The following is a 144,179-nucleotide window of genomic DNA, read 5'->3' as shown; positions in this document are numbered from 1 at the left end:
CTCTCTTCAATCTTCCTTGGAGACTTCATCAACATACCAAACCAATTGATTGGTTGGGGGCCTCTACTTTGATCGAAGAATCAAGCAATCTAGGAGGAGGTAAAATGTGGTGTATGGTCTTTTTTCTTTAATCTCCAAATGTTTCTCTCTTCTCAACCCCTCTCAAGCTTGAGAAGCATTTAATTGAATGGCTTTTGAATACAATTGATAAAACACATAAATTTTCATTTATGCTTAAATTATAATGTTTTTTTTAAGCATGTCTCTCTCTCCCCCAAAGAATGGTCATTCCTATGACCTATTCTATATTCAAATGAAGCTTCTCATGAAGCAATCCTCTAATCTAAAAGTAATTTCTATGCTTGTCAAATTGAGGCCAATTAAGTGGCTTTTTAATGCTTTTATGCTATTTAATTTATGAAAAAATTAAGAATCAAGCCCATAATTGGATATTGATCCAATTAATGGTTATTCTAATCATAGGGATATTACTAAACTTTATGCTTTCAAATTATTTGAGAATTATCAGTAATAGCAGCAGAGCTATGGTGGTAAAATTTTTGAGAAATTAACACATAAATCATTTTTATTCATAATATAAAAAGAGGACTTCCTACCATATTCTAGGATTAATCATCCTAGATTAATTGAATTATTCTCATTATAATCATGGAAAATTAATTTTTATATTTATGCATAAATAGTTAATTAGGAAAAAGAAGAATTTCTAGTAATCCATTTTTAAGTTAAAAGAGTAATCCCCATGACAATGGAAATCCATGTATTCCAATGAAGTAAGAGAAAAATTGTGATGCTAAAATAATGTATATTTTATTTTAAAATTAAAGAAAGATTTTAGTTAAATTTATCTTTTTGCATAGATAAATTTAAATGATGAAAGAGGAATTCCCCCATATTGGAATTCAAATATTTAAATGAGGAAAGTGTAATTCCTAGTGTAAAGGAGTTAATGGAGATTTTTATTTAAATTTTAAGAGAAATTTTAGTTAAATTTATCTTTTTGTATAGATAAATTTAAATGATGAAAGAGGAATTCCCACCATATTGGAATTCAAATATTTAAATGAGAAAAATAGAATTTTTAGCTTAATGGAATTAATGGATATTTTTATGTAATTTTTAAGAAGAATTTTAGATAGATTTGATTTATGGGTAAAAGAGGAATTCCCATGATAATTGGATTACACTCATTGAAATGAGAAAAAGAAGGATTTCAAGTTTATTCAAAAAAATAGGTATTGATATTTTAGTTAAAAGAAGAATTTTTATGATATTTAAGAAAAGATGTGTTGGATAGGTGTCATCTCCAGATGGTGTCGTGCTAGTGGCACACTCTTTAGCCTCTAGGCATTTTTGGGATTTATAGCATTCATTTCCATTTTTTCCTATTTACACACATTTTTGGGTGGAGGAAAGGGTGGAGGAACTTGTAATGTATTATCCTTCTAAGCTAGTAGTCCATGTATGCTTTGCAGCTTATATGTCCATTGCAAGGTTCTGATTATAGTGGCTGCAGCATATTTGATACTGGAGATGAAATCAGTACTCTTTACAATGCTACTGCACAAAATGATGTGGGTGAAGGAGCAAGACGACACGGACCAAAACTCCTTAATAATTGCTTTACCACTGGAACTGTCGAGGGTACCTAATAAATTTGCATTATGCTGAAATAATGCATTACTCTTAAGGGCTTGTAAATATTGTAAGTGAAACTTGTTGATATATGGGTAATGTTTCTCATCCAAACCCTTTGGCTCCCACCCATCATCAAGTGTTTGAGCAGGATGGCTGGGTTATGTGTTTATAGGACCTTATATTCTTGTGTTTTTATATCCACTAACCACAGGGAAACTGACTACATGGGAGCTTTGTTTTCAATAGGAGCAAAGGTTGGGCTTGTTTGGTGGTATTTTGGTTGGCATCGCTTTGTGTGAGGGAGGGATCAACATTCCTTGTGATGTGGCAATGGCAATAGCTATAACAAGAGTTGGTGCTAGAGCAAGTGTTGCTTATGCATGTACTAGTGGGGGCGAGCAAATTTTGATTGTTTTCCAGGTAATATGAAATTGTATATGTGCATCATTCACATTGTGTAAGAGCATCATTCACATTGTATATTTGCATCATTCACATTGTGTGAGGGAATTTTCATTAGTTACTTGATTTAAATTAATTATATTACTTAATTAATATAAGGTCTCAACTTAAGGATAAAGGGCTAATACCTCTCTTTAAGTATTATAAGTTGGTCCATTTTCATAATTAACCTTGTTATACTTAATTGAGCTTGGCAAAGCTTACTTGCTTATAAGGTTTAGACTTCATAATAAAGTTCATATTCCTCTATTAGAACCTCTTTCATTTCTTAATTTTAAGATCTATACTTGGGGATAGAGGTCTAAGATTTCTTCTAGTCTTGGTTAACATAAGTTCTAGATTCCAAAATAAAGTTCCAAGACCCCTAGTAGACCCTTACTCGTTTCTTAATTTTAAGATCTATAAGACTTGGGGATAGAGGTCTAAGATTTCTTCTAGTCCTTAGGATAATATTTGAAGGCTAACTCAAACAAGGATTCAGTCTCTCTAATGTGTCCCATTGTTAAATGTGAAGGGTATTGATTTGTTATGCCCCACTAAATACCTTCCTAGATAATAACCTTATGCTACTATGAAGCAATGCTGAAAATCTTTAGGTGTGTTTATGTAGGTAATGCAATTGTAACCACCTCGTTGTGCCTCCATGCTAATGTCCCAACTATCACTGGGAGAAAAAGTGCGTGTACTTTCTTAGAATGGATAACAATTAGATAACCTCTCCTTATATTTTAAAGGAATTTTGTAATGTTGGATCTCAAGTTAATTTAACCATATTGTAGTGTTTCACTTCCAATTCCATTTACTACCTTTGATGCAAGTTCTATATCAAGTGATTGGTTATATGTTAATACTACAAGCTTTTACAAATAATCTTATTAAAAACATTATAAATTCATGGTGGGTACCAATGAATAAACTTTAATTTTGCTTTTACTAAATGAGGAGTATTAAACATGTATATATACAAAGTTTAAATGCATTTTATTTTGTAGGTCATGATCAATCAATCAAAATCAAATTAGCTAGGTGTGATAGTTTGAAAGTCTACTTTCATATATGTACTACTATTTTAAAGTTACCAACCTTTGATTTATTAAAATTTAAGGTTGAAAATCACCAACTGATCATGAGTATTGCAATGCTCCCCCTTCCTTGATGATGAATGGATTTTCTTTTATACAAAAAAAAGAATGTGAATTTCTCTTGTTTGATTGCCGAGAGGATTTGTCAAGATATTTGTTATTTGCTTATTAATAGGACAATACTTAAATTCTAATTCATTGATCTCCTAATTTTAGAAATGAAATGATGTTGCATTTTTATTTGCTTTGTTGGAGCATGAAATACCAAATCTTTAGCTAGTGTGATTGAAATTTGATTGTTTACCCATAAGGGTGTCAAATTGTCATGCTCTTGTCTGATGTCCCTTAAAATTGTTCTAAGCCAAATGGCTTTACATAGATTACATTATTTGCACCTCTTGTATTCTACCTTAGTGGATGAAAAATCCAGTGTACTTTTCTTCTCCAAGAGTCGATCCTTGTTACAACCCTTATAAGTATATGCTAGAAAAGCATGGTGTGGGACACGTCGGTAGTGTGTGTGGGAGACCCAACGGCATCAGTATGATTAGACATCATCACTTATGAGATTAAGTGTGAATGGGTAATGTTTATGGGTCATCATGATGGTTATAGGCCAAAGATCTAGTCAACACAAGGGGTGGCACCAACAAGGACACAGGGGGCATGTGAGTATGGTATGTGGTCAATAGGGTACACACTATATACTCCGGGGGTACTAGTATATATATTGGTTGGGTGGTTAAACAGAGTATGCCATGCTAGGGTTATTTTAAAAGCTTATTCTCCATCTCACCATCACTATTTTGTATGAGGGTTGAAGAACTAGGGCTTAGGTTGCATAAGGCCATTACATTTGGTATCAAAGATTGCATTGCTCCTTAAGAAAGGTAGGCTTTCCTTAAGCCTAAATCGCTACTTCTTGCAAATTCTCCTTATCTTTAAAAACAATCATTTAATGAAACCATTGAGTCACTAATCCTAATCCTCAAAATCTCCAGTTAAATCCTTATTCCAAGGGTACTCAATCAACTGCCCTTTTTCAGTAGCTCTAATTGGATTTTAGCTTTTACTTACCCGAAACCATGCGAAGGGAAAAATGTAAAGATCTATCATGTCTACCAAAGTGTTTCCTTATCCTCCTACATCACAAAGTATATCAGGATGCACTACTAAGTATGGAGGTGTCACAATTCTTTTAAACAATGTTTGCATCATCTTAAAGATGTATGTCCTTATAAAGAGAAAACAGTAAGTCTAGGTTTGTTATGGATTCGGCACATTTTGTTGAAAAAAAACCTAACCAATGAACACCATAGGGACATGGAGGCAAACAAGAAAAGATGGTAGAGTCAGTAGGAGCAACAACAAGTTTTCCCACCTTTGAATACAAAAGATACTATAATCACTAACATCATGATTACTACATGCAATCTGGCCCACATCAACCCACATCAAAGGTGTTAACAAAATTATGAGAAATGTAGAGAAATTATTGAATGAGCTAAATGACAGCATAGAAAGTGACCCTTGAACATGCCAAGGCAGAGGGACTTTCCAATGACAGTTTATCTTCTTTGCAAAAGGATTTGGAGTGTGGAGCAAAGCTAGATTCAGAGGAATCCAAACACCTCCAAATTGGAATTAAAGTGACCTCCTGTGATCTTCTCAAAAGTCTAAATTCTATTTTGGTACAATGGACCTTACAAGAAATGTTTAGGAATCAAAGGTGTGTACAACTTTTCTTTAATAATTTATTGTCTATCATCTAGTACTGGCCAATTAGTGGCGACAATCTTGTGCCACCTTGTTAAGTAAACAAGAATCATCATAGATTCATCTTAGTATAGTTGGCATGACCTTGTTACAGCCAAGCCATACATAATACAAGCAATTTGGTTATCTTTATATCTGTGTCACTTCTTTTTGGATTAGGAAGCTCCATTCTTGGGAGTCTAACTATGTTTTCTTCTCATTTATGGGGATTAATACCTAATATGATTTGTTCTTGAGGGCTTCCTGTGTAGTTATTAATGCGCATTGTAAATAATGAGTTCTTAAGTAATATTAGCTCTCTTACATTTACTAGAATTGCATTCTATTTGTGCTAGCATATTGTTTATAAGGGAAGAAACATTGTGTTCTTTTCCTGTAAAAATTAAGTAGCCATTTCTTCTCTCCTATAGCTTCTCTAGCGATGGTACTGATTCTCCCCAAGGTTCTCAAGGGATTCTAGAATGAGAGTTTATTTGCTCTCCCATTTGATTTTACTCGCACTTTCTCGCAATCCCGTTCGTCTCCCCACTCGTCAGCTCATCTCTCACAACTAATTGGCCCAATCCCTCCCCTCCTCTAGAGAACAAAGATTCAAGCAAGAGATAATGCTCTTTTACTCAAGTATAAACTATGCAATCTACCATAACAATGTAGAGCTTAATCTACTATTAATCCCACATAATCTAATCTTACTCAAATCTAGCATAATAGAGTTCAAATGGAAGCTAAAACCATGAAGAATACATTATAGCTCACAAATCTTAGAGAGCACGTCACATTAGAGTATAGCATTGAGCATTCACAAGAGGAAAGCAAGAGATAGATCTCACAACGTAAGATAATGCATGTGTGGTCCATTGAAACATAGAGATTGTGACTTATAAGTTATGGGTTGTTGTGTCCTTAGTCCAAAACTTACTTATACCTTAGTCTAGCTCTCTGCTCCTTTATTTATTATAAACTAATAATCCTAGGCACACCATTGGGCATACCTTAGTATTATCACGGACTTCATAGACTTTAAATTATTTGCTTAATGGACCAAGCCGAAATGGCTTTCCATCATGCATTGGAATTCCATTGATTTGGTGTTGGAAACTCATCCTTAATTGTTGTAGATACCTAATCCACCTTAACTTTGGTGAATTTGTAGTTGAAACATTATCAAGAACCCATTCCCTTGGTTTGCTAGCTCTCATATGATTAAATCACCAACATACAACCTTGAAATCAGCCAAAACTTTGACCATGCATTGTCCTCATCGTTTCAAGCACATGTGAGCTTTCTTTGCCTAATAAGCTTTAAGTTTAAATCATTTTTAGAGTTAATATTATATTCACTCACACAAGGTTTTTTCTCCATGTTTAGTTTTTCTTTTATAGTTGCCATTCTTAGCTTTTTCTCCACGCTTAGTTTTTCTTACACTTGGCTCTGTTCTTTAACTTTTTCTCCTTACTTAGCTTTTCCTTTACACTTAGCTCTATTCTTTAGCTTTTTATTACACTTGTCTCTATTCTTTAACTTTTTCTCCTCACTTAGCTTTTCCTTTACACAGCTTTCCTCCACCCTATGCTTCTCTCACATTTGATTCTATTCTGTCTTTTTGTGTTTGTGGAATTTGGGTACATTGAAAGCCCTCTATCCTCTTCATCCCTCTTAGCTTTTTCTTGGTTACAAGTTCTTTTTACATCTTCCCCTTATCTTTTCCTTGGATTGCAAGCTCTCTCTTGTTCCTCCCTCTTATCTTTTCTTTATTGCAAGATTCTTTTCTTTTCCAAATCAGTGCTATGTTTCCCATAATCCACTCATGATCTCCACTCTATTTTCTTGTAGGATGAAATAAAGATGATGTTGGGCGAAAAATAGAAGACCTTAACAAAAGGAGGACAAGGATAATTATGCCATGCATAAAGAAGGTATTCAAGGAGATATATGAGGAGCTTAAGTAGAGATAAAGGTCAAAGCTGGATATCATAGCCAATAATGCTCATATAGTAACAAATGGTTCCATAAACTCTACTCCTTGGATTGGGAGAAATTAAATCATTCTATGATAAAATGGATAAGGTTTGTGTCCTTGCAAGTTATGTAGGGTAATATAGTTTACAACGTGCCAATATGAGCTTTATGTAATAACTGTGCCAATATGGGCTTCTTATAATAATTGTGCCAATATGAGCTTTGTAAATGTATAATGTAAGAAAGCATTCATGCTTGCCAAGGGTGTGTTTTCTTATGGGGACAGATGGGAAATGGAGAAATTCTAAGCATTCACCTTCTTGATACTCGAGTTTGACCCTACATTGACGCTTGCCAAAGTAGCTTGTGGTTGTTGCTTAGGAAATTCAATCTTTGCTTAAAAAGTAAGACTAGAGTTGCACTATTGGCCTAACAAGTCTACACACTTGATTTGAATATGTACTATTAAAAATACTAAAGAGAGGCACTATTGGCCTGGTGGGTCAAGAATTGAATACAAACGATTGAAAAGACTAGAGAGAGGCACTGTTGGCCCGATGGGTCTACACTTGAATACATACTATTAAAAATCTAGGGAACTATTTCAAACACATGTCTGCTAGACTCTCATAATTCTAGAAGGTAGCCTCCCATTCTTATTTTATCACTCACTGCTTGGGAGGTACCACCCACCATAGGTGGGTGGGACCTCCCCATGCTTATTTTATCACTCATTGTTGCTCTACGGAGGTTCCACCCACAAGTGAGTGGGTGTAGGAGTAGGAAAAAAAACTACACTCATGTCTCAACTAATGGTTGGTAAAGTATTAAGGTGGGTATTAAATGTCTCACCTAGTGGTTTTGGTAAAGTATCAAAGTGGGTATTTAATCCAACTCATTGAAAAGAAAATTTATAAAGGGAACTGATACTCTAAGAATTACAATTATACACAAACTCAATAGCTCAACACAAGATTAGTAGCTAACAAACACAGTGACTAGACAAACCACCTAGCCAAATTTGCATTTCCCTCAAGAAGGCAAAGTTGTGGTTTTACTTCATGGTTAGTTTGAGTGATGATTCCAATAATTTTTCCAAAGTACAGTTAAAGTTTTGGATACGTGTATTCTTGATTACACTAGTTCAGCTACACTAAAAGCCAAGAGATAAGTATGAGGACATATATTTAAAACATGTGAAAGGAAAGCTCATAGATTTTAAGAGAGATCCAAAAATAAGATGCAGTGTCTGAACCCATGGACAAAGGCACAACAAAAACGAAGATTTCACTAGAGGTTGAAACTCAACAATAGGGAATTTTGAGGATGTTGGAGAGCTTCAAGGATCAAAAGTGGCTTCCATAGTTTACCCAAGTATGAAGCGTAGACCAATGGAGGCGTAGCATGAGGGAGTACCGATGTTAGTGTGGCAGTACAGTTGCAGTGAGCTGCACAGGATTTCACCTTTCACCTTAGAGGATGTAATAGAGCTAGAGCCACAATCTCATCAAAGGAGGAGTAGCTAGAAGAGTGCAAAAAATATGCTCCAAAATTAGTAGAAGGGGATCTCACGTGTAGCATCACGCCACGTAGGCACAGTCAGCCAACTTAAAGGCAAGATTAGAGGTATTATCAGAGGGCCAAGAGCTCTGTATACATCCTAAGAACAAGGGCCTAGGTGTGAACACAAGTAGCATCCAATTGACCAGGAATACTTCTAAATTGGCAACTAAAAGGTCAAATAATAGTATCTAGTGTGCTAATTTTGTAGTCCTAGATCTTATACAAACGATGCAAGAATCCAAAGTGCCAAATTTTCAGCCCAAAGGTAGAAGTAACATGAAGCATCATGTATGCATTAATGGCATGGACATGTACCTTATAGGTAGACTCCTTAGAAACAAGATTAGGGACAAGATATGATGGCCAACTTGAATCCAACCTTCAATAAAATCCCTATATAAAGGGAGGTCAAGGGTTTCACCTTTCACCTTAGAGGATGTAATAGAGCTAGAGCCACAATCTCATCAAAGGAGGAGTAGCTAGAAGAGTGCAAAAAATATGCTCCAAAATTAGTAGAAGGGGATCTCACGTGTAGCATCACGCCACGTAGGCACAGTCAGCCAACTTAAAGGCAAGATTAGAGGTATTATCAGAGGGCCAAGAGCTCTGTATACATCCTAAGAACAAGGGCCTAGGTGTGAACACAAGTAGCATCCAATTGACCAGGGATACTTCTAAACTGGCAACCAAAAGGTCAAATAATAGTATCTAGTGTGCTAATTTTGTAGTCCTAGATCTTATACAAATGATGCAAGAATCCAAAGTGCCAAATTTTCAGCCCAAAGGTAGAAGTAACATGAAGCATCATGTATGCATTAATGGCATGGACATGTACCTTATAGGTAGACTCCTTAGAAACAAGATTAGGGGCAAGATATGATGGCCAACTTGAATCCAACCTTCAATAAAATCCCTATATAAAGGGAGGTCAAGGGTCATCTCTATAAGAATCCATTAGTGAGTCAAGGTAGCAAAGGCACATGGTGGATCGCTAAAGAGAAGGCAAGCTATTAAAGAGCAATAAGACAAGCCACCCTCATGTGCATTAGAACAAGCATAACTAGAGGACAACTAGGAACCTTTTATATGCATAGTAGATAAGTGTGCATGAACTAGAGTCAAGACCCAAGATCATCATTATTTATATTCATGTTTATATATTAAGCACGCTTTCACAAAGTTAATATAAGTTATCATGTCACAAGGTGAGTCAAGGATCATTCAAAGGGCATTCACCTAGTGGCATTACTTGAGAATAGCCAAAACAATAGGCTTTTCCAATTGCTGCATTAATGTCTAGTTGGAAGGTGTTAGATATGAGTTTATATCTAGATTAACATTGTACATAGTGGCCATTTTCCTTGCTTTTGTTGTGTATTTACATTATAAAAATGATTAGCATTAATCTTAGCATGCTTTTGCAGTGCATGTTGTGTATTTTCATCATAAAAATCATTAGCATTAATCCTAGCATGCTTCTGCTATAGTGCATGTTATAACTCAAGTCAGGGAAGTCTCCCAAGGAGTAGGAAGACAAGTCATCATCCAATTGAGCGAGAAAAAGCATAAAGAACTTGTAATCCTAACACGAAGACTAGCATGCTTTTGTAGTGCATATTATAACTCAAGTCAAGGAAGTCTCCCAAGACAAGCCACCATCTAATTAAGCAAGAAAAGGCACAAAGAAGCTCTAATCCTAATGCTAAGAGTTGGGGTTTCCTATATGGATGGCATGTACCCTCCAATAAAAGGAGGCACAACATTCTAGGCATTCACTAAGGTGGCACCTGAAATCACTTAGGATATAGACAAGACCATTGAAATTCACGCGACAAGTATGGAAAGACTATTGTTATCTTCATTGCAAAGATAGCAAGTTTAGAAATTCTTAAGAAATATGAGAACCCACATAATTAGCACACAAGGTAAAAAGTGGATAATTCTTTTGAAGGAAGGCGTGCCATCCAAGAATTTTGCACCATCAAATAAAATGGTCAACTACCACCCAAACGTTCCCAAAATCTATAGCACATCATAATCACTATCATCGTCTCTTCTCTTTAGCAAACGTTGGGATTTGTAAACGCCATGTTAAGACCACCTGTGACATGAGAGCAAAGCATCACATTTCTCTAACAATTTAAAATACTTAAAGCCACCATCACTTGAGTCTCAAAGGATCTCATGACACATCTCAAATAAGGAGCAATATTGAAAAGGTCAAAGCTACATGATTAAGAAAGTGGGAAAATATCTAGAAGGAGTGAGCCCTTGTTAGGGAATTCAATAAAGGAGAGATTTTTTATCCTCAATACCGAGGAGATGCATGATGGTCAAGTCCAATGAGCTCATTCACTCCTAGGAAATTTATTTGATTTTCAACTTGTAAATAACTAGATTGAAAACTTGCATCATCCATGGTTTGTTTTCAATCCTGTAATTCCTCTCTCTCTCTCTCTCTCTCTCTCTCTCTCTCTCTCTCTCTCTCTATGGACATGCCCTCTAGTCAACTTTAGTTTCTCTTTTTTCTCTTATAATACTCTCCACAAATGTGTCATTTTCCTCCTCTTACAATACTATCCTCAAATGCGATAGTATCCTAAAATTGAGAAAAAGTGCCAAAACTAAAGAGGCATTCTTCCATTATCACATTAACCACTACAACCACAACATTATCACATTAACCACTACAACCACAACATTATCACATTAACACTAAAACCACAATTTTCCATGAAACGCATGCTTTTCATCTATAATTTGCATTCTACGAGAAACATGTAAGGAAATCTAAATCATAAAGGCTTGCTTTCAATGACCTGAGTGCTTGTGTTGAGAATTGAACTAAGCTCTATGGTTAGAAAGCATCCAAACTCAACTTATGTCTCAAGTACCTAGGAAAATTCATGCTTTTCATCTATTGCATTCTAAGAGAAACATGCAAAGAAATCTAAATCATAAAGGCTTCCTTTCAATGACCTAAGTGCTAGTGTTGAGACTTGAACTAAGCTTTATGTAAGAAAGCATTCAAACTCAACTTATATCTCAAGTACCTAGGAATCTCAACAAGTTATGATCCATCCATGCCCACCAAAATCTTGCACGTTTAGCCCAAGTCACAGTTCAAGAACACCTAAGAGGTAAGACCACAAATTGTTCCATGCTAGTTGTGCTATTGGTCACTGTGCATACTTGCATGGGTTGTATCAAGTAGCTTTTGTAGCACAGAACTTTCATAGATCTTCTCTCTCGGCCTAATAGATGCCTAGGAAGTAAACCAACTCTTATAGGATGGAAGGTTAAACTAGATAGATCTTGGCCTAATAGATGCTTAGAACAAGTAAACCAATCCTTATAGGATGGGTGCTTCATGAATCTTCTAGGTAGTCATGGAAGGTTAAACTAGATAGATCTTGGCAAGTGTAAAGTACTTGTGCCTATTTGCTAGCGTTTGTAAAATTAATAGAGAGAAGAGTGCAACAAAACTCTAGCCCTAAAACTATAATTTGTATTATGTACAACGAAAATGTTTACTATTGAATTTCAAGTATAAAATAGTACTACATATGTTTATTAACGACTCCATAGTTTATTATTTCACCTACTCGCCCTACCATTCTAAGGTGCTTTGCCATCTTACCTACTCAAACGAACACTTACCTTTTGTAAGATGGTGTTGGAACGTATAAAGCAGCCTTACTAGAACGTATAAAGAAGCCTTACCTTGTGCATGTCAAATAGGAAAAGTTTAATGACTTCGTGTATATACTTGCTTAAGACTGGTAATAGAGACTATACCATTTTTAAGTTTGGCCAACCTAGTGTGAGAACTAGTCACTTGTATATAAGTCATTTTTGACAATAAGCAAGACACAAAATTTCCCTTGCAATAGTTTACTTGTTTGTGAGCTTCCCTTCTTCTCTCTTCTTGCTTACTTGCATGCTATTCTTACATGCTAGATGGATGCTGGTTTAATTGTAGGTTTTCCTCTTCCGTTAGCTTCTTTCTCCGCCTTTTGTGAGAAAAAACCATCTCTTATTACCTCCATCTAGGTGGCATAGAGAGCTCTCCCTTCACCCCATTGGTAAAGTAGCATTTTGAAGAGCTCTCCCTTCACCCCATTGGCAAATGAGCATTCCGAAATGACAAAGGAGTGAGGAAGTGACAGATGAGCTAATGCACCCACATAGGGAAGTTGTTTGTTTGCGGTTCTGAGGCAAGACCCAACACCATCTTCAAATCCAGTGCCAAATTCCAACGTTATCCCATACAAAGACAGACGTTACAAGTGTGTATTCGATCACGCTTTCAAGGATTGTCCCAACAAAGTGATAATCACCCAATAGCCAGAGCAATAGCCACTTTGGCGATCCTTAACTTGTTAAGTGTACAAGGCGGACTTTTTTATACAATCCCTCTTAGTATCATCATAAGGCTCCAAACTAAGTCAAGGACAAGGAAGTGAAGAAGCAAAGAGCTCAAGCTTCAACCTTGAATCCAACAACGAAAGAGCTTGGGCTGCAAGTTCCAAAGGTTGTGGTAGCCCTTGAAAGGACAAAAGAACCTAAATCATCGGCCCAAGAGAAGAAAACCTTGAAGAGCGTGTGAAACAGAATGCATAATCAATTATCAAGCACAAAGTACTTGTGCCAATGTGTTATGCTTTCCAGAATAAAGAGAAAGAAGAGGACAATTGAATACACAAGCACACACAAGTAGCTATTGTTTGGATTACGTTTATAATTGAATTTCAAGTACAAATAGATATATTGGTCAATGATTCTCTACGCAACATTGCTAGATCACCCTTGATCAACTTCAAGTCAGAAGAAACACTCCACATAAGCTCAATTGCTTTTGTAGGTAATGAGATGGATGGTGAGAATCCACACACGTACATACATAATGCCGTTGATGCCCAATCGGCGTGTACAAGAGTTGTCAGCTTGTAGAACACCACATGAACATAATTATCAGGTGTTCCAAAAAACATGTTTACTAAATGCATTTGAATCGATCATGAAACATTTCATAAAAATATCAGAAGTTTCAAAAACGTTTCATACAGGGGATACATGTCTAAAAAATTGTGAGATATGTTACTTACATGGGTGGATAAACCTGGTAACTATGGTCGATGTAAGTTTTATAACACATACATTGTACATACAAATCTGCTAGGTTTCTAAAAATGTTTCAAACAACACGGGTTACATGTCTAACAAATGCCACATGTCAACAGTCATCCTGGTTCTTAACTCATGAGCCATTCCACAAACTCATTTAAAAAGAAAGGCAAAGTTCAAACTGTGCAGGTACATTCGTTTTGTTCTCTAGTCCGCATGGGTCACTATCAGAAAAAGACTCTCTTATTAAAAAACAATGATACACTCGAGCAACATTTGAAACAGGTTTGCCTGAGAGCCCTTCAGGCAGTAATACCCTGCCTATCACCTCCTTGATTAACCTTTTGCACTCCCTCTTTAGGATTGCAACAGTGGCTGAGCTTCCATCTGCCTGAGGGATCATTCTCCGGTACAAATTACTCTAATACACTCAATTAGCTTTAAAAACCTTCAACTGCCTCTCTTCACCTACCACATTGTCCAATAGATCAGAAAACCAAAATTATCTGCTTGAACACCTAAGCTGGAAAAGCATCCCAGCTGCAGAGTCACAACTGAGTAACACAAACATATACCAATGGAAAGGTCAGATTTTTTATGCTATGACATCCCCACTCACTGTTCACATCATCAACACCCAGGAGTCGCTGCAGGTTCATGCATGAAGATATGTCCACTCAAGTGCGCACAATTCTACACAGATAAACCAGGAAGGGCAGACGGCCATGATGAAGGCAGCATGTGCGTGGGCACACGCGCGCGCATTCCTGGTGGATTCTACTCTCCCAGAAGGATTACATAGATTAGTTACTCATCCCATTCCAGTGCATAATGATTCCGTATGGTTCACAAACCCATTTTGCTAATTGGTCACAAAAATAGTCATTCATTCGAAAAAGGCTCGGAACCCAGCGAAAAAGCCGGGATAATAAGGAAAATTCAAGGAAAAGAAGAAAGAATACCCACCAGAAGGGATGCTAGTTGTTGCTATTTTTCACCCTTTCAGGGCGGCACCAAAAATCTGTTAGAAGTCATCTCCTGTCTAGTTTTATACACCAGGGCCTTTGTTGTGGGTGTGCCCGCCCTTATGAGGTGTTTTATCATTTTTCCTCACTCCCTGTATTTTTTCCCATTTTCCAGTGGTGTGGAGGGATGCCAGATGTTGGCAGGAGCACTGAGTGGCTGGCCGACTGGCCCATCAGCAGACATGTGACTGGCTGACTGCCCAACAGCAGTCGTGGACCTCTGTACTGCTGGCCGACTGGATGTATGCAATCGTGGGCCTCATTTATTGCTGGCCGACTGATGATGCAGTCGTGGAGTGCCTTTTTCAGCAGGCCGACTGCTCATATGGGGGCATATAAATAGGCCCCCAGCCCCCATACCATTTGTGTATCATACCCGGGATTTTCTTGTGTATATAGAGCAAAGTTACACGCCTATATCTCTCTCTCTCTTGTGCTGTATTTTTCTGCATGCGTTTTTGCTCGTGTTCCCAGATCTGGTCATCATCTCCGCTGCGTATTCTGAGATGGTATCAGAGCCTAGGCTCTAGATAGGTCTTGGGATTTGTGTGAGCAAGAGGGGGACTGTTGTGTGGCTGATTGGTGGACTGTTTTGGACTGTTCGGGAAGAGGAGAAGCAAGAGGACGGCGGGCTGATTTGCTGGACAGCCACTTGCAGGTATTAGTTCTTTGTTGCCACCCACCCACCCTTTTCAGAGTACATCCCCGCAATGGCAGATCCGTTTGAGATGGCCGAGAGGCATGTGAAGATCCCGACACTCCCCACGTTCCCGGTGGACCGTCAGTTGGACGGGAGCAACTAGGGAATATGGAAGGTTATGATGGAATCTATTCTGGAGTCTTACGACCTCGCAGATTTCGTCGTTGTTGGTGTTCCACGGCCGGAAGTAGAGGAAGGGGAGTTACCGTCGATCCGAAAGGACCGGGAGGCTCAGACACAGATGTGGGATCGTGTCAACGCCAGGGTCCGTTCGTTTATCTTTCTCAACTGCACACCGCAAGTAATCAATCATGTAAAGCATATGACGCTGGCCAGAGGTATATGGCAACATTTGGCCTCTCTTTACAACAGGGTATCGCCCATGAAGAGGATTTCCTTGGAAGTACAGATGCGGGTTATGAGCCCTACAAAGTCGTCGACGATGCGGGAGCATATTAGCAAGCTGCAGGCTCTTCAGCAGGAGGTTCTTCAGGCTGGGAAGGAGATATCGTCAGAGGACATGGCAATCACGTTGCTGTCACATTTGCCCTCTTCGTACTCAGCATTTTACTCGTCTTTGATTACCAGTGGCAGGCTCAGCACCATCACGTGGGAGGAGCTTGTGCCCATGGTCCTGGACCAGGAGGAACGATTCACGAACCCTCCTCAGGGTGGAGGTTCGGAGGCCTTAATTGGCCAACGGTCGAAAGGCCGTAACACGGGCAAAGGGAAGGCTTCGTCGGAGAAGTCTTCTGAGAAGAAGTCCGTTACTGACCGCGAGAAATAAAGACAGAGAGGACCTGTAATGATTGTGGCGAGAAAGGCCACTATTGGAGGCAGTGTCCCAAGCGGAAGACCGAGAAGTGTGAAGATTCCTCAGCAGCAATCATGAAGACTCCGGCTTTTGTGCACCTGGAGGTGGTGGACACCGATGTTTCATTTTCTTCAGGTAGGGAGGAGATTGGAGGACTCTCCGCAACAACGGATACTCGGGAGTGGATTCTAGATAGTGATTCTTCCAGGCACATGACTCCTCCCCGTTCCGGTTTACAGGATCTCTGCAGGCTTTCTGGTCACATTCTTACTGGGGATGCATCCACTATCCCAGTTCACAGTGAGGGCAGGATGGAGATAGTTCCCGATTGCAGAGGGGGGAAGCATTCCTCCCAAGTGTTGTATGTTCCGGCACTTGGTTTTCATCTGTTGTCAGTGCATCAGGTTTGCAAGACTGGCGTACGGGTGGAGTTTGATGAGCATTTTGTTGCTCTCCGAGACAAAGCAACAAGCCAGGTGGTTTGGGAAGGCGGAGTGGAGAATGGAGTTTACAAGCTTTCAGCACTCTCTCCCAGGTCCTCAGGTTTGTGATGAGTGGCAGTCTGGTAATGGCCACTTAAGGGTGAATACGCTGCAAGTGCAAGCTTTCCGGGACCAGATGGTGGATAGCTTACCAGTAGATGGCAGCAGTTGGCAAGAACTCTCCAGTACTGATGTTGGTAGTTCTTGTGTTCGTCCGTCAGAGGAAACTGAACAGGTCACTTATGCTCTGATGTCTCGTAGTATTCGGGACAAAGAACCTCCAGTAGATGAGGATGTTCTTTCCACGGGGACCTTTCGGAAAGCCAGGAAGGTGGCAGTTGATTACTTGCAGACAGCGGTGGTTTCTCCAAGCTTTGTGGTTCCGGATTCAGAGGGGGTGGTTGACAGGTTTCAGAAGGCCTTGCGTGGTCTTCGACAGGTTTCCAGGACTTGTTTTTTCACCGTAACAGGTGTTGATCCTTGTGGGCTGTGTGATGCCTCTTTGACTCAGCACAGCAGCAGAATGGTTCATTGATCTGGTTGATGGACACCAGATTGGACGGGAGCTTCCTGATGAGGCAGTTGAGCTCATGGTTGCAGATGACTCTTTGAGAGGCAGGATTGTGTTTCCTGTGGTTTCTGCGGCATGCGAAGGATCATGGACTCTCGTACACAGGAGGGGGATTGTTGGATGGAGTCCAACTCCACGGCTGGAGTGACTCGGTTTGGGGAGGAGATCCGGACACGAGGAGATCTACTTCAGGCCCAGGAGCAGTTTTACGGAGCAGTAAGAGGCAGTCATCTTTTGCCTTGTCGCGGACAGAGGCAGAGTACCGGGCTGCTTGTGATGCTGCTTGTGAGGTGGTGAGGATGCAGAGGTTGCATTGCAGGTTTGGGCTTCCACTGGAGGAACCCATGGTCATCCAGAGGCACTTTGTTCGTGACCAGATCGTTGCTGATGACATCTTGCTAGAGTTCTATTCGACGGAGGACAGTACAATGGACCTCTTCACGAAGTCGCTATCTCAGGATTTGCTCAGGCGGCACCCCAGCTCCCTGTGGTTGGTTTCACAGCCAGGAGCTGAGAGGGGGTGTTAGAAGTCATCTCCTGTCTAGTTTTATACACTAGGGCCTTTGTTGTGTGTGTGCCCGCCCTTATGAGGTGTTTTATCATTTTTCCTCACTCCCCGTATTTTTTCCCTATTTTTTCCCATTTTCCAGTGGTGTGGAGGGATGCTAGATGTTGGCAGGAGCACTGAGTGGCTGGCCGACTGGCCCGTCAGCAGACATGTGACTGGCCGACTGCCCAACAGCAGTCGTGGACCTCTGTACTGCTGGCCGACTGGATGTATGCAGTCGTGGGCCTCATTTATTGCTGGCCGACTGATGATGCAGTCGTGGAGTCCTTTTTCTGCAGGCCGACTGCTCATATGGGGGCATATAAATAGGCCCCCAGCCCCCATACCATTTGTGTGTCATACCCGGGATTTTCTTGTGTATATAGAGCAGAGTTACACGCCTATATCTCTCTCTCTCTCGTGCTGTATTTTTCTGCATGCGTTTTTGCTCTTGTGTTCACAGATCTGGTCATCATCTCCGCTGCGTATTCTGACAAAATCACCCCCCTTGTTCTTTTGCAACAAGAAGAACAGTAACCCATAAGTCACCTTTCTCACTTTTACAGCCAAAGATGCTTGGCTTCGCTACTGCAATAGCATGTGGCAAAAACGTATTACAAAGAACTGGCGTCAGGATCAATCTTCAACATATAACAAACCACAAATCCCAAACTCAAAAGTGACCTGAATTTCTTAGGAAATAATAAGGCACATCCTGCTAACATCAACAAAAAGCAAAACTTTCTGGACATAAATAGAACTCTCACGACATAAACTGGGGAAATAATTGAAAGCCCTGCTGTGAAGTCCATCTTAAGCTTGATTGCAAGCAGGAAAGCATTACTCAGACGTAGGCACCTCTCTTTGCCCGTATGCTGGCTGACTGCATGATAACATTGGCAATCCTGAATCGCTTGTATTGTTATATTGAAACAATAAAAATGCTCCATGGCAGCTCAATCAGCAACTTTTTTCCTCGCCACCTTCAAAATCCAAAAAGCACTCTCACAAACAGTGTCAATTTTTTTATTATATGCATTTGATCTTTTTTATCATAAAACACATAGGGTGGAGATCATCATCATTTAATTGCAGTTGATGCCCTGCCCTGCATATCTACGTCAAAGCCTTAGTAATTGGCACTCTAAATTGCAGCTGTGTGACTTTTAGTCTACAGTGTGGCAAATGGGTGCTGGGACCCTGCCGGTCTAGATAAACTACAGTACTCAAGTTTGGTACCCTTACGTGTCAGTAGCGAGCGCACCCTCTCTCAGCTGTGGTCTAGTTTAAGTGCCCTTGTTTGCAAACACCAAGCTGCTGTACAATTGCTGCTCTAAACTGTGGTAAAGTGTCATGTCCCCATGTTTGTGTCTCGTTGTCTACATTGAGTGTTGACTTCAGCATTGTTGGAAGAGTGACATTCCCTCTGTTGTACTATAATGCACTGAATTCTTATATCAAAACCAAACCAAGGGTCAAAATTGGTAATATGAGATTATACTGTCACAAATCAGAAATCGACTCTCCCAAAGCAAGTCTGCCTTTCCCAGCATTTCCTTCACATTTGAACACAAGAAAAGCTTCAGATCCACCTGCAAAGTTTTTCTCCAAGAACTGCTTGACATCATCATCTTCTTCAGCGACAGGCACAGGTGCAGGAAGATAGCTATCCAGATCATACCAAACACCACCAATCTTTCTCAAAGAAGCCCAATGCCTGCCTTTCCAAAACCCAGATAATCTTTCAGTCGGGTGATTCAAGATGATTCCAACAAGCTTCTTGTCAGGGTTGCTGAGATCCAGCACAGCAGCACCCTTGCGCCGGTCATACCAAACGGCCTCTGCTTTTCTGCTCTGCACAGCAACCATGAGCACGTTGGCATCATAGTTTCCTGTGACAACGTTGTAGTGGGAATTGAACAGGCGAGAAATGGGACTCGTAGCACCATACTGCACTGCACCAGACAAGTTGCTGGCTATGGCATTGAGCTCACAGCGGCTGAAGGTAGTCTCACCCTGATGGATAAGTTGAAGTTAGGGCAAATACACAGGTAGGAGAATACAAACACAAAGTTACGGCTGGGGAAAGCAAGGCAAGTTAGGGTTAGGAAAAACAAAGTTGAGGATGCATACACGGTTAGGCTTAGGGCAAACACAGTTATGACAAATACATACACAAGATAGGGTAAGAGAAAACACAGTAAAGAACGGCAAACAAAGTGAGGACAGGGCAAAGGCAAACACAAATGATAATATGACACGTACTTAGGGCAAACAGGTGCATACACAGTTTGGGCTAGGGAAAACACAGTTAGAAAAAAGACTTACATACTTAGGATTAGGGCAAACAGGTACATAAACAGTTAAGGTTAAAAAACCCAAAAACAGTTAGGATTAGGGAAAACAAATGCATACACACTAAACGTTAGGGCAATTATGAATGATGATGGTGATGAGCGATGGCGCTGTTAACATATACCTGGAAGAGATTGTTGAGGGCGTGCAGAAGGCAAAGTTGAAGACGCTGCCTCTGATGAAAAATGTTGGGCGACGACGAGCTTCTCTGCTGCTGCTGTTCCTGCTGCTCCTCCATAGCTTTCTTCTTGCTTCTACTCCTCCATATCTTTGAAAGCCATTTGAGATTCATTAACTCAAGCTTGTTTACGCAACCGCAGATCTCTCAGTGAGAATTCCAGATGGGCGGGCGTCCATGAAAATGGGCAGGACCTTTTTTCACCATGTATAAGGGATTCGCTCCTTTTTTTGCCTAAAAACAACGGCAACCTCTAGAACACCCTCTGGCTATCTCTAGGTTTAAACAACACCGCGAGCTTGCCTTCTCGTGAGTTTTGTGAGTAGGATTTCCCTAAGAGGCAGACGTGATATAGAAACGAATACGTTCTTGCTATCTGAATCGCGGCGAACTCTTCTGCCCCACCAAGGTTTGAACTGGGTCTAAAAAGCACCTACAATGAACGACGCTTTGAACATGTGGCAATGTGCACAAAGGGTGGGGCCTACATGATGTTTGCCTCACACGGCTGTGGACCATACACCTTTTTTCACCATGTATAAGGGATTCGCTCCTTTTTTTTGCCTAAAAACAACGGCAACCTCTAGAACACCCTCTGGCTATCTCTAGGTTTAAACAACACCGCGAGCTTGCCTTCTCGTGAGTTTTGTGAGTAGGATTTCCCTAAGAGGCAGACGTGATATAGAAACGAATACGTTCTTGCTATCTGAATCGCGGCGAACTCTTCTGCCACCAAGGTTTGAACTGGGTCTAAAAAGCACCTACAATGAACGACGCTTTGAACATGTGGCAATGTGCACAAAGAGTGGGGCCTACATGATGTTTGCCTCACACAGCTGGGCATAATCAAGTTCTAGGTTGATAAGCTGAACCTATCTTTTCTCAAATTCTATTACCTAAGCCTTGCAGATCTAGGACAATCATCCCAATTTAATTATGTATTACTCAAGGCACACCAAAAAGAACTTCAATGGGAAGCAAAAATATTGAGTTGTGCCTTGGCTCTCATGAAGGGAAAAAAAATTGACCGTTGAAGAGAGGATGTTGTGCTGCGCCTGAGTGCCTCTCTCTCTCTCCTCTGCGACTGCTACCCTGCCCAGAGGCTTGAAGCCCTCTGTATACTTTACTTTAACACCCCCCCCTCCTCAGGTGCATGGGCACCGAGTGGAGGGGAACCCCTACTCTACTCAGAGAACAAGGAACCTGCTCTGGGAATAAGTCATCTCAGACTGCTAAGAACACACAAGCAGCCTTTCAGCAGTTCTTGCTAAAGGAAAGCAAGTGGATCAGATAACACAGCAAATTCAAGAATTGTGGAAGATGAGAGAGGCCGTCATCTCCAAGGATGTGTTGTTCATCAAAGCACTCTATGCCTTTTGAAAGTCACACTCACGAAAAGAGGGAAAAGCTGGTATCATAGCTTGAGAAACTTCTCAATAAAGTCAAAGGCAAGCTCAGGGCCTACGGAATTGTATGTCATGTGCATGGACAGTGGTCTCATTAGAGTTCTCAACATGTTGTAACCTGTCTCTTTCTAACCTCTTAATATAAGCAGCCAGTTTTTGAAAAAAAAACTTCAATGGCATTAACATGCTATTTTAATGCAAGATCCAAACATTGCTTTGCTTTCGTCACCTCACCAACCCCTTCTTGACTTCCTTCTTCGTTGCCCTGGTCCTCCTCTAGCTCTAGCTTCTGCCCTCCCTCCTACTCCAATAACAGCACAAGATAGAGAAGGGAGGAGACAATCTCACGACATAAATGGAGGTGAGAGAGAGAGAGAGAGAGAGAGAGAGAGCAATTGCTTGCATAGAAACTAAAAGAGAAGAGAGGAATGCAGACATGCCCTTTATCTACATTGAGAGAGAGAGAGAGAGAGAGAGGAGGGACATGAGGGCCACGAGGAGGTAGAAATCTAGATTAGCGGATTTGTTATTACTAAAAAAAACAAGTAATTTCTAGTTTAGAACGTCAATTCAAATGCTAAGCTTATACCTTATGAATCTTAAGGTCTTATTTCAAAGATTTTGTTAATTATTTGATTTTTCACACATTGCAAAAGGGAGGTGGGGAGGGGGAAGGGGGTATTAGGTGAAGTACACAATTTCTTCTTGCCCCACACCCTAGTACAATCTTGACAAGGTACTCTCATCACATGCTCTTTGATTGTTTCTTCTTTTGGACATCTGGTTCTCGTCCTTTGGCCTTTTCTAAGGCCACCTTAGCCTTTTTGGGGCTAGGTTGAAGCTTGAGCTTTTTGCTTGTTGTTTTGCAGCCTTGGATGCTTCCTTAGTTGCTACACTTGTCTTGGCCTGGAGCCTTGTAATGGCATTAAGGGGACTGTATGAGTAAGTCCTCCTTATATGAACCCACTCTACTCTTAGAGATGCACCACCATCAACACTCATATCTTATCTAAGAGCATACAACAACCCAAAAATGATAGATTCATAGGAATATATGTTTCTTGCACAAACCCTAGAAAAAGCATATCAAAAAGCTTACAAAAATGTAACTCCATGATGATACAAATCATGCCTCTCATTGGTTTAGGGTTACTTTGATACCAACTATCAGGGGTTTATTACAACCAAACTCTCTCCAAGATCCCCTAAACACAAGACATAAGCAGACATAAGCATTGTTAGTCTAAATTAGATTCCTTAGGCTCAAGCTCACCAACTAACTGTAGATCCACGATACATTGGATCACCCCTAAGCTTAGTGGGGTTACACTCATGGCCCAAGTATTGACCATCATAGTATAATAACACAATAATATACCATAATAATCCACTCATCTCATCATTTGTCTCATGAGGATAGGTGGAAGAACCACCTTACCATAGACAACTTCAAAAGGAGATTTTGTTGTGGAAGAATACACCATATTATTATATGTGAATTCCACCAATGGCAAATACTTCTCCCACAAAGTGATTTGATCTACCACATAACATTTGAGCAAATCAAACATACCTAAGTTTGTGGTTTCACTTTGCCCATTTGTTGAAGGATGATAAGTAGAGGGCATATTCCCCATATAGTTAAATATATCTTTGCCAAACAAAACAAGCTCATATTCTTGGGATCTCAATCCCTAACAATAGACTTTGGCATACCATGATGCTAAAACACTTGTGCGGCCTCACAAAATAGTACAACTATAACCACCCAATTGGGTGGAGATCCTAAATTGTGTGAAGCGATGAGAGCTCTCCTTAATGGAGAACTCAATGTCGGATTACCACCATTTGTTGTTGACATGCATAAGGCACGTCCCTAATATACAATGGAGACACCTACCCAAATCAATAGTCCCAATGGAAGAAGAAAATACCAAATCTATGATTTAAATTCCTCTTAACATACTGGGATAATACTTTGAAGGTGATGAGTCTAACGCACTACTAGTAGTCACCGCTGCCAAGGGCATCATAGTAATGGGAGTCCTAGATGGTGGTACGGAAAGAAGATGGCCAAGTCACATCTAGAAGTCTCAAACATCATTGTCAAGATGGGTGGCGGAACTATCACCAAACCTATTGGGATGCTACAAGATTTAAAGATTAAGGTTCTCAAACATCGAGTTAAACATACCTTCATTGTTTATGGACTCTTCCAAACAACCCGAATCATATGAAATGATTTTAGGACACCCATTTATGACAGAGGCAAAGATGGTACATGACTAGTTTAAGAACCATGTCTACCTCCAATTTGATGACTCCATCATCAGGGTTGATCTTATGACTAGCTATGTACATCCTATGGGTAATCGAGAACTTTTGAAAATCGTTCAGACACCACCACTTATTCAGCCACATTGCAATCGTGCTATACTTGTAGAGAAGAGACTGATGCAAGGAAGGATCTAGCCCACAAGGATGATGTATCAAACAAGCTATAGAGCCTAAAGATGATCTAGACTGGATACATATGATGGCCACAATTGACAGGCAAGGAACCAGAGGATCTACATGGGTTACAAGTGATTGTGAGGAGCTCCCTAAGATTGTGAGGAGCTCCCTAAGATTGTGCCTCTACGAATGATTCGTGATCTATCTTCTGCGAATGCTTGAGTCCACATGGGATGACTCAAGCACAAGAACCAATAGTGGTGATGAGGAGTTTGAAACAAAGACTAAAAGCAACACCAACTCCTCAATTACCACAAGCAAAACAAAGCTGATAACATCAAAAGAAACTACAATGAGTAACTTCGAAGCTGATATAGATTCCCAATCTGAAGAAAGGGATGGAGTTCTTTAAAGCACCAAGGAGCATCTCCGAAGATGGCAGTGACACAAACACTATGTAGCCAATCATCATAGAAGGCTACAAGAGAGGACAACTACCGCCCAATGGTTGTAATATTTTCGTGCATTTCGATGCACATCGCAAGTTTATTGGCAATTGGGGAGAGGAATTACAAAAAGTTATGTATTGTAAACCTCCTTCCACTAAGTTGATAGCCAAAATTGATATCACAGATGAACCAAAACTTAATCCTTCCGTGAGGCGGAAGAAGAATACAGAGTTGGCCTAGAGAGTGAGAGAAGCGGAAGCTGCAACTAAAGCAACTCAAGAAAATCAAGAGCCAACGCCTAACTTGCGTCCTACCCCCGAGCATTATAAATCTTTTACAATTGGGGACCGCAAGTTAGTGTCTGATAATGCCACACACAAACCCACAAGTGAGGGCCCCCCCTTCTCTACAATGCCCCCCCCCTCTAGGACCCTCCCTCACCCCCTCACTCTCGCCCTGTTCTTCTTTAGCCCTTCTACTAGCTTGGATACAGGTAACATTGAATAATAATGGCTTCCACTGATGTAGCCATTTGTTTGCTTTTGCAAAAGACCACACACCTCTACTAGTAGGCTAGCCTTGAGTGCCAAGGCAACCATATGGGTGGGCTTCTTCAGGTTAGAAGAGAGCCAAGACAATTGGATCTCTCTTTGAGAACTCATACAGGAAGCAGCTGATAACTATAATGCCGGTCAAGTGGGCCTTGTCCCCAAGCTATTTAGATTCTTGGATGTGGACTCTACTAGCTTCTTAGAGTCGATGAGTACATCACCCTCCACTACTTGCTTGATGCCGGCCTCCATGTGTATGACTCTTGCAATGCCCCCATCATGATGTTGGGCTACACTTGTAAAACTTGTTGGGAACACAACGTCCCCCCACAACGCTAGTGGTGACACCTTCGACCTCTGCTATAACTGTGATGCATCTAGAACCTTCGCATACCACCATGATGCCCTCATTGACAAACAACACCATGTACAACTTACTCTTGTCCAAGACCAATGAGACCCAAGTATATGACCAAGCCAAAGGTATGCTATACCAAGGATCGTAAAATGAATTTATATTGCATGGACAAGGTGGGATGATGTGAAAAGACGAGGGAAAAGATAAACCACGCCAAGGCCCGTATAAACGGAAATGCAGATTGTCAACTACCACTACTTTCTTCCAGGTTAGCCGTCTTCATTTCAATTCGAAACGGCAAGTAAGTCAATCTTAACTCAAAATGTTTTTAGTTCACTGCTTTAGATCTTAGTAAATTGATTTTGTTTTTGAAAAAGTGAGGACTTAAGTTAATTGATGAAATGATATAAAATGAGGTTATTGCCCTTGTTAATCGTGTTGGGTTGTGACTAAATTATCCCTAATTGGCTTGGCCATCACAGGCTAGAACTTGATTCCATCCAAATGGTTAATTTGTACCAAGGCCTATGTGATTTCCCAAGGCCTAGGATTTGGCTCAGGAATGCCATTATTCTCTTAAGTAATAGGACAAGATCTCAATTGTTAGCCATTTATTAAAATTAGGATTGTTACTGTATATTATAGAGAAGAAACTATTCTTCTTATAGAAAGGAGACTGTCTTATATGGGATTATTTATTTTGGTTTTATAAAGATGTCGACCAACATGGTCTCAAAGTGTGAATCATGTGATGATGATGAATTCGTGAACTAGGAAACTTCCCCTAGGGTAACCATTCCGATGAGATCGGTTTGGGGTAACCATTCCGGTGTGATCTATTTGGTGATTGGTCTGGAGCAACTGGGTACTCCCCACTCGGGGAGGGGGCAACCGACTCTTGAAATACGTAGAGATTAAGGCAACCGCCTTCATTGGTCAACCCACCACGGGCTAGAGCGATGGTTCTTTCTAGTAGTTAACAAGCCTAGCTGGAAAGGTCTTCCATAGAGCAAGAAGAGGGTGAAGGGGACACTTCTCGTTCTACTATGCGAGTGATTATTTTCCCCGATGGTTGTAAGCTTTAGATTGTTTTATAACTCGGTGAGCCAAGGGATTGGAGATGGATGAAACTCAAGATGCCAAGGGTTTGAAATTACAGTTGTTCTTATGATGAATTTCTTTTTGTGTGTAGGCTGACTTAATTGGAAAATAATGTATTCATTAAAGGATAAAGGAACTTGTGCACAGGGATAAATAAATGAATCATGTTGTAACTTGCATCAGTGAAACAATGTGCCTAGCAATTTAGGTAAACCTCATAGATGAACGGTTCTAGTCACTGGGAAGCGGGTGGTTGGGTGGTCCTAATGAGTCGGGTGTTTCCTTACAAAAGGAGACTAGAAACCAAAAAGAGATCCTTGACATATTTGGTAGGACCCCCAACCCTTTGGAGATTACTTATAAATCAAACCGTCCAGGAGAGGCGCCGATGAGATAGCTCTCACAATGGGTTGGGATTAATCTTATCGAGTGAGGTGCCTCCTTAGCCCTGGTGGGCGGTATCTCATAGGTGGTATCAGAGCTTTGGTTTGTGGCAGTAAAGGACTCTTAAATTTATACTTTTGACTTAACAAGTATGGCCTTGTACTAGAGGTGACAACATTGGTATAGTTTAAAGGGACCTTCCACCATTCGGTAGTCAAGCCAATTGTCAAACGAAAAGCCTAGGCAAAATACTTCTTGGACCATTACCAACCATCAGTGAGACTAGAATGGAATCTTTTATTGTCCTTCTCTACTCGTTAAATGGAAGTATAATTAGGAACCTAGATGCTGAAGTTCTAAGTTTTAGAAAAAATTAGGGTTTTGAAATACTTCATATCTTTTGAGTCCTCATAGTGGATGAGATATTAGAGGTAAATGGAAAACCAACCCAAAACTACTTTTCACATGATGTTGTTAGGGGGTCTATAAAACGATAATCTTCACATGGATTGCAAATGATGCCAACCTCAATTGAGAGACTAGAAAAGTCTCAAGCAGTAATAAACTCAGGGAGAATTGGCAAGTCTCAGTTAATAAAAACATGCAAATTGTAAAAGGGCCTTAGGAAAAATCAAAGGGTGTTCGTATAGTTAAACTCATTGAAGTCAATGATGATAGTAAAAAGAGTGACCGAGACTTAGAGAATCTCTTTGTGGAATAGCTTACTCAGATGCCATTCACATTAAGAAATCGACTACAAGATAGGGCTTATTTAAGGAACACAATTAGTGGCTAACGGGCATATAAAATATCAGTGGCTAAGAGTATGAGTACATAGAACTCAAAGAAAAATCTGACAAATGTTGAAGTAATGATTCATCAAGCTGAGTGTATCACCTTAGGAAGTTCTTATTCTGTTTCAAAAAATGAATGATGGAACCGTCCAGTTATGCATTGCATATAGGGGTCTAAATTAACTCAATGTGAAAAAACAAGTATCCTATTTCTAGGATTGATGAACTTCTAGACTAACTTCACGGAGACAAAGTTTTCACAAAGACCGATTTGAAGTCTGGTAACTATCAAATTAGAGTTAGGGTGGAGGACATCCCAAAGACAGTAATCAACTTCAAATATGGGTATTATCAATACACTGTGATACCAATTGAGTAATACCCCAACAACTTTCAATAGGCTCACACAAGATATATTTAGGAAGAAGCTAGACAAGCATGTCTTGGTGTTCTTTGTTGATGATATTCTAATCTACTCTAAGGATGGGAAAGAGCATGAAGACCAAGTTAGAGAAGTTCTAGAAATCCTAAGGGAGCTCCCAAGAAAAAAGTAATTATATCTTCTTTATAGACAAAATTTAATATCTCAGATTCATTATCTCCAAAGATGGAATCTCATTAGACCTAGAAAAGGTACAAGATATAGTGAAATGGCCTCATCCATCCAACATCAAGGAAATTTGAGGATTTCTCGATATCACAAGGTGGTACCGTATCTTTGCTTAGGATTATGCAAGGATAGAAACACCTTTAACCAAGCTACGTAAAAAAAATATAAAGGTAGTTTAGGCCAACGAGCATCAACAAAGCTTCGACAAAATCAAGTGGCTCTCACAACTACATCCATCCTTCAACCACCGAATTTTGATATAGATTTTGAAGTAGACATTAATGCTAGTGGATCGGCTATATCGGCGAAGTCCTCTCACAAGAAGGGAAACGAGCTCGAAACCAGTAGCTTACACTTCAAGGGAACTCAAGGATTATGAGAGAAACTATGCTACTCATCACGACCTAGAACTTTGGTTGTAATGCATGCCCTTAAGCTATAGCGATACAACCTACCACGTAGAAAGTTCATGCTTACTATAGACCATAAGAGCTTAAAGTGGATTTTTATCCAACCAGATCTCAACATGAGGTAAAGGCACTGCATAAAGGTCTTATCAAAATTTGATTTTGAAATCAAATACAGACAAGGCAAAGATAATGTAGTTGCAGATGCATTGAGTAAGAAGTCCTTTGTGGTTGCAATCTCTATGCAAGGTAACCCTTTACTTATGGAAGTGAAGGAAAAAATAGCCTTAGACGAGTATTTGGGCATATTTTACAACTCAATACCCAAACAACTCACTTTGAGAAAGAAAGGATGATTTTTTATTTATCTTTTAATGTACTCTTAGTGTCTACATTCCAAACATCAAAGAGCTAAGAGATTGAATCATACTAGAAGCTCATGATGCACCATCAGCAGAGCAGCAGCCAGACATCTGGACATGTGATGATGTTGAATGTTCTACAAAGGAGTTTCTTTTTAACGGGATTGAAGAAGGATGTACTGAGGTATGTCACATAATGCCTAATTTGTTAGAGAGAAATAGGGCTAAAGGAGTAAAGATACCAAGCAGGCTCATGTTGAGCAAATTGATATGCCATTCCATAGCACTTTGGAAATTTAACTAACTAGAATCCTTAGCTCTAGAGACATGACTCTCAAAAATAGATCCATTAGGGAACACCTAGTTCAGTAGAATGACTTCCCACTAAAAGATGCTACCTGTGAAGATGAGTCTAAGTGGTATCAAGATTTTTCCCTACCTATTGTCTGTTGGAATTAGGGTTGCAGGAATGCACACACAACTTCAAGAAGATGAGGAAGCTTGAGCATAACACAGTAGTGTATTATGAGTGCCAAAAATGAAAGATAACAAGCCCTAGAAGATAATGGGCGTATATACAATGCACGGGGGAAAAAACCTCCTAGTGAGGGAAAAAGTGCCCCGGCGGTCCTAAGTGTGTTCACACACATCACTACTATAATATGGTAACAAATCCCCCCTGGAGTGATGCGGTGAACAAGAGCTAGCACTCATGTATAGGGAAGTGTCTAGCTATGTGGACGAATCCACAAAAGGGAGTAAGCCCAAAGCTTTGCGAAAAGCTTCGAACTTCTCACGAGGCAGAGCCTTTGTGAAAAGGTCTGCAAGGTTATCCTGTGTTGGCACATAAGCCAAACTGATCTCTCCTGCAGAGAGTCTCTCCCTGACATAATGGTAGTGCACCTCAATGTGCTTCGTACGAGCATGGAACACTGGGTTCCGCGCAACTGCCAATGCGCTCTGACTGTCAGTGAAGATGGTGGTGGCAGATGGTTGCCCAACACCCAAATCAGCCATAAGGCGTCTGAGCCACACACACTCAACCGTAGCTGTGAAAGCTGCCCTGTACTCAGCTTCACAACTAGAAGTGGCCACAGTAGGCTGCTTCTTGCTCAACCATGATATGCATGAGCTTCCAAGCATGAAGCAAAAACCACTCGTGGACACGCGTGTGTCATAACAACCAGCCCAGTCAGAATCTGAAAAAACATGTAAATCTGGCGGCAATGATCCCCCCTTGGGATAAAACAACCCAAGATGCCGAGTACCACTCAAATAGCGAAAGATACGCTTCACTGCCTGCCAATGCTTAATGCCTGGGCTATGCATAAATCTGCTCACCTGTGAGACTGCAAACTGAATGTCTGGCCTCGTAATGCATACATAAATGAGGCAACCAACAGCTGTCTGATAGAGTGTGACATCAAAGTGATCTCCAGCATCATGAAGACTTAACTTCAAACCTGTCTCCATTGGAGTAGCAATAGGCTTGCAGTCTTCAAGGCCAAATCTCCGCAACAATGTTTCAATATACTTTGTCTGACACAAAGCAATACCTCCATCACACTGCTTAAATTGTATCCCCAAATAATGATGCAAATGCCCCAAATCTGACATCTCAAAAGAGGCATTCAAATCAGCCTTAAAATCAGCAATATGACTCTCATTTGGTCCTGTGAGCAGCATGTCATCGACATAGAGAGCAATGATTAGATGTACACCATCCACACGTTTAACATACAAAGTGCTTTCTGTTGGACTATTCTGAAACCCATGTGCAGTCAAATATGCATGTATTTTTTCATACCAAGCTCGTGGAGCTTGCTTTAAACCATATAAAGCCTTTTTTAACCTGCACACTTTGTTTTCCTGCCCTCTTTGAACAAAACCACGAGGCTGCGATACATACACCTCCTCATGCAAATCTCCATTTAAGAACGCAGTCTTTATGTCCAGCTGATGTACATTCCAACCATTATGAGCTGCTAATGCACAGATGCTACGAACAGTGGTCATACGACATGTGGGAGCAAAAGTCTCATCAAAATCAATGCCCTTCTCTTGAGCATAACCTTTTGCAACAAGCCTAGCCTTATGGCGATCCACTGTGCCATCAGGCTTACGCTTCAATTTGTATACCCACTTAGTGCCAATGGCCTTCTTGCCAGGGGGCAAGTCACATAAAGACCATGTACTATTCTTCATAATAGCATCGTATTCTGCTTGCATAGCAGCCATCCAATTTTCTGAACTTTGTGCCTCATCAAATGAAACAGGCTCACTTTCATCGCACATACTAGAAACAGCCAATGCATAACAATCTGACGCATAAGAGGCACCATGAGAGCCAGAACGAGTGCGACTAGACAAAGGGGCATCCAACTTGCTGTCACGCAAAGTCTGCACCAGCCATCTAGGCATGTTCCTAGAGCCCTCAATCTCTTGTCTCTCATTCTCAAGTGCATCATGCACATCTGCATCAGATATAGGCTGATCTGTGCCATCATTTAAAACCTGCATAGGCTGAAAAACTGCCTCATGAGGTATTGCACTTGACTGTGCACCACTGAAAAGAGGCAACAATGTATCATAGACATCACGTGAGCTGATATCTGTCTCCTTAGTACATGAAACCAAGGGCTGAACTGCATCTTCCACAAATACAACATCACGGCTAACCAAAATGCGCTTTGTCTGTGGATGATACAAACGATAGCCTTTGCTCTCAGCACTATATCCAACAAAAATACATTTGACAGCTTTGTCATCCAATTTTCTGCGATGTTGCACAGGCACTAATGCATATGCCAGGCAACCAAAAACACGTAAATGGCCAACAGATGGCTTGCGGCTATGCCAAGCCTCATATGGAGTGACAACCTGTAATGCTTTGGTGGGACACCTGTTTAGTACATAAGTGGCACACATGACAGCCTCAAGCCAAAAACCATGTGGTAGACTTTGACTCTTAACCATACATCTTGCCATTTCCATGAGAGACCTGTTTTTTCTCTCAGCCACACCATTTTGCTGTGGTGTATACGGCACTGTACATTGGTGTTTTATCCCACGCTCAGCCAGAAATGCATTAAATTCTGAAGACATATACTCCCCCCCTCGATCTGAACGGAGGGTGCCCATCTTACTTTCTGACACATTTTCAGCCATAACCAAAAACTGTTTGAAGCACAAAAACACTTCGGACTTTGCCTTCAAAGGATATACCCATGCATGCCTGGTAAAATCATCAATGAAAGTCACGAAGTAAAGGTAGTTTCCAAATGATGGAGTTTGCATGGGACCACAAACATCACTGTGAACAAGCTGCAATCTGCGTTCAGCTCTCACTGATCCATCTTTGGGAAAGGAAGCACGCTGCATTTTACCCAATATGCAGCCCTCACAAACATGCTTGACAGGTGCCTCAAGCTTAGGCAAAGAAGACACCATTTCAGATTTCTGCAGGCGCAGCAAACTTGCAAAATTCAGATGACCAAAACGTGCATGCCACAGTTTTGCATTTGAAATAGCCTGCGTATCCATAATAGCACATGCTGAATCCTCTACACATTTGCCATCCATATTGAGCTTATACAGCCCTCGACATAGTGAACCAGATGCTACAATGATGTCACCACAAGAGAGATCATGAACAGTACATCTGTCATCCACAAATTTTACAACCAAACCTGTTTTGGCAAATGCGGAGACTGACAGCAGATTCTTTTTGATCCCTGGCACATACAATGCATCAAAAAGTGTAAAGGTGTTGCAATTTGCAACATTCAGCACAATCTGTCCAACTCCTTTAACGGGATAAGAGGAGTTATTGGCACAAGTGACAGTATTCCCTGTGGGAGCAGACTCAAGGAAAGTGAATAAACTGCGCTGCGAGGTGATATGCTTAGTGGCACCACTGTCAAAGTACCATACATCTGAATCTACTGCAGACATACATGTGTCATGCAAAGATGGGTCATAACTGCACTGCGCATTGAATGCCCATTCTGTATCTTGAACAACATTAGCAGATTCATTGTTAGAAGGAGAGGCATCTGCAACAGCCATACCAGCCTCTTTCTTCTTAGCCTCTTTCGCAGCCAGCTTAGGACACGCTTTGATGACATGATCATTTCCCTTACAGTACTTGCAAAATGTCTTCTGTTTGTCACCCTTCTTCTCATCTTTGTCTTCCTTCTTTGGTTGCGCAGCATTTGCAGATTTCTGCTTACTAGAAGAAAAGCCAGCTTTACCTTTTCCGCTTCTCTGACTAGCAACGAAAGCTTGATCTGCGACACGCATAATATTCCTGTTTTGCCTTGACTGGTCTTCTTGCAGCAAAACAGAAACTAACTCCTCAAATGATAAGGCATTGGGATTGCCTTTCATCATCAAGCGAAGAGTGGAAGCAAAACCCTGATAAGAATCTGGTAGACCATTCAAAACAGTCTGCACAAGTGAACTGTCTGACAGGATTTCATCTGCAGAAATGAGCTGCTCTTTGAAATCCTTGATCTTTGTCAAAAAGCTATCCATAGAATCACCTTCGTTCATATGCTCACTCTCCAACTGTTTTCGGAGGTAAGCAACACGAGCCTCATTTCTTGCCTGATACAATGTGGCAAGTACATCCCAAGCATCCTTAGAAGTCCTGCAGGAGCGAATATGTGGGATAATGGTACGTTTGACAGACAGCGCAATCAAGGCATGAGCCTGCGCATCTCTACCATCCCAACGAATCTGCTCTGCTGAAAGTGGTGGTTCTCGAACAGCTGCTACAGCACTTGTGCCTGCACCATCATCAACAGTACCTGTTTCTGATGTGTTTGCAGCATTCCCAGCCACAATAGGACGTGCATCAATACCCTGCACAATGTTCCATAACCCCTTTGCTACCAATACATGTCGCATCATATATGCCCACAATGGATAGTTGGTGCCATCCAACTTATCCTCAGCAGCCAACATGCGGAATACATCATTGTTGTCAGCCATGGCCAATGACTGTACTACTAGATGTAAATGCTGTCTGTAAGAGGTAAACCTGTATAAAATCGACCTGTGCTATGTAGCACAGCCCAAAACAGACGAATGGGCACCTGTCCTGCAGATTTTAATCTTGACAGAAAATCTGCACAGTAGGACGATTTTGCCTGCGCAGTACTTGGAATGCAAAAACGGAGGGCGAAATGACTTCAGATCAAAATTCTGAAACGAACAAGCCCTACGGGCTTCCCCACGGCATATACTAACCTGCAGACGCTCGTGAAACCTCGTCGCAATCGGAGGAGATGAAGCGGCAGGTGCCGGTGATGCTGCCCGGGAGGAGGAAGCCTGCTCTGATACCAATTGTTGGAATTAGGGTTGCAGGAATGCACACACAACTTCAAGAAGATGAGGAAGCTTGAGCATAACACAGTAGTGTATTATGAGTGCCAAAAATGAAAGATAACAAGCCCTAGAAGATAATGGGCGTATATACAATGCACGGGGGAAAAAACCTCCTAGTGAGGGAAAAAGTGCCCCGGCGGTCCTAAGTGTGTTCACACACATCACTACTATAATATGGTAACATTGTCGAGATGAGGACATCTCAATTTCTTTAAGGGGGAAAGGATGTAAAATCCCAATTTCCTCATGTGTGATAACCTTCCCTTAATGTATGTGTGTGTGTGTGTGTACATTTATTTTTTTTAAAATAAAGAAGGGCCGACGACCACCCTCCCCTCCTCATCGTTTTCTCCCTTGCAGGCTTGCTGTGCAGATTTGCCTTATCTACTCTTCCACCGGCCATAGCCCATGCTATTACATAGTTGTTTGCCTTGTCTTTTCCTCCACTAGCCTGCCCCAATGACCCACCGGCCATGTTCTCATCGTCTTCTTCCTCCCTGCTGCACAAGATGATGTTGACTTGTTCTCTCCCTCTAATGCATACATGTGTAGAAAAAACCTTCATGTTGCTCTCCTATTTAAACCCCCCTCTCCTCTCAACAGAGCAGGGACAGACTCCCCTCTCTCCTCTCGTCACTTAGCGGACAACCCCCCCCTCTCCTCTCGTCTCAATGACAAAACCCCCTCTCCTCGTAGATAGCCACTCACCCCCCCTTCTCTATGATGCGCCCCCCCTATACGATTCTCCCTCACCCCCTTGATCTCGCCCCCCCCCCTCTCCGTTTGCCTCCTCGCTAGGCAACCCCACGTAGCCTCCCTCTCCATCTTACTTGTAGGGAGTCCACACGGTCTATGCTAGTTGTGCCATGCGTGGCTGCTCCCTGCTGTAGCTAATGTCTACACCATTGCTATGCTCTCAGGCCCTCTCCCATCTCTCTCATGCTCACCCTTTCTGTCTATGGCTTCTCTCATTTCCTCACCTAGCCACCCCCTCACCACCCCTCACGTGCTCTCTTCTTTTATTAGCCCTCGTAACCTCTCCCTCCCCCTCTAGCAAACCCCTCACCACCCCTCACGTGCTCTCTTCTTTTATTAGCCCTCGTAACCTCTCCCTCCCCCTCTAGCAAACCCCTTGCCAGCCTTACCCTATGTGACTCCCTCTCCCTCACACACCCTCTCGTCACCCCCTCTTCTCTCGATAGGTCACACACACACACACATGCCACCTTAGGTGTTGTTTGTGTACTCTTTACTTGTTTTTATTCGGCCTTTCTTGAGAGAGAGAGAGAGAGAGAGGCCACCTTAGTTTCTATATATGAGGGCATTTTTATTCTTCAACCCTTCTACTAGCTTGGCAATAGATAACATTGAATAATAATGGCTTCCACTGATGTAGCCATTTGTTTGGTTTTGTAAAAGAACACCCAACTCTGCTATAGTACGCTGGCCCTGAGTGCCAAGGCAACCATACGGGTGGGCTTCTTTGGGTTGGAAGAGAGCCAAGACAGTTGGATATCTCTTCGAGAGTTCATGCAAGCAACTGATAACTATGATGCCAATCAAGTTGATGCAGGCCTCCATGTGTGTGACTCTTACAATGCCCCCATCATGATGTTGGGCTACACTTGTAAAACGTGCTGGGAGAAGCGCACGTCTGCCCACAATGCTGGTGGTGATGACACCTTCGACCTCTGCTATAACTGATGTGCATCTAGAACCTTTTCACACCACCATGATGCCCTCATTGACAATAACACCATGTACAACTTGCTCTTGTCCAAGACTAACGAGACCCAAGTATACGACCAAGCCAAAGTTATGTTCGCCGTCTTCATTTCAATTCAAAATGGCAATCTTAACTCTAAAACTTTTTTAGTTCACTACTTGAGATCATAGTAAACTAATTTTGTTTTTGAAAAGAGAGGACTTGAGTTGATTGATGAAATGCTATAAAATGAGGTTTTCCCTCGTTAATCATCTTAGCTTGTGATTAAATTATCCGTGATTAGCTTGGCTATCTCACAGGCTATAACTTGATTCCATCCAGTACGATATGTACTGAGGCTTATGTGATTTCCCAAGGCCTATGATTTGGCTCGAGAATGCCATTGTTCTCTTGAGTACTAGGGCAAGATCTTAATTGTTAACCATTTATTAAAATTAGGATTGTTACTATATATTATAGAGAAGTGACTGTTTTTCTTATAGAAAGGAGACTGTCTTATATGGGATTATTTATTTTGGTTTTATAAAGATGTCAACCAACATGGTCTCAAAGTGTGAATCATGATGCTCATGAATTTGTGAACTAGGGAACTTCCCCTAGGATAACCATTCTAACGAGATTGGTTTGGGGAAACCATTCTAATGTGATCTATTTGGTGATCAGTCTGGGGCAACTGGGCACTCACCACTCGAGGCAACCGACTCTTAAAATACTTAGAGATTGGGGCAAGCTCTTCGTTGGGTAACCCACCACGAGGCTGTTGAAACACACGGATCGAGCTCTCCTAAACAACTTCCTAATAATAAGACATTTATCTAATCATATACTAATCCTACAACTAATGACAACACTCATCTAAGGTGGATAAAAATGAACAAGACTCATTGTGATGAGTGTGTGCTAATTAAGTTTAGACTTAAGTTCAGTTAGGTTACAAGATAGAAACTTGTACTCATGAAAAGACTTGAGATGTTGTGCTTGTCTCCATTGCTTGAAATGTCCTCCTTTTATATGAAGAGAGTACAACTTAGGTTTTCTCTTGCATGTGGGATGATTCTCACTTGGTGATGTAGCTTCTCACACCTACTCCATACTTTCCTTGTGCTCTTTGGCACCACGTTTCTCAACACCCCCCCTTGGTGCCAAATCTTTGGGCCACTCAAGGTGGTTGAATGTCGGTTACAAAGTCTTGTTTGACTTTTTACTTTCTACATTCCCCTATGTGCTGTGAGCAACTTTGGCCTATGTGCTACTTTGGCACTTCCCCCCTTTAATGGTAGATTGGGTCCAATTTTTAGGCTTTCACTCTTCCTCTCTCTCTCCCGTTGTGCTAGGCTACTTTGGACTTTATGATACTTTGGCATTATAGCTACTTTAGACTTTATGATACTTTGGCATTATAGCTACTTTGGCAATGAATTTCAACTTGAGTGCATCATATGGCCTTAGAGGCTGATTACATCACACTTTTTGTAAAGGCAAGAGGGGTGAATTTCCAGCTTGGGTACATCATCGGTCCCAAAGGCTAGATACAAACACTTTTTGTAGGAAGTAGGATTTTTTCATAACAATTTTTTATTTGAGAGATTGGTAGTGAGATGGTTTTTTATCATGTGCTCATTTGGCCACTTTTACAAAGGTTTTTACTTAGGCATTTTTGGAGTAGTGCTCCTTCTTGGTCACAATATTTGGTGATAAATTTTTTTGATGAGATAAGTCCTTTGATAATGATCTCGTTAAGGACTTATGTGCCAATGCACACTTTGATAATGATCCGGTTAAGGACTTATGTGCCAATGCACACTTTGATGAACATGTATTTGATGCAAGCATGCTATAAGTTTTACAATATGAAGATTTTGACACATGTGATGATGCCCAAACTGCACATGTTGATGACAAGACCCAAGATGACGGTATTTTTGAGTTTCACATTTTTTTTTGCATGTGAACAACCTCTTAGAAGGGAGCTCTTTTACACCAAGGAATCCTTATCTTTAATTATTTATGTTTTTTTAATGAAAAAAAAACTTTATCCGTTGTCTGCGCTCGATGGAAGCTGCTCGTCTACCTCTTCTTCTTCCTATCTGAGCCACTTGATGGAAGCTGCTCGTCTACCTCTGCTTCTTCCTATCTAAGCCACTTGATGGAAGCTATCCGTTTGCTCTTTGGCTCATTTCTCTCTTTGTTCTCTGCTATGCTATTTCTAAGACAACCTGTGTTACGAAGCAATCTATATGTAGCATGCCCCCTCATCGTGCGCTTCTATTGGTCACATTTTCTTTTTGCTACTCTGTTGGGTTTATGTGATTGAACCTTTCTCTTCAAACTTGCCAATTTCCATGACCTCTTTGTCTCCCCATGCCTCTGAATTGGCCTCTTCCACCTGCGTGTTGTTGTTGTTGTTGTAAATTCTAGGACTATTGTTGTTGCTGCTGTTGGCCATAATTTTGATTACCTATTTGGCCACCTCCTTGACTGCGTCCACGGCCTCCTCTACCTCGTCCTCTTCCTAAACTTGTGTAGAAGGCCTGTTGCTCTGAACTGTTTTTGTTTTGTGAAGACTGTCGGTCTTCACCTAAGCTCTTCTCTTCTATAATCAACATAGACACCAAATCTGTGAAATTGGGAATGTTTTCCCGAGTCTGAATAGACATCTTGAACGCCTTGTATTGTGGTCCGAGACCATGCAGACAATCTTCCACCACAAGACCTTTCTACTACTTTTAAAAAATGCTTCCTACACCTAAGGTTGTTGCATGAATGCGTAACTGAGTGAGTTTTCCCTCATCTCTCACGCACCTCCTAACATTGAGTTGTCTCTCTTCTCTCACACACCTCCTAACAAAAACCTTAATGACAAGAGAAGGTCTATTCACATGCTAATGGAATCCCTAATTTCTTTCTAATAAATTGAACCTAAACTAAGAGAGCTAGACCTAAGATCTGATACCATGTTGAAACACACGGATCGAGCTCTCCTAAACAACTTCCTAATAACAAGACATTTATCTAATCATATACTAATCCTATAATTAATGAGACAGCACTAATCTAAGGTGGATAAAAATGAACAAGACTCATTGTGATGAGTGTGTGCTAATTAAGTTTAGACGCAAGTTCAGCTAGGTTACAAGCTAGAAACTTGTACTCATAAAAAGACTTGAGATGTTATGCTTGTTTCCATTGCTTGAAATGTCCTCCTTTTATATGAGGAGAGTATAACTTAGGTTTTCTCTTGCATGTGGGATAATTCTCACTTGGTGATGTGGCTTCTCACACTCACTCCATACTTTCCTTGTGCTCTTTGACACCACGTTTCTCAACAGAGGCGGGGCGAGGGTTATTTATGGTAGTTACAAGCCTAAGCTAGAAAGGTCTTCCATAGCAAGAAGAGGGTGAAGGGGACATTTCTCGTTCTACTGTGTGAGTGATTTTTCGTTCACCATGACGGTTATAAGCTCTAAATTGTTTTATGACTCAGTGAGCTAAGGGATTGGAGATGGATGAAACTCGAGATGCCGAGGGTTTGAAATTACAATTGTTCTTATGAGGAATTTCTTTTTGTGTGGGTTGACTTGATTAGAAAGAATGTATTCATTAAGGGATAAAGGAACCTATGTACAAGAATAAATAAATGAATTATGTTGTAACTTGCATCAGTCAAACAATGTGCCTAGTAATTTAGGTAAACCGCATAGATGAACAGTTCTAGTGACTGGGAAGCAAAAGCAGGTGGTTGGGTGGTCCTGATGAGTCGGGTGTTTCCTTACAAAGAAGAGACTAGAAACCGAAATGAGATCCTTGACGTATTTGGTAGGACCCCTAACTTTGTGGAGATTCCTTATTATAAATCGGATCATCCACAAGAGACGCCGATGAGATAGCTCTCACAATGGGTTGAGATTGATCTTACTGAGTGAGGTGCCTCCTTATCCCCTGGTCATGGGATGGGCGGTATCTCACACCAAATCAGGAAGCTAAGCTTGTTGATCTCATCAAGGAATATAAGGATTGCTTCGCATGGACTTACCATGATATGAAGGGAATACATGGTGAGGTTATGCAGCACACAATCCCCATGGTACCAAACGCTAAACGTGTCCATCAACGAGCTTATCCATTGAATCCAAAGTATGCTAACATTATTAAATAAGAGATAGACAAGCTCATCAAATGTGGATTTATCTATGAAATTAAACATTCGGACTGGGTGTCACCCATTACAATTATACCTAAAAGGAATGGGAAATTATGAGTATGTGTAGATCTCAAAAAGGTCAATGCAATACCAAGACAATATCATTACCCCTTACCATATTCAAAACATGTATTCAAACGAGTAGCTAGCAAGGAAGCATACATCTTCTTGGATGGGTATTCAGGATATAACCGAATTTCTATTGCTCCAAAGGATCAAGCAAAAACTGCTTTTGTTATAGAATACAGAGTTTATGCTTATAGAGTTATGCCATTTGGCTTAACAAATGCACTGGCCATAGTCCAACAGCTTATGCACATTGCCTTTAAATATTTTTTGAGGACATTCCTTGAAGTTTTCTTAAATGATTTGTGCATTCATTCATCATGGAAGGAACATGTATCCTATTTACAAAAGGTATTTGAATGATGCAGACTTTATCACATATATCTAAACCCATTCAAATGCTAATTATGGGTTAAACACAGAGTCATCTTAGGACATATAGTGTCCAAAAATGGGATTTCCATAAATGATAAGAGTAAAACCAAAATTATATTAGAATTAGTCCCACCAACAAACTATAAGGGAGTCCATAGATTTATGGGACATGTAGACTACTATAGGCAATTTATCCTCTTCTATGCCGAGATTGTGTGTCCCTTGTACAAGCTTCTCATTATATTTGAGTGGATAGAAGAATGCCAACAAGCCTATAACACGTTAAAGCAAGCTTTGGCCAATGCTCTCATACTTACAAGTGCCAAACTGGGATATTATCTTCCATGTGCATATTGATGTTTCTAACTTTGCAATTGGATGCATCCTAGCCCAGCCATGTGAACATAAACTGGACTACCCTATAGTTTTGCCAGTCAGTTGAGATGAATTATACCACCACAGAGTGTGAGGGTTTAGGAATGGTATATGCTGTGAAGAGGTTCCAACATTACCTTCTAACTAACAAATTTGTTTTCTATGTTGATCATCAAGGCTTGCTATATCTTGTCAACAAACCGTTCTCCACAGGAATCACTAGGTGGTTGTTGATTCTTCTAGAATTTGATTTCAAAGTGGTGGTACAGCCTTGATCATCTATCTCGTGTACCTAATTGTGAAGCACCAACTGGGATATATGATGATCTAACTGACACTACACTATTTAAAGTGGAGGCTATACTAGAGTGGAGTGAGAGAATCGTTAACTTTCTAGGTAATGGTTTTCCAGAGGTAAAAAATTTAAGGAAAGATCTAGCAAATAAGTTTCTTAAAGAAGTAGAACCTTACCAATTTATTGATGGAACTCTTTATAGATGTGGTAAGGATGACATATTAAGATGCTTCCCCACCACAGAGGATGAATACTTATACATCATCAAGCAAGCACACTCAGGGGTAGCTGGTGGACACTTTGAAGGTGATGTCACGATAAGAAAAATACTCCAATTAGGGTATTAGTGGCCCATGCTCTTCAAATATTGTGCACTATTTGTCAAAGGATGTGACGAGTGCCAACGTTGTGCAAAGCCATAGAAGAAGGACATGATGCCACTACATCCTATCAGAGAGTCAACCAACCTTTTGAAAAATGGGGCTTAGATTTCATTGGTCCTATTAATTAGTCTTGCTACATGTGGCACACAAGCACGCTTCATCATTGTTGCCATCACAAATTATGTAACCAAATGGATTGAAGCAAGAGCTTCACAAAAAGTGGATGCCATGGTGACTACTAAGTTTCTCTATGAGAACATCATCACCCACTTTAGTTGTCCTTTTCAGCTGGTGAGTGACCATTGGATAAATGATGTAATCCAACAGCTCACCCCACAAAGTTCATGATCTCACTCCGCAAGTCCACACCTTACTACCTACTACAAGCAAATAACCAAGCTGAGAGGACCAACAAAGTCCTCATTTCCATATTAACAAAAACTGTTGAAGCTTGATGCAATGATTGGATGCAATGATTGGGAATTCAAGCTCACAAATAGCTTTATAGGCTTACCAAACCTCTTACAAATTTGCAATTGGTTGCACACCATTTAAAATGGTACATGGATTGAGATAGTAATGCCCTGGGAACTCATGATACCCAACTTAAGGGTGGCACTGGACTGAGAGACTAAAGGGTAACATGTTGGTTGATTGGCTGTTCATTCTTGAACAATTAGAGGAAGAAAGACAAATTGTTGTGAGACAAATTGTTGTGTAGAACATATTAATAGAAAAGGATCGACAAAAAAGTGGTTTGAGAATAATCTCAAGGATAAGGAAATCAAGGAGGGAGACCTTGTACTTATGTATGGAGTCCGCAACAAAAAGAAGAAACTAAAATATACTCGTAAAAGACCATTTCAAAGTCTGCAAAATAACACCTCAAGGTACTATGCATTTTGAAACTGTTGATGGGGTCAAAACCATCGAGTTCCTTAATTGTAGTAAATTTAAAAAGTATTATGGTCCTTTTACCGAGGAAGCCTTACGAGTCGCACATGATAAAAAGGTTGCAAAGGAAAAAGCAAAATGAAAGAAAGCTCAAGCTCTCGACAGGAGGGTAAAGAAAGGCAAATCCAACAATAGCAAAACAATGATGAGCTATTCTGGGATCTGCACAAGCATTCATGATGGAAGAAGTTAAAGGAGACACATAGGAGCACATAGCACCTCTACAAACATCCATTCAATTGTCTAGACCTTATGGTAAAGTGCTTTATAATGCATTACTTGATATGGGGGCTAGTCACAATCTAATTTCCTCAATGCATGGAACCAATTATTGGGAAAACCTCAACTTATAGATACCTCTTTAAAGGTGAAAGGTATCCATGGTAGAAATACCAAGGTTCTTAGGCTACTACAAATAGAGACATACTATGATGGGGCAACAAGTACCTAGTGGAAGACTTTCTAGTTATGCCTGCAAGAACATTACCTGAACCGGTAATACTTTGTCGCACATGGATGAAAGCTGTTGGATGTATGATTGACTTGTCAACAAACTATGTCTCTATGGGTGAAGCGATGACTGAACATGCTACTCATAAACCCCTGCCACCTCTCACTATTATCCCAAGACTCGCGAGCAAAGAGGTAGCTTCAACATCCACAAAATCTAAGGAAACCCTCTCCACTCACTATCCATTCTTCAAGGAACTCCCGATTCTTTTACCCCCACATAGCAAACACCTACATGTCAAAAAGACAACCAGATATGGCGAGCTACAAAAAAGTGGCAACTTAAATCTACCTTGAAATGGGCTCCCAAAATTTCTCCATCTGTACCACCTCAACCAACAAAACAAAGCGGACCTCAACACAATAATCGGGCACAAGAAGTCCAAATTACAAGCTACCCCAAAATGGATACCCAAATTTTTATTGAAAGCTTAAGGCTACAACGAGGGTAACCATTATATTTGGATACCAAAACATGTGTGTGCATATGCGAATGTATATGTGTGTGTGGGCATGTAAAATTTTTTATGTGGACATTTTTGTGTCTATGTGTGTGCACGTGCACATGCATATGTGTGTGAGATTGTGTGCATGTACACGTGCAAATGTGTGTGTGCATGTGCATCTATGTATGCATGTGTGCCTATCGATGTGTGTGCACGTGTATTTGTGTATTTCAGTGTGTATGTGTGTATATATATGTAAGTTTATATGCATGTATGTGTATGCGAGGTTGAGTAAGTGTGTGCATGTAAGCGTGCATATTTGTGTATGTGCACGTGCATGTGAGTGTGTGCATGTGTGTGTGTGTGGTACGTTGTGTGCATGCACATGCACGTGTTTATGCTAGCATATGTGTCACTGTCTCACTGCTTACAAAATCCCAAATCTCCTCATCTCAGTGATGGATAAAGGCTTCAATAGCTCAAATGCCAACAAAGGGAAAACTATTGTAAAATAACCTTCACCACCAATGCCCAAACAAGTATGAATCCCAAAGAGAAACCCTTTCACATGAGACATGGTGAAGCTTCTACATCACAAAATGTTACAAAACCATTGTTGGCTATCCAAGCCCCAACCCCATTGGTTTCCCTAGAGCGACCCACTATGCAAGTACAAATTACGTTGCTGCGCAACTGTCAACTTCATTGCTCATCTATAAGGGAGAACCCATAAGCTCCATCCAGTCTTATGAGAGCACTTTAAGGGAGAATCCATAAGCTCCAAGCTATCCAAGCCCCAACCCCATTGGTTTCCCTAAAGCGACCCACTATGCAAGTACAAATTACCTTGCTGCGCAAGTGTCAACTTCATTGCTCATCTATAAGGGAGAACCCATAAGCTCCATCCAGTCTTATGAGAGCACTTTACCTCCATTAAAGCTAGAAATTGGCACGCCATGAAACAAAGGGAGCTCCTAGCCAACAAAAACTAATGTAGCAGAGTTAGAAGGGATAGTTACAAAAAAACCTACAATACCTTCCGCGAGGTCAAGGTATGATAGAAACCAAGAAGGGGGGACTTATACTAATATCATTAATTTTACCCTCCATGTTTTTATCCCCAACAAAGTCAATGTCCATATCAAGAGGGGACCTATTGGAAAAACCTAACCCATGACAATATAACTTGCCCGACAATGTACAACAATTTAGCAACTATACACATACTAAAAATCTGACTAACTAAAAATTAAATTTAAAAAAAAAGGATGAGAAAGAGCACATGTCAAATAAGAGAATGAAGTACGACTCTGCTGTGGCTACAGACCGTGAGCATAGACTTTTCGTGGATCGATACGAGTGACCCTATCCTAGACCCGGATTTCCTGGAATGGTATTATCAAGGGTAGCTAAGTATTCCTCCTTTCCAAACCCACTCACGCTATTTTTATGCACCACTAGGGGAGCGATGTTGTGTAGCCACCTTTATGGCCCTGTTCTACCTACAATTTCATCCCCTTACACCATGTTTTACCTGTGAGAGCAGCGTATGTTGTATGCAGTGTCTTACTTATGTTAGCAATGTAGAAACTATTTTAAGCACTATGGGATATGACTATTACATTCCATGGTAGGAGAGACACCACAATGACATAATGACGTGAGTGTACTTTACCGAGTGGGAGGACCCTATCAAGTAAGAAATGCATAGGAAGAGCTTGCAGAGCAAGGAAGGAGGTCAAGAACTTATGGACTTACACCGTCATCCTATGAAATAATTTTATCAACTCCTCTACCCTTATGGACTTACACCGTCATCCTATGAAATAATTTTATCAACTCCTCTACCCTTATGGAGTATGGTAGGTGATTTCCTATCAACTTAACTCGAGGTAGCTACTTAGCTCACTTCCCTATAGTACCCATTCCATATCATAGTGACAATGCCCTCAAACCGTTTCGAGTAAGTTGTCTAAGCAACTACCTTGGCTTCTAAAACACGGCACATCTTTTTCATAATTGCATTGAGTCTATTAACAGTTATCTTATGGTAATATCATAATAACGAGAAAATATCACCTCCGCACCCTGAGCTATAACAGCACTCACACTGACAAAAGTTTAAAAGCCAAATCTGGAATATGTAAAACATCAGAGAAGTACCTCTTGTCCTCGTGGAAGAGCGGAAGATGGGGATAGTTCCATGTCCATGCACTGGCCGCACGAAAGAAGAATCACCCAGAGTGATCTCGCCTGACCTGGCAATGAAGTCCTCGAACCAACCTCTATGGGGTGTCATATGAGCAGTAGCACCGCTATCCACAATCCAAGACCGTGACTGAGAAGTCACAAGAGCAAGTATACAATGAGTACCTGCTAAGAGAAGGATGCCATCATCCTTCTTCTTGGTCTGGGACACTGCTGTAGAGGAAGAGTTCTTTGCTGCTTCATCACGCTTCTTCTTGTGACGTTGGGGTGATTTATGACCCTTCTTGCCACAATAATGACATTCAATGTCCTTGTTCTTTGAATATTTGTTGGAAGAGTTCTTTGCTGCTTCATCACGCTTCTTCTTGTGACATTGGGGTGATTTATGACCCTTCTTGCCACAATAATGACATTCAATGTCCTTGTTCTTTGAATATTTGTTGTTGTCTTTATCCTTGTCGGAATCATTGGAGTTCTTGTCAGAACCCCCTTTCCCTTTCTTTTGTTGATTTTTCCCTTTGTCTCACGCTGCCAAAGCTCCATCAGGCCACCAAAGGTGCCAGTCCACTCCTCAAAAGCGAGACTCAATCTGCATAATGGAGGGGAGAACTTCATCCCAAGTAACTGGAACAGGACGAGGAGAAGAAACAAGAGACTGAACCACAAACAGCAAGCTCGTCCGAGAGATCTTTCATCTTCGAGATGAAAGCAGATAAAGATGGAAAGGCAGAAACTAATAAGTTCATAAGTTGCTTTTCCAACACCAAAATCTGACCCGGAGACTTAATCTCGTAGAGATCTATAAAAGCCTTCCAAACTTCATGTGCAGCATCTGCTGTACGCACATGAGAGAGAATAGAATCCTGGCAGTTCAACATTAGAAAGGAGAAAACGCGTCGATCATTCAACTGCCAAGATCAATCTGTTGCCTGAGTTGCACCACCGGAAGCAAGGGTGGGAGGGGTGGCATTGGCCAGTGTAACAAGCCAATCCCAAAGATCCATGCCACGCAAGACCGATTTCACCTTCACCTTCCATAGGGTGTAGTTGGAACCATCCAACTTTGTAGACTCAGAGAACATATGAAGAGAAGTTGGTGTAGCCATCACAAAATCTTGGGCTCAATCTCAAGAAATATGCACAAACTCAGAAGAAGAAGTGTCCTCCACAGGTACCAAGAGTGCCACCAAAGCCCGAAACACCACCAGACCCCCTTTGCAAAGGGGAAAGACCACTGGAGAGGAAAATGCAGCACAAAGAAGGCTGCCATCTTGAAAAAACAAGCCGCTTGTGTCCAAAGTCCACGTGGAAAAGAAAACGCTGATCAAAGAATACATGATGGCTGTGTTGGTGAAGCCAATCTCTGTATAGGAGATTCTCTGTAGAAGATGTGACCAGTAGTAGGTGCTGTCCAAAAAACGTAACAGTAAAGGGGCTGCAAATCTGAGAAAAAACACAAAGGAGAGGGTACTAACTGAAACAAGGCTGAATCTGGGGCAGCAAAGAGGTTGCTAAACCGGGAGCGATGTTACCATGAAAGAGTACACAAAGCTAAAGCAAAGGAGCACTAGAGTGTGCTGAATAGAGAGTCCAAGAGAGAGAGAGAGATATGGAGCAAACTATGCTGAATATACTGAAGCAAAACAGTCCCAAGCAAGAGACACTACAAGTCTCATAAGTGAGGGAGCAAATATGTACAAGACTGAATGAGAAATGAGAGGCCATCACCTCCTATTTATAGGTGAGGTATGCTGGCCGATTGGGGATGCTAATACTGGCCCACTGGAGCATGTATGCTAGCTGACTGATAAAATACCAGAAAGGCTGGGAAAAATCCCCAAAAAATAGAGAAAAAAGGGGTGGCCAGCCCACAATCAAGGACCATACAAAAGGGACCAAATGGGCACCAAAAGTGAGCAGAAATTAGGGATGAATGTGCTAACAACTATTAGATAGCCTAGTAAAATCTTATCAAAATTTGATTTTAAAATCAAATACAGATACAGAAAAGATAATGTAGTCGTAGATGCATGGAGTAGGAAGTCCTTTGTCTATAATCTCTATGCTATGTAACCCTTTACTTATGAAAGTGAAGGACAAAGTAGCCTTAGATGAGTACTTTGGGCATATTTTACAACTCATGGCCCAAAAAACTCACTATGAGAAAGAGAGTAGGATAATCAAAGATTATACTCTTAGTGATGGATGCTTATTCTATGAACTAAGGATGTGCATACCAAATATTAAAGAGTTGAAAGATCGAATCCTACGTGAAGCATATGATGCACCATCACCCAGACATCCAGGATATGTGAAGATGCTGAATGTTTTGCAAAAGAGTTTCTTTTGGCCGGGATTAAAGAAGGATGTGCTCAAGTATGTCACGCAATGCTTAGCTTGTCTCAGAAGAATAAGGTTGAAAGGGTAAAGATGCCAAGCAAGTTGCACCCCCCACTAGACATTCCTCAAATAAAGTGGAAATGTACCCGTATGGATTTTGTCACAAACCTTCCTTTGGTAAAAGGGGGATATGACCAGGTTGACAAAAGTAGCCCAATTAATCCCTATCAAAAAGACCTTCAAGGCAATGGACATTGCAAGAATATTCATCAAAGAGATATTCAAACTACATGGTTTGCCAAAAAGGATCGTTAGTGTGACTGGGTTACAAAGTTTACTTCTCATTTGGACCGCTCTTTTTTTGAGGGGATTAGAACTCAATTAAACTGCAACACATTCTATCATCTAAAAGCAAATGGTCATATTGAAAGGGTAGATTAAGTCATTGAGGGCTTATTTCAATCATGAGCCAAAGCTATGGCTTCATTACCTACCATTGGTAGAATTTGCCTATAAATCAGCCTATCATCATAGGAGTATAGGTATTTCCCCTTTCAAGGCTTTATATGGTCGAGAATGTATAACACCATTAAATTGGTCTAATCCAATGAATAAAGTAGAAGCCTCTAAACAAACCCTAGATGAACTGGATCAACAAATGAAAGCTTTCCAGAAGGAGATCAAAGCTACCCAGGATAAACAAAAGCACTATGTGGATGCTAGAAGAACTTAACAATTATTTAAAGGAGATATGGTCTTTCTAAGGTTACGTCCAAAAAGAAGCTCTATATCTCTAGGAAAGTATAAAAAGCCGAGCCCTTGCTACCGTGGACCTTATGTCATTACCAAAAAATATCTCTAGGAAAGTACAAAAAGTTTAGCCCTCGCTACTATGGACCTTATGTCATTACCAAAAAAATCAATGGCCAAGCCTATGAGAGCTATTTCTACCCCCTCGTTTAAAAATCCATAATGTATTCCATGTAAGCCTTTTGAAAGCCTATGTACCTAGTCCTAACCATATCCTAGATGATGAGCAAATCGTTATGCCATCTCAAAGCACTTTGGAAATTTAACCAAACAAAATCCTTAGTTCTAGAGAAAAGACTGTCAAAAATAGAGTCATTAGAGACATCTTGATTTCTTGAAGGAGAAGGATCTAAAATCCCGTCTTTATATATAAAAGTGGGGGAGCTTCTCATGCCAAAACAACAAAAAAAGACATGATTTTACATCCTTCTATATATATGGGAGGAGGAGATCGCCCCCTCACATCTTCTTGCTCTCTCTCATCTCCTTCCCCACAATGCCCCCCTGCGCTGGACCTCCCCCGCATCTCCCTGGACCTCCCCCCGCATCTCCCTTATCCCAACGATGCTATTGGCCCCCCACCTTCGCTTGTTTTCTTCTCCCACTGGCCACCAGCCCCCCACGACACTCTTCCCCCCTTTTCCTCTTTTTCCCACCAAGGCTAGCCACATCTTGGCTTCTTTACCCTCTCCCTCACTCACACACACTTCAAACCCCCTCCTACTCCTATAAAACCACCCCACCTCTCAACAATGGACACCCGCCCTCTCTATGGCTTCCCTCACCCCCTCTCTCTCGCTCCCTCGTAACCTCTCTTCGCTCCCTCACCCGCCCTCTCTATGGCTTCCCTCACCCCCGCCCTCTCTATGGCTTCCCTCACCCCCTCTCTCTCGCTCCCTCGCCCCCTCTCTCTCGCCCCCTCGCTCCCTCGTAACCTCTCTCTCGCTCTCTCGTAACCTCTCTCTCGCTCTCTCGCTCCCTCGTAACCTCTCTTCGCAAGCTTACTCTCTTACTCCCTCGTGCCTCCCATTCACCCTCTCTCACTCCCTCGTGCCTCGAGCATGCCTCCCCCTCACCTGCTCTCACTCCCTCACTACCTCTCCAACCACTCTCTCTTCAACCCCTACTCTGTCACTCCCTCGTGCCTCCCCCTCACCATCTGTCACTCCCTTGCGCTACCTCTCTAGCCACCCTCACTTACCCTCTCGTCAACCCCTAATCTCTCACTCCCTTCTAGCCACTCCCTCACCACCCACCAACCACTCCCTCTCCCTCACCCTCCTGTCAACCCCCTCGCTAACATCTCTCTCTCTCTCTCTCTCTCTCTCTCTCTCTCTCTCTCTCTCCCCCTCGTGCGCTCTCTCTCCCTCACTCCTCCCTCCTGGATTCTCTCTCTCATTCCCTTCCTCTCTCTCTCTCTCTCTCTCTGGTCTCTTCTCCAACCACCTCCACCTCTCTTGCTCTCCGCTCCCATATCTCTCACCCTCTCCCTCTCTCTCTCTCTCTCTCTCTCGCTCCCTCTCTCTCCCTTTCTTTTATTTTTCACTCTTAATTTAAAGTTAATAACTTTAACTTGATTATTAAACATATAATATGCATCTAGCCTAGTGGTTGAAGAATATTTTGAGAAACTTACGATTGTGGGTTTAATCCCCAAGTAGCTCTGAGTATATCTCTTAGTTAATTATTATTTTTTGACTTTGCCTAAGAGAGGATTTTCACTCGACTCCCAAGTATTTTGCATCAATTGTTGTTCTTTGGTACACGCAAAGAGGAGTGAGTTACTTCCAGCAAGTGAAGGCTCAACCACAACAAGGGATAATGGCTTGTGGTGGAGGATGTGCAAAACACGGACATAGGCGTCCAAGTGTAGCTAACTGTGATGAGGTTACAACGGAACTTCAAATAACAGTAGTAGCTGCAAATGTCTTGCAAGGAAGTGGAGGACCGGCTCACCTCCTTGTAACCGCAATTATTGGACCTTCACCTCATCGTATATGTGGGACCAAACCCTAGAAGTTTTTGATTAAGAAAAGGGATTGTCTGACGCATTTAGCTAGGGAATTTTTTGATTAAATAAAAAGAAAAGAGAAAAGGTTATTTTTCTTAGGTAAGAATGTTTATTGCATGGATTAATGCATGAAATATGAATGCAAGATTATGACAAGACTGGTAATATATTCGAAAATTATAGTAAAATAAACCAAGGGATGTTTTCTCTTGGGGATAACCATTCCGAAGTGATCGGTATTGGGCAACTGGGTATTTCCCAACCCAAGGTAACTAACTCTTAAGCATTTACGGAGTTGGGGCAACTGCCTATAATGGTTAATCCACCACAAGGTAGGGCAAGGGTTCCTTCTGGGATCGCAAACCTGAGCTTGATAGGTTTCATGGTAGTGCAGGTGAGTGAGGGGACATTTCACCTTACTAATATGTGATAATTTATTGCCATGGTTGCAATGCCTAGATTTTACGCAACTTGGTGCACTTCCAGGGATGTTTTTCTAGATTGTGTTACAATTCATTTTTTAAATAATTTGTTGGCATTAAGGGATAAAGGAACCAGTAAAGGGAATTAAATTAAGGAACCTTATTCTACGATGCATCTATACCAACAATGTGCTTACTACTTAAAAAACCTCATAGTAGATAACCGTATCTCGAATTTGGAAAGTGGGTGGTAGGGTGGACTCGATTTGTCAAGTACTTTCCAAAGCAAAAATAAAGATAAATATTAGATAAAACCCCCAAGACCATGAATGTATTCGTATATCAGTAATCAAGGATTGGCTCTCCTGATTAGGCGATCTTCATAGAAAGCTTGGGGTGTTACTTACCAGTGAGATCCCTCCCTACCTCAAAATAAGGGAGAGTACGGGAGGTATCTTATAACCACTGACATGACCCCATAAGCCTTGTACAACAAGGACATTTTTTACCATAAAACTCCATAAGGAGTAATTTGACTCATCTAATTTATGCTCTTTAAAAAGAATACTAAACAAATCATTTACAGAGTTGTTGGCCATACTTGACTACTAAAGTGAAATTGAGAAGGGAAGATGCAAAAAGTAAGATTGAACTAAAATCAAATGGTTTTGATTTTAGTTTGATTTAGTTCATCAACAGCAACTGGTGCTTATAAAAAATCTACAAACTGCTAAAAATTATTAGAAATTATGAGCACCCAATATGTGGTTATGTAAGTAAGCTTTAGAGTTCAGTTTGGTTACAAGATTGAGACTTGTACTCGTAGAAAGACTTGAGAGCTTGCTTAATTTGAAAGTGACCCCATTTATATGAGGCGGGTATATCTTAGCTTTGTTAGCTCATGTGGGATAATTCATGTTTGCTCATGTGGCATCTTGCTAGACTTACACTCATATTTCTCAACACTCTCCCTTGGTGTCATATTCTTAAGCTACTACAAGGTGATTGGTTGTGAGGTTTACAACTCCAATACCCCTAGGTGCTTAATTTTCTACTCTCAGGTGGTAAGGTTTGGTTACAATATGTCATCGCCTCCCCTTGGTGCCAGCATAACTACTTAGGTGGTGGAAACAACAAAAATGAGATGAGATGGGTGTCTAGGCATATGGTGACCCCTTTTTACCACATGTAGGCTGAAAATTAGGCTTGGGTAGTGAGGTCTTGTTGATTTCTTGCCTAGATAAGTGAGGTGCTTCTGGTCTTCTCTGCTTTACTTGATGAAGACCTTGTGTGATTACCTTTATGCTTCTTCGTGCAGCTTCGTCACTCTTAATCTTTGCTCCTTGGCTTGAATTTTGGCTCTTTAATAGCTTTTTTTATGTTGACTTGATGCTCTTTGACTCTTATGCTTAATGCTTGGTGATTGAGTTTTATACTTCCTTAAATGCCTTTGATGCATTATGTGTGGATGTCGTGGTTTGGAATGCGATCATCTCATGCACTTGTGCTTTTGGCATACTTAGGATAGTGATTTGGGCATTTTTTGTAATGATATTCCACAACTTTTTGTGCATTAAGAGATACTTCATTTATGTGGCCCAAGTATAAAATTCTTCCCCAGTGAACTTTTCAACTTGATTTATTGTGCTTGTTGCCCCATTGAGAGGGTCTCTTGTACATGACTAGCAATGAAAGTTTTCAAGTTATAATGAGGTTATTTGAAAGCAAGTGAATGATTGTCCCATTGAGAGGGTCTCTTGTACATGACTAGCAATGAAAAGGGTTTTCAATTTATAATGAGGCTATTTGAAAGCAAGTTATAATGAGGTTATTTGAAAGCAAGTGAATGATTGCCCAATGATTGCAAGTGCCAAACACAATCCAAACTTGAAAATTCTAATTCTATTTTTTGCTTAAATAAGCTAATTAGCTATTAATAATCTTAATTAAGCCTTAATCATAGTGATTAAGTGAATGAGAGAATGGAGGCCTCAATTGAGCTTGCACCCTCAAATTTTGATGGGCCATTTTGTATAGGAATGTTGATCTAGTTGAGGAGAAGTGGCACATGCAGCTCGCATATAAACCCTAAAAACAAAAATCTTTGTCAAACAAGCGATTGATTTTCAACTTCCTATGCTCACACCCATGGATGAAATGAGCTCAAATTTCAGTTGTCAGCTCCTTATACCATGCTCTAAGCACACCCAAAAGGAATTAGGGTAATTCGATAAGTAGGTTATGAATGGATCAAAATACTAGGCGGCATGCAATTATGCATAGTACGGGCTAATAGTAGCGATTTTTGCTATTTCCACAGAGAGGGAGCAATGCCTTGAGGTGCTGAAGATGCCCCTAAAAAGACTTGGAAAATGGTGGTGTGTGTGAGGAGAACCAACTCTTACAAACCTAAGCTACAGGGAGGTGGAGAGGATAAGATTACACTAATCAATTGATGACTAATGAGATAAGATTAAACTAATCAAGTGATGACTAATGAGATAAGATTACACTAATCAAGTGATGACTAATGAGATAAGATTAAACTAATGAGGATGGAGGATGGCTAATGCAAGAAAATGGAGCAATGTGAGATGGCTATGGGGATAAGAGGATAAGATTGCACTAATCAAGTGATTAGTGACTAATGAGATGAGATTAAACTAATGAGGATGGAGGATGGCTAATGCAAGAAAATGAGACGAGATTAAACTAATGAGGAAGGAGGATGGCTAATGCAAGAAAATAGATTAATGTGATATGGCTATGGGGATGGGGGGGGCTCTCATATACTATGTTGAAAACATGAGTACCCAAGCTGTAGCTATGACAATCACCGAGTTAGGATCATCAGGGAGAAGGATCAGTGGGGTAGGATCGTTGAAGTTGGATCACTCAACGATCCAACTTTTGGAATCGTTAAAAAAAGTGGAATCAAGAAATTCTACTGAGTGGAATCATTGATAACTAGAATCAATTTAAAAAAAGGACGATCAAAAAGTGGAATTGGTCAATTTGACCAGTTGGATCAATCAATTGTAAACTTGAAAACAATCATAGACCCGAAAAGGATTCGAGATGAAAACGATAAAAAACGGGTGATTCTATCCACCATGTGTTGCCCACTAGTTAAAGCAACGAAAAAGTGGATCCATATCATTTAGCGAGCTATTGAAACAATTTGACTTAGTGAAACGATCCACCTATGAAAAAAGAAGCCGACTATTGCTATAGTTGCATCATGTAGCCGTATCTCTTATGGGATGTTAAATCACAGTGGTGGCAAGAAATGACTACAACCATACTCTTATTTGAAGTAGAAGAGTTGGTTCAAGAAGAGGTAGTCTTCTTCATTGTTTCATAGGGAAAAAAAGCTTCAATGAAAAACTTCAAGCTACACCACCACCACTGAAGAGCTTCAACCTGCTAAAAACCAAAAGGCAAAGCTATGGAAATCTTGAACACTGTGTCGATGAAATCCAGAAACCAAGCTATGAAAAAAGCTTTGCTCTGATACAGCTGATGTTAGCTCACACATAATAGAGAGTTAGACTCACACACACATAATGCTTAAAGATAAGAACACAAGGGTGTAGAGTGAGAGAGATTGGAAAGCTCAAAGGAGAGAGATGATGCTCTCTACAAGTATAAAAAGAAAGTACAAATGAGTAATAAACCCGAAAATATGAATGTTGTTACTTTTATATTAGCTAACCCTAAGGTGCATGTTCACACTTGGATGGCCATGGGGAAAAGCCCAATGGGACAAAAGTGCCCATGGAATAAGTGCATAACCTCACAGAGTAGTACTACCATACACCTAATAGATTCAATATTGGAAAGGTTCAATAAACTATAGTGCCCATGGCATAAATGCATGACCTCACAGAGTAGTACTACCATATATATAATAGATTCAATATTGGAAAGGTTCAACAAATTATAGTGTAGCAATACCATAGTTTATGTTTGAAGCAACACCAAAAGAGCACAAAAATGAACAATCCTAGTCCTAAACAAGAAATAAGTTATCTAAAGTAAGATACTAATTTGGTACCCAAGTGTAAGATCAAGGCTACAAGAACCCAAAGAGAGAGAGTACATCCAAATGTATTACTAACCTAGAAGCCTACAAAAACCAGAGAATGCAAGAACCCATCCAAATGTATTACCAACCTAGCAGCCTACAAAATCAAAGAATACCTACAAGAATCCATCCAACCTAGCAGCTTACCCTAAAAAATCAAAGAAGATCCCATCCAAATGTATTACCAACCTAGCGCCTTACCCTATAAAAATCAGAGAAGAGCCCATCCAAATGTATTACCAATCTAGCAGCCTATAATTTTTTTTGATATAGTAAACCAAATGCTTGAATAGAGATCAAAAGAGATTCAAAACTTAACTTAATGTCAATAATTCTTAATTGAGGATGGCATGTGCTTGTGGGAATGATACCACAATCACCAATAAGTAATTCCACCGATCATGAATCGAATGATACCTCAATCACCGGTAAGTAATTCCACTGATCATGAATAGAATGTGAGAGGGTACTCGAGAGATATTGTAGAACTCCATTGCATTCCTATCTTTAAAAATCACCATGCCTATTAAGATGTTATTTCAAAGAAATGGGTGGCAATTTGAGCGTAGGAAATATTATTGCTACTGAATAGACACCCAAGCAAGACTAGTGGCATTGAGAAACTTGAGAAACAAAATATGGATAAAATACCATTAAAAAAACTTGGCAATTATTTTAGGCAAGATGATTCCAATGCAACCTTACCACTTATGTACAAGGTTTAGGAAGCCACAGCTATCTAGATGGAGGTGTTAGTGACCCTATTATAACCAAGCTATCCTAGATGGAGTTGTTGGGGTGACACTAATTTAATTACCAAAATAGCTAATGGAATGGCCAATGGGTATCATACATGACCTAAAATCAAGTTCTTTTCTTTTGCATATCATCATACATGTGACCTAAAAATGATCTAAAAATCAAGATCTTTTCTTTCACATATCATCATACATGTGTGGTGATGAACTTTCTTAAACAACGTGATTCGTACAATGTGTGACATTTGGATGACCATTACCAATTGATCTACAAATCATGTGTATCAAATTGATCATTCATGAGGGAACAAGACTTTTGCACAATTGATCTCTATAAATTAATTGTGTGAAATTAGGATGACCATTCATGAGGGAACAAGACTTGCATATAATTAATTTATAAATGAATTGATCTACAAATCTTGTGTATCTTAGGAAGGACAACCAAATCCTAAATGTTGATGTATGATTTTGCACCCCATGGGTGGATGATTATTTGGAGATGAGACTAGCGATAAATCAGATGGGCAAGAATTTCTATTCAAGTCTATCAAGTTTGTATACTCTGCTTCCATAGTCAAACTTTTAAAAAACTGAATTTTCTAGGAACCATAGATGTGATACACCCAAGGTAGGTATTATCTAGAGTTAGAACTAACTATAGATTAGACCAATCTATTTAGGATCTATGATGAACAAATTGAGAAGTCACATCATAAGAAACATCAACCATTGGTTACAATCCAAAATCTTGAGTGTAAAAAGTGAAAATATTTGTCAAGAAACCCACCTATTAAGACATGTTTAAAATTTCTAGTCAAGATATTGGGCAGAACATGGAATTCTTATGAACTCAAAAACAAGTCGAGACAAATTAGGTGGAACATGGAACTCTTATGAACACAAAAACAAGTCGAGAAAAATTAGGTGGAACATGGAACTCTTATAAACTAAAAAACAAGTCACAACATTGTATCAATGTCATTGTGAATGATTCTAGTAGTCAGGTTGTACTTGAAAAGACTAATATGTTGATACATCTCGCAAAAAATCATGTTATAAAAAAATTGGGATGTTTTACACAAATTGTTTACATTTGCATCTAATCCATTGTAATGCAAGTTCCAGATAGTGCCTGCACAAGCACTACTAGATGATGAGGATGTTATCCTTGGAGGAAGCTAGGTGAAGAAGTCTAAGATCATGATCCATCTAATGAAGTATGAGATATTGAATCCTAACCTCAAACCATTGCTACCTATAGGTAATATGACCTTGTTTGTGAAGCAAGAAAAATTCAAGAACCCTAATTTCTTCAAAGTCTACAAAATACACATACACAAGACTTCCTCATCAAACCATCAATATTAGCTTCACATAAACTTGTTTCTACAACAACCAATATCAATCCCCCTTTTTCCAGTTTCAACCTATAAACTTATAAACACATTTAGAAAGACTCAACATCTTGCCTCTTTTCCTCTTGCATGTATACATGCATTCAATACTTCTTTTAAATACCCTACCCACCTACATGCATTGCAAAATCCGGGTTAGGCTCTTTTATTACTGATTAGATAGCATCCAAAAACATTAGGGTGCAATCTTCATCATTACTTTATTTTAGATTTTGTAATTAATTACATTCTTCTCCATCAAATGCATTCACACAACATACTTTGACCTACCACTACTGCAACATTTGAACGGTTTCTAAGCGTTGGTAAAGCCAACCGCACATAGTCTTTTATCACAAGTGCCTAAGATGCCAAGATTTTATAGCAATAAATCTGAAATACCCATAGATGTGGGCAGTGAAGAAGAAGAGAAGGGATAGGCATACACATCACTCCATCTAAGAAATAGTAAAAGAGACGGTGAAACTTTGCTTCTTACCTTGGAGACAAGTTGACAACAGAGACAAGTTCATAGAGGAGCTAAAGGGGGTGGTGCATCACAAATCAAAAAAATCACATAATTGCTAAGGAAGATTGTTTGCAGTGGCTCAATAGTCTACTAAGTAATTTGATGTTTTCAAATGGCCTAACAATGAACAAATTCATGTAAGTTCACTTGATCTCCATCATATCGAATTCCATACTCCTTTGTTTAGTTGCACATATCTCCATACTCCTTTGTTCCTTGCACATATCTCAATACTCTCTTGGATGCATTCCAATGAGTTGTTTCTATTTGCCCAAGTTGGTTTTTACAACATGTGTGATATCTGACCTAGTAATGGTCAAGTCGATTAAAGAATCCATTTTTGTACAAAGTTACATTAAAATATGTACCTTTAAATCATTCCAAAGCTTACCATTCACCTCCATTGGTGCTGTAACTGGTTTGCATGGATCCATTTTGAACTTCCTCAATATATATTATTCTACATACTTTGATTGACACAATAAAGTCAATTTTCATATTTGGTTACCTCAATTCCCAAGATGTAATAAATTGGAATTGAGATCCTTCATCTCAAATTTACTCTTTGAATAACCGTGTCTTTGTTTCTATCATCATTTCAAGAGAGTTGTCGGTTATGTTCAAATCATCTACACAAAGAAAAACTAAACAAAGGTTGTTGCCTTCCTTCTTGATGTACAATGAATGATCACCATGTAAAGGTATGAATCCCATTTCAACTTTATCCTAGTGGTAGTGCTTGATTCTCCTTGCTATCTTGGCAGTGCTCGATTCTCCTTGCTATCTATGTTGTGCTTTGATTATTAGAGAGATCTTTGGAAGTTACACTATGTTCTCTCTGATTATTAGAGAGATCTTTGGAAGTTGCACTATGTTCTCTCTCATTATTAGAGAGATCTTTGGAAGTTGCACTATGTTTTCTTTGGTTGATAGGCTAAACAAACTGATTTGATTGGAGAGATCTTTGGAAGCTGCACTATGTTCTCTCTACTTTATAGGTTAAACAAAGTGATTTGATTGGAGAGATCTTTGGAAGCTGCACTATGTTCTCTAGGGCGGCATGGTAGCGAACTTTGCATAAGGTTATGCCCATAGCTGCAACCTCTATAGATTATTGGAAAAGTAACTTCTATCACTTAATTTTATGTGGGCGAATATTATACAATGATTGGAGTCTGGAATGTGGTTAACATTTGAAAGACACCTTGAGGACATATTGCACCCTTTGATTTGAGAGAAAATCACTCCCTAAACTTTCACAAGGGGTGCCTTACTATGCAAAATCAATGAATTTTTTTAGAAAACTTTCTTCTATAAATTTAGAGAGCACTATGTGATGCTTATGCCCTTAAAATTGCATCTCCATTCAAGGTTGGAGAGATAAGGTTCCTATAAGTTGGCCCTCCATCATAGTAACTTCACTATAAATACCATTATCTAGTTTAATAAGAGAATGATTAAGGAGAAGTAATTAGAGTGCAATTAGACTCCTCAGTAGTATGTTTAGAGAGCCTCCATCACCTTTGGGATTGAGACAATCTCCCTAGTTTTTGTGTTTTTACGTATCTATCTTTATCGTTATCATAAAAGCAATTTTTTTGTATGTTCATTATTGCTATGTTGCTACTCTATATTGGCCCTGAAATTGAGTTAATTGAGTGTTTATCTATCTTTATCATTATCATAATAGCAAGTTTCTCTATCTTCATTATTGCTATGTTGCCACTCTAAATTGGCTATGAAATTGAGTTAATTGAGTGTTTATCTATCTCTATGTTCATCACCATTGGTGTGTTGCTACTCTAAACTGGTCGTGAAATTGAGTTAATTGAGTGTTTATCTATCTTTGTAAGTTCAATTATGATTGCATATATAATAACTCCTTGCACCCGTCATTCTTGATCAGTATATATACATTAACAATCAAATCCTCCTCTTCAACTACCAATAGCGTCCAAAAACTAAGACTCAATACGCTAGAAGAATTGAGACCCAATTGTGAGCATATCCAAGATTAACAAGAGAAGCCTCACTAGCCCATATCCAATCTTTAACCCAAGATTCCTCTGTGCTTGAGGTGTTGGCATATTAAAGCACTACCTTCCATGATAATCAAGAATGAGAAAAATAGCATTATATCTAACCTGAACTTGATCAATGAGGTAGTTGACCATCATAGCCTAATACTCTTCTTGTAAATCAAGTTTTCCCCATTAGATGTTAGCCTAGGTATATGCCCCAACCTCCTTCCCTTTAGGGTACTTTTTAGTAGTCAAATAGTCCCCTTCATTATCCTTGTCAACCTCATTCTCATCTCCAGAGTCCTTTTTTTTAATTATGTCTTCTAAACCCTTCTCACTCTGCTTTACAAAGTGCCCAAACCTCCCACATTGAGAATAGGCTCCAAGAGAAGACCTAAAAGCTAACTTTACTTCTATCTTCCCAAGCGCACAAAGTCCCTCTTTCATTACCTTAGGAATCTCCTTATATGTGTTCCAAGAAATATAGAATTTGTTGGATGGTCTCCTCAATGCAGCATCTATAGCCCCCCCCCCCCCCCCCCCCAACTACCTAGCCAAACTCCCCAATTGCTGGCAAAAGCCAAGGGTGTAAATCCAAAAACTCAACTCAGACTGGCTTAGAAGGAACTTTTATGGTGTAAAAGAGAATTCATGCTATTGGAGGCAAAGATCCAAATGTGTCAATGTGCAAACTCTTGAGGCAGTTATGCATGTACCTGAGAATTGGGCTCGGGCATGTGTTGGTTTTTGGTCTCTCCGCCCCCCAACTGTCTCCCCAACATCACTCTAGACCCCAATTGTTTCCTCATCAACATCACTCTAGACCAAGGCATCGACTCCTAGCATGCTCGTACCACCATCATACGCTCATCATACTATCGCACATGCAATGCACCAGTTTTGGTACTTGGAAAAGTAGGCAAACGGGAACATGTGAGTCAGAGCTAGGAAAAGAGCAACAAAGTATGAGATGAAGGTGTTGAGGACTCGTTGAAGGGTTGTCAACTTGGGTTGATTATTTGTTCAATGGGTAGTGAGATTTTGAACGTGCGCGGCCAAAGCGTGTGCATCCACCCCTACCCTACCCTAGTAGATAGAGTGGAGAAAGAGGGAACGAGCTTGTGGTGGCCATGGCGTCCTGTGTGGTGTGTATGCACGCAGCGACCTCTTCGTGCTCACTGTCGCCATCGCTGTCCTCCTCGCACTCCGTTGTTGGACGTGGGTCGAGCTTCTCCCAGCCTCGCCTTGTTGCAGCAGGGCCCCTTAAAAACAACACAGGCAAATGCATTATCGCTGCGGCAGCATCTGCAGACCTCGACTCTTCTCTCGCCCCTGCGCCCACCTCGCCTTCTTCGTTCCCTCCTCGCCCACAGGTACCCCTATCAGAAACCTGAGCTATGTGTTTCCCTCTTCTAGGGTTTTGGCTTCGCAAGAAGATTTTTCTCCCCTCTTTTTTTTTTTTGGATCATCGCCCTAGTGTAGAATCGATCCCCTTTAAAAGAATAACATTTTGGAAGGCATTTTTCTTCACGTTATATAAAGAAATCTGCTAATCACGATGGTCTATTATTCTGGTACAATGTGGCACGTGAATGGGTGGTGGTTTGAGAGTGATTATGATGACGGTGAGGTGAGGTGTTGGTGATGGTGGTGATGGTTGTGGTGGTGAAGATGATGTGTTTTTGTGTGTGTGTGTGTGTGTGTAAAGAGTGAGAGATGTGATGGGGATGATGAGGAGGTGGTGGTGAGAGGGTGATCATGACCACCATGATGGTAATGGTAGTGGTGATGTTGATGAGGTGGTCATGATATTGAAGTGTGTGTGTGTGTGTGTGTGTGTGTGATGGTGGTGGTCATGATGTTGATGTGTGTGTGTGTATAGGGGCCAAGGGGAGTGCAGGGAGGGGTATAGAGAGAGAGAGAGCTCAAATTTTGCTGCCATGTTTTCAGAAAGCAAAATCAAACTCTAAAAAGCAGCAAGTCATGCTGCGATTTGTGTGGATGGAGAAGAATATTGGGATTGGACTTGACCATGTCGTTCCGGGTCACGGGACTGTTCCTCTGAGCTCATACTACTTCTGGCCCCGAAAAGATGCGTGGGAAGAGATCAAGACGAAGTTAGAAAGCAAGAAGTGGATATCCAAGAAACAGACCATACTCCTCTTGAATCAAGCCACAGATGTCATCAATCTATGGCAGCAAAATGCCACAGGATAGTGTGACAATGGAAGTTATTGTTAGTAGGTGATGCTTTCTGTGTTCAGGTATGTGCATTCTGTGTGTGAAGACCACGGCCTGAATCAGGTTGATGAGCCCTGAAGACGGAGGTTTTATCTTTTGTAACAAAGTGTGCTCTTATCAATGTGTTGGGAGTGGAAGGCTCCCACCTTTGCCACAGGGAGTATAATACAAGGTCTTCTCATGTTCCATTAATCTTGTTGGGTCTCCTCCATACGTCTTGTTTTCGCAGCATATCTTGCTGTTAAACTGCCAGTCTTTCCATCAAATTATGTGAATGAGAATGCCATCTGGAATGTCTACGTCCTGCTTTCCCTCAAAGGCAGTAATTATCGATGGGTGGTCTTTACTGCTGCAATCCATTCAAGCATAGAGTCTGTGAGCGACTTCTTATTTGTTTTAAGTTTCACACATTAGGCACCACTCACTTCCTTTGACATCACGGGCATGAACTTTGGCATCTTAGGGGAGGATTCACAAGCATCTCCTGATGCTGCCTCCATCTACATGGCGAAACTGGGTTGGTGTAAAAGGGTTGTATGCTGCTGCATCCAACTGTAGTCAGGGTCCAATACCTACACCAAAACATATAAAATACCCCTATTTTTCTTTTTGACCTTTTTAACACAATTACTCACCTCGCTTGTGTAAGGAAGTATGTTTTGGGTTTTGAATTACACAAACAAATCATGTCAAACAACTATTTGCTTAACTCTCTTTTGCATGAATACAGCTTGCAAGTCTCCTAATTGGGAAAGCCATCTCCATGCACTGAGGTGCTATGTTAGTATGAAGTGTCCCGTAACATCGCACATGAAATGTAGGCTATGGAGGCTTTTCTATTGGCATTAGGAGGAGCTTGCTTGTGATCCCTAGGTAAGTCACTTAAGAAGGGGATTCTGTCGATGCAAATCTATGATTACAGCTGTCAAGGGGATGTATTAACTTCTTGTTTGTAAAGATGTAGTTTTTAGTTATAAATAGTACTTTTATCTATAAATAGCGAGTTGTGCTTGCCTACTAAGGGCTACAGTGTAATATTCTTCTCTTTCCTTTGTTTTTGCCAAACTTTGCTTACTAGATACTGAGTTTTATTGGCAATCTATGAGTCAACCACCTCTTGGTGTTATAGCTTATGCACCCTTTGGTGTTTTAGCTTATGTAAGATTAATTTATAGGCTTCTCTTATGTAAGTTTAATGTATAGGTGTGCTTTTCCCACTCTTGTGAAAGGGGCATAGACAGACTTGTAACGGGCAAAAACAAGTTGAACTTATTGGCTTTGCACATGAGATCTCCCCGAACAGATTTGAAGCCATCCTACTTGTCCTCTCAACTAAGACAAGCCTAGATGCTACAGTTGTTCATCAATTAGGTAGGTTCATTGTAACCTTGCTCGTGGTAGTGTAGAATTGGTTTGAGTTAGATGATATGCAAGGATTTCAAATTTTGCTTTTTTGATGTAAGTATTGAATTTGAAATATGGAGGTCATCTGTAGCTTTGAAACATGTGCATTTTCGTAGTGTGATCTGTTGAAACAGCTACAATTTCCATATGAATGTAAGTGGAATATAACGAATGAACGAGTGCCAGATCTCACAGGGTAGAAGGGCCAACGTATGAGCATTCACTGTTGACATTACTAAAGTGAACTTTTTTATTTGAAGCATTTGCATGTGCTCTCATGTGATTGGTAGAATGTTGCTCATTAATGAAGTCTACCATGCTCAAGTATTATCCTAAGAAATCCATTATTTGGGTAATAGGGAGCTAGCTGATTATATGATCTTTTTGGCCATGAATTTGCAAACAAAGTCATGATGTTGAAACTATCATGACTGGTTTCTGATTCTATGAGATTGTTGGAAAAGGGTGAAAAATATGGATGGTGTACATGAATACATTGTCTTACTCTATAATGAACAAAACATGCACATGTACTAAGTACATTTTTAGTGATTAACTATCCAATGGCTTTCTGCATCCCTGCCACTCCGGCAGACAAGTAGTGAAGCCGATGTGTGTTGTATGAGCACATTCTCAAGTTTAGCAATGGTAAACCCCATTTGGGCATTGTAATTTTTGTGAAGTTAACCTATGGGTTAAGGTAAGGATGAGTAGATGAGAGTTGATTACAAGTGATTCTTTGTAAAGAATAAAGTCTAAGGAGCAAATGTGTAGACAACATTGGCTATTTCTTGGCTGGAGCTAAGAAGGCTTCCAATTGAGTCTTCAATTGCTTGTTGGATTTTGTGTAGTAGGTAATTTCTTCTGCGTGCTTTTTGTCGTCATAAGCCTTTCTCTCACTCTCTCTCTTCTCAATGAGATCACATTTATTCTGTACTTGGCAACAAGAAGAAGAAATGGGTCAGATAACTAGCCTAAGCAAGCATTTTTTTGCACCTAATCGTTAATAAAAGAGATATAGAGAACCTTCCAATCAGCAACTTGGCGGTCCAATTCTTTGATTTCAGTCTCTAACTGTACAAGACAAACAGTGATGGGTCAAATATAACACGCCTAATCTAGGATTAATAAAATAGAAAATCTAACAAGAAGGAGCTCATATTTATGATGACAATCTCTCAATGTAATGATGCCCAAAAGCTTAGATTTTATCACAAAGTCCAATAATTAGCTTACAATTAGTGCGAAATCTAATAACCGATTACAAAATTTGATGGCAATTTCGTAAAAATGCTATGATGAATGGACGATCGAAATGAGTACCTGCTGAATCCGAGCCTCCATGTTAGCTTTTCCACATTCTGCTTGCAAAGCTTTTCTCAATCCAAATGCTACACTACTCTCGTAAAGCGTTTGATATGCTGCAATTGTCTGTAAGGGACAATTTTTTTTTTTTTTTTGCATAATAATAATGTGTTAGATGTCCAAGGTCATTGTAACTTTTAAAAGTATGAGAATTAGCATTTTCACTATGCCATTTCTAGGCATAAGAAGAGATAATTAAAAGGGCTTCTATTTGCCATAGCATGACAATAAAGGTATAAAAATCATAAGATCATTAAAAAAAGAACTCATGGGTGGGAGGTCCCCACGGTGGGGACAATGGCCGGGTGGTTTAATGGGTCACCCTTCTCCTTGTGGGTTTCATTTTGGCCCACCCTTCCCGCTCACTCCACAAAGGGGTGAAAGAGTGTGTGTTCTTCTTTTGCAAAAAGAAATTGCAAAAAGAAAATAAAAAACAATCCGAGGTAACACCTTGGCTTGTCAATGCACAAGTACTTCTCGTTTGAACCCTAGCATCTATAGCAATTAACCCCTTCTTCTTTTTAAGGACAATACCAAGAGTCAGTGTATAAGGGTCTATGAATGGAGAGGACGAAGTAGGCATCAGACTAGCTCCTACTTTTTGTCAAGCTCTTAAGTGTGTGTAGATCCTCAGAGGGTTAAGAGGCTTAGAAACGATGGGGAAATGTTAATGAACATGTGATGCTTCTTGACACAGTCACTTCTCACCCCTTGTCCATTTATGGGATCTTTCATGAATTTCATGGATCCACAAGTCCATCAACACCCTTAGGCTTGCTACTACAATGCATCCATCCAACAAATATCCATATAGTGAGATAGTCAAAATGGATTTGCACATATATATGTAACCAACCCTCACATCCTACTGAACAAAATATGGGATCAAAGTACCTTCATGCACTTGCCATAGAATAAGAGAAACCTTCAACCATCATTGACTAATCTTTCACAAGACATTTCCCTTGCACATCAAAACTATGTGTGCATACTAAAGGCCTTTCTACACTTGCCACTTAATCACACTTAGCCATTGATGATGAACAATCTTGCCCACCCTTTCATTAGCTATTTTCACATCCCATCATATCATCCATAACAACATCATTATAGTGTGTGAAGTCCTTAAGAATACATAAGAATGCCTCACAAGAAGGACTCAAACTTGGGCTTTAATCCATGTTTATGAAGTTCAATGACTTGCATATATTTACCATTCGAAGCTCGTCTCGCACGCGGAGGAGCAAGAGGCCCCGCTCTGCACAATTTACAGTCACTTGACGGATGAGCTCGTCAAAGCACTGCAACATTTACAAAAAGTGGGGGGGTTTGTGTGTGCGTGTTTGTGTGTTGGGGGGGGGGGGGGGGGGCATCAAGTATATACCAATAACCCAAAAGGCATACATATCACTTTAACATTCCATCATACAAATCAATGGCTTGGATTGAATTTACAATCTCAACATCATAATATTAAAGACTTAACAGTATATCCATTTTGGTCATAAATTACTATATAGGACAATTTTTCTCAATAAATCATAGAACTTGAATTTTTTTGTTAGGTTTCTTGAAAATTTTGCAACAATTAATCTAAAATATAACTAAAACAAATCAACCTTTGCAATTTTTTTGTTAGGTTTCTTGAAAATTTTTTTGTTAGGTTTCTTGAAAATTTTGCAACAATTAATCTAAAATATAACTAAAACAAATCAACCTTTGCAATTTCAAAAATAGGAACATGCAAAGTTAAAATGAGCTCCATTGTACATGAAAATATATTTGTTTCTAGAGGCCTGCCTTTATTGGAGAGACGGAGACGGAGTCGCTTTACGTCGACTTAGAGGGTTATACACCCAATCGAGAGAGAGAGAGAGAGAGAGAGAGAGGGGGGGGGGGCTAAAAATAATTTTCTGTTTTTCTTCTAATTTTTTGAAGTTCCCATAAGCCCAATTTTTTATTTTAAAAAACACACAGAAAAAACCTAGGATATTTGATTTTTTCACAGAAAGGAGCCGTTGATCAAAACTGCAAATTACACTTTAAATTGTTATTTTTATATAGCTAGCTAACTATTGATATTATCATTTCATAGTAGCTAAACCTGAGCATAGAGCTCTTCTCGGATGGGGCAAATCCCAGTCTCACGAGCTTGCCTGCGTTGCAGCTCCTGATCCAGCTTTTCCTATAACTCACTCAAATTATTTATTTCAGGGTATCAGAAAACAGATAAATCAATCAAAGCTATGTAAATATATTTATCAAGATTTTAAGTTTAGCATCAAAACTATGCTTAATCTTGTTTATTAATTGTCTTACCTGAAGATTAACCACATCTAGCCTTGTAGCAGGGGAGCTTGATACATGTTGGACATACTTTACTCCCTTATCAGCCCATATCCTGTTAATTAATTAAAAAAATGCAAACAAATTTTTAATTAAGGTTATGAAGGTTTCTTTTTTTATTCCACTACCATTTTGCTCACAAGTTGGAAAATTATTTATTCTATTTTTATTAAAAAAACCTATATTTTAAAAAAACCTGCCTAGGAGGGAGAAGGGAATCAAGGACATCCTCTGTCTGCATTATGCTTGGTCTTTGCTGCTCTCCTTGAGAAAGTTTTTTCCCCTGCAAACAATAAAAATAAAATAAAATAAAATAAAATAACCAATCAATATATCTCTTGCAAATATTAAACCTAATATTCTCAAAATAAAGAATAAAAAACAATCCCACCCTTATTTTATTCCCTTACATTTGAGGCTTATTTCTCAAGCAATTAAAATAAATTTTATTCAACCAATGTATCCCTTTCAATACAAATTCTATTGTATAAAACCAATAAAATTAAAGTAATAATCATCATTATATCCTTTATGTATAAATAGCATATAGGGCAATCAATATTAACCAGAAATTGACCAAAATGCCCAAATTAAAACTCCACTATCTTTTAACAAAATATTATCTTCTTATAATTAAAGTGAAAGACAGTAGATCCATTGATCGAGATTGACTGCAGTTTAAAGTTCCTTTGATTGAGAATGATTGTGATTAACCATAGGGCTTCAGCAATAAATGAAAGGAGCCATGCAATAAAAGGGATTAAGCATTTTTTTTTAAAGAATTATGAAGATTGATTAGTTAATCAGTGTAGATTAACAAAGAGTTTTACAGTTTTTTTGTCATTTGGGGGATCCTTGGTGGTGACAACAGTGGCATTGTTGTACTTGACAAGGGAAGGCCATGGCTCTGCTGACGATTGAGTCTGTGCAACGGTCTCCCCCATTGCGCTCCTTTCACTGACCTCAAACAATGAGATTAATCATGGGTCCTTACGTAAATCGATTCGGATAGAGATGCTAAATCTGATAAGGGTTGGCCGTTTAATATTAATCCGCTCGATTAGGCATTCTCGTATGCAGAGGAGAGGCTAAACCCCGCGGCTCTTCCTGTAATTCTTTCTTCTTGTGTTTTTGGCGATGGAGGGACGTGACCACAACCCAGTTAGTTGTTCTCCGCGTGTCGTTTTTCACCTTTATTAATTAATTATTACGCATTAGCCTTCACATTATGATCATACCATCTTTACTTTGCACCTGTTGTGATTAATTACTTGACCCTAAATAGGGGACTACAATGAGTGAAAAATGAAATTCAATTAATTAATGAACTTATATAGGGGACTACAATGTGTAAAAAAATGAACTTATATAGGGGACTACAATGAGTGAAAAATGAAATTCAATTAATTAATAAATCTTATTTTTAGTTGGTGTAACGTTTCGTCGAAGGTCTCTCGAGACCCTATCAGACCAACCGTCTTGAATTTCTCTTTTGTTCACAGAGAAAATTTTGAGATGCAATGGCCTTTGAAGCAAGGTCCTTGAAGCATGTACCAACACAATGCCGCAAACATGCCTTCTCCAAGGTGCATCAACAAATGACAATCTCTTCCATCTATTAAATGAGAATGAGAACAAGCCCACCCATCCACTCTCTCACAAGTCTATTGATCGATAGCTAATATAATTACCCATTTCATTGGAGCTCTAAGCCAAAAATGGCTTTCCATCATGTAAGTTGGGTTCTAGTCCATAAGTGTCCAAAACCCATCTGTGTAGATTTGTAGTCCATCTTGAATCACATATATGGCATTGTTACTAGCATCTTTTTGTCATATGTACCCATCTTAGTTGCTTTCCAGGCTAGAGTCTCTTGTTGAGTGGTTGTTGATGACAAGGCCTTCGAGCATGTGGTTGTCTCCTTTGATGAGGTTTGTCGATGAAGATGCATAGGCTCCAAGGTTTTTCCTTTGAGTTCCTTGTTAGAGATAGAAGGTTGAGTTGTGGGAACTTCTTCAGGAGTAGCTATTGATTTTGCAAGGTTTTGGCATCTAACGGAGTCGGTTGTAGGCGCAGATATGAGGTCATTATGTAGAGGGGCGTTTGTGGAAGAGGCTTGTAACTTTTTGCATTCAGCATCATAGAAATCCATTAAAGTAGGATCGCCTTCCTTGCAGTATGGTATTGTTAACTTTTTTTCGTTGACCATCATGATGACTCTATCGCTATAGCAAAGCATAGTGGTGCTTGGGCAGCAATGGTCCATTTATGCCCCAATATCAAATCTGCTTTCAACACATACTCAACCACAAAAAAATTGCAAGTAAGGGGATTAGTTTCAATATACATTGTATGTTTAAAGTACTCCAAACATGGCATGTTTAAGTCATTTGTAAAGTTTATTCTTTCTGGATGGAATGTGAGTGTTGGTTGACCTAACAAATCCCATAGCTCAAGGGTCATGAGATTTGTTAACCTATGACGGACATTGAGACGTACTATGTTTTACGTCATGTAATTAATTTAAGTATTCTGAGTCATGGGCCGGGCTTGTCGGCACCACATGTAAAGGATAAAGGGATTGGGTGATCTCGCTGATGAGAGGCGCACCTTGAATATCAGCAGTAGCAGGGTAAGGGTTAGGATCGGCCGGCCATGTGTGGACGCCCATGTGTGAACGGCTAGGTTTCATATAAGAGTAAAATGTAACCCTAAAACTCTCATTCTCAATGTGTTGAATACAAGGAGTGCTCTTGCCTTATCTTCTCAGTCCCCTTCTCCTGCGTGTGTGTGTGTGTGAGAGAGAGAGAGAGAGAGAGAGAGAGCGATCGAGCACTGTGTGGCGGCATAGTGGTGGCAAGGCGGTAGAGCAGCGACGGCGGCTCCTTCTTCACTGCGACGCGAGAATCCTTCACGACGGCGGTTTGAGCGGTGAGTGAGTGACACACCTTTGCTTCTTGTTTCAGCTTGCTAGTTTCTAGTTGTATGCTTGTAGCCATTCGTGGCTCGCATACGGTGTTCGGCAAGTCCCAACTCCGACTCGTGCGGCAAAAGTGCACATTTTTGGCGCCGCCTGCCCGGGGAGCTGCAGGGGAAATGCCCTGCACCAAGCTCCAGTTTGCAGCTCGGGCTTCTACGTGAAGTGAAATTTATACTGTAGGAAAGGCATAGAGAGGTGTGATTGTGTGTATGGTGTTGACATTTTCGTTTCCTGCAATTCGTTTTTCTGTAATTCTGTTCCACCTAGTCATATATCTGTTTTGCGCGCTGTGAGTGTGTGTGTTATTCCGTTTTCTGCGCTATGGAACGAGGGCTGCTCCCTCAGTTCTGCGCCCAAACAGCAGCAAGGCGCTGCTGCGGCAACCCTAATCCTAAAATATTTTTTTTTCAAAAATAAAAATAAAAATAAAAATAATAAATTTAAAAAAACAAACAAACGAAGCTAAAACCCGCGTGGAGCGGAAAGAGAAATTTTTTATTTGGAAAAAATTTTTAAAAAGAAAAAACCGCCAATTGACCCCGACCCCGGCCTCGGTTTTTTGATATATATATATATAGGAGAGTGATCCTCCATAGCTTTCTTTCAAGTCAAAGCTATAGGGAAGTGGAGCTCTATATGTAGTCCACCCCCCAAGGAGTGGAGTGAGCATGTGGGATAAAGCCTTCACCTTTCCCCCACAAGCAAATAGAGTGTTCTGAGGACCACGAGAGCTCCCGATAGGCGAACACTATGCTGTAAAGCACGCTAGGACCCCTTGAACGATACGCTCGTCTCTCGAGCTATCACACGCCCTAGTCCAGGTTCGACCATAAGTAAGGGGGTAAAAAACGGGTTGAAAACAATACAAAAACAAGTAAAAACGGGGTGCGAAACACCCGAGAAACCACTTGGGTGGGCTTCAAGGGTAGTTACCAACGCCCATAGGGTACCCACGTCACATGCATCTACGCTCTGGTCGGGTGCTAGAGTCTGAGCAACTAGAAAGCGTTTCAGTTTACGTAGGCTTACACCATCCCTCCACGTTAGCATCTTGGCCTTCAGCTGAAACCCAAGGAAGTGCAACCCAAGATCCACGAATAGTGGCTAGTGACTCGTCCTGTGACTCTGAAGTCATGGAAGGGCACCCTACCAAGAACTCTAAGGAAGCAAACCAAAACATGCCAGTTTGGGCCCCACAACCCGGATCTATAGCATGTTTAGTCGTCTAATAGAGACTTTTAGTAGAGCTACACGCTCTGAACATGCGACAAGTGAAGTAAACGAAGGAGGAGGGGAAGTGGATTTGCCATTCACATCTCACGTAGACCCTGCCCTCCCAAAGAGTGTCCATGTGGATATTCTACCCATTTCATTTAATGAAGGCCTTGCTAAGCTACCACCTTCTGACGCTCTCCTTAAAGTAGAGGTCCCTAGAAGTCAATCCATAAGAAGTGACATTGCGTCCACTTCAAGAGAACCGTTTGGCACGCCAAGTTTCGATGGGATATTTCTCAATGAAAATTGGGAATATGATGTACACACGGAGACTCTGACTGACCTATACACGGGTTACACATACCATGTAGGTTGGTTAGAAGTCATACGATCTACATCTAGTGCCACCAATCTAGATGAACAACAACAAATGATATGTGAGGTTATTCATAGAATTATCCAATTCGAGAGGCAAAATAGGGGAGTGAACCTAGTTTCCACTGGCCCTATGAGATTTTTGGATAGGCCAAACAACCAACCCTGTCACAATTGGAGACTCCCTCGGTGAGTCCCATAGATCCTTTATATGTTGTTTCACCTGGAGTCTCAATGCAGGTTGAGCCCACGAGCAGTAACTTTAGCTTTCCAACCTTGGCTCAACTTTCCATTAGGGAATCCAAAATGTCTACTCCGATGATGAGCATGACGGAAAGTGCACCTGTTATACCACTGTAGTTAGTACAACACCGCTACCTAGTGGTACAATACCTACAACAGTGCGTAGTACCAGTGCATATCGATCATATGTACCTATCGCTACTCATGCTCATGTAGCGCCTACGCCTCTTCTTATACCAATGGCGTATGCTCCACGAATGCCTTATCACAACCCTTATCCAAGAGGAGTTATGCCTAGTCACATATCATATCCTACGTCAGCTGCATACATACCAAGACCAACGCCAACTCCTATCAACCAGGCTATCCCAGAAGTGCCTCCACCAGCTGTGCCTGCTCACCTAGGTGATCTCACAGCGTTTGCTCAGACGATCGGACGATCTATTACAGAAAACATGCGGGGCATGCCTGAGAGAGAACCTAGAAACAAGGCGGTACGAGTGGCCAAGCTCACTCACAACTTCAGTGGTAACGAAGATGTTAGGAAGCACATTGAAGTTTTTGAACACGTGTGTGATTCCTTGGAAGAGCACAATGAGCTACATAAGTGTAAAGCCTTAGGCTTAACCTTGAGTGGAAAAGCCAGAGATTGGTATCGAACTTTAAGGGTTGAAGAGCGTACTCACTATCCCACTCTCAAGAGATTGTTCTTGAAAGAATACATACATGAGGGTGTGCTTTGGGGAGTAGCATCTCAACTCCAAAAAGCTGAACGCGAGGAAGGGGAGTCAGTGAGAGATTTTATTAGTCGATTAAAGCATCTAAATTCTCGCTGTACTCCCGATGAGCGCTTCAATAACAAACAACTGCTTGATAGATTCATCCGAGGGTTGCGCCACGAGGACATATACAATGGCCTAGTCATTAGAGGTCTTACGACGTGGGAAGCAGTCAAACTGCTGCTGCCAATGCAATCCAGTTATTTTAGAAGACAACTTGATGATTGCAGGTAAAGAGGTGTCTTCGGAGACAAAATCTGTTAGTTTGCAAGTATCTGGGCACGAGTCAATGACTGTAAAACCTATTGCCAAGCAAGGAGCCCAAGATATCCGAAATGTCTGTACTTACTAAGGCTCTCCAAGAATACTTTAGGGGTAATTGAGCTCCTTAAAATAGCCATATGTACCCAAAAAGAGAGCAACAATGGTGTTTGGTTTGCTTAGGACCACATAGCACGAGTGAATGTCCCATATTCAGAGTCAAATTCAATGGGAATTGCAATGCATGTGGTAAGTATGGCCATCAATCTAAGGATTGTCTAGTACTTAAACGTATGTTAGAAATTCAGGCACCACTAGCCTGGTCAAACACACCTCAAGTACCCGCACTGATGGCCTGCACCACCTGTCGAGCAACCGTCACAACACATAGTTCCAAGGAACCCAAGTTTGGTCCAGCCTGTGTTGTTACCACCGCCAGTGTTAGAACCACAACCTCCACATCCAAGGATTACCCCTATAAACTAGATGGGTTGTGAGTCACATAGTGCGTGTGGGGATTATGAAGAGGATATAGACCCCACTGTTCCATATGGAATTGATACGTTTGAAATGACTCCCCAGTACTACATGGAGGATCATTTTGGGCAAGTCAAGCGTGTATATCAAGCGGCTGCTCTCGCCACCACAAGAGGGCAAAACCTTAATACCTTGGCGAGGAGACCACCTCTTCAATGCTACGATTGTGGTGGACCGCATCGTGTAGCAGAGTGCCCTAATAGGCTACAGAAGATCGCTACTCAAATGCAACCAAATCAAGGGAGCACATCGAGAATGCCGGTACTTACATGTAATCGTTGTGGCATAGATCATTTGATTGCTCAATGACCACATAATCCTAGTGCACCTAAGATTACGCCATTGAATATGGTTGAGGTCACCAATGAGGCACTAGGAATCACACCTGTTGTACCCGCGAATGTAGTCACACGGTCAATGCTTCAAAATCAAAACTACATTCTTGAAGAGAGGGATACTGCATCAATTGCTCAAGCAAAGAAAAAGAAAATGCGACGGAAGAGATCGCTTAATGCCACGAGCTCCAAGCCTAGTTCAAAGACTAACATAGGAACAGGAGACGACCCCGTGTATATGAATGATCCTGAAGATGATTCTGATTCAATAGAAACCATGGGGACCAAAGCCACTACCTTAAGGGAGGAACCCACTCGGGAGCTCAACGAAGGAGAATCAAGCGAATACATAAATCAGGGGAAACAAAAGGAAACTTCTCCGTCCCCACAACCAAGTCAGCTAGTGCCCTCTCGGCTAACCGGACTGACTGAGACTCCCAAAGACAAGCCAAGTGGGCCAAAAACCCTCAAGAAAAAGATTGGAACCTACCCAAACCCAGTAGAGGAGATTGAACAAGTGCAACACTTAAGGGGTTTGGTGGAAGAAACACAAAGAGAACTAGAGCCAAACCCTAGAAAAATCAAAATTCCAGACACAGTGTTTCCTACGCAAGTTCAGCCTCACATGAACCATAAACCGTTAGCTATACCTAGTTTCATTCGGGAAGAAAGTGAGGATAGGACATTAGGAAGTGGGTAGACACCTTTCTTGCTGTGCTGTTGGAAAGAATGTTTAGTGAGGGAATGCCCGACCCCATCGAAGAGGAAGCGATTCCATCTTCACCAGTCCTTAGTCAGGGTCCGTCGACATCTCGTGAATGTGTCCAAACTGATGGATTTCATGTCCTCTGAAATCAGAACCACGATCATATCCAAGTTATACGGAGATCCTCAGCTATTCTTAGCTCTTCGGGCATTTCTCAATGGAGAATTGAAGGCGGGGTTACCACAATTTGCAAATATGGATAGACCCAACATGCTTCAAGATGAAGGGGAACATTGGGATCTACAACCCAACCTAGATGAAGACTCGGTTGTTGAAATACCTGTTAACAAGTTGGGACAGTACTTTGAAGGTGACGAATCTAATGCAACCCTCCCCATTACTACCAAGGGATTAACTCTAAAGGGAATCCTTGATGGTGGTGCTGGAGTGAGCATTGTGACTAAAAACTATTGGGAATCTATGGGAAGACCTCACCTCGAAGTCACAAACATAGTGGTTAAGATGGCAAACGGAACTATTGCTAAACCTATTGGGATGTTAAGGGACCTCAAGATCAAGGTTCTGGGATACAAGGTAAGACATACCTTCATTGTAATGGATTTCTCCAAGCATCCTATGTCATATCTAATGATCTTAGGACGTTCTTTCATGAGGGAAGCACAAATGGTGCACGACTGGTCGAAAAACCATGTCTACCTACAATTCTAAGAGTCTGTCATTCGAGTTGAACTTGAGAATGGTCGCGCGCATCCTCTAGGAAGCAAGGTTATCATCGATAATAATCGATCGGATACCACTATTCACTCAACCCCATTAAAGTATTGCTGTACATGCAAAAAAGAGACTGATGATGGGAAAGATTCTCCTTATATGGATGTCCTACCGGATATGACTGAGTCGGATAACGTAGATTGGGTACACCTAGCGGCAACCATAGACATATGGGAAAATAAAGGCACAAGTTGGGTAACGCCTGAGGGGCAAGATATGCCACCATTAGTGCCAGTAAACATAATAGGTGTTATGCACTTGACTCCTGGTGGTGGCAAGAAAGTGGAAAACTCCCCTGACACTGAAAGTAGCGAAGACTCTGACCAATGCAACTCTGAGTCTGAATCTCAAGAAGAAACTGACTCTGAGCCTGATGGGGGAGATGAATCAAATATTCACCCAAGTGTGGATGCAATGTACTCAAGGCCTAGGATAGTGACCTCTCCTGCAGTTCATCCAAGAGTGAGGGGGACACAAGTGAAGATCGACCAAGTGAGTCCGAATCTGATAGAAACAAAAATCAAAAACTTGGTAAGAAGAAAATGAGACATAAGCAACAACGCTATCGAGCTAATGTACGAACTACAATAAACAAAGAGAGATCCACTGCAAAATGGCTTAGTTATGTAGGAGCTATTGACGCTCATCGGAAGTTAGCGGATAATTGGGGACAATACCTCCAAAGTGTCATGTGGTGTATTCTGCAGCCTCATGACGTCACCCAATTAGAAATCGAAGAGAAGCCGAAACTAAGTTGTACTGCGAGAAGGCGGCAAAACCAAGAGTTAGCTCAGCAACAAAAGGATGCGGAATTAAAAGAAAAAAGCCTGGTACAACAAGAACCAGTAGACTTACACCCCGCACCCGAGCATTTAAAATCATTTACCACAGGGGAACGTAAAGTCGTCTACACAAAAGCCCAACGAACGCCTACCAATGGGTGTAGTGGTGTCTACGATGGCCCGGCGGTAGTTAAGGAGATAGAACTAGCAGATCTAGGTGAGGAGTCTAACCCAGTTTTTATTGCTCTCAGGACCTCACCCAGACGGAGGAAGCTACACTTAAGACACTTCTTAAGGAATTCAAAGACATATTTGCTTGGACATATCATAATATGAAGGGTGTTCCACCCTCTGTGGTGCAACACACAATTCCAATGATTAGCACTGCTAAACCAGTCTAGCAACGTCCCTACCCAATGAATCCTAAGTATGCAAAGATTGTACAAGAGGAAATTGAAAAGCTTATAAAATGTGGATTCATATACCCTATTGAGCACTCAAAATGGGTTTCTCCGATAGTCATCATACCAAAGAAGAGTGGGAAACTCAGTGTGCGTTGATCTCAAAAAGGTTAATGTAACCACCAGAAGGGATCATTACCGCTTGCCGTATTCTGAACATGTGCTTGAAAGAGTTGCAGTAGGCAAGGAGGCATATAGCTTTTTCGATGGGTACTCTGGTGGTTACAATCAGATCACAAGCAGTAGAGGACTAAGCTAAAACAGCATTTATCATGAAGTTTGGAGTGTTTGCCTTTCGCGTCATGGCTTTTGGCTTGACCAATGCACTTGCAACATTCCAACGATTGATAAACACAACCTTTAAGGAATATCTAAGGGACTTTTGTGAAGCTTTCTTAGATGATCTTTGTGTTCATTCCTCTTGGGAGGACGAGCACTTGATGTGTTTACGAAAAATATTTGAAAGGTGTAGATTATATCGCATCTCATTGAATCCTTTCAAATGCCAATTCTGGGTTAAACATGGAGTTATTCTAGGGCATATAGTGTCCAAAAATGGGATTTCCACCGACGAGAGTAAAATCAAGGTCATTTTGGAATTGCCCCCACCCACCAACTATAAGGGACACTTTATGGGCCATGTTGGTTATTATCGAAGGTTTATTTTATTCTTCGCCACCGAGATAGCTCAACCATTGTATAAGCTTCTCATCGAGTTTATTTGGATCGAAGATTGTGACCGTGCATATGAGCTATTAAAGAAGGCCTTTGCGAGTGCTCCAATCTTGCGAATGTACCAAGTTTGTTTTCTATGTGGATCATCAAGCATTGTTGTATCTGGTAAACAAACCATGCTCCACAAGAAGAAACACACGATGGTTATTGATTCTTCTTGAGTTTGATTTCACTTTTTTTGTGAGACCTGGCAAAAATTATGTCATGGCTGATCATTTGTCTCGCATACCTAATGGTGAAGCTCCTACGGGAGTTGATGATGACTTACCTGACACTTCCCTGTTCATGGTGGAGACAATGCCTGAATGGAGTGAGAAGATTGTTAACTTTTTGGTTAATGGCTTTCCACCCAAAAGGAGCTTCGTAAAGATCTAGCTCGAAGGCTGATCAAGGAATGCGAACCCTATTGCCTGATAGTAGCCGGGACTCTTTATAAAAGAGGAAAGGATGACGTTCTTAGGCGTTGTACCCGAGAGGATGAGTATCTATACATTTTGCAAGAGGCACATATGGGCGTAGCCGATGGTCACTTCTCAGGAGACTAAACTGCGCGAAAGATCTTACAATCAGGATCTTACAATCAGGGTATTGGTGGCCCACTATGTTCCAAGATGCATCACTTTTTGTAAAGGGTTGTGATGAATGCCAACGATACAAGAAACCCCAACGGAAAGATTAGATGCCCCTACATCCAATTAAAGTAAACCAACCATTTGAAAAGTGGGGTTTAGACTTCGTAGGTCCAATTAGCCCAGCGGCCCGCAACACACAATCTCGCTATATTATTGTGGCCCACTGACTATATGACCAAATGGGTTGAAGCGAAAGCGACACGTAAGGCAGATGCGAGGACAACAGCCAAGTTCCTCTTTGAAAATATAATCACACGCTTCGGTTGTCCTTTTGAACTTGTGAGCGACAATGGTACGCATTTTATAAATGAAGTGATTAAGGAGCTCACAACAAATTTCATGATATCCCATTATAAATCTACTCCTTATTATCTGCAAGCAAATGGCCAAGCCGAGAGTACCAACAAGACCTTAATCTCTGTTTTGACAAAGACTGTTGAAGCTCATCACACGGATTGGGATCTAAAGCTTACGACAACTTTATGGGCCTATCGTACTGCGTACAAAGTGGCTATTAATTGCACACCATTCAAGATGGTATATGGCCAAGAAGCAGTCATACCGTGGGAATTTGTCATTCCTAGTCTTCGTGTTGCTACTCAAGAGGGTTGGGATGGTAATCCCTTAGTAGAGCGTTTGTATATCCTTGAGCGGCTAAACGAAGAAAGACAATTGGCGGTGTACAATGCCCTTGTGGAGAAGGATAGAAGGAAAAATGGTTTGATCGCCACCTGAAAGAAAAGGACATCAAAGTTGGGGGATAAAGTCCTGATGTATGAAGTGCGTAACGAAAAAAAGAAGCTCAAATATGCTGGTAAGGGACCATATAGAGTATGTGAAATTACCCCGCAAGGTACCATCCGAGTGGAGACTCTCGATGGAGTTGAAACCATTGGATTCCTTAATGGGAGTAAATTCAAAAGATACTATGACCCCCTGAGCCAAGAGGAGTTACATGTAATCCATCAGAAGAAGGCAGCTAAAGAACAAGCTGAGCTTAAGAAGATACAAGCAAGAATTGAAGCCAAAGAATGTCAACAGCACAACGAGAAGCCAACTTGGAGATTACGCAAGCATTTTTTAAGGAGGTAGAGGAGGATTCACTGGAATCTGACCCGCCTCTAAGATACCCAATTGAGTTACAGAGTCCTTACGGGGAGGTACTGTGTAATGCATTATTGGATACAGGAGCTCAACACAATTTGCTATCATATGGCATGTGGTGTCAACTTGAAAAACCACCTTTATCCAAGAGTGCTATCCAAGTTAAAGGTATCAACAAGAAGAAAACCCCTGTCTCAGGAATTTTGCACACTCCGGTTGCCTATGACAAGGGGGCCGTAATTCAAAGCTTTTTGGTTATGCCTGTTGGTACCATGGAGGGGACTATAAACTTAGGGCGCAAATGGATGTTAGCCACCAAGTGCAATATTGATTGGGCAACTAGGCGAGTTACAACGCAAGAATCCGCTCTCGGTCTGACCGCTCAAAATCCCGCACCTAAGTCATCAACTCTAGACAAAATGCTAGATAACGAAAAATCACAAAGTCAAGTGGCAAAACCATCTTTGAATGTTTGCCACCCCTCTAACGCTTCAACGCCAAGAGTGGAAATAGGCAGTGTGGTCTCCAAGGCTCCGCTTACTATACCAAAGAGTACATACAAATGGGTCCCAAAAGCTTCGTTAAACAGCTACCTCCCCTGCTCAATCTCGTTCAGACAAGAAGCCTTGTAGAAGGAAAGAAGCTACCCACCCGAGAAAAGGCAACGTAACATCACGTTGGATTCCTAAAAAATTATTAGTAGCCCAAGGCTACTACGAAGGGAATGACCAGATTTGGGTCCCTAAACATAAGCTGAATCCCTCTACATCACCTGTAAAACCTTGCAAACCAAATGTTGCCACCCCAATGACAATTCAAGACCGTGGTAAGGGAAAGGGAGCAGAGTGCTCCGCACCACTTCTTCCAGAGCTAGTTTGGATTCCCAAACGATATCGATCAATACCACCTAGCTTAGGAAGGGGGGAGCCACATGAAGCTTCTAGCTCCTCATGCCAGGCACACGTTGATATAGAAGTTTCTTCATGCTCTACACCTACTCTTGTCAACACCCAACAAGAGACCGATGAGTCTACGTCTCCCCTTGTAAAAGTATCGTCAGAAACCATTTCCTCCATTCCTTCATGGGAGCGTACACTACCATCTCTGCAATTTGATGTGGCCACAAGGGTCATCAAAAGCTATCTGCCCACATCACCATCTATGACCCGCTGGACAAATTGGTTCCAAGAGGCTGCAACATCATTGCAAAAAATATGATCTACCCAAGGAAAAGGGGGAGCATGTACTCACGCTCGACATTCTATTGCTTCCTCCCTAACCTTTTCCCCTGACAATGTAATTCCCAAATTTGAGGGGGATGTATATATATAGCTTCATACACAAATAAGAAAAGCAAAACAAAAAATAGTAAAAAGAGCAAGAGCACATTATGCAAGGAGAAACATCCGCATACAATTAGGAACTAGATTGACCTGTCTTCATAAACATACTGATGCTATATCTGTGTTGCAGATATGGCAAATGCACGAGCATCACACACTTCATCCACTCCCACCTTTGGTGAGAGGTATCATCTATACCTTTCTCAGATATTTCACATATGCTATCCTGTAATTAAAACCGAATTGGATCATATAGATGTACTAGCCAGAGAGGAAAATGTAGAGGAATTAGAATGGCTAATTCGCCTATTGACCATGACTGACCCCTACTCCGTAGAGAACATATCCCCGATAGCCCAAGACATTTCTTTTCCACAAGATGACTATCTTCGCATGGTTACATTCTTGATGAGTTTATGTGGATGGGAAAACGAAGAAGATATATCTGACGAGACGATGAATGGACGGATGAAACTCATGGCACTTCCGAGGCTGACTTTATTTATTTGGATAATGCGGATAGAGGCTTAGCCTTAGGGTTAGAGCCAGGACTCTACAACATCCTCTTACCATATCCTCAGTAGTAGTGTGGTGACTGGTAAGTAGGTTAGTGTTTTCAAGTTGTTCTAGTTTTAAGTCCTTAAACGAGTCTTTTATTTTTTCCACTGATGTGCCTCTCGAGGTATAGTGTTTGTTAGTTAATTGTATAGGTTGAAAAGTTTGAGGTGGGTTCGCTTCCAAGTCCTGAGACTGCTGCAATGTTCATCATAAATATCTACATCAAATTGCAAGCTTTCTCATCAAATCAAGGAGATCTCCAATTTACAGGTGTAATTCTTCCATGCCCACTCTCTTTAATTTTTACTGTTCAATTAATTGCATAAACTATAATGCATGACCACATGGAAATTGTCAAAGCACTACTTAGTTTTTGAAGTTTCTTAACGTGTTAATGTAAATCATTAATGAGTTTAACCTTAATTGAGTTATTCTTGGGAATGCGTGAAGTCTTTAGTTAACCTTGGAATATAGCTGTCTTAGGTCTAGGGTTAAAACCATCTTAATGTTTGAACAACCTGGTCGTGTGTGTGTTGACCTCTGACACATAGGTTTTACCTCTTTGTTGAAAGGACATAAGAACACATTATAGTTCAAGAGCGAAAATCAAAAGAAATTAACCAAAAAAAAGAGCCTACAATAAATGGCAATGCAAGTCTATTATGTGCTCTAATGTTGGCCTATCGCCTTATTGACACTTGGTAGGCGAGGAGTATTCTACTCCAGACCGATGCCCTGGGTTGGTAGGGGGTAGCCTTGCCTAAGGTGAACTAATAGATTCCTGGAGAATGCCTTGTGTTAAACATGGCACCAGGATCGATGCTAGTTTTGCCTTAGGGAGGTCACCATTGTGTGTAAAAATTGTCACATAAAGAAATAAAGGCAAAAGGCTCCTATAACTCTGATGTTTCTGGTGTCCTTAGGCTCATGGGATTAGATTGTTCTTAGAGTAGACACATTGTGGCCATCTGTCTATTTATTAAGCTTGGTAATTTTCCTTGACTTAGGCCAATTATAGACCTTGATTAACCTTCGACACCCTGCTAACTCTTGAATTACTTTCATTAATTTTAAACTCTTGTTAATTTGTTATGTTAGCTCATTCATGTGACCCCTTAAACTAAGTTCTCATGGCAATATCCATTGTGGTCTAACATGCTTGTATTTATTACATTCTATATCTTATGAATTCCAGCATACTTTCACTCTACTTCCTTGTTTTGCAGACTGGCTCCCACAACAAACCCTATCGAGCTTACCATACCATAGCTTCCGAGGACGGAATCTACATCAGGAAAGGGGGCATGTTAACCTATGACGGACATTGAGACGTACTATGTTTTACGTCATGTAATTAATTTAAGTATTCTGAGTCATGGGTCGGGCTTGTCATCGGCACCACATGTAAAGGATAAAGGGATTGGGTGATCGTCGATGAGAGGCGCACCTTGAATATCAGCAAGATAAATTAGGATCGGCCGGCCATGTGTGGACGCCCGTGTGAACGGCTAGGTTGTCAAATGTAAGCCTAAAACTGTCATTCTCAATGTGTTGAATACAAGGAGTGCTCTTGCCTTATTTTCTCAGTCCCCTTCTCCTGCGTGTGTGTGTGAGAGAGAGAGAGAGAGAGAGAGAGAGAGAGCGCGCGATCGAGCACTGTGTGGCTGTGGCAAGGCGGTAGAGCAACGACGGCGGCTCCTCCTTCACTGTGACGCGAGAATCCTTCACGACGGCGGTTTGAGCGGTGAGTGACACACCTTTGCTTCCTGTTTGAGCTTGCTAGTTTCTGGTTGTATGCTTGTAGCCATTCGTGGCTCGCATACGGTGTTCGGCAAGTCCCCAGCTCCGACTCGTGTGGCAAAAGCGCACAAGATTTTGTTCTCGTTGATGGATAAAGTAGTGCTTGAGCTGTGGTGATTTTATGGAAAATTTCCAGTCCAACCAGAATCCTAGGGATCTTTTCAGTAAGATATGTTGGAAGTTCTAGGTCCTCCAAGGTCTTTTTCTCCCATAATAGCAATTGTTCGTTGCTTGCAGGAGTATTCAAGGTGATTGTTTGCATGGATTCATCTATTGAATACAACGATTCACCTATCTAAGTTCCACCAAGGACGACATCATACTCAAGGGAATCTAGGGTAACATGGAATGTAAATTCCATATCGCCACATCGATTGTTTGAGTACTCTAGCTAAAGTAACCTGGAACTTCAATGTTTTATCCATTGGCTCCTCTTGCAAGACTATTGTAGGGATGAGTTTAGGTTTTTCCAATGACACCCAAATGTCTATTGTCACTCATGATGTTATGACTAGCACGAGGGCTAATCAATTGGCTCCTCTTGCAAGACTATTGTAGGGATGAGTTTAGGTTTTCCCAATGACACCCAAATGTCTATTGTCACATGATGTCAACCAAGCTATGATAGCTCACGTGGGATAAATTGGCTAGGTGACTTGGCACTCTAGCATCACTCATTTCAACACCCCTCCTTGATGATAGATTGGGTACAATTTTTTAGACTTTCACTCTTCCTCTCTCTCTCCTTGTGCTAGGCTACTTTGGCCTTTATGCTACTTTGGCATTCTAGCTACTTTGGCTATGAATTTCAGCTTGAGTGTATCATATGACCTCAGAGGCTGATTACATCACACTTTTTGTAGAGACAAGAGCAGTGAAAAGTACAATGGTTCTTTCTTTAGAAGAGCACGTCTTCAGCTGGGATAGCTTTGGCCTCAATGTAGTTTGCATGCTTCTTTTTTTGATAGCAATCTTCTTCTAGGTGACCAAAGTTTCCACAATAGTCACAAACAAGATTTGGTTTATCTTTGTTGCGACATTCATTCTTGGTATGACCAAGTTTTCCACAGTGATAGCATCTTGGGAGTTGAGATGATTGATTCGTCCTTTGAAGTCTCCCACCCTTTACAGTGCTTACTCACTTGAATGTGATTTTAATGATTCTTTATCTTTGAATTTGGATTCTTGTTCAAGTAGAGATGATTCTACATATTCAAGTTTAGTGTTGGGCACATTTTTAAGTGTAGCAACAGTTGATTCATAAGGTTCTTTGTCAACACTTTTTAGCAATACAATAGATTCATCTTTCTCAATGACTTTCTTTAATACACTAAGTTGTTGTTTGATACCTTTGAATTTACTGATGTGTTGTGCCATGGTCTCGGTCTCCTTCTTGTCAAGCTTGTAAAACTGCATGAGAAGGTTGATCTTTGAGCTCTTTGAGTCGGTGCGGAAAATCTTGTTAAGTTCCTGCCATGCCAACTTGGCATCCTTGATGCCAACAATGTGACTAATCACATGATCATCAAGATTTTGAGCGATGAGGCCCAATGCTTTGTTATTTTGAAGTGGCTCAACCTCCACTTCTTCATCCTCAATAAGTTGCCAAAGCCTCTTACGCATAAGCAAGTACATGGTCTTGCTTTGCTATGTAAAAAAACCATCACCATTAAATGTTGAAACAACTTCAACATGCTCCATACTGAGAAGGTCTTACTAACAAGCTTTTATTTTGTTTTGTTATAGCAGTGTCTAATCTCATACAAATTCATAGTGTGAAGGTCGGGAAGGTCTTTGCACGTGATAATGATTCACGGCCAATGTCTAGTCCCAGTACAAGGATGATAATGAAGAAAATTCTCTTCAATTGAGTAATGCAAGAGGATGCAGTGAATTTTGATGTAAAGGAGAATTTTCCACAGTGAATTTACACTCCAGGTTTCTAATTTTGGACTTAAATTAGTCCAAATTCTGCTAATACAACACTAATAACATTAATTAGTGTATTGTCATTAAGTGAGCTAAATCTTGGAGCTTCCAATTGAGCTTGTGAAAGTGGCTCTTGAAGGGGTTTTTTATATTGACTTGTTGCCTCTTGAGATGAGGACAAGAGTCTTATGTTTAAATCTCAGCTCAAAACCTCCATGGAATGGCGAAATTCATCGATTTTAGGCGATAGGTTTTTCGCTTCCCACGGCCACTATACAGAACCAAAAGATGAGCCCTTTGGTCAAGTTAAATCTTGTACCATGTAATATCTTAGGTTCTACACTAATGACATCACTAATCTAAGGTGGATAAAAATGAACAATACTCATGGTGTTGACTGTGTGCTAATTAAGTTTAGACTCAAGTTCAGTTAGGTTACAAGATGGAAACTTGTACTCATAAAAAGACTTGAGATGTTGTGCTTGTATTCATTGCTTGAAAATGGCCCCTTTTATATGAGGAGAGTATAACCAAGCTATGATAGCTCATGTGAGATAAATTAGCTAGGTGACTTGGCACTCTAGCATCACTCATTTTAATAACTTTCACGAAAACACCATTTCACGAGATTAACTTTCACGGGTTTAGGCCATTTCATGGAACATCCCTTCACGACCAAAAATCTCACGGGATTAGACCGTTTCACGGAATACCCCTTCACGGCCAAAAACCTGCAATCTCACGGGACTAGACCATTTCTTCAATAGCCATTATATATTTGTTAAGCTTATTGCTTACTATTCTTATGGCTAAATTAATGTTCAATAGCCATTATATATTTGTTAAGCTTATTGCTTACTATTCTTATGGCTAAATTAATGTAGCAGCTTCTCCATGAGTACATATCCATACTCATGCATTGGAGAACATTTGCACCAAAGCCTTACCATCGACAACTTCCAGGTACATCTCTGGATGGGGGGGCCATGGTGGGCAAAAGCCTGGTCAATGGTACAACCCATCACCTAGAATTTTCTTTTAAATTACAAACCTCTCCAAACAACACCACCATCTTCTAAATATAAATTAAAAAAATAAAAAAAGCACATGGACAGAAAGTAGGAACAAGCCACACAAAGGGACATCATCGAAGGATAATTAAATCAAATGAGGAACTAAGAATCACCATCTCATTCTGATGATTAAGCCTATGTTCCTCCAGATCCTTTCCTCTCTTCTCTCCCATTATTAACATCTCTTAGCATCCCCACTAACACAAATCACATGTAACATTGCTTATGATTGTCAAAAACAAAGTGATCAAAAAGCCAACAAAAAACAAATGCTCATAAAAATGCAATCATTTGCAAAAAATCCCACCCCCCGTTAGGAATTTCTGATAAACCTCTAACTTCTTCATTCACTAACTAGCTTTTCTTAATCCTTTCGCAGGAACAAATACCATTGAACGTCACTCAACATCAAAGTCATCGACAAAGCTTGTCCATTCTCCCCACACAAAGGTCTTCAACACGTGATCAAGATCGCCATCAAGAAGGGGGGGATGTTAACCCAATTCTAGGGTTAACAAGAGCTACCACCATTATCTTACATCAAGGAGTCACGATAGATACACCAAAGGGTCATACATTCAAGATATGACGCAATAGTGTCCAAAGCTACAACTTGGATGAGCGCCCGTAGTAATGGTGTGATGGAGTATTTATCGCGAGTCCTGCTTCAAGAGTGTGTGGTAGCAAGTTAGGATGAAGTCCTAGGTGATGTACTTCATGGATATATTATGAGAGTAGTCATTGTAATAGCATTAGACCTCTTATGAGCCTAAAGTGCCCGATCGGCCATAGTTTAAGTGAGTGTGAACACTTATGGCCATGTATATAAGCTAATATCTCTCATAATACAACAAACTCTTCGATTATGCAATTGAGTCTTGCTCTGGCTAATCTCTCTCCCTAATGCATGCTAGTGGGTGTGTGTGAGTGAAGTGAGGTGAGAGGAGGGCCGAGTACCCGTAGTGCAACCCAGCCGTGTGACAACGCTCACGGGAGGCACGGTGAAATTGCTTCTCAAGGAGTTGTAGAGCTTGGAGACCTCAAGGGTTACGAGCTCGGCCATTGGAAAGATCCTCACGACAGTTGCGGTTCACCAGGTAATTTGTTTTTGGATGTGTTTCAAGGAGGGTTAGGGTGAGCCTTAACAGGTGCCTATCTGACATTTTTTAGCCCAAAAAATTCATATGGGTGGGCACTAGAATAGGGCACTATGCACATGCGTGTCAAGTTTCGTCATAATCCGAAGCCATAAAATCATGAGATTATTAATCTATAAAAAAAATAAAAGTAACTAACCATCTTAATAAATCTAGAATTTTCCATTCAAGTCTCAATTATAAACCAATACTTTGTCATTACACTCATTGTCCAACTTTCTAACATGCACTCATTATCCAACTCTCTGACATGCACCCATGGAATATGAAAGATGGGATTACTACTCTCAGCCTCCTTCTCAATGCAAGAAGTAGCTAAGATGAAAATAGCTAAAGCAAAGTCTTGTTCAATGAGACGAATCAAAACTTGCTCAACAGAAGAGAAAGGAAAAGAGGCAATCAGATGAGATGAAGGAACATGGTTGTTGAGAGCTCTTCGGATGATCTTCTTGTTGTGGCTATCCCAAGGCTTCATTGAAAGCAAGATGTCCAAGGGAACCCACCTAAGTATAGAGTCAACTACATAGAGCATATGATGATGTTACATGCAAAGAAAAATGGAGCCATGAGTAAATTGTCATGCTCTACAATACATAACAAATGCTCTAACTCTATGGTTTTGCAAGACCTAGGATATATTGGGTGTGTACGTGGTATGCCTACCTTAATTTTTGCATGAAACACTGGCTAGGAGGCCTGGGAACTCTTTTCCCCGGTACTCGGGCAAAACATAACCAAATCCTTATAAAGGAATCCCACAAATGCAATGGTTGGCCGGGTGGTTGGCTAACCCATGGGCCGGTTGGGGTTAGGCTACTGGATCGGAGGATTCCTGCAATACCATTAAGATAAGAATGCGTTCGTTAGATTAAGTCCTGAGAAGACCCTTGTTCTATGGGAAGGAATCAGCGGTTGTGCCTCGTTAAAGGAGGAAAAAAGCTAACTCATCCCAGGCTTCCTTAGCATGCTCCTTGTTGCTGATATGATGAATGATGTTATCCCCAAAGCTTAATCCAATGATTGCCATGGCTTTTCTATCCTTTTTTATCCATGCTTTGAGTTCATCATCACTCCCTTCATCAAGCTCATCTCTATTTACTACCCCCCAAAGTTCCTTTTACATGAGTAAATACATGACCTTTGTTTGCCATGTATGAAACCCTTTACCGCTAAACTTATCTATTGAGATTTGATTAGGCATGACTCAATGAGGAGGGTCTTGTTGAGATTTATAGTGATATCTCAATAGTGTCTACTCCCTTACAAAGATATGAGATGAGATTTGGCTAAGCTTGGTCACTAATCACTTATTAATTGCACTAATCTTGTGTTAAACCCAAAAAGGTGAATATAAATTTTGAGCAAGCAATTGAAAGGGCTATGCATAAAATTAAACAAAGCACATTTGGGGAATGAAATAGCAATAGATGAAGGTAGGATTAAGCCTTTGATAATCAAGATTAGAGTCACTAATTTTTTATTAATAAGCTTTAAAAACCTCACCAAAAAAGGGCAGCAAGCATAGATCTCTTTCCACAGTAGATCTTTTTCAAATCTGACTTCAACACCTTCTTTATTGAAAACCCTCGGGTATTGATGGAATTGACGATTCTCTGCTCGATGGTGGCTGCAAATTTACAATTTTTTCCAAAAATTGAAGTGCTAGCTGCATCTCTTTCGCGCGATTCTGCTCGAATCTTTGTGTTTCCTCCAGGTCACGGCTACGCCCTAGAGTGCTAAATGCCCTTGTAAAAGCTCGTAAGCAATGGCATAGTGTGTTGACAATGCCAAGCTCTCAACCAGCCGACTATTTTCAGCCAAGTGAAATAAAGAGATAATGTTGCTAATATTTATGATTAATACTAATGATGGTATTGATACTTGCTACTGCTTAGTGTTAGGAGTGAAAATGGGATACCTTGGCTTTGATACCATGTTAAATGAGATGGATTTGAGTGCATGAACATGAGGAAATGAGACCTATGGTGGATGAAACATGGAGGAATACATAATGAGAGTTTAGAATTAACACAAATGATAAAGGAAAAAGATATGGATTAGGACTAATTACATGATCACGTTTTTACATTAAGAAAATGAGTTTGATACATCCATTTATAGCTCTCATCCACATGCTCCATGCACCCTTGTGCTATCCATGCTCCATGCACCCTTGTGCTATCCATGTGTTCATAAATGCCCACATGCCTTGAGCTCCCTTGCATTTTCCATGTGTCTACTTTTTGACCATTGACTGCTTCTTACATTCATCCATTCACATGCCCAACTAACCTTAGCCTTCATCCATTCCTATTTCATGACATTCTAGCCTTCATCTACCTTGCTCTCACATACATGTGTCCCATACATGACATGACAGACACCATGTTTCAACAAATGCGAATAAAAACATTGCAAAGCCCTTTCACAACCAATACATGATGCATGATATAGGACCACAATGGATTGTTGGTCCCATCAAGCTTATCCTCATCGAAAAGCATCCCAAATACATCATTGTCTGCCATCTCAGCCTACAAATAACGAATCTCTGACACAAAATGCAAATATCCAAAACAACCTACATCAAGTACTATTAATACCTACTAAATGCAGTCGATATATGTGCCAATAGACCACTGATGCCGAAGAAACCTGCAAAGTATATGAAAAATGACAATGTAGAGTGAAGAAATGTCATGAGCAAAGATGCAAAAGTCAATGACATGATGACGATGCTATCTGTTGCGCAACCAAACGTATGCTGCTATAGTGCAAAAAAGCCTAAAATCGAAAAAAGACAGTATGAACTGACAGACACTCCCCCTAAAATGTGATGTCGCGATGACGATGACCAAACATATGCTGCTATAGGGCAAAAAAACCTAAAATCGAACAAAGACAATACAAACTAACACTAACACTCCCCCAAGATGTCTACAAAAACCTTATAACGTGTGAACAAGTCTCAACGAAATAGCCTAAAAGGGGTAAAAACTTTGTTAACGTAGTTAATGGCACAAACGTGAGTATACCTTCTCTACCTAAGAGGATAGCTCTAAGACAAATAGAAGAGCAGCTCGAGGAGGTGATGACGAGGGGGTAAGGGCCAAGCTCTGATACCGATTGTTGGAGTGGAGACAAAGGTGCAACTCACACACACATGTTGCAAACAAGTAGAAATGTAGAGAAGAAGCTCAACACTCAAGTAGATTGATGAGAATGAGTGAAGTACAAGTGAAGTGACATGATAATGTCATTAACACACACTCATAAGAGTGTGGACACATGCAATGGGAGGGATATCATGTCATTAACACACACTCACAAGAGTGTGGACACATGCAATGGGAGGGAAAAAAGCACCCTGGCCCAATATTAGCCTACATCCACACGTCGCTATTAGCTACAGTAAACATGCTGAACAAGAATTTCCATGATGGTATATGTATCGTCACTTCAATATCTGAAGCTTAAAATTCTCCCTTTCCAATGCTTGGACAAATCATTTTGTGTCTCTAGACTTAACCCTAAAAGTGTCCCACGTGCTTGGTTGCAAAAACACCCATGAGTACTCACTGTAATGTTGTGGAATCCACTCTCCCTCCTCACCTTTTTTGTTTGGAAGCTCCATGTTTGATTACTACTACTTGATTTTCTTCTTTGAGTGTAATGAGATTAAGAAAGCCCTACAGTAAGGATAAGAAAAATATATGTTTCTAAAACGACTACAAAGCTAGGGGATGCCTCTCATGCATCAATTTTGTGTATCAACATCAACATGTTCCATCATCATTTTCGCCGAGCGTTGGAGGACCATCACATCATCTCCTTTCATGCCATGTCTACAATTTGGAGATTTACTTCGAATCAAGAATAATTGGAGCAAAATAACCAAAACCCGAAAATCAAATTTGGAGGCTGCTGATATATTCAATATCCCCAAATCCAGTAGTGCTTTTTGAGAGAGGACTTCAATAAAATCTCACAATTCGAGGGTTTGACCAAAAAATTCACTCTAATTTGGAGGAATTGGAGTGAAATTGAAAAGTACCCCAACTTGAATTCGGGAATTTTGAATTGACACTAAAATTTTTTTTAAAAACTAAATTCCAACTAGGGGGTTTTTGCAATTTCACTTTAATTTCTATGATCTCTCAATATTTTTGAAAATTTTATTTGATTTTTTTAAACATACCAACAAAACCTTAAAAATCTAAGGCATTTCTTGTAATGGTTGCTCTATACCATCTTATCTATTTGCCTTGTCCACTAGGTTGGACTAAAAACACCAAGCAAGCATAGCTTTGACGAGATTTTAACCTTCTCTCCAAGGGTCAAGGTTGAGACAGCACATGACACAGGTATTTGTCATATACTTTGAGAAAGACATAGGAAAAGAAATATGATTTCTCGATAGGGAACGAACACTAACCTGGAAATATGGGCTAAAAGCTACAGACGTGTGCTACATAGCCCCATTTTCTGTTTGAAGAGCTGTTCAGAAGCCTAGAGAAAGGAAGAAACAGTAAAGAACCAGGGGTGGAGACTTTTATGAGAAATTGTATTTTTGCTCTTGGCATAAGCAATCAACGCTTCAAATTTTTGTGTACTAAAGAGAGTTTGGAGCACATTTTTGGAACATCAAAAGGAATCTCAATTGTCTACTCTCTTTTTTTTGCATGTTCAGAGTCTTCCATCATCCAGCACATTATATTGATTAAGGGGGAAAAAGTCTCATGGATTTAGAAGTCTATGCTTTTAAGCAACATCATTATAACACACAAATAAAAAGAACAAAATCAGACTACTCAGCTCTCCATGGGAGCTGCACCATCACCTTGACCTTCTGCAGCTGCAGCTGCAGCTTCACCTCCAGCTTCTCCCTCCAAGCTGTCTGCCAATTGATCCTCAGCCTTGCCATCCCCCAAACCTTCTTCTTTCTTCTCTTCTAGACCGTCAATGAAGCTCCGCAGTGTATTGAGATCAAGAATATAGAAGGGCTCATCGATCCCTAATATCGCCACACTACAGTTTGAAATGCTCAACTCCTCATCCTGCAGAGACTCTTTCACAGCAAAGAGTGCATGGCGTATCAGTTCATCCTTGGAGCAGTCCATAAATGTCTTGAACTTTCTTTCAAGGTAGGTTTTGGCTGCTTGAGAGCGTGAACCAATGGCAAACGCTTGATACTCAAAATAGTTTCCAGAAGGACAGTTCTGGTACAGATGGGGACCAGTTTCATCAAGGCCCCCTACGAGCAAACCTACTCCATATGGCCGTTTCCATGATCTCTGAGTGCAAACCTACCACAAGAGAAATGGCACCACAACAATCAGAAAGTGAAATCAAACCACCCATTTACCAAGTGAAGCACAAAACTGAACCAGCCATACCATAACAGCTTTGCCAACTTATAGCATGTTTTTCTTTTAAGTGGCAGCAAAGATGCAATCACAAGAATACACCTATGCCAAGGAGGCATAAGGCCACTGAAGAATAAGATCTCACACCACTAAGCACAAACAAAAGGAAACAGATGATTTGTTCATCACCACGCCTGCCCCCCCTCCCCCTCCTCTTGGGAGACTCTTCAGAATGATAAGACTAGCAGAAAATCTGGGTACAGGCTCCGCTTATTTGTGAAGCTAATTTCTGCACAACTCAGTAACTCAAATCAGCCCGTGTGTCGAGTATCTGTTCTGAAGCACCTTAGTTCCCTGCTAAAACACACCTCAGCTTACTTGCCTTTTCAAAGAACACTTAAGCCCCCAAGTTTATTTGTGAAGCTAATTTCTGCACAAACCAGTAACTCCAATCAGCCCATGTGTCAAGTGGCCCTCCGAAGGATTCTGTTTCAATCCACAATCCCCAGAGAGAGAGAGAGAGAGAGAGAGAGAGAGAGTTCAAAATTTGCAAGGCCAGAATGGAATTGGACGAGTCAGTGTACCGAAGCATATGCCTAAAACATTCTACAGGACATTACTAGGCCTCACCATGTGTGCCTCTGGGCAAGGATACCTGAAGATGGTCACAAAGCATGTGTGTCACGGGACTCAAATCATTAATGTGACTTGTAGGTTTATAAGTCAAAGTGTTCAGACATCATTAAAGTTTGGCCGGAGCCATTGCGTTGTTTGGGCATGGATCCCTGGACAAAGAAGGCACCTAGTTACAACCTTGGGCAACAAGTTGGGAAAAGCAAAAAAGGGATAATCTTCGCAGCCAAGGCCACTTTTGGTAAAAAGGGAAAAGCACAGGTAAAAAGAGGGAGCTGGTCGACTCTATTAAAAGGAGGAAGGGCTGTCCTTTACGAAGCATACGCTTGAGTGAATAAGGCCGACAGCAGCTGATTGACTCTCTCTCTCTCTCTCTCTCTCTCTCGGATGCGCATGAGAGCACTAGCAGGCTGCATCTAAATTCTTCTCTGCTCTACACTGGCCATAGAGTCTTGGGCTAGCCGACAGCAGAATTTTTCCTGCCATGTGCTGGTCACCTACAGAAGTTGGACCAACAACGGCTATTTCTCTCTCCTCTGCCCTGTTCTTTGCTGGTCGCCTACAGTCTGACCAACAGCCGTGCTCTTCTGCTGGCCGCCTCCAAGATGGCCGCCTGCTGGCTGTACTGACAGCCATACATCAGCCGTAAAAACAGCCATACAGCAGCAGCTGGTGTTTTCTCTATCTTTTCCTTGTCTGGCTGCTGCAGATGGTGCTGACCATACAGCAACAGTGCTGCTTTCTCTTCCGTTGGCTGTCCTCAGCTTGCTGACGATAGAGGTGTGTCAAATCCCCAAGGATCTCCTCGTAGAGCAATCTTGAAACATGACCAAACCTACAAAACAAAGCCATAAAACGTGAAGAGGATGCAAGCCTGACTCACCACCCAACCATGACAGCGGCAAAACCCACAAGACCTGGTTGTCCCCACCGAGCCACGATCTGAGCTAACTAGCAAGACACACTGACCAGTCTCTACCCCATGACGTCCCATACCGACAGGAAGCTACCCTCGCGAGCCTCAAGATTGTTGCCGACCTCGGCTACATGAAGCAAGTGCACATATGCACTAGATCCAGATTCCAGGCTCCTGACCACAGAGCTCTCGCAAAGACTCACAAGACTCTATCTAACTGACTCACCTTGGCCACCCTTTTACAGGCTCTTGGCCAATCACCGGGCATCCACACTTGGGCGCCCGCCCGTCTGTCCATCCCTAGCCCAGCTCGCTAATCAACCTGCCTAGCTCCAAGCTACCCCAAGCCTCAAAGCTAGCCTTGTGTGCATGCACATGACAAGGTGACCGTCCAACAGCTGGACGTACAGTTAAAAGGCTTCCTCCTACAGTCTGTTGGTTGTACAGTGTGCTTTTCTCTCTGGGTCAAATACAAGGATTGTTTGGGACAGCTTTGAAGACTGTTTTGGGACTGTTTTGGGGCTGATTTGAAGCCTGTCTAGGGACTGTTTTGCAGGACAGATTTGTCTTGGTTCTGAGAAGAGAGCCAAACCTGAGTCTCAACACTCGTACATGCTTTCGTGGAAAGTTGCTCAAGAGCTGTGGAAAATCTAGTGCTCTCTGTGTTGGAGTATGCGCAGGCAAAAGCATAGACAAGGAAAGAGAGAGAGAGAGCTTGTTGACAAGATCACCTTTTCATTATAGCATGAAGCTTATTACAATGGCAATAGCCAGCAAGGAGAGCTGTACAATGTGCAAGGATTGGATGATTAAAGTGAATAGAAGAGGCCCCCTTTCTATAGTGATTCTGAGAAGCTGGCCGACTGCTTAGTGTGCAAGAATATGAAGAAGATAAGCTGATGAAGATGCAACCATACCTCCAATACTGCAGATACCGGAATCACCTCGGAGAAAGCACTCGCCAACCTATTTCCTACTAAGCAGAGGACAAAGCAACACTCATTGCCAATAACTGGTCATGGAAAACCTTGGCCTTCATGAGGAGCAACTACATAGAACTGCCAGCAGGAAATAACAAACCGTAGAGTTTCCCTTGCAAAGTAACTGCCCGCATCAATGAATTTCGAGCAAAGGGATCCTCCAATTTGGACCATATTTAATGTGCACTGGTAAGAGTTTGCACGGCCAGTGAGACCACCTTTGTAATGGTCCACACAAGCACTGAATACGCCTTCAAATCGCAATCCTCCCAGTCTTGTAATTCTGCAAGGAATTCCTCCTCTTGAACCTGGGTCCACCTCCTCAAGTTCTAAGGATGCTCAGGCTTCTTCTCCCTAAACAATCTCCCATAAACCCTTATGGATGGACCACATCCGCATATTCAGCTTCCAATGGGCATAGTTGGTTCCCTCCAACTTGTCATCCTTGTTTGTATAGGGGGAAGCCATATCCACAGCAACATAGTACACAAATCTCAGCACTCCAAGACTCCTCTGGAGCACTTTCCAACGAAGCCAAGCACAAGGACCAATCAGCCTCCTTTGAAATTTGAGAAAGAAAGAGGCTGGACAGCAGCAAAACAGTCCTCCAAAACGCACCGGAAACACTCAACCGGAGGCCCGGGGAAGCTGGGGCCCGAGATGTCGGGGCCGCTTGTCACGTTGCACCACACCCAAGTAAACCACCTCATGAAGCTGTCCTGACTGTAAAAACAGCAGCAGCCACTACACCACCAGCCACTTGGACTTGCACCTTGTCACCTTGCACGGGTTGCATGGGTAGGAGCACCTCCAGTAGAAAAACGCTGGTGTGAAGATGCTGAGAACACAGGTACAGCAGAAAAAACGCAGCTAGCAGAGAAGAAAACACAGCAAAACGCAGATGAGGGCAGCCGGGACCTAGTCATTTGATACCATGTTGGAGTATGCACAGGCGGAAGCATAGACAAGGAAAGAGAGAGAGAGAGAGAGAGCTTGTTGACAAGATCACCTTTTATTAGAGGAGGAAGCTTATTACAATGGCAACAGCCAACAAGGGGAGCTGTACAATGTGCAAGGATTAGATGATTAAAGTGAATAGAAGAGGCCCCCTTTATATAGTGATGTTGGGAAGCTGACCAACTACTCATAGGAGCTGGCCAACTGCCCATGACCTACTAAAAAGGAAGAAATTGGATAAAACCAATAAAATAGGCATTCCCCCAATACACTGAGATGCACAATATTCCAACACTCTGCAACGTCACCTTGGATTCTTTGTAAATGCTTCTACATAATAAAGAAGTTCCTAGGGGGGGGGGGGCGGTGGTTCTGGCTGTGTGTGCTGTCTATTTATATTTCTCATGGCTTCCTACTGTTATTCTGTAGTTGCTAATGAATTGTCTGTCTTCTGTTCCAGGTCCCCCATCAATTACAGTAGGTACAGCACCCATATAGGTCCATGTCAGCTGTCGTACACCTGCTACGTGTGCTTCAATCAAAACATTTTTGCAAGGAAATTTGGGGCTTTTGCAAAAATCGGTATCCCAGAGCAAAATTGGACCTTCTACAACGCCTACATTTGGGGTTTTTTTGAAATCAAGTCCAAAATTGACAAACTGGACCACCATTCGTAGCAATCTTTTGGGGCTTTTCGCAAAATCAACTCCTAACGGTTCCAAAATCAACATTTGATTAGTAATGTCTATCCCTATACTTGAAATTTCAATAAATTTTCACGTTTACAACCAACAGTGGGCCTCTATACAAGTTGCATTCAATGGATATTGCAATTGCAATGTGTTTGGACACTTGCAATGTCTAGGTCAGATATTTTGTGTAGGTTATTATGGCTGGTAATGATGTATTCGGCATGCTTACACCTAACGACAAATTGGATGGGACTAACTACCCATTGTGGGCGTACATGATGAGGTACCTGTTGGTTGCCAAGGGCCTATGGGCTAGGGTTTCCTCTGGCTAATTTTGCAGTAGCTAGCTATTCCTACTTCTACGCACAGCTACATCTCGCACCACGGGATCTTCTGCCACTCAGGCACCCACGCCGCCTCCTACACATCGACAATGTTGGATGCCAAAGATGCACATGCAATGCACTCATTGCCCTCTCGGTGAAGAGGAGCATCATTCCTCATATTCGCTCTCGTGTCATTTTAAAGTTAGCGTGTGGATACCCTTGTAGCACTCTCTTAGGTGCACAACGAGGCACAAGTGGCTTACCTAATGTCACCGAACCATTAAAATACATGTTGCTGATATGCAAAAACGCCCCCAACCAAAAGAAAAAAAGGAAAAAGTTTTGAAAAAATAAATGGAAAAAAAAAAGTGACGTGGTAATGCTAATGTGGCACTGACACATGGCAAGATAGCAGCGCAAGGAAACCTTACAGGCTTGGAATGATGCGCCTAGCTTTTGGAAAGCAAAAGATTAAAAGCTTTTTAAATACTAAAAAGAGAAGAGCTTTCATTATTAAAAAGATGCTTTTCGGGCTATAAGTTACAGCGCTTTTCTCAAGTGCTTTTAGGCAAGAACTAAAGATTCAGCTATTCTCTCATTGTTGAGACATGTAAAAAGACAAGAGAGCTCTCTAGTTCTAAGAATTTGTAGTCAAGTCTATCTAATATAGCACACTTGGGGGAGAGGGAGGGGGAGAGGCCCAAGGCTATTCTGACCCCTAGTGTGCTGTCTTCTCTCTCTTTTGTTTATTTTCAGATTTTCTCAAGGTTTTACACATGAATTTGTTGTTTTCTTGAAGATAAGTGTCACAGCCCTTACGAAGGCCTATTTCAATGGTATCAAAGCGAAGGTTACATCTCTCCTACGAGGGATAACGATCTTTACACGGGATGCTTTTTCTTCAAGCAATGGGAAGCACTCACCACCAAGAAGAGGACCAAGCCACCAAAAGTGAAAAGCAAACCCAAGAAGACCCAAGAACCCACATGGTCAAATAAACTATGACCAATTTCGACACTTTTCTCCAAGATTCCGACTTGATGAGAATTTTTGAGCAACTATCTAAGAAGATCGAGCAAATGAAGAAAGGGGATGAGCAAACAACAAAGGAGGATGCCACTGAAAATCAAAAGTCATCTCCCTCAAAGAGATCACCCACTCCTCCACTGTCTCGTGGAAGGAAGAGGAGCCATTCCAAATCGGCCCACTCTCATCATGGGAAAAGCTGACATAGCAGGAAAAGGTCCAAGAGCCCATCTTCTTCAACAGGCCTTTCATCTTCCTCATCATCATCTTCTTCTTCTTCTTCCCCTTCTAGGTCACCCTCTCCACAGCATCGAAAGAAAGGGAAGAAAGGTAAGCGCAAAGCCAAGGAGTTCAAAGGAGGAAGGACGGTGTGGTTTACATCATATGATGGAGCTTATGGTTACACAGACAAAGCCTTTTATCTGCCAATTTGATTTTGCTTTTGGTTCCGAAAACTATTCGGAGTCATCCAAGATTCGCACGGCTAGTTTACATCTTACTAAGACAACCAATGCATTGTGGGGTGCACTCATGGTTGAGGGAACATCTCCCAAGAAATGGAAAGACTTCAAGAAGCAATTTTATGATCAGTTTTTATCTAAGAAGTTTGAAGATAATGTGCACCTTGCATAGGAAAGATTGAAGATGGAAACAAGTGAGAGTTATTTTTGGGATGCATATCTCAAGATTAATCCTTTAAAGGAGATTTCTGAGAAGTCTAAGTTAAGAAAGTATCAGGCTGGTTTACACAACATTCAAGATTTTGTGAATGGATGCCCGAATGATACCATTCAAGATTTGATGCATTCAGCTTCAATTTGTTGCCAAGGTCTACAAGGTAGACAAACCAAAGAAAAAGACGAGTATTGGAGATCAAAAGTCTTCTATACTTGAGAAGCATGAACACTCCAAGAATAGGTTTCAGCCTATGAAGCCAAGAGGTATTCCAAACTTCTACAAAGGAAAGCACAACTTGACCAATGAGCAAATAGAGGTCTACTGCAAGGAAGGGAAATGCTTTAGATGTGGCAAAGAGAGGCACATGTCAGCCCAATGTCTAGATCGTCCTAAGGGACCTAGAGAGCAAGTAAAATCCAAGGAAAAGTCTAAGCCAATGGTTGGTGGGATTCCCGATGTATTGGGAAACACTTCGGAACTCGAGGCTAGAGAGTTATGCCTCTCTTGGGGAAAAGTGCGGAGCAAGAATGCTCTAGTGTTGTTTGACATGGGAGCCACAAATTTCATTTCCATAGAGCTTGCGGAACAATTGGGTATCAAACCCAAAGAGATGGGACCGGCCTTGCATGCGCAACATGTTTCATGGTGATGCAGTGGGGCAGTAACACCTATCATTGGTAAGTTGAGGATTCATGTCCAAGGTTATGTGGACTATGAGGATTTCACTCGGATGTCATCTTGGAGATGCCATGGTTCCATAGGAAGAGTGCTATTATCCAAATTCCCGAGAGGATCATTTCATTTAAGCAGAAGAATAACGATATCACTATTGTAGCAAAGAAGAAGGGCATTACCATCCCTATGGTATCCCATGTATCTATTTCCAAAGCAATAAAGTCTTCCACCTTTGAGTATATAAAGACTCGATGAAAGATTTGAACTCTCTTGAGAGGGAGGAACTACAATTTCTAGAGGGATGCAAGGATTGTTCCACGGATGTCATTACAAGAGAGTTGCCTCCAGAGCGACCAGAGGATCATGTGATAAGAGTTGATTCCGGGGAGTGCACCCCCAAATCGACCTCCTTACTATGTGAGTGCGGTACAAGTAGAGATTATGACACAAGTACGAGACTTGCTATCAAAGAGGTTGATAAGGCCTAGTTCTTCACCCTTTTGTTCTCCAGTGCTTCTAGTGCAGAAGGATGGCTCATTCCGCATATGCATGGATTAGAGAGCCTTGAACAAGATTACAATCAAGAATCGGTTTCCTATACCGAGGGTTGATGGTATATTGGATCGGCTAGAAGGCACGGCCTTCTTTAGTCGGATTGACTTGAAGAGTGGATATCATCATATTTGGATCCAGCCACATGATATTCACAAGACTGCCTTTCGTACCACTTTTGGATTGTATGAGTATTTGGTGATGCCTTTTGGACTCACAAATGCTCCGGCTACCTTCAACAACATGATGCATCAAATCTTTAGACCACATCGGAAGTACGTGGTCACTTTCTTTGATGACATCATTGTATTTTCCAAGACTTAAGAGGAACACAAAAAGTATTAGCTAAGGTATTCCACGAGTTGCAGGAGCACAAGTTGTTTATAAATGGAAAAAAGAGTGAGTTCTTCTTAGAAGAGATACAATACCTTGGACATATAGTGTCTAAGGAGGGAGTGTGGATGAACCCAACAAAGCTTGAGGCCATCAAGAATTGGCTAGAGTTGAAATCAGTACATGAGATGGGATTATGCTCCTAATTATAAGAGTTTCATTATAAACTTTGCCACCATTGCATGATCTAACCAAGAAGAAAGCAGTGTTCAAATGGGGTGAGCACTGGTCATTCCAGACCTAGTGAAACCTTTAGTGGTGGAATGTGATGCATAGAGGCAGTTTTGGAACAAGAAGGGCGTGTGGTTGCCTTTGAGAGCCGAAGGTTACAACATGCCAAGAAACACTTGCAAGTTTATGAGACAGAACTTCTAGCCGTGATTCATACCCTTACCTCATGGAAGCATTATTTGCTTGGGGCTTATTTCATGGTGAAGACGGATCTGTTAGAATACGCAGCGGAGATGATGACCAGATCTGACCAGATCTGGGAACACAAGAGCAAAACGCAATGCAGAAAATCACAGCACGAGAGAGAGAGAGAGAGAGAGAGAGAGAGAGGCATATAACTCTGCTCTATATACACAAAAGAATCCCGGAATCGATATAACAATGACAAGGGAACTGGGGCCATTTTATATGGCCCCCCAACAGCAGTCGGCCTGCTGTAGGGCAGCCGACAGGAAAAAAATCCCCACGACTGTAAAATACACAGTCGACCAGCAGCAAAGGGGGTCGGCCAGCATCAGGGAAGTCCACGACTCATGCAAATCAGTCGGCCACCTCCAGAGTCTCCACAGATGCGGTCGGCTAGGTTCAAGGTCCTCCTGCCACTACAAGACTGCCTACCATGCCACAGAAAAATAGGGAAAAATGGGGGAAAAATACGGAGAGTGGGGAAAAATGAGAAAACACCTAATAAGGGCGGGCACACCCACAACAGAGGCCCTGGTGTATATGTAAAGACAGGAGATGACTTCTAACACCCCCTCTCAGCTTGCAATGCAACCTCTGCAACCTCACCACCTCACAAGCAGCCCGATACTCTGCCTCTGTCATCGACAAGGCAAAAGATGACTGCCTCTTACTGCTCCGTAAAACTGCTCCTGGGCCTGAAGTAGATCTCCTCGTGTGCGGATCTCCTCCCCAAACTGAGTCACTCCAACCATGGACTCAGACTCCATCAATCAATCCCCCTCCTGTGTACAAGAGTCCATGATCCTTCGCATGCCGCAAAAACCACAGGAAACGCAATCCTGCCTCCCAAAGAGTCATCTACAACCATGAGCTCAACTGCCTCATCAGGAAGCTCCGAAGAGAGAGAGGAGCTATGTGTTCAATGAATTACATGGTACAAAAAGATGATAATGTCTGACCAAAAGGTTGACTTTAGACCTTCTATTGACTACCTACAACTTGATCCCAGAGCGAGATTTGATGATATGTACAAATGAGGGCTTGGCTATTTATAAAGAGAGGAGGAAAATTCATAATCCAGTCATCCACAAAGTCCTCTTTTGTGTCCAAATTGTGCCCAAAAGATGTCCCATATATGGGTGTATGTCTTGGGCACTTCGAGAGCCTATTGGGCTGCAGAATCAGCTCTAAATCTACCCTGAAATGTTGCCGAATCTGGGCTTATGGGTCCACGGTTGGGCACGTGACACCCACCCACCCTGACTTGGAGAGTAGTTAAGTGTTTTAAGTGGATTTTTCGCAACATCCCGGTTAGATATTTGGAATGTCAGGTGGGCTTTGATATTTCGCCAGAGCACCAACCAAGTGCTCTTGGCTACCACGTGGTACGTTACCTCTTGCTGGGCTTTCTCTCAAGCATGCCTCAGTCAAGTGGAGAGGTTAATCTAGACCTTTCTTTGTGTAGGGACTGACAATCATCTTGCAAGGGCCAAGGTGGCCTAGAGGGTTATTATTCAACCCCGTCATCGTGGTGGGTTGGGCATCATTGACCTAACTATTTAGGACAAAGCCCTCATGGACAAGTTCGTTGTTCAAGGCCTTCAGTGTAAGGTCTCCGCAGACCACGCACAAGGATTATTTGACCTAGAATCAAAACCCCAACGAGGTTTCATAGGATCGACATCGTCGTACGCATTGCATGACTACGATGGATTGTGGCTAGCGCCTCACCTTCCAACCATATGTTCAGTACCTCAAACCACCCTTGAGCCTGAGGTCTAATTGCCATGAGTCTCCTTGGTATCGATGGCCCAACCTAGCGTCCCATACCACTAGGTCAAACCACCCACCTTGCAGCTCCATGGCCACGCGATCTTGCACGCTTCCTTGGTAGCCACAGGCCACCACGTGACTACTTGACCTCTTGTGTCTAATAAGTGACCCCAAGGTCACTTATATAGTAATAACCCGGCTATTATTGGCCCTTGCTTTGTTTATTAGCTTTCCTGCTTTATTTATAAGCTTTAACAAAGGTACATAGTAATTTGGAACTTTCATTTGCATACGTCAATTTTGGCAAAATTGAAGCTTATGTATTGCATTTTTTGGGATTCTTGTTCTAAGGGGAAATTTTTGTGCAGTGGGGATTATGGCTTATCCCGCTTAAATCTTGATCATCTCTTAATCTCTCTTTCTCACTCTATTGTCAACATCACTCTCTCCACGAGATCCCACAAAGACCAACACCGACTAGCCCAAGGTAAGGTGTGCTGCCCATGATTAGGATTAGGGTTAACCCAAGATTACAGTTAAGGATTAGCAAGGTATGGAGGAGGGTTCACATGTAGGCTAAGGGCACTGCAAGATGAGGTCTGGATTGGCCGTGGGCCAATAAATAATAGCTACGGACTAGTTATAGCTGAAAACTTATAAATAAAGCAAGGGTCTATAATAGTTGTGTTATTGCTATATACGTGATCTTGGGGGCACTTATTAGTTATAAGAGGTGTTCATGCGGCGGACTAGAGAGCTGCCAAGGGCGTACAAGCCCTCGGGGCCATGGAACTGCGACCAAGTGGCTTGGCCTGGTGGTATGGAATGCCAACTGGGATCATTGGGCTTGGCAAGCTCCCAACAATCAAACCTCAGGCTCGGGGGTTGTTGGAGGAATTGAACCTACAGTTCGGTGGTGAGTCACTAGCCACAATATATCGCAGTCATGCGATGCGTACGACATCGGGTCTACAAAACCTCGTGTAGGGTTTCTAACCCTAGTCCTCTATGGTTCTATGTCAAATAATCCTTGGATAGGTCATGTGTGGACTTTACACTTAACATGGTCAATATTAACCATGTGTTTAACTCATGTTTCGGGAAGTATATGCGATACCAGACCCAGTGGAAAGCCAATCCTCCAAGCGTTTCCGGGCATGTACACAAAGGCACAAGTCCCAGCGGAAAGCCAAGTCCTCCAGATATTCCGGGCATGATAACATCAAGTCCCAGCGGAATATCATATCCAACTATACAGCATGACACGTGTCAATCACATGCATAGGCACATTCCATAAGCCATGGACACCAATCCAATATGTACATAGTGTGAAAGCAAGAGTGAACCATTCGGGTGGCCAAATGGTGACACCTATGGTCTGGTCTGTATGAAGACTAGACCAATGTTGCCACCAAGTGACTGCTTCACCCGTAAGGTGGGGAGCTGCTACGTGGACTCTATCCTGAGGATCTGTGATCCTAGCTAAAGGAAAACGAGCATTAAATTGATGAATGAATTGATTAACTGCTAAATGATCACACTTACCATCATACTTACTAAAATTTGGTTGATTTCGGATGACGATAGTCGATGTTGCGGGTTGCTAGCTGGTGGTACCTATGGCTGGGGGTGTTGATACCTCAGATGTATGGCCTCCTTTTCCCTTTGGTGTTTGAGTAACATGCACTCTCAATTGAGCTCTCGTTGGTGCTCTCGAGCGGCAAGTTCAGCTTGACGTCGGTCTTCGTTGATCCTGCGCTGGGCTTCTTCAGTCCCATCTATTTGCTTTTTCTTCTTGCCGTCTGGCCTCATCCTCTCGTCTTTGCTCTTCCATCTGGAAGAAGAGAGTGACGAAGTCGGGGGTAATTGGAGGTGTGGGTTTTGCTGCTGTTGCCTCCAAGAGTTGGAGACGCTCCAAAAGAAGTTGGTTCTCAGCTCGGAGTAGAGCTTTGGTATCTGTAGTAGGTGGAAGAGCAAGGTCTCCTTTGGGGGAGACGTCTTCTTGCTGATGTGTACTCTCCTCTGTAGACATGATGCTGAAGTCGGTGGTTGTGCCGGAACGCAATATGACCGTCCAAGGATGCCCTCACGCTAGGATGCGGTGTGTGTGGACAAGGTGAATCTGATACCAATGTAACATGCAGCGGAAGTATTTGTAATTAAGGATCCTATCACACAAGTCTCACATTGCCTTCTGTATCTTGAGTTTCACGAGTTTAGCGATCCACTTTTAGGACTTCAAACTTTAAGAGATTTAGAGAGAGAGAGAGAGAGAGAGAGAGAGAGAGAGAGAGAGAGAGAGAGAGAGAGAGAGAAACTGTACACCAGATTGGGTCCCGAATTACCCACTGAAGGGCCCCCTATCCCATTACCGGAATAGTATTTACTTTTATTACTTTGGACTGACGATAAGCCAAACGCAAGATCTCAGAGGACCAAGAGTTGGGCTGAACTGTACACGGCTTTAGAAGCACCATTAATGACTGATCTCAAGCCTATGCACTCTTCCTAATGGAATGTAGGAAGGTTGCAAATCTGAGACTGAGATATGGACTGCTTGGGACTGGTTCTAGGTTGTGAATGAATGCTGAAAATGAGTGTATGAATGCGTTACCTTAACCGTAAGGGCTGTAGCAAAACGATGAGTGTATGGATGCTGAAAACGCTGAACCCTGAAGGGGCTGAATGCTGTTAATGCTTCTTGTGCTGAAGGATGAAGCGCTTGAAGGCTTGTGGCGGATTGGTGATGAATGAATGAATGAATGAATGAGTGCTGCTACTTATATGGGCTTTGATGCTGGTCGGTTGGCTACAGAGCTGGCCGACTGCATCATAAATGCAACACGACTAGAAATGACGTGATAAATGCTGTAAAATGATAAATAAATACTAAAAAATATGGAAAAAATACTGGAATAATGCTGAATAATATTTTGATGCTTCTGCCATGGTCTATGTGGTCTTATGTGCCTATCAGATGGATGATATGCAAAATGCAACCATGAATTGATGTAGACCCTAAGGCTTCTATGACTCCTATATGCATGAATGATTCTCTCCAAGTGGGTTAAGGGACGTTAACTGACTGACCGACTCACTATGGTTGAGGAATGACCTACGTAGCTCGTGCTTGACATATCCTGGACTGAGGATTACAATGGGGTCACGACGTATGATAAATATCATTCTACAGGGTGCTAATACTGTGCAATGTTGCACTGATGATGATGAGCCATCTTGTCACCATGCACTACAGTCATAGTAACAGGGGACGGAGGGGACGGAGGGCCGGGACGTGGAAACACCGTCCCGAGTCGGCGACTCGTTCCGGCGTGGGTTGGGGACGGAGGGGACGCCTCGGGCAGATGCGTCACAAGGGGACGGGAACGACAGAATGGTATGGGCGAGTCGGGGACGGGACTGGAACGGGACGCGGTTTTTTTTTGGTTGTTTTTTCTGCCGTTTTTTTTTCCCGCTGTTTTTTTCGCTTTTTTTTTCTGCCGTTCCCTTCGCTTTTTTTTCGCCTTGTTTTTTTTTTTGTTTTTTTGTTTGCTTCTGCTCGTTGCTGTTGACCGTTGCTTTTCTCCCGTTGGTGGCTGGCAGCTGCATATACATTTCCGTGCAAAGGCTGGCCTGGCTGCCATCACCCGTGACCTGAGCCTATAAGGCTTGTGCTGAGTGCTCTCCTCTCTCTCTCTCTCTCTCTCACTCACTCTTGGCCAGCCTATAAGGCTTGTGCTGAGCCTATAAGGCTTGTGCTGAGTGCTCTCCTCTCTCTCTCTCTCTCTCTCTCTCTCCCACTCTCTCACTCTTGGCCAGCCGCCCCAGTCTAGAGCTTAAGGCTTAAGCAACAAGCACTCTAGCCTCTCTCTCTCTCTCTCTCTCTCTCTCTCTCTCTCTCTCCCAGTGCCTAGGACCATGCCCCAGTCCCTCACTCTCTGTCTCCCACTCCCTCTCCCACGGGCCACTCTCTCACTCTCTCTCTCTCTCTCCCCTCACTCTCTCTCTCTCTCGAGTCTCAACCCACAAGCTTTCTCTAGGCTCTAGCCTCTCCCACTCCCTCCCTCACTCTCTCTCTCTCTCTCTCTCTCTTTTTCATTTTGTTGGGATGACAGAGGATACCCCATACAGGTACTCCGATTTGTCTCATAGGCCAAGTTCGGTCTTTTGGAAGACGTTAATAAAATCTTTCTTTCTTTCTTTCTTTCTCTCTCTCTCAACTTTCACCCTCTCTCATTGCATCTTCTTCACAAGCAACCTCCGGCTCCGCACGTCATGGTGGTGCTAGAAGAACTGATGGTTGGTCATGGTGGGAAGAGGTTAATGCCAACTGCCCTAGAAGTGGAGGAGGTTCACGCGTGTGGTCTTGCAAGCTTTGCCCCTATAGGCGGACGAGTGGGTCAGACAAAGTGAGAGCCCACCTTATGCATGAGTCCGGGCACGAGGTTCGATTTTGCACGGGAATCACATCGGAGATGAGAAGGGAGCTTCTTAAGCGCATTGCCGGGCATGAGGCTTTGAGGGCCGCAAGGCCGGCACGTGTGGCTGTGGATCCTGGAGCATTTGTGACACTACTTGAGGGGTCTGTTTCAGGGTCAGGGGGTGCATCTACCACATCTACACCACGGCCACATGGTGTAGGTTCCTTTGTGATGCCCACACCCGCGCGGCGACAGAGTACACTTGAGGGAAGTTGGGATCCTAAGAAGAAGGAAGTGGTTGATACAGCTGTGGCTCGTTTCTTCTTCCATGACCATATTGCTTTCCATACTGCTAGGTAAGCCTTGACTCTTCCCTCTTAACATGATTTTTCTAAGTTTCATTCTTGAAAGTTTACTTGTTTCTTTTTGTAATCAGATCCGAGTACTTCAAGGCTATGGTGAAGAGGATTGGGAAGTATGGTCCAAACTACACTCCCCCATCATCAGAGTCTTTGCGCACCACATTGCTCAACAAGGAGAAGCGCCTTGTCGAGCAAGTTGCAGAGAACACAAAGCGGCTATGGGCAAAGAATGGAGTGTCACTCATTGTAGATGGATGGAGTGACACGAAAGCGGTCCATCCATGGTCTCGTTGCATATTCCCGTGGCGAGATGTACTTTATTGCTTCACATGATGCCTCAGGGACAGGGAAGAGTGCAGACGTGCTTGCAGCAGAGTGGGCAAGTGGCATTGAGCTCATGGGCCCGGAATGTGTGGTGGGTTTTGTTGCAGATGGCGAGACTGCAAATAGGGCAGCTGAAGCTATTATTGAGGGCATGTATCCACACATGACTGTGTCATATTGCATGGCACATTGTTTGAACAATCTTTTAAAGGATATTGGAAAGAAGTCATGGATTGAGCCAATCATTCAGGAGGCCAATCAAATGGTCACATTTGTCTTGAACCACCAGTTCCTCCGCCACATGTTCTCCAAGAAATCAAGGCTCTCACTTCTCAAATACCCAGACACCCGATTTGCCTTCAACTTCTTGATGCTAGCCCGCTTGAGGGAGTGCAGAGGTGCATTGAGGCAGCTCTTCATCAGCGACCGACGAGTTTACCACTTCTTCATTTTCTTCAACAGCCATAGGCATATTATGCAGGGAGCATGCAGAGAACACTTCCTTTTGGGAGGATGTGAAACGCATTGATGCTATGGTGAGGCCTATTGTCCACTTGTTGAGGCTTGTAGATGCCAACCATGCATCGGGAAGGTGTATGAGGCAATGGATAGACTGATAGAGAAGTTGCAAGAGTTAGAGCCCGATGAGGACAGATACGAGGAGCTTCGTTCCTTATGTGTGACGAGGTGGAACTCCTATGCCTCTCCTATGCATGCAGCTGCATATATGGTGGACCCTGAGTTTCACGGTAATGTACAGGAGGGTGACAGAGAGGTCAGTGATGGTTGGAGGCGTATCTTGGATTGTCTAGTGCCAGATGGAGGCATTAGGCGCAAAATCAGAGACCAGCTTGTTGCATACAGGTCCTTTCGTGGTGCTTTTGGTTGTGCGGATGCATAGGAGGATAGGTTGAAGGTTGGGGCTGCTTTGTGGTGGGAAGACTATGGTTCAGATGGGCCTGAGCGGCAACACTTGGCTGTCCGCATTCTCAGCCAAGCTGTAAGCTCCTCTTGTTTGGAGCAGCTTTGGAGTTCTTACAGCCATATTGCATCAAAGAAGAGGAACCGCCTTGGTGTAGAAAAGGCCAATGATCTTGTCTTTGTAAGAGGTGCCAAGATTAGCATGCAAGATTTTGGAGAGCCTTTTGATCAGACACTATATCAACATGCTATTGGATGCTTGATCTACTTATGCAACACACGGCCATACATTCAATATGAGGTGTCATAGTTGAGTAGATTTATGCATTGCCGAGATATTAGGAATACATTTCTCTCTCCCAAGAGATTCACCATTGTATCCAGTGCACCCTACGTGTGCCTTGTTTGCAGGCTGCTAACCCTAAATCTAAGTGCCTTGTTTGCAGGCTGCTAACCCTAAATCTAAAAGTGGTGTCACCCTCTATCTCTTATTATTGGGTGTACTTATTATCCTTTGTACTTTATTTTGTGTAGAACACTTACCATTATCGAGTGGTAAATTTACCTTCTCCTAAGAGCTTCACGACTGTATCTGTTTGCAGCCTACATGTGCGTTGTTTGCACGTTGCTAATCCTAAACCTCTTAACACATGTGTCTCTCTATATTCCGTTGTTTTCTTTCTTCTTCTTTTTTTTCCGAGAAAAGATCCTTTCATTAGTTATATAAAAACGCCCGTAGGGCTACAAAAGATCTCTCCTGCTCATAAGAGAAACAGAGCAGTGAATACAGCAAGGCAGCCCGGGAGACTCTCCCTAGGTGCTACAAAATACAAGCATCAATACAAAGGACTGAGGGGCTAAATCATACAATAGGGGGGGGGGGGGGGGGGGGGAAAGCCAAACAGGTGGCCTGTAATGCCAACGGGGGGATCCCGTGTGTAAGGTATAGAAGGGGCCGCTGTGCCAGGTGGTGTGAAAGGCCTGGCACCGCAAGATCGCCTCATCCGAGTCTCCCCGGATGCGGTCATACTGTCCTCGCAGGGTGTAGATCAACTCCTGCCAAATCCCCCGTACAGTCTCTGCTGGTGGCTCCAGTCTCCCCTCAAAGGCCGTGAAACACCAGGCCCTCCAGGTGAACCAGATGGTGAGGCTGCTGAGGAGCTCCCATCGTAAATCCCTCTCCTGTGTCCAGCTGGCAGACGAGAAATCCGGTGCCGGAACCAGGCGAGGCTGGCCCCTAATGAATCTGATGGCCTGACTGTCCTGCTCCATCTCATAGCCCATAGCAGGCCCTGACGAAGTCGACCAAGCAGCAGCACCCCACGTAAACATACCCTCTGGAGAGAGGGGGGCCAGAATACGCAGCATCCGCAGCCAAATCTGCTGCGCCTAAGGGCAATCCCAAAGGCAATGTCTCTGTGTCTCCATAGGGTGGCCGCATCGGACGCAGGCCGCCAGAAGACCGCTGTAAACAAGCCAGGTGCCAACTGCTGAGCCCCTGTGGGCGACCAGCCCACTGGAAAGTCGAGATCTTGCGGGCCTGTCGACTGGCCCAGAGCCGAGCCCAAAAATCCGCCAGGAACTCCTGTGAGAGTCCCTGTAGCCGTCAATGCCTCGCTGCAACTGGAAAGACCATCCTCCTCGCCGTCAAAATATGCCGCCCTAGCCGAACTGTATACTGGAAAAAGGTGATCTCTGTGGCCTCAAGGGATGCATAAGGATCATGCCACTTATACTCCCCAGGGTCCCACTGTAGCCGGGCCAAGGGGCGCGCTGCATATGCCCATATGCGCCAATCCGGGAGCACATCTGCAGGGTTGGGGTCAATATGCCACTTCCGAGAAGCCGCGGCCACTACCCGTATCCTCTGAAAGGTGCACTCTACAACCAAAGGCGACTCCACCTCCACTCTCTGAAGTCTGCTCTCATCCTGAATCTCATAGTAGAGGCATCTGCCATCCTCAGTGCAAGCTCTGACAGCAATCAGGATCTCCAACTGTGTAAAGGCTCCCATCCACCGCGGGGCCACTGGCTCGAAAGGCGTGAACCACTCCTCTGTGTGAGTGCCTCCTGAATATCATCCCTCATAATCAACCCCCCTCTGAAGTGACTCAGCCTCTCCATCTGGATCTCCTCTGGGAGACTGCAGAGGCCTGCCAGTCTCCAAAGCTACGTGCTGGGCCTGCCGCTAAAGGTCCCCAGGCTAGACGAGGCCGAGAACCCAGCATATGACCCTGCTCTGTGCGAACCGCTGGGCTCCAGATGAGCAGCTGTCTGGCCCGCTCCTCAACACAAGGAGGAGGTCGCTGAGAGCCAGCTCAGCAGCTCCCAAGCTCTCAAGATGCTCAAAGCAAATCTGTCCTCCCATCCTCTACTGAGGCCTGTCCTCCTCATCTCTATGAAGATCTAGCGAATCTCTGGTGCCCAAGTGCTCCCTGCTGGGGGGAGCCCGAGCCTACAGCCGCTGCAAGAGAAGCTCTTTCCAAGGCTCAGCGCCTGGAAGCAGCCCCCGAACAATAAGCTTCCCTAATAAGGCTCTACTCTGATTGACTGGATCTATAATGCCCAAGCCTCCCTGAGCCAGCGGAAGTGTAATAACTGCCCATGCAACCTTTGCCCGGGCTGGCTGACCGTCCCGCCCAGACCAAAGAAAGTTCCTGATCTTAGTGCAGCTTCGGGAGCATTGATCAATTGGCGCAAGACAGTGGCCTTTTGGATCAGTAGTGCTCCCACTTGGCATGGAGCCCGGACCCCGGTTTTAGATGGATTCCTCCTGGCACAGCAGTGCGGTATTTGGGATGCCAGATTGGACTAGATTTGTCACCTGAGCAGCAGATTGCCCCGCTTCTTTTGAGCATTCAGAAGAAGCTTTTGTATTGGAGTACAGCTCGACTATCCTTGGCTGGGAGGGTGGTGGTGGCAAATCAGGTGCTGTTAGCAACCATGTGGTACATTACGTCTTGCTGGATCTTCTCGAGCTCTTGCATCAGCCAGGTACAAAGGGAGCGACTGCTCTGCCCGAAGAAGATTGGCCTCTTGGCCATGCAAAAATAAGCCCGTGTCGTCTGCAAACTCAGCATCGAGCAGGTCCTCCCCCCGGACTGGGAGCTGGAGTCCTCTCAAACCAACCTCCTTTGCCGTCAAATACATGCTCATAGCCTCCGCAAAGAAGAGAAAAAGAAAAGGGGCGAGGGGACACCCCTGACGGACTGATCTGGTCAGCTCAAAACTCGGCCCCCGTCCTCCTGCAATCAACACATGGCTACGAGCTGTGGAATATAGAGCCGCCACCCCTCTGATCCATCCTGGCTCAAAGCCCAGGCGAAGCATAGTGCCCTCTAAGAAACCCCAATCAACTCTATCATATGCCTTCTCAAAATCGAGAAGCATCACGACCAAGTCCTCGCCAAGAAATCTAGCTCGGGCCGTCGCCCCCCAGAAAGTAAAGATGTTGTCAAGGATACTGCGCTCCTTGACGAATCCTGTCTGGGTAGCATGAATCAACTCCCCCAGGAAGGGCTGGATCCTCAAACTCAAGGCCTTTGCTAAGACCTTGTAGACAGTATTTGAGGATCGTAATAGGCCTCCAATGCCGAATATCATCTGATACTCCCTCCCCCTTGGGGATAAGAAAGATCAAGCCCTCTGAAAAGCTCTGTGGCATCACCCCAGTGTCCAAAACATACTGAAAGCCCCTGCGGAGGCCTAGCCCCGAAAGGTCCCAATAGCGCATAAAAAAGGCCGACGTCAGTCCGAGTTTTCTTTCTTCTTTTATTCACTTGCACACTTGTTAGGGGTTTGTCGCAACCACACCCACTCCAAGATCGCCTGGAAACGCCTGATCTTATATGGTTTCATGAACGAAAATTGCTCATGCCAATGCTGCATTGCATAGCATCTTTATGTGCTTGCTTGCAATTGAAATTGCATGCTGTTTTCATGCTTGCTTGACCAATGTGTAGTTCCGGGTAAGGGGACGCCCGCCCGTGAACCGTGCGTGTGAAACTGTCTGCTGACATGGTTGTGTGGCATGTGAACAGGTGGTAAGTATTACCCAATCTAGGCTCGAATAGCCCTTAGGACTTAGCCAATATTTATAAGTGAGTGTGTTCCTGCTTCATTAAAGTTTGGGCGCCCAAAAGTCACATATAAATTATGACCGCTTCCAAGTTCACACTCACTGATGTCCCGAGGTGGACAAGACTCAATGTCCAGGACCTGATCCTCCCCTTTTACTCATAAATGGGCATCTCCCCATGTCCCTTCACCTGATTGGACCCCAATTCACTTACTTATTAAGAGAAAATTCGTGTTTTCTCTTCATGAGGATTTTTGGAGGCTGAAAACTCTGTTTTTCCACCATTTCTCTCCATTTCCAAGCTCTCCATAGCCATACCCAACTTGCTAGGGTGTTTTCCAAGCTTCCAAGAGTGTTTCCAAGTGCTAATCGCTCTCCTACTCACTCCCAATGACTGAAATTCAGTAAAACAGCTCTCATTTTTGCTGTAATTTCTGGTCTTCTTGCTGAAAACCCTAATTTCAACCTCCCTTTCTCAAGTTGAACCATAGGGGAAGCTTTCCCAGGGTTCCCTTCAGCCTCTTGAAGACTTTTGTCACGAAGGATTGCGGCAAATCGAAGATATCAACACTTCCAAGGTAGGATCAAAACGTACGTACGGATCCAATCCGTACAGTACATCCGTACAGTACGGGGATCCGTACGTACAGATCGATCCGTACGTGTTTTTTTTTGGGTGGGGTTTCGGGTTTTGCCTGCAATAAACATTTTTTTTTTTGGGGTTTCGCATTCTTTTGGGTTTCACCGATAGCGTCTGGACTCCGTACTGCTGCCAGCGATAGCATCTGGACTCCGTGCAGCCGCCAGTGCACACCTTCCGGTACAGTCTCTCTCTCTCTCTCTCTCTCTCTCTCTCTCTCTCTCTCTCTCTCTCTCCGCTACTGTTGCCACCGCCTTCCCTTTGCTTCGCCATCTTCTGTGTTCTTTTCCACACCCACCCTTGCTCAGGCCCCCAAGGCAGCAGCATAACTCTCTCTCTCTCTCTCTCTCTCTCTCTCTCTCTCTCTCTCTCTCTCTCTCTCTCTCAGAGCCTTAGGTAATCATCTGTGGACCATGCACTGAGCTCTCAGCCTCTCTCTCACTCTCACTCTCACTCTCACTCTCACTCTCACTCTCACTCTCACTCTCACTCTCACTCTCACTCTCACTCTCACTCTCACTCTCACTCTCAGCTGAGCTGCCCACTAAATATTATGCATTGCATGATTGTTGAATCCTAATTGAAATTGTATAGCATTGTGCATTGAATTTGTCAGAGCAATCATGCCGAAGCGAGAGAACCCATACTGGAAGGAGCACACAAACGTCATTCGCATTGTGACTACTCCAGGGCAGGCAGGTAGTGGCACTCGACAATGGCAGTGCAAGTACTGCAATTTCACCCTCACGAGTACAATTACTCGTGTCATCAAGCACCTCACAGGCATTGGCACCACCAACAATTGTGCAGGGTGCAAGAGAGTGCCAGAAGCATTGAGAGATCAGTTGATTGCTGAAAATTTCCCTGCAATGGGGGCAGCTGGAAGAGGAAGAGGCACACAAGAGACACAGGATGCGCTTCATGATGCTCTTCTTGGGGACTTGGCCGGTCCATCCACGCAGGTTGATGAATCTCAGCCTGCCTCTTCTGAGCAGGCATCGTCTGCCAGAAAGAGGCCTTCTGTCATGCAAGATGAGAATGAGGGTGATACACATACGGAAAGGCCAACCACCTTGCCTTCTCGTGTGCATGCACAGTCTTGGGTCAAAGAAAGGCAAAAGGTGGCTGAGATGGAGATTGCTCGCACTCTCATAGAGTGCAATATCTCCTTCAATGTTTTGAGGACTACCCAATGGAAGAGGATGGTCAGAGCTATAGCCCAGGTTGGACACACGGAGTCATGGTCAGGGCTTGAGTACAAAAAGATGCGCACCAGGATGCTTGATGAGCAAAAGGCCTTGATAGACAAGGCATTGGTGCCAGTGAAAGCAGGTTGGCAACAATTTGGTTGCACTATCATTTCGGATGGCTGGAGTGACACACGGCGACGACACATCATCAATATTCTTGTCTCTTCATGTCTTGGTACGTATTTCTTACGCGCTGTGGATGCTGGGAAGGCAGGCGAACGCATCACTGCTGAGAGTATCTACGAGCATATTCGCCGGGCAATTGTTGAGGTTGGTCCAGAGAATGTGGTGCAGGTTGTAACAGACAATGCTGCTAATTGCAAGGCAATGGGAGACATGGTGGAGGCGGAGTTTCCTCGCATTGTGTGGACTCCATGTGCAGCCCATTGCCTTGATTTGCTTATGGAGGACATAGGCAAGCTGAGTTGGGTGCAACCCACAGTTTCTGATGCCACGAAGATCACTACATTCTTCAGAAAGAAGCAGCAGGCATTGGCTATCTTTAGGAGCCACAGCAACCTAGATATGGTGCGGCCATCCAAGACAAGATTTGCCTATATGTATTTGGTGCTACACAGGCTTTTCAAATTGAGAGATCCACTATTACAGACAGTTGTGGATCCAAAGTGGAGAGATATGTATCATTCACAGACAGAGCCCACCAAATACATACAGAGACGGATACTGGATGAGACCCTCTGGATGGATGTGCAAACTCTCTTAGTGGCTTTGCAGCTAGTATTTGTACTTCTACGAGTCACAGACATGGAGGGCTCCACTTTGGGCTTAGTGTACCACCTCTTCATGCAGATGAAGAGTCATATTGCAGCCTGTACGTCCCTGACACAGAATTGGTAAGTAAAATCTTGATTCTTGATGGCCGATTACAGAATCTTGATTCTTGAGTCTTGACTTACTAATTGCTCTACTTCTCTGTTTATTTTACTCTTGCAGCCGAGATGATATATTGGCTATTGTGGATTATCGATGGGGGTATATGAGTCGCCCCATTCATGGGATGGCTGCATTCCTCCATCCTTTCTACAAGACGCTACTTCTCTTTCATGATAGGGAGCTGCTCACCTTACGAGATAGGTACATTAATAGTATGTATGATGTGGAGCAGCAATTGGAGATTGATGCGGAGCTCTGCAGCTGGGTCAACAACTTGGGACCCTCATTTGCTAGAGCTGTTGCTCTTAGACCAGAGGCCACCAAGCTTCCTCTTACTTGGTGGCAAAGCTATGGAAGACAGGGTCTTCCACAGCTTACAGATATAGCTCTGCGAGTGCTATCTCAGGTATGTATATCATGTATGTACTATGCCATTTGAACTAGTCTTGTAAAGCTTGTTGGGAATTGCCGAGCTCACATGAATGAAGCACTTTTTTTGAATTGGAGTGCAGGATTGTTCAGCAGGTGCTTGTGAGCGCAACTGGAGCGCTTACTCGCTCATACATACAAAGATATGCAATCGTTTAAGCACCTCTCAACTAGAGAGACTGGTCTATTGTAGGGCCAACATGAAGCTCGTACGAGCTTATCATGCTTTGGGCACCCCAAAACAGGTGATTTTATCCTATTCATTCTCTTATGGGGATTGGCCTTCCATTTACATAGCTTTTATACTAGTAACTATAGTATACAAAAAGTTGAGTCGTTGACACTCCACGTTCTCTTTGGTTTTACGTTGAATAGGTGGATCCAACACGTGTCAAGCTGGTCCCAGATCCTACCACCATTGATGAGGCAGAGCAACGGTTGAGAGATGAGCAGGACGAGATTCTTTGCCTCCTGCATAGAGAGCTAGAGAGTGTAGACAGGCGGGTGACGAGATCGAGAGCCCGGGCTTATAAAATTCAGCTACATGAGGGACCTGCAGATGCAGAGAGTTCTGGCCGGAGAGGCGCCCGGAGAGGGAAGCTGCCTATTCAGACTCCTCGAGCACGTGCGAATGAGGCCGTTCGCCTCATTCACACTACCCAGCAGGATGATGCAGAGACAGGGACAGGGACATCTGAGGCAGCCCACCCACCTGTGCCCATGATGACAGGGCCTGAGTATGATGACGAGGGCAATGTCATCACGGAGGGTTATATGCTTGATTCTCCAGGGTCATCATCCTCATCGGATGATGAGTTTTGATTTGGATTACCTTAGTTTTGATTTGGTGTTGTATGGACATGGCACATTTTGTCATTATTCATAGACTCATTTTCAAATTTCATCATTTTTTTATGTGAATTGTGAGTTGTCACGACTCACTTGTGACAATGTGACTTGTCTTAAGTAATAGGTATTAAGTATTAAGTACGATTAACTTAAGTACGATTAACTTAGGTATTAAGTATTAAGTACGATTAACTTAAGTATGATTGACGACTTTGTGATTCTAATTTCTCACTTTTGAATTAGTAGGTTTTTGACCTTGTTGTGTCTCTATTTCGAAAGTTTTATATGTCAATGTGGATATGGACTGAAATTTTATGTAGGTGGCTGAAATTTCTGAGATTTTATGTATTTTTATGTATTTTTACCAATGGTACGTATTTTTACGTACCTTAAAATTTTTTCCCGTACCAAACAACGTACAGTACGTACGGATCCGTACAGTACATAACGTTTGGAACCACCTTGAACACTTCTAAAGCTTCCAACGCGAAGGCTTCCGCTTGCAACAACTTCTATGAAGACTGGTAAGCTAATTGGACAATGTGTTGTCATTACTTATTCAGTAGAAGGGCAGGACTCCTTGTTTAGCCGCCCTGTGTAGTATTTCTCTTGTCCTATGTGCTCTTGAAGATGTTGCTACCTTGCTTGGTAGAACATAGAGCCAATGGTAGAGAATATGGGCACTGAAGTCGGGCCGGGCATCAAGGTAGCTCCTTGGTGATCTACATCGACATACCATTGTTTTCTAAATGCTGAATTTCATATGCATTGGCATGGAGGATTTGGCAATGGATGCCCGTGAAGCTATGTATTGAATTTCTCCAATAGTAATACAATTTACTCAAGGAAGAGGTCGGCCATTCCGACTCATTGTGTGTCTCTTGTCAATTCAGCAATTTATTTCTTATATATGAGCAAGTGTCCTTCAAATCTTAGTGTATTTAAGTGTATTGATTAGCATTGTGTTCAACCAAGTTACATTGGTATCAGAGCATACGGTTCTCTTTCACTTCTATCGTGAGAGACGATCACCATGAACACTAGCTATCTCTACACTTAAAACATTATGGACAGCCATACAATGAATGTTGGAGATGCTAATACAAAAGGCAAGGACAATGAAATGCATGCCTCCAATGCTTTACAGGATGAGCAAACTCATGTGGTGCACAATAGGGAACATGAATATGTGGGACAGCCATCCCGTGGCAAAGAGAAGATGCAAGAAGAAGAGTCCATAGTCTTGAGGGCTGAACTTACTCGTATGCAGGCTCTTCTCCATGCACAACAAGAAGAATTGAATCTCTATCGCCGCGAGGATCCATTGGTACATGACCGTTTGAAGGCCAAGAAAGCTGAATCTTAAGACGTGCACCTGCTTTATGCAGCCGAGGCCGGCAGCAATCTCGAGGCCCGCGAGGGCAGCTTCGTGGCGGTATGGGACGTCGCGAGGAGGAGATTGGTCGGTACGTCAACCTAGTTAGCTCAGCTCGTGGCTCGGTGGGGACAGCCAAGACTGTGGGCTCGCCCACGGCTGTCATGGTTGGGAGGTGAGTCAGGCCTGCACCCCCTTGCTTGTTTGTTGTTCGTTTGTTTGCAGGATTCGAGTTTCGAACCAAGATCGATCACGAGGGGATCCGTGGGCAGTGGGTATCTACCGTGTGCTATACGCATGCAAGACTAGTTTCGAGGCTTGGGGAAGCTTGGAACTAGGCAGGCTGATTGACGAGCTGAGTTAGGGATATACTAACGGGCGGACACCCAAGTATGGACGGGCGGGCGGCCAAGTGTGGACGCCCGATGACCGGCCAAGAGCCTATAAAAGGGTGGCCAAGGTTAGTTATTATAATATAGAGAGTCTCGCGAGTTTGTGAGAGCTCTATGGTCTTGGAGCCTGGATCTAGTGCAGACGTGCACCTGCTTTATGCAGCCGAGGCCGACAGCAATCTCGAGGCCCGCGAGGGCAGCTTCGTGGCGGTATGGGACGTCGCGAGGAGGAGATTGGTCGGTACGTCAACCTAGTTAGCTCAGCTCGTGGCTCGGTGGGGACATCCAAGACTGTGGGCTCGCCCACGGCTGTCATGGTTGGGAGGTGAGTCAGGCCTGCACCCCCTTGCTTGTTTGTTGTTCGTTTGTTTGCAGGATTCGAGTTTCGAACCAAGATCGATCACGAGGGGATCCGTGGGGATTTGACAGCAGCTATCTCGGTTGCCTCTCATGGGGACTTGTCTATCATGCGTAATTTGTATCATACGGATGTTGATTTTGCCACTATTTGGACTGATTTGATGGCTGGTCATGCACATGCCTCATATGTGATCAAAGAGGGTTATCTCATGAAAGATAATTGCCTATGTATGGTGTCTGACATGAGGCAAAAGGTTTTGGATGAGTGCCATGCTCCTCCATATGCTGGTCATAGAGACATAATGCCTACTACGCACATGATTGAGCGGTATTTCTTTTGACCAGGTATGCGGAAGGACATAGAGACACATGTACGTGCAGGTATCACCTGTCAAAAGGTCAAATTGATACCAATGTAACTTGGTTGAACACAATGCTAATCAGTACACTTAAATACACTAAGATTTGAAGGACACTTGCTCATATACAAGAAGTAAATTGCTGAATTGACAAGAGACACACAATGAGCCGGAACGGCCGACCCCTCCCTTGAGTAAATTGTATTACTATTGGAGAAATTCAATACATAGCTTCACGGGCATCCATTGCCAAATCCTCCATGCCAATGCATATGAAATTCAGCATTTAGAAAACAATGGTATGTCGATGTAGATCACCAAGGAGCTACCTTGATGCCCGGCCCGACTTCAGTGCCCATATTCTCTACCATTGGCTCTATGTTCTACCAAGCAAGGTAGCAACATCTTCAAGAGCACATAGGACAAGAGAAATACTACACAGGGCGGCTAAACAAGGAGTCTTGCCCTTCTACTGAATAAGTAATGACAACACATTGTCCAATTAGCTTACCAGTCTTCATAGAAGTTGCAAGCGGAAGCCTTCGCGTTGGAAGCTTTAGAAGTGTTGATATCTTCGATTTGCCGCAATCCTTCGCGAGACAAAAGTCTTCAAGAGGCTGAAGGGAACCCTGGGAAAGCTTCCCCTATGGTTCAACTTGAGAAAGAAAGGTTGAAATTAGAGTTTTCAGCAAAAAGACCAGAAATTACAGTAAAAATGAGAGCTGTTTTGCTGAATTTCAATCATTGGGAGTGAGTAGGAGAGTGATTAGCACTTGGAAACACTCTTGGAAGCTTGGAAAACACCCTAGCAAGTTGGGTATGGCTATGGAGAGCTTGAAAATGGAGAGAAATGGTGGAAAAACAGAGTTTTCAGCCTCCAAAAATCCTCATGAAGAGAAAACACGAATTTTCTCTTAATAAGTTAGTGAATTGGGGTCCAATCAGGTGAAGGGACATGGGGAGATGCCCATTTATGAGTAAAAGGGGAGGATCAGGTCCTGGACATTGAGTCTTGTCCACCTCGGGACATCAGTGAGTGTGAACTTGGAAGCGGTCATAATTTATAAGTGACTTTTGGGCGCCCAAACTTTAATGAAGCGGGAACACACTCACTTATAAATATTGGCTAAGTCCTAAGGGCTATTCGAGCCTAGATTGGGTAATACTTACCACCTGTTCACATGCCACACAACCATGTCAGCAGACAGTTTCACACGCACGGTTCACGGGCGGGCGTCCCCTTACCCGGAACTACACATTGGTCAAGCAAGCATGAAAACAGCATGCAATTTCAATTGCAAGCAAGCACATAAAGATGCTATGCAATGCAGCATTGGCATTAGCAATTTTCGTTCATGAAACCATATAAGATCAGGCGTTTCCAGGCAAGTATATGCGATACCAGACCCAGTGGAAAGCCAATCCTCCAGGCGTTTCCGGGCATGTACACAAAGGCACAAGTCCCAGCGGAAAGCCAAGTCCTTAAGATATTCCGGGCATGATAACATCAAGTCCCAGCGGAATATCATATCCAACTATACACATGCATAGGCACATTCCATAAGCCATGGACACCAATCCAATATGTACATAGTGTGAAAGCAAGAGTGAACCATTCGGGTGGCCAAATGGTGACAATAGGTGTCACAGCTTTTAGCTGGGATACATTTGTCCATCACCTAAAGACCAGATTTCTCCCTCCCCAGTATTTGACCAACCTGGCAGATGAGTTCTATAGACTCAAACAAAACGGGTCACCCGTGCTTTAATTTTCCAGCAAGGTTATAACTTTAGCACAATAGTTAGGGTTATCTGAGTAGGTCAAGATAGATCAATTCACTCGTGGATTAGATCTTAATATCCGGTTCACAATTCGAAACTTTGAACCCAGTACATATGACCAGGCTTTGACTCTGGCTCAAAATGAAGAAATGAAGATGAACGGAGGCAAGCCTAAGCAGTCAAGCACTGAATGCGCCTTCAAATCATGATTCTCCCAGTCTTGTAATTCCGCAAGGAATTCATTCTCTTGATCCTGGATCCACCTCTTTGAAATCTGAGGACACTCGGGCTTCTTCTCACTGCCCTGAACAATCTCCCATAAACCCTTGTGGATGAACCAGATCTGCATATTCAGCTCCAATGGGCATAGTTGGTCCCCTCCAACTTGTCACCCTTGTTCATAAGGGGGGAGCCATATCCACAGCAACAAAGTACACAAATCTCAACTCCTCTCGAGCACTTTCCAATGAAGCAAGGCAATCCATTCCAAGCACTGTTAGAAATTGTAGCTCCTAGGGGCAGCCGAGCAACTTCCAAGCATCACTATATAAAGGGGCCCCCTCTATTCACTTGATTATCATCTAACCTATTTGACAGGCACATGTTCAACACCATTTGCTGGCTGATATTGCCATTGTAAAAGCCTCTTGCTACATAACATGATGTTCATTGTCTAATGTCTCTCTCTCCTTTGCTCTCCCTCTCTCCTATGTTTTGCTTCCGCATTGTGCAACTTTATCATGGTATCAGTCGCTTTGGTGACCAATACTTCAAGGCAGCAACAGCGAGTCACCTTACTCCAAGAGTTCAGCGTTTTTTGGGAGCAGAAGAAGGCTTGCGTCTTTTGCTACATATGCAGCAAAGGGCTGCGTTTTGTGCACATTTCCAGGCGGCTGCGTTTTCCTCACCAATTAGTGAGCTGGCTAAAATTGCCATTGTAAAAGCCTCTTGCTACATAACATGATGTTCATTGTCTGATGTCTCTCTCTCCTTTGCTCTCCCTCTCTCTATGTTTTGCTTCTGCATTGTGCAACTTTATCAATAAGCTCTTAGAAGACTCACATGAAAAGCATTGTGAATCCTCCAACGATCGGGTAATGCTATATATATATACCTCGATGAATCCGGGAACATGCCCAAATTCACCTTTTAGGAACGTACATGTTATATACTCATGGTAGTCAACCCACAAGACTATATTAAACTATCAACTCCATTATGCATAGTATGGACTAGATACTACGACATCCCCACTAACGTCATCAGTGCCCAATAGTGGGTGTAGAACTCTGTATCAAGATATGCTCACACACGCACTCCACACACACACACACACACACATAAGAGCATATATTCACACAAAGCCCTTCGTACAAGGTTTCTGTCAAACCTCCGGAGATGCAGGGCAGCCTCAGCCATAATGAAGCCTAGCACTAAGGGAAGTAGCAAATAGAAAGAATTAGTACAGCAAATAAGTAGTTGATAGGGAAAATGCACCGCTAAAGATAGAAAGAATAAGCACAATATCAACTGGCCGCAACTCGGACGAAAACTTCACAATGTGAAATCTGCATGTCCACTAATACAGCTGAGTTATATATACCTAGATGAATCCGGGAACATGCCCAAATTCACCTTTTAGGAACGTGCATGTTATATACTCATGGTAGTCAACCCACAAGACTATATAACTATCAACTCCATTATGCATAGTATGGACTAGATACTACGACATCCCCACTAACGTCATCAATACCCAATAGTGGGTGTAGAACTCTGTATCAAGATATGCTCTCGCACACGCACTCCATACACACACACACACACATAAGAGCATATAATCACACAAAGTCCTTCGTATTGAGTTTCTGTCAAACCTCCGGAGATGCAAGGCAGACTCAACAATAACGAAGCCTAGCACTAAGGGAAGTAGCAAATAGAAAGAATTAGTACAACAAATAAGTAGTTGATAGGGCAAATGCACCAAAATAAGCACAATATCAACTGGCCGCAACTCGAACGAAAACTTCACAATGTGAAATCTACATGTCCGCTAATACAACTGAATTATATACCTAGATGAATCCGGGAACATGCCCAAATTCACCTTTTAGAAACGTACATGTTATATACTCATGGTAGTCAACCCACAAGACTATATAACTATCAACTCCATTATGCATAGTATGGACTAAATACTACGACATCCCTCTATAGAGGGCAGAGTAATCTCTACAGGTTTTTGGTGTGGCTTCGGGAGCATTGATCGATTGGCGCAAGACAGTGGCTTTTTGGATCAGTAGCGCCCTCGCTCCGGCATGGAGCCCAGACCCGGGTTTTAGATGGATTCCTCCTGGCACAGCAGTACGGTATCTGGGATGCCAGATTGGACTTGATTTGTCACCTGAGCAGCAGATCGCCCGCTTCTTCTGAGCATTCGGAAGAAGCTTTTATATTGGAGTACAGCTCAGCTTTCCTTGGCTGGGAGAGTGGTGGTGACAAATCAGGTGCTTTTAGCGACTATGTGGTATATCACGTCTTGTTGGATTTTCTCGAGCTCTTGCATCAACCAGGTACAGAGGCTGATCACGAACTTTCTTTGGTCTGGGCGGGATGGTCAGCCGGCCCGGGCTAAGGGTTGCTTGGGCAGTTATTACTCTTCCGCTGGCCCAGGGGGGCTTGGGCATTATAGATCCAGCTGATCAGAGTAGAGCCTTGTTGGGGAAGCTTATTATTCGGGGGCTGCTTCCAGGCGCTGAGTCTTAGAAGGAGCTTCTTTTTCAGCGGCTACAGGCTAGAGCTCCCCCAACAGGGGACACTTGGGCACCAGAGATACGGTGGATCTTCACAGAGATGAGGAGGACAGGCCTCAGTAGAGGATGGGAGGACAGATTTGCCTTGAGTATCCTGCGAGCTTGGGAGTTGCTGAGACCGGGGCTTTCTCAGAGACCTCCCACTTGTGAGGAGGAGCGGGCCAGACAGCCACTCATCTGAAGCCCCGCGGTACGCACAGAGCAGGGTCATATGCTGGGTTCTCGGCCTCATCTAGCCTGGGGACCATTGGCTGCAGGCCCAACACGCAGTTTTGGAGATTGGCAGGCCTTTTGCAGTCTCCCGAAGGAGATCCAAGCGGAGAGGCTGTCACTTCAGAGAAGGGCTGATTATGAGGGATGACATTCAGGAGGCTCTCACTGAGGAGTGGTTCACGCCTTTTGAGCCAGCAGCCCCACGGTGGATGGGAGCCTTTACACAGTTGGAGATCCTGATTGCTGTCAGAGCTTGCACTGAGGATGGTAGATGCCTCTACTATGAGATGTTAGACATCATCCCCTACTTGCTGGCTTCCTATTGGGTGTCCTATTTTAGCCTCTAGGGCTGACCATGTTAGTCAGAGGGGCTGGTCACCCCTCACTCATATTTTACCCATATTTATTCCCCATTTTATGGTCTTGGGATTTTCCCCAGTCGTGGAGGTATTTATCCCTAGTCGGCTGCCTTCATGTAGAGGTATATATAGCCGGCATGCCTCCCTCATATTTTACTGCTTGCATTGCTTGCCTAGCTTGTCTAGCTGCAATCCCTCACTTACGAGGTTCTCCCCTCTTGCTTGGGACATGTATTCCTTTTGATGATGATATTGAGAGCAGGTTCTCACCTGTGTTTCCTCTCCATCTCTCTCTCTCTGTGACATGTGAGGGATATTGACCGTCGTAAACACAACCTTAGTCTACACTTAACTGCACTTAATGATGTTTAAGAGAAACAGATATACAAGAGATAGACAAGTATGTGTCAATGCAATGCAGCTATATTAGATGAATGAAAGATGTTACAATGAAGATCCAAATGGATCTGTAAGACTGAATATGCTGCCTATATGCTGAATATGCGGGCTGAACTGCTGATTATGATGCTGAATGCTGTCCTGAGGATGAAACGCAGATCTGATGGGCTGATGATGATGCGTTTGCTGAGGACGAATGCTGATGTAGATGCGTTTACTGATGATGCTGCTGAGATGATGCGTTAACTTATCTGCTGATGGGATGCGTTACTGAATGCTGATGGAGATATGCTGAAACGCTGCTGATCCAGAAGAAGGATGCGCTTCACTCTGATGATCCCCTGATGACTGAATGGATGATCTGCTGAATGGAGAGGCTCTGCTATTTATATGGGTGAAAGGCTGCTGGTCGGCCAGATGCTGTAGTCGGCCAGATGCATAACTCCCATAAAATACCATAATACCATAAATGGTAGTCGGCTGCCCCAAAAATGCATAAAAATGCCTGATAAATGCTGGTAAAAATACCTGATGAATCTGTGATGCTAATGATGCCATAATGATGCCATGTCACTGTACACCTGACTGGTGTGCACGTGACATTCCCCGCTGCTAAACTGTTGCTGGGTGGATACCTGGCAACCTTCGACTCTTCTGCGATCCTTCTCCTCCGAACCACTGCCCCCTTCTGTCTTCTGCTAGGACTGAGGCCGTCTGCAGGAGTGAGATCCTTGAGCCAAGACTCTATGTACTGCGGGAACTGAATGGCAACTACCTGAGTCACCCCTGACCTGTTCCTGGAAACCTTTCACCTACCATCTCCGTCGTACCTGAAGCTCTGAACCTCCTGAGGCGAATGTTGGAGCAAACTTCCGTCTTCTGTGGAAGAGAAACCCCCTGCTGCCAGTTGAAGCCAAAACTTATGTGCTCCTTTGATGATGGATGTCCTGCTTCCCTGAGAGTTCATGGGTAACATGTATGCAGGACTGACTACTAAGATGACTGTTACGATGACTGCTATGCAAACCATGTGCAACCCTATATGCTGTGCAAGAATGCAGATGGATGGGTTACTAATGCAGACCTAAGGGAAAATCCCTAAGGGTAGCTTGCAAAATTTTGAGAACTGGGTTTAACTGTGCGGAAGCGATTATCATGATGACTGACTGAATGACTGATGGAATGAACATGCTCTAAGGCTGGTTACCCTGTAACGCTCTGATACCAATGTGACATGTGAGGGATATTGACCGTCGTAAACACAACCTTAGTCTACACTTAACTGCACTTAATGATGTTTAAGAGACAAACAGATATACAAGAGATAGACAAGTATGTGTCAATGCAATGCAGCTATATTAGATGAATGAAAGATGTTACAATGAAGATCCAAATGGATCTGTAAGACTGAATATGCTGCCTATATGCTGAATATGCGGGCTGAACTGCTGATTATGATGCTGAATGCTGTCCTGAGGATGAAACGCAGATCTGATGGGCTGATGATGATGCGTTTGCTGAGGACGAATGCTGATGTAGATGCGTTTACTGATGATGCTGCTGAGATGATGCGTTAACTTATCTGCTGATGGGATGCGTTACTGAATGCTGATGGAGATATGCTGAAACGCTGCTGATCCAGAAGAAGGATGCGCTTCACTCTGATGATCCCCTGATGACTGAATGGATGATCTGCTGAATGGAGAGGCTCTGCTATTTATATGGGTGAAAGGCTGCTGGTCGGCCAGATGCTGTAGTCGGCCAGATGCATAACTCCCATAAAATACCATAATACCATAAATGGTAGTCGGCTGCCCCAAAAATGCATAAAAATGCCTGATAAATGCTGGTAAAAATACCTGATGAATCTGTGATGCTAATGATGCCATGTCACTGTACACCTGACTGGTGTGCACGTGACACTTTCTCTCCCTCCTGTGTTTCCACTTTCCCTTCTTCCGCTGCACATTCTATCATGGTATCAGAGCGCCGGTGATTTCAGCGTTGGATGCTCCCTCCTATACCTCTTCATATCTGCGTTTTTTCTGCCCCTGGACAGACCTGCGTTTTTGTGTTTTCAGCAAGGCCAACAGCAGCATATTTGCTGCGTTTTTTTCTTCTACAGGTTTCTGATGCTGATTTGCTGATCTGAGGCTTGGGTGTACCTATTTCTCCAGAGTGTTTCCATATTCAGCCCCTTATACCTCTGCGTTTTCAGATTTGCAGCCATGGTTGCTGCGTTTTTTTTGAACCGATCTTGCTGGTAGCTCTACCTTCAACTGGGCTTCATCTATTGGACCCGAAGGTACCTTCTCTTCAGCGTTTTTCCTCATAGGAGGTGTGGACACTGGTTGGCCTGAATTTTCAGGTTTGTAGCCCTTGTTTGGCTGCGTTTTCTTCTCCAGTGGACACAGATCACTTGCAGAGGGGGTTTCTTGATTGGATTGTGGCTTTGGAGGCAGTTTGGTACTTGAGGAGGATTCTGAATTTCTGATTTCAGTCAGCGTTTTGCTGATTTTGAAGCATCTATACCTGTGTTTTGTTCCTGGCCTACACGGTTTCCCGGTTTCTACATGTTCCTTGCCTTCGGTTGGCGGTGGAGTGCTATTTTTTGCTGGATAGCAGTGTTTTGGCTGCGTTTTACTTCCCACAGGAGTTTTCTACACTCAGAGGGGGCCTTTCTCCAGCTACTTCACTTGAGGATCAGCTTCGGGAGCTGTGCTGTACCTGTGGAGACATTCTTCTTTGACAGGAGTTTACAGTTATTCGGAGGAGAGCAGTGATCTTTCAGAGATCCTGAGCAGAGTTTATTTTGTCCGAGCTTGTGTTCTTTGCAGTATTTGTAGAACAAGGAGGGTGTTTTCCCCTTTTGCGGTGTGATCCTTTCACATGGATCTTTTATCTGTTGCTGATTCTAGGAATCTGGTTCTACTTCTGGAACAGTCTTCTGCTATCCGTGATGCTTTTGAGGACTTTGTTGCCACTGCAGTTTATATTCCTGCTTCCCTTCCTCATTGTGAGGAGTCTACCTCTGCCTCTCTTTGTGATGCTTCTGAGGATGCCCCTCTCCCTGCCAATTCTGATGGTTTGTTGTTTTGGAGGATGGTTTTTTGGACCCAGTGGGATGCTTTGGATCTGTGGTTGCTAACCGTGCCTAGGGCACAGTGGTACTTCCAGAGTTTTTTGGATTTGGATCAGAATCAGGTTGGGCTTGTACCAGTCCCACGATATCATCTTTCAGAGGGGGATGTGGAGTCCTTTCATCTTGCGATGCCCACCTCAATGGCGTGTACTTATGTACAGCATTGGGCAACTCATGTTATGGAGTTTGAGCAGATGGACCCCATATTTTCTACAGAGTCTTTACATCTTGTGATGCCGACCTTTTCAGAGGATGCTTTTATACAGCATTTGGCTACTCTTGGTACAGAGTTGGAGCAGATTGACTCTATTTCTTTTGAGGGTTCCAGTGAGGAGCACTTTGCTTCTCCCAGGATTGATTATATACAGGATCTGATCTTGGTTGGTTTTGAGGTTTTTCATACCTTCTCCAGGCTGGATACACGACATTCGACTTCGGGGAGTATTCTTACACTTGGGTTTGGAACCATTATTTGGAGCAGCACGTCGCAGCCTATATGGTTGTTTTCTTCCAGAGGAATGGTGTACCTGGCAGCTTGTTCTGTTGCTTTTGCCGCTGAGTTGCTGAGAAGATTGCTTGTGGAGCTTTCTTGGTACCTGTTTCTGCAGTCTTTCATCTTTGATCGAGGACGGCGTCTCTGGCTTCTTGGAGTTTGCACAGCATCCGGTACTGAGAGGGGGTGTTAGACATCATCCCCTACTTGCTGGCTTCCTATTTGGTGTCCTATTTTAGCCTCTAGGGCTGACCATGTTAGTCAGAGGGGCTGGTCACCCCTCACTCATATTTTACCCATATTTATTCCCCATTTTATGGTCTTGGGATTTTCCCCAGTCGTGGAGGTATTTATCCCTAGTCGGCTGCCTTCATGTAGAGGTATATATAGCCGGCATGCCTCCCTCATATTTTACTGCTTGCATTGCTTGCCTAGCTTGTCTAGCTGCAGTCCCTCACTTACGAGGTTCTCCCCTCTTGCTTGGGACATGTATTCCTTTTGATGATGATATTGAGAGCAGGTTCTCACCTGTGTTTCCTCTCCATCTCTCTCTCTCTCTCCCTTCTGTGTTTCCACTTTCCCTTCTTCCGCTGCACATTCTATCATGAGATACAGGATGAGGGCAGACTTCAGAGAGTGGAGGCGGAGTCGCCTTTGGTTGCAAAGTGCTTTAGAGGATACGGGTAGTGGCCGCCGCTTCTCGGAAGTGGCATATTGATCCAGACCCTGCAGATGTGGACTCTGATTGGTGCATATGGGCATATGCTGCGCGTCCCTTGGCCCGGCTCCAGTGGGACCTTGGCGAGTACGAGTGGCATGATCCTTATGCGTCCCTCGAGGCCACAGAGATCACCTTTTTCCAGTACACTGTTCGGTTAGGGAGGCATATTTTGACTGCGAGGAGTACGGTCTCTCGAGCTGCATCAGAGCATTGGCGGCTACAGGGACTCTCACAGGAGTTCCTGGAGGATTTTTGGACCAAGCTCTGGGCTTAAATGGTGAGCTTCCGGTACGGTGGATGAGGGACCAAGGAAGCGGCCTATGAGTGAAGCGCTAGGTGACCTGCGAAATCCAAGCCCAATTTGTGCACTCCTAAATCTAAGAGCTCTATCCCTAACAGGCAATCAACACAAAAATGGGATGCCATTTAAAAAATTTTGTAAGAATCCTACCTAGGCGCTGCAAAACTACTAGTGCAATGCAAGTGTGAACAGGGATAAATTGAACAATAAAAGACTTACAGTACACAAGCATTCACAAATATCCAACTCTAATCCTTGTACTAATGATATAAATGATTGTTTGTACAACTACTATAACCTAATCCCAAAAGGTAGGAGCCTGGATCTAGATCCAAGTTTACCACATCATATATATATATATATATATATATATCTTTTGCAAAATATAACTGATTATATACTGAGAAAGTGCTTGTAATTAGTGTTAATTACCCTTCTAATCACCATTTAAATGGGGCAGTCAGTCTTGCCTCTGCATATATTGAGAAAGTGCTTGTGATCAGTGTTAATTACCATTCTACAATTCTTCTCATACGTTAAGGCATAATTTATTATTTAAGGGAATTTTGTCTACAATCTATGCAGAACCCTTGGACACCCTTGCCTTACCAGCCCAGCTTGGGCCATTTACGAAAAAGAGTATGTCCCCAAATCCTTAACAAACCTTTTAAATTTGCTATATTGGGTAGCTCCCCAGTTGATTGCATATATGGCTCAGAACCTTAGTGGCTAGCTGCTAACTTTGATGGGGTGTGAGCCTGCTTTAAAGCTCAAAAAAAATGTCATTTCTGTGGCCATCATCATCATCCCCACTACAACACAATCACCATCATTTCCCCATCCCCCACACATCATCATTCCCTTTCCCGTCACTATCGGCACCATTGCATTTATCACCCATGTGGCTTACATTCCATAGCTTCAAAGTAGGGAAGGTAAATCAAATAATTCAGATGGAAAAAAAGGGCACTAAACCGTGGGGGGGTAGGGCATACCTGAGCTTTGTCTGCAACTTGAACTACAAGGCGACCCACTGGAAGGGGTGCTTCATATATAAATTTGTGGTTGATACATTCGGATCTCATGTAGCGGGAGAGAACACGACCATCGGCGGTGAGCCCGGCCATGGCGATGCCGATGTGGTCGTCCACCTTAAAGAGTTTTCTCTGGTAGGAGGACAGCTCGGACGTGGCTTTGTTGACAGAAGCCAGGACCACATAGGACTTGGAGCAGAGGCCGATGGCAGCGCTGCCCTGCTTCACAGCTTCCATAGCGTACTCCACCTGGTGGAGACGCCCTGCAGGGCTCCATGTGGTAACGTCTGTGTCATACTGGTTCCTGAACATGGCGCCTTTCTCTGGTTTCTCGTCTGTTGGTTGAAGAAAAAACGCCCAAAGATGGTGTGTGCGCGCGTGTGTAGGGGGTTTTGCCCCTGCTTCCTTGTTCCCAAAGTCTTGTATTCGACCTTTTGAGTTAAAAAGGTATCTTTGTAGGTGCCCAATAGAAAAGGCCCTGTCCGCCTTGTTATAGCGATTGGAATATTTGTAACAATTAAATTTGAAGACCATCTCCAAACCTGCAAATTATAATAGGTTGTATAAGAAAACCCTTCAAATATTGGAAATTTTTTTTAGTGATATTTTTCTTGATTCACATGCTTTTTGAAAAAAAAAACAAAAAGAAAAAAAAAAGGTAGCAAGTTATGGCCCTTGTGACCTCCATTAGGCATAGGAGTCCATTAGGAGTGGTATGATGAATTAAATGGTTTGATCCATCAAAAAGCATGTAATATCCGTAGAGAAAACGCTTTTAAAAATAGCATAAAAATAGGAGAATTTATTAAAAAAAAGCTTACAAGAGTCTAAGTTAAACGCTTTTAAAAAATAACCTAAAAATAGGAGAATCTTTTCAAAGATGCTTCAAGAAGTATAGAGGAGCTTTTCTTGTAAACCTCTCTTCACAAGATCTCTCTCTCTCTCTCTCTTTGTCTCTCTCTCTCTCTCTCTCTCTCTCTCTCTCTCTCTCTATCTATCTATCTATCTATCTATCTATCTACAACATCCTATGTCTTTAAGTTCTGATCCTTGGGGCCTACATTAGGCACATAAGTCCATTAGGAGTCATATGATGAATTAAATGGTTTGATCCATTAAAAAGCATGTAATATCCATAGAGGACTCTAAGATAAAAGCTTTAAAAAATAACATAAAAATAAGAGAATCTATAAAAAAGAATGAAATTATCCTATAAGAGTCTAGGTTAAATGTTTTAAAAAAATAACCTAAAAATAGGAGAATCTTTTCAAAGATGCTTCAGAAGTATAAAGGAGCTTTTCTTATAAACCTCTCTTTAGAAGAGTTCTCTCTCTCTCTCTCTCTCTCTCTCTCTCTCTCTCTCTCTCTCTCTCTCTCTCTCCAACATCCTCTTTGTCTATAACTAATTTAAAACCTTTTCTTTTTCTTTTTCCCATTCAAACTACTTTGACTAAAACTAGAGATGATTGAAATTAGGTAACTGTGCAGATCGATGGTTATCCATACGATGGTGGGCCAAGCTTACACCCACCATAGTCCCCCCATCCATATATGTATTGTAGCCATTTATATGGTAGTGATGTGTGGGCTAATAATGGGCCATGCCACTTTTTCCCTCCTTATGAGGTTTTTTTCCCCAAGTGTCTGTACTCACTCTCATGAGTGAGTGTATAAGTGACCTTATCATGTCATTATGAGTAAGTGTGTAAGTGACCTTATCACGTCACTTCACTTGTACTTCACTCATTCTCATCAATCTACTTTGAGTGTTGTACTTGTATCTATCTACGCTTGCTTGTGCTGCATCCATGTGTGGTGTGTGTGTTGCTGATTCATGTGTGGTGTATGTGTTGCTACCTTAGTCTCTACTTCAACAATTAGTATTAAAGCAGGATCTTTTGGCCCTCACCTTATCGACTATAAAAGGAATTACTTTCCATGAAAGAAGCATTATTCCTCATATTATCGCTCATGTAAAACTACCAAGTAGGCTTGGCATGCACCAGCGAGGCCTACTTGCATAAGCAGTTAGGGTCTGAGTGTATGAATGAGGAAAACTTAATGGATAAGTTTCTCACAAGGATCAAAGATCTTAGAAAGCAACTTGCATGTATTGATGACACATATTCGAACAATTCATTGGTGTCTACTCTTCTCACAGCTTTACCGGATTCATACTAGGTTTTGCATCCACACTTCGACTTATGATAACCGGTAACCCCAATGCCCTTACGTTTAATGAGTTAGTTATAGTGCTCTTACAACCCCAACAAAACCGAGCTGTTATGTGTGTGGGAGATCAGCCATCCATTTGCCAGTTTACAAGGTAAAGGCAAAGCCTTCTCTCAGGGAGCGAGAGCTACAAGCCAAAGGCAGAATCAGCCTAGCCTTTTGGCAAGGATGCCGAGAAGGAGGGTGATAAGACTAAGAAGAAAGGCGAATGCAACTAATATCGGAAGTAAGGCCATCATATCAATATAATACTTGAGAAGGAGGAGAAGAAAGAGTTATACATGGCCGTGGCTAATGCATCAGCACCTAGTGTTGAAAATAAAGAGCATGTGATGATTGGGCATCCATTGTGCAATGCAGTTATGGCCATGATATATGCATGTCATTTGACATATCAGCATATCTAGTATCTTACTAGTGGTACTAGTCAGGCACATTACTTCTCAGTGTGATTTATTTTTCTCCCTTGAGTTTTCTCCTCAAGGAGGCACAATCACATGTACAAACAACTTCTCATGTTAGTCATAACCTCTATGATGGTGGGGACACCCATTATTTTATTTCGAGATATTTTATTTGGATGCACCTTTTATTTATATCATTTACTGAGATTAATGTGTTTAAAAAATTGTGTGCGGTAGTATGATATGGTTAGGATTAACGTGTTTAATCAGCTATGTGCACTAACTAATATTATTTTGGATGTAGGCGATAAATGATTGGAAGATTATGTATTAATCATGGGTGGAACATGTGTTAGACCATTATGGGATATTTTGGGAGACATGTGAATGCCTTTTATGGTTTTATATTTAGGCATCAATATTTTTGTGAGGCTAAGACCTCGCACCTTTGTACATACCAAATAGTATTCTATACTTTGGTAGGCCCAAGACTTTATATTAATGCTTGCTATATTTTTGTAGAGCTTGGACGCTCATAAACTTAAAAGCACTTGTGCTTTGTTTTTGAATATGGGTGAGTGGTACAAGGACTATAAGGCCAAAGGTTTAATTTTCGGGAATTACTAAAGCTTCAATAAATCAAAGGAGAATTATCACAATAAAAAGAAAGACCTGCAAAAGTTTGCAGCAAGGGTACAAGTGCTTGGACAAAGAGAGGGTAAAAGAAGAAAGGCATAAAAAACCTTTTGGGCAAAAGTTGGATGGTTTATGGGAATTATGTGGACCTTGGATAATAATTAGATCAAGGACTAGAGATTAATGCCCCTTTTTCAAAAACCTTTTGACAAAGGTTGGATGGTTTATGGGACCTTTGGATGAAGAATTAGATCAAGGGCTAGAGATTAATGCCACCTTTTTCAAAAACCACCTTGTTTAAACCAAAACCACCCTTCTTCTTACAAAACCACTTTTCTCAATCTTCAACCTCTCAAAGATTAAGTCATATGGATGTAATCAGCATGTTAAGAGCTTCGTCACCCTGATCTCAGAATCACTAAGCCTATAAGCTTGAGGATTTGCATATTTAAGGGCTCTTATTTTTTCCAATTCCGTCACTTTTTTCCTCAAGCCTTATGGGTTACCTCATACTGCTCGTTGGCAAAATAGTATTTTTTCTCTCTCTTTCTCTCTTAGCTACCGTTAGCACCACACCCGCCAGCCGCCTTATTACTTTCTCTTCTTACGCCAAATCGATTGTCTCCAATTCTTCTTCTTTTTTTGTGCCAAGTATTGGCTGTTAAGCTTTACATTAAAGCTTTAAGCTATAAAGCTTATAATATAAGCTTCATAACTCACCTTAAAAGCTTATAATTTAAAGCTTTTAAAAAGCTTCAAGCTTCTACCTTCCCTCACACATTTGGTTTTAAATGAAAGAGCTTCAAAAGGTTTGTTTAAAAAAAAATGAAGAAAGAAAAGCTTAAAAGCTTCCTATTCAAAAGCTTAAAAGCTTCCTATTCAAAAGCTTTGATTTGATTTGATTTTAACTTACCCACACAAGCTTCCAAGGAGTTCAAAAAGCTACAAAGGCAAGATAGAAAGAAGGGAAAAAGGATTTCAACAGTTTGGTCACACACGTTCTTTCAAGGTAATTCTGGGCTACTTCAATAATTTAATCTTGAAGGCTTCAAATACCACTTACATGCTTTGTGACACTTGAAGTTGGGATTCTTGCTCCACAAAATTGGGACAACATATGACTTTAACAAATTCAAAACAAGGACCGTAAGTACTACTCCTCACATATTGTTTATTTGCTTATCTTAATTACTATCAAATTTCTAAAAGTTTATTTTTTTCTCTCAATTCATCATCATGTCAAACCCACAATCTCCTTCTATTTCCAAGCAACTTATATCTCTTCAAGCTCAATTAAATGAAGAACGAGCTAAGAGGATAGAATTAGAAGAATTACTATCTAACACGAAATGATCAAGAAGTGTTGAATCTGACTTTGACATTAGACATACCATCAAAGAAACTTTTCGCAAACAAGAGAAATGAAAGTTAAAGAAAATTAGTTGTTCACATTTCAAATTTTTGATGATAAACAAAAATAGTGTTGTCATGGATGTTGAAATTTGAGCATAATGATGAGCTATGGTGGATCAAACACTAGAATCAACATCATTAACAAAGTGATTAGCAAATAATTAAGATGTAATTAGTGAATAATTAGCAAATAGATTAATGTAGGCATGGATACTCAAAAACCAGCAAATTCTCATCAGGGCTATGCCTCAATTTATAGAGTTTACATCAAGCATCAAATCCCATTGATTTCTCCATGATTCACTCCCAGAATATCTCCACCTCTTGCCTGATTCTCTCCACCTCGTCTCTTTTCCCTGAATATCTCCCAGAATAACTCCACACTCCTAAATTCTCTCATGCTACCCTTTATTCTCTCCCAGTAGATTCTTCTCACCTTTTCACAGGTTCTTTCACAATTATATCTTCTCTTTTACAGCCTCTCCCTCACACACCCTATTCACTTGTATATTTCAACACCTCCCCTCAAGTGAATAATCCTAGCACACCTGGACCCTATACCAAGTTTCCCTCTTACTTGATAGCCCGCGACCAGTGACTCAAGTCCCTAAACTCCATAGTCCTTGACACTCTCTCTCTATATGTGTCCAAGGCTACTATAAGTGCCCGCGACCTTGACTAAAGTGCTCACACATACATCTACCATGTGGCCTACATCATCGGTGGCTCAGAGGTGGTTTTACTTTGTTGGGGCAGGTTACATTGGGTTGTGGGGTCTCTCTCTCTCTCTCTCTCTCTCTCTCTCTCTCTCTCTCTCTCTCTCTCTCTCTCTCTCTCTCTCTCTCTCTCTCTCTCTCTCTCTCTCTCTCTCTCAGAAAAGATGATCCGACTCCACTTCCTTTGGAGCCTCCATGAAGTTTGCCGATGTCGTTCCTTCTTCACTGGGTTTCCTGTAACAGTCTCTCGCCATGTGTCCTGGCTTTCCACATTTGTGGGTGGCAAGTGAAGGTCCTCCCTCCTACTTTGCCTCTTCCTCGTCCTCGTCCTCGAGAGAATCCTCCTCGGGTGAAGAATGCTTTTTCCTCTCCTGCTGTTGAGTCGAGCCCTTTCTTCTCTTTGCCTCTGCTCTCTTGCTCTAGTAGAGCTGCTTCTATCTCGTGTAGCTTCAATTCAGGTACATTCTTTAGTGTTGCTACAATGTTTTCATAATCTCCTTTGTCCACACTCTTCAGAAGTACAGCTAATGCTTCATCATCTTCTACCTTTTTGCCAATAGCTACCAGCTGTTGCTTAATGCTTTTATATTTGTTCAAGTGTGTGATTAAAGGTTCACTTTCTTTCATGTACAATTTGTAGAATTGCATTAACAGATTTATCTTTGAATTTTTTGCTTGTGTACCAAATAATTTATTGAGTTCATCCCATGCATCTTTTGCCCACTGTATCCCTGTGATGTGATGAATGATTTCATCATTTAAACTGAGTGCAATAAGTCCCAATGCTTTTTCATTCCTGCTCTTCCACTCATTTTCCCCTCTCTCTAGGCATTTATCTCTCCCTTCAACTAATCCCAACAGATTTTTCCTCATCAGCAAATACATGGTTTTTGTCTGCCATGTATAAAACTGTTCCCCATTAAATTTGGCTATTTCCTGTGCTGAACTCATGGTGATGTGAAGGGGGTCTTACCTCTTGATCCAATTTCAAGATTCAAGGGCAGTGTCTACCCTTTTACAACTCAATCTGGTGTTTAATAGATGATTACAATAATTTTATCAGCATAAAATCACAAGAAATTACATTAAATTAAGGGTAACCAATTTGTACGGGATGGTTGGAGTATCAAACCAACTCCGATTTGCAATCTGAAGCTATAGGGATCTGTATCAGATACCTAATGGTTAATTTGAACCCTCAATTGTACCAAAATACAGTGATTAGCACTGATTAATCACTGATTAGCAAATTAATGCTCTATTTTGTGTGCAAAAAATAGAGTGCGAGGAGTCCAGATTTGGTGCCTTACACTTCAAATGAGCTCAAATGCTTTCAAAGGCATCAATAGCAATGAGTCTAGTAGAGGATTAAGCTAAGAAACACAAGATTTGACCAAATATTGAAAGCTTAATCTCTGTTTTACCAAAGTCACCTGCAGATTTGATGAAGAGCTTGGATCTCACTGTAGACTTGATGAAATTGAATTCTGTCTTCACCAGCTTGTAGAGCGTGCTTGAAAACCCTCGGGGCTAAGAGGAATTGAAGCAATTTGATTTGATGAGCACAAGATCTACAGTTTCATCAGAAAAGTCTGTGCTGGAAAAAACATGGAAATCTCCTGAATGCGCCGGCAGTTTGCTACGTTTTTTGCATAGGCTGGAGCCCCTTTAGGTTAGCTACCTTGGGCTAGAATGGTTTGGCAAATGATTGAGTATGCAAGGTGCTAGGGCTCCTCCACCAGCTGGGGGTGAAGAGGTGAAGTGAAAACTAACTAAAAATTTGATTATTTGCTAATTATCTACTAATCCTAATTAATTAACTAATGGGCTCATAAACCTGATAGATTCTAGGCATGGCTCTGATACCATGTTAAAATTTGAGCATAATGATGAGCTATGGTGGATCAAACACTAGAATCAACATCATTAACAAAGTGATTAGTAAATAATTAAGATGTAATTAGTGAATAATTAGCAAATAGATTAATGTAGGCATCGATACTCAAAAACCAGCAAATTTTCATTAGGGCTATGCCTCAATTTATAGATTTTACATCAAGCATCAAATCCCATTGATTTCTCCATGATTCACTCCCAGAATATCTCCACCTCTTGCCTGATTCTCTCCACCTCTTCTCTTTTTCCTGAATATCTCCCAGAATAACTCCACACTCCTAAATTCTCTCATGCTACCCTTTATTCTCTCCCAGTAGATTCTTCTCACCTTTTCACAGGTTCTTTCACAATTACATCTTCTCTTTTACAGCCTCTAACCAAGGGCTTGTTCCCGCACACACCCTATTCACTTGTATATTTTAACAATGGATTAGTAAACTTGATGATTATTTTTCTAGGAATAATTTTTTGAGAAGGATAAAGATCATTTGGTTGAAACTACATCATTATGGTGGAATGTAATCAAGCAAGGACGCGAAAGACCAAGGAATTGGAAAGAATTTCAAAAGCTCATTAAAATTTTTTTCTTACCACCTCAATATAAAGAAAGAGCACGTAAATAATGGGATATGTTTTGTCAACTTGACAAAGAGACTGTACAACTATATGTGGATAAATTTTGGTAAGCTCTCCTTCAACTCCGAGCCATTAAACCATTGAGAACAAACAATAAAGAATGCAAATTCATTACTAGATTAAAGCCTATTCTTCGAGTGGAGATCAATACATTCCAATCTCATTTTCTCTCCATGATAATCTCTTTGGCTTACAATTACGAGCAAAAGAATGGAGTACCAAAGGACAACAAACCATCTCATGATTCTCATGCTAACAGTTTAGAAAGCTTGTTCCTTTTCATAAGTTTGACAAGTACACTAATAATACCAAGGGTGTTGCTTCAAACAACAATAACAATTGTGGTGCTAACAACAACAACAACAACAACAAGAATGATGACATAAAGAAAAATTAAGATTTTGTACCTTGAGTTGTGACATGTTACAATTGTCAACAAAAAGGACACATTACACCCAATTGCTGGGAGAAGAAGAAGTCAACAACTGCACATGTCAACATGATTGAAGGTAAAGAAGATGTAGAGAATGACAACTTCTCTCTTGAGCAAGAGGGTAATTTTTCAAAAATGAAGATCTTTTAGATGTCTTAATCTTGTAACATAATTATGCTTAAGTCTAAAGCTTAATTAGTTTAGCTCATTCATCCTGATTGTTTTAAAGCTTAATTAGTTTAGTTCATTCATCCTGATTATTTTAAAGCTTAATTAGTTTAGTTCATTCATCATGATTGTTCTTGGGTATCACCCACCTTAGATTAGCTTAGCACTAATCACATGTGATTAGTATAGGATTGATTCACTTTCACCATCACCATCTCCATGGGAGCTTGGATCCTCAAGTTCTAATTAGAGCTTAGTTAGCTCTAATTAGAGCTTAGTTCTAATTAGAGCTTAGTTAGCTCTCCATAGCTGGTATTTTAGCTTAGATTTTTATCACCCTCTGAATTTTTTATCTCTATTAATGATAATCTCCCATAATTAGCAAACATTATCATAACCTTATCCTCATCTTCTAGTTGTGGCTTAGCTTACACAGCTCATTGCTCACTAACCACTCCACGATTGCCCTTCAAACTTCAAGAACATCTTCCTCTATTCTAGGCGTGTAACTCCACCAGAGGATTTCACCAAATTCAAAGCAAATCAACAAAATTTGTGCTATTTTCAGCCACTGCAGACCTACTTTATTCTCCCGCTGTAGTTACATTTGAGCCAAATCCTCTTAGGGTCTTGGCATTCAACCACTAAGGACCTTGCCTATCAAGTTTGGTAGCCATTGCTGTAGGCAGAGCCTCGCACAAGAAACAAAACAATAGTCATCATTTTCAACCCGTTTGTGTGGAATTCAAAGTCTCCTACTACCATTTTTTGGCTTAGGGCACTTGTTCCCATTACGAGCAACACACTCCTTGCAAAAGCCCCATCAATAATTGTTTTGGTGAGCTTAATTTCATCCTCCAAATTTTTCCTTCATTACTCACTATTTTTCTTCCTTAATCACTTTGATTAAGATTAGTGAGTGAAGATTTGGTGTTTGACTTATTTATTACCTTCTCAGCCCCTTTTTTAGCCTTCTTTCTCTCTTCCTCAATTTTCTTCTTGGTTCTTTCTAAGATATTTTGAGTTTTTTTAAAGCTTTTTTTGCCTTTATTTTTTCTTTAGCTTGAGAGTCCGTGTCACTACTAAAATGACAAGGCAATCCGCTCTGACCAATGCGGCATGTGGTAGGAAACTAGAGAGAAAACGCATTAGTGTTTTCGGCACCCAGTTTGAAAGCACTTACCCTTTTCTCTGGAAGAAGCTACGAAAATGTATAGCTACAGAAAATGAGTAATTAGTAGTAATCAATCCATGTTGATCTCAAAATTGTAAAGAGATGGTATAATTTCTAAGGCATATTTAATTACAAGCCAAATCTTTCCAAAATCAACTCAATTAGTATTGCATAATCATTTCGCATATCAAACTTGTAAAAAGCTTGCATCAAATCATTATAAGAAAATCAAAAGTTCTTGATTGCCAATCTTGTAATGAGATTATACACAACTAACAAAGCAAAACAAAAGCTTGTTTTAGTAAGACCTTCTCATCATGGAGCATGTAGAAGTCTTTTCAAGATTTTATGGTGATGGGTTTTACACATGGCAAAGCAAGACTGTGTACTTACTTATGTGTAAGGGGCTTTGGCACCTAATTGAGGATAAACAAGTGGAGGTTGAGCCACTTCAAAACAATAAAGCATTGGGACTTATCGCTTTAAATCTCAGTGATGATGTGATTAGTCACATTACTGGCTTCAAGGTCAAGGATGCCAAGTTGGCATGGCAAGTGCTTTAACAATATTTTCAGCACTGACTCAAAGAGATCAAAGATCACCTTCTCATGCAGTTTTACAAGCTTGACAAGAAGGACATCAAGATCATGGCACAACACATCAACAAGTTCAAAGGTATCAAGCGGCAACTTAGTGCATTAAAGAAATTTATTCAAAGGTATTAAGCAGCAACTTAGTGCATTAAAGAAAGCTATTGAAGATTCAGATGAATCTATTCATGTGCTATTAAAGAGTGTTTACAGAGAACCATATGAATCACTTGTTGCTACATTTAAAAAATGTATCCAACACTAAAATGCAAGATATAGAATCATCTTTACTTCAACATGAATCGAAATTCAAGGATAAACAATCATTCAAGTGAGCAAGTACTCTATTCAAAGAATGGGAGATTTAAAAGGATAAATCAATCAACATCTCAACTTCCAAGATGCTATCAATGTAGAAAACTTGGTCATACCAAGAATTAATGTCGCAAAAATATAAACCAAAGCTTGTTTGTGACTATTGTGGAAAAATTAGTCACCTAGAAGAAGACTGTTATAATAACAAAAAGAGACAAGCAAACTACATCAAGGTCAAAGATGCTCTAGCAAAAGAGGTACTCTTATAGAGAAAGAACCATTATATTCTTCACCCCTCTTATCTCTATAAAAAGTGTGATGTAATCAGCTTTTGAGGCCATATGATGCACTTAAGCTGAAATTCATAGCTAAAATAGCATAAGGGCGAAAGTAGCCTAGCATAACAGGAGAGAGAGGTGAAAGCCTAAAAATTGTACCCAATCTAGCATCAAGTGTAGAATTTTATCCTTCTAAGTAGGAGTCCTCGCTGAATGAATCAGTAATGTAGCTACCCCTAGTTCCATCTCCATGGGGAGAAGATACTTCTTAGGCTTTTTATGTGGTTTTCTCCTTCTTGGTTGGGTGATTGTGTGGGTAGAGAAAAATTGATTGTTCTGTGGAGGAGTCCTTTATGAGATGAATCACTAGCTACTCCTAGTTCAAATTGATTGTTTGCTCCCAAATAAGATGGTGCACTAAGCATGAACATGGAGGTTATATACATCTCATCTAGTCTAGAAAGCCTTGTTCTAAGCTTCTATGGAAGCGTGTCCATGGGTTCTAAGACATGAATCCAATCCTTATAGTTGTTAGGCTCTGGAAGAGGCTCATAGTCATGGTTCTCATCTTCACTATCCACAACAACTTGTTGATATTTGTATATGTTGACCAAAGACAGTTGCGTTGGACTCATTTGTAAGAATGCCTTGACCGATGGGACGAGTCTTCCTTGTATTTAAGTTTTTTTTCAAGGATTGGTTACATTTTCATATGTATGTGTGTTTGGTTTCCTAATTATGAACAAGCCTTGCTTCTCTCATGTAAGGCCTTTCGAGAGACAAGCATCATTGTGTACGACCCTTTTCTCTAAAAATCCCACATAAATGTGTAATAGAGACTCAGTAGGTTGTAATCTTTATGTAAGCATATTGCAAGATGCCTAAGGTTCTACCTGTGTTCCCATTGACACAAGTGCTGGGCTTTCCAACCCTCCCAACAATCATTGGTGATTATGTTGATACCAGCACCACCATTTAAGATCATGGAGAGACTGTCATTCCTTTGTAACATGATGTTCATTTTTGTTACTTTCAAAATAGTTCCCCTGCTTATTCATGGAAACTTTTAGATGCGCTCCAATTTTGGTTAGGGAGGGTGCTCAATGTGGCACAACTCATCCTCCTCCTTTGAAGATTTAGGTTTGGTTGTATAGGCTCTTAGGTTCCCATTCATCCAGTCAAATAAGTCTCTCAAAAGTTAAGAATTTCCTTGTTAAAAAGATTAATTATTAGAACTCGCACTTCCGAGACTAAGAAGGATACATAAGGCCTACTATGTTCCCCACAGGGGCGATATTTGCACTCGGTTGCATTCACTGTGAGGTTAGTTTAGACTTGCATTCGCTCTGAGGTTAGTTTAGACTTGCCAATGTGTGAGGGACATGCACTAATACTTCTTTAGGAGATGGTGCCTTTGAAGGGGGAAAAATAAAGTCTCGCTAATCACCTCGAAGAAAATGTTACGGTGACTATGTTGACCTATGGAAGGCCAGCTTTGTCTAGGAGATGGTGCCTCTGAAGGGTATAAAATGAAGTCATCACCAATCACCTTGGAGAAAATGTTACGCTGACTATGTTGACCCATGGATGGCCAGCTTTCTCCTCCCACTGAGTCCTCCTTGATTGCATCTAATAATGTAGGGTCTAGTTAAATTGGTTCCAAAGGTAAAAGCTCAAAAATTGGCTCCTTCTAACATCTTGAGAATGGTTATAGGTTTGGTTGGTTAAGGCCAATGTAAGATATGTAGGGTCCATGTGGTTAAATTGGTTCTAGAGGTGGATCTCTAAAATTGGCTCCTTCTATGGTCTCTTGATAATGGTTATGGGTTTGGTCAAGGCCTTTGGCCAATGTAGAGTTTGGTTGACTTGGTTCCCAAGGCAGAGGCTGCATCTATGGCCTCTTGAGAATGGGTATGGGTTTGGTTAAAGCCCTTGGCATGCTCTGAGGTTCCCTAAGTGGTTCTATGATGACTGGCTTTGGAATAGGGTTAGGGATACACTCAGGTGAGGTTAATGGTTTGTACTCGACTACTTGCTTAAGTATTGGCTCTAATTCAGCCTACTAGCTTGCACCTTTCTCATAAGCTCTTAGGCTTATTTCATTCACTCTTTCTCCAAACATGGGGTTGGGGTACTCCTTGAGTTTCTTTGGAAGGTTTTCAAAATCAATTGGCTTCTTTTATTTGGGAAGAGAAGGATATTTTTTGTTGTCTTCACAAAGGGATGCATCTTTGAAGATCATATCCAAACCACTTTTGATAGTCATAACATTATTATCATTGACAAAACTAATCATGCATTACATTTCCACGTACTCTTTGGAGTATTCTTCTTTTGGACCTCTAGTTTTGGTACAT

At 41.9% G+C, this 144,179-nt stretch overlaps 5 protein-coding genes and 1 pseudogene across 8 annotated transcripts; 3 read left to right on the top strand and 3 right to left on the bottom strand.

The window, feature by feature from the left end:
• Positions 1 to 18,437: 18,437 nt before the first annotated feature.
• On the bottom strand, positions 18,438 to 20,500 carry JOSL (JOSEPHIN-like protein). 3 transcript variants are annotated; one of them, XR_015268073.1, is made up of 3 exons: positions 20,248 to 20,489; positions 19,014 to 19,784; positions 18,438 to 18,751 (listed from the first exon to the last, which is right to left on the bottom strand). XR_015268073.1 is itself a non-coding variant. In XM_086813426.1 (2 exons), the coding sequence occupies exons 1-2, from the start codon at positions 20,413 to 20,415 to the stop codon at positions 19,272 to 19,274; spliced, it is 519 nt and encodes a 172-aa protein (XP_086669552.1). In that variant the 5' UTR covers positions 20,416 to 20,500; the 3' UTR covers positions 18,438 to 19,271. The 3 variants fall into 3 exon arrangements, 2 of the variants coding, with proteins under 2 accessions (XP_086669552.1, XP_086669551.1); XM_086813426.1 differs by having other exon boundaries at positions 18,438 to 19,622; positions 20,248 to 20,500; XM_086813425.1 differs by having other exon boundaries at positions 18,438 to 19,784.
• A 41,035-nt stretch (positions 20,501 to 61,535) lies between these two features.
• LOC147628336 (uncharacterized) lies at positions 61,536 to 62,915 on the top strand. Its single transcript, XM_086813424.1, has 2 exons — positions 61,536 to 61,855; positions 62,433 to 62,915. The coding sequence occupies exons 1-2, from the start codon at positions 61,613 to 61,615 to the stop codon at positions 62,697 to 62,699; spliced, it is 510 nt and encodes a 169-aa protein (XP_086669550.1). The 5' UTR covers positions 61,536 to 61,612; the 3' UTR covers positions 62,700 to 62,915.
• Positions 62,916 to 64,602: 1,687 nt separating this feature from the next.
• On the bottom strand, positions 64,603 to 68,966 carry LOC147628335 (28 kDa inner dynein arm light chain, axonemal-like). Of its 2 annotated transcripts, XM_086814151.1 has the most exons (8): positions 68,669 to 68,966; positions 68,039 to 68,121; positions 67,812 to 67,893; positions 67,597 to 67,677; positions 66,707 to 66,793; positions 65,451 to 65,558; positions 65,154 to 65,201; positions 64,603 to 65,058 (listed from the first exon to the last, which is right to left on the bottom strand). In XM_086814151.1, exons 1-8 carry the CDS (start codon positions 68,780 to 68,782, stop codon positions 64,912 to 64,914), a joined length of 750 nt encoding a protein of 249 aa, XP_086670277.1. In that variant the 5' UTR covers positions 68,783 to 68,966; the 3' UTR covers positions 64,603 to 64,911. The 2 variants fall into 2 exon arrangements, with proteins under 2 accessions (XP_086670277.1, XP_086670278.1); XM_086814152.1 differs by lacking the exon at positions 66,707 to 66,793.
• Positions 68,967 to 92,185: 23,219 nt separating this feature from the next.
• On the bottom strand, positions 92,186 to 131,366 carry LOC147628332 (proteasome subunit alpha type-1-B-like). Its single transcript, XM_086813422.1, has 2 exons — positions 130,893 to 131,366; positions 92,186 to 92,941 (listed from the first exon to the last, which is right to left on the bottom strand). The coding sequence occupies exons 1-2, from the start codon at positions 131,241 to 131,243 to the stop codon at positions 92,447 to 92,449; spliced, it is 846 nt and encodes a 281-aa protein (XP_086669548.1). The 5' UTR covers positions 131,244 to 131,366; the 3' UTR covers positions 92,186 to 92,446.
• On the top strand, positions 114,238 to 115,958 carry LOC147628334 (uncharacterized; annotated as a pseudogene).
• LOC147628333 (uncharacterized) lies at positions 116,014 to 117,297 on the top strand. The gene is made up of 3 exons (XM_086813421.1): positions 116,014 to 116,316; positions 116,423 to 116,584; positions 116,715 to 117,297. The coding sequence occupies exons 1-3, from the start codon at positions 116,014 to 116,016 to the stop codon at positions 117,159 to 117,161; spliced, it is 912 nt and encodes a 303-aa protein (XP_086669547.1). The 3' UTR covers positions 117,162 to 117,297.
• Positions 131,367 to 144,179: the final 12,813 nt, after the last annotated feature.

The sequence above is a fragment of the Cibotium barometz genome, chromosome 19 (genome assembly GCF_041138505.1).
Source record: "Cibotium barometz isolate CiBa-2024 chromosome 19, ASM4113850v1, whole genome shotgun sequence".
Taxonomy (NCBI): Eukaryota; Viridiplantae; Streptophyta; class Polypodiopsida; order Cyatheales; family Cibotiaceae; genus Cibotium; species Cibotium barometz.
The sequence above is the reverse complement of the archived record's forward strand: the minus strand, read 5'-3'. Positions and strand labels throughout refer to the sequence as shown.

What these genes read in the sequence shown, in the direction of transcription:
- JOSL (XM_086813425.1), bottom strand. Translation starts at nt 20,415, where the DNA reads ATGAATCTCAAATGGCTTTCAAAGATATGGAGGAGTAGAAGCAAGAAG. An exon ending in CCCTCAACAATCTCTTCCAG is followed by an intron (nt 19,785 to 20,247) that starts GTATATGTTAAC and finishes CTTATCCATCAG; the next exon opens with GGTGAGACTACCTTCAGCCG.
- LOC147628336 (XM_086813424.1), top strand. Translation starts at nt 61,613, where the DNA reads ATGGCGTCCTGTGTGGTGTGTATGCACGCAGCGACCTCTTCGTGCTCA. An exon ending in CGTTCCCTCCTCGCCCACAG is followed by an intron (nt 61,856 to 62,432) that starts GTACCCCTATCA and finishes CCATGTTTTCAG; the next exon opens with AAAGCAAAATCAAACTCTAA.
- LOC147628335 (XM_086814151.1), bottom strand. Translation starts at nt 68,782, where the DNA reads ATGGGGGAGACCGTTGCACAGACTCAATCGTCAGCAGAGCCATGGCCT. An exon ending in TGGAGGCTCGGATTCAGCAG is followed by an intron (nt 65,202 to 65,450) that starts GTACTCATTTCG and finishes TGTCTTGTACAG; the next exon opens with TTAGAGACTGAAATCAAAGA. An exon ending in GCCAAGTTGCTGATTGGAAG is followed by an intron (nt 65,059 to 65,153) that starts GTTCTCTATATC and finishes TGCCAAGTACAG; the next exon opens with AATAAATGTGATCTCATTGA.
- LOC147628333 (XM_086813421.1), top strand. Translation starts at nt 116,014, where the DNA reads ATGAGTCGCCCCATTCATGGGATGGCTGCATTCCTCCATCCTTTCTAC. An exon ending in CTCTGCGAGTGCTATCTCAG is followed by an intron (nt 116,317 to 116,422) that starts GTATGTATATCA and finishes ATTGGAGTGCAG; the next exon opens with GATTGTTCAGCAGGTGCTTG. An exon ending in CTTTGGGCACCCCAAAACAG is followed by an intron (nt 116,585 to 116,714) that starts GTGATTTTATCC and finishes TACGTTGAATAG; the next exon opens with GTGGATCCAACACGTGTCAA.
- LOC147628332 (XM_086813422.1), bottom strand. Translation starts at nt 131,243, where the DNA reads ATGTTCAGGAACCAGTATGACACAGACGTTACCACATGGAGCCCTGCA. An exon ending in AAGTTGCAGACAAAGCTCAG is followed by an intron (nt 92,942 to 130,892) that starts GTATGCCCTACC and finishes CTCTTGTGGTAG; the next exon opens with GTTTGCACTCAGAGATCATG.